This window comes from Simochromis diagramma, unplaced genomic scaffold (genome assembly GCF_900408965.1).
Source record: "Simochromis diagramma unplaced genomic scaffold, fSimDia1.1 OVJJ01000361.1, whole genome shotgun sequence".
NCBI lineage: Eukaryota > Metazoa > Chordata > Actinopteri > Cichliformes > Cichlidae > Simochromis > Simochromis diagramma.
In genome coordinates this window covers 685,135-789,155 of record NW_024386860.1, presented here as the reverse complement: position 1 = coordinate 789,155, position 104,021 = coordinate 685,135, and the positions used below count along the sequence as shown (strand labels likewise).

General features: G+C 41.2%; 3 protein-coding genes across 8 annotated transcripts; 1 reads left to right on the top strand and 2 right to left on the bottom strand.

The window, feature by feature from the left end:
• The first annotated feature begins 14,052 nt into the window (after positions 1-14,052).
• On the top strand, positions 14,053-26,613 carry si:dkey-262k9.2. 4 transcript variants are annotated; one of them, XM_040029506.1, is made up of 8 exons: positions 14,053-14,181; positions 20,051-20,114; positions 20,545-20,589; positions 21,475-21,504; positions 22,161-22,226; positions 22,365-22,433; positions 22,647-22,692; positions 23,913-26,613. In XM_040029506.1, exons 2-8 carry the CDS (start codon positions 20,060-20,062, stop codon positions 23,956-23,958), a joined length of 357 nt encoding a protein of 118 aa, XP_039885440.1. In that variant the 5' UTR covers positions 14,053-14,181; positions 20,051-20,059; the 3' UTR covers positions 23,959-26,613. The 4 variants fall into 4 exon arrangements, with proteins under 4 accessions (XP_039885440.1, XP_039885443.1, XP_039885442.1 ...); XM_040029509.1 differs by having other exon boundaries at positions 14,054-14,181; positions 22,164-22,226; XM_040029508.1 differs by lacking the exon at positions 14,053-14,181 and adding an exon at positions 14,190-15,444.
• A 1,720-nt stretch (positions 26,614-28,333) lies between these two features.
• Positions 28,334-34,845, bottom strand: fxyd5 (FXYD domain containing ion transport regulator 5). The gene is made up of 10 exons (XM_040029505.1): positions 34,552-34,845; positions 33,108-33,153; positions 31,892-31,972; positions 31,674-31,802; positions 31,544-31,591; positions 31,111-31,155; positions 30,635-30,670; positions 30,476-30,550; positions 30,333-30,378; positions 28,334-28,785 (listed from the first exon to the last, which is right to left on the bottom strand). The coding sequence occupies exons 1-10, from the start codon at positions 34,606-34,608 to the stop codon at positions 28,761-28,763; spliced, it is 588 nt and encodes a 195-aa protein (XP_039885439.1). The 5' UTR covers positions 34,609-34,845; the 3' UTR covers positions 28,334-28,760.
• A 5,266-nt stretch (positions 34,846-40,111) lies between these two features.
• On the bottom strand, positions 40,112-78,959 carry nphs1 (NPHS1 adhesion molecule, nephrin). 3 transcript variants are annotated; one of them, XM_040029503.1, is made up of 29 exons: positions 78,409-78,737; positions 76,010-76,204; positions 72,581-72,703; positions 65,765-65,887; positions 65,015-65,096; positions 62,072-62,175; positions 60,132-60,253; positions 59,756-59,927; positions 58,355-58,512; positions 57,221-57,362; positions 52,357-52,481; positions 52,087-52,255; positions 51,776-51,905; positions 51,413-51,585; positions 50,554-50,694; positions 49,866-50,006; positions 48,091-48,212; positions 47,362-47,521; positions 47,096-47,252; positions 46,667-46,818; positions 44,000-44,111; positions 43,723-43,904; positions 43,565-43,615; positions 43,189-43,311; positions 42,618-42,666; positions 42,113-42,245; positions 41,229-41,308; positions 40,912-41,069; positions 40,112-40,788 (listed from the first exon to the last, which is right to left on the bottom strand). In XM_040029503.1, exons 1-27 carry the CDS (start codon positions 78,416-78,418, stop codon positions 41,246-41,248), a joined length of 3,414 nt encoding a protein of 1,137 aa, XP_039885437.1. In that variant the 5' UTR covers positions 78,419-78,737; the 3' UTR covers positions 40,112-40,788; positions 40,912-41,069; positions 41,229-41,245. The 3 variants fall into 3 exon arrangements, with proteins under 3 accessions (XP_039885437.1, XP_039885438.1, XP_039885435.1); XM_040029504.1 differs by lacking the exon at positions 78,409-78,737 and adding an exon at positions 78,744-78,959 and having other exon boundaries at positions 40,114-40,788; positions 42,618-42,669; XM_040029501.1 differs by having other exon boundaries at positions 40,114-40,788; positions 42,618-42,669.
• Positions 78,960-104,021: the final 25,062 nt, after the last annotated feature.

Genomic DNA, 104,021 nt, shown 5'->3' with positions numbered 1-104,021 from the left:
AATGTCAAATGTCAAAACATGTTTCACCATTGAAAGGTTAAATATGTTTAGCAGCTAGGATAACAGAAAGTATTGCTGTTGTTTTGACTTGTTTTGCTATGACTATTTGCATATTACCATACCAGCACTGACTATAACAACTACTACCCAGAGTTGGGCAGGTTTCATACAACAACCATGCAGTCACGAAACTTTACTGGTGTGCAGCCATGATGGGAATAAGAATCTTGTTTGAAGATGGGTGTGGTCTGAGTCATGGGACAATTAATTGCAGAATGTCAACATGTGGATGGACGCTGATGGGAAAGATATTGAACCCTGAGTCTCCCTCGATGCATCCAGGTGTGTGTGTGTGAGTGAATAGATCAGTGAGAATTATAGTAGAAAGTCCTTTGAGGATTCAGACTGAGTTGAATGATTTCATATAAATACCAGTCAATTTTACCGTTGTATGACTAATTGACGATCCATGCAAGACAATTTAAAATGATGGCAAAACTTTTAGAGAGATTCACTCCACATGGAGCTCCTGTGAGGGGCATCAGATTTCAGTTAAATGAGACAACATTCACAGTAATATGTTTTAACTTTAAAATGATGGTTTACAATTAAAAAAAGCATCTTTGTTCAGTGAAAAACCTTAGCACAGTTTTAGAAATAATCTCATTCTATGCTAACAAGCCTGTAAATACATACAGCAACAAATGTTTTCTGTACCATTGCTTTAAAAAAGTCCCTGTTTCTGCTGATCCAGCCAAAAACACCATGTACCTGAGTTTTTAGAATCAGAAATGTGACATAACGAGTTGCAAAAGTCTTTATAAAAGGCACCACGGTTTCATCTGTATTCCTGTGGCATGGCCGGCTGTACATGAGTCCAGTGCGGAGGTAATTTGACGCGCCACAGCACAAACGGCCCTGATGCACATAATAGTGTAAATATCACGCTCCACGCCACTGTTACAACGATGTTGCAATTCAGAACTACTCACCAACAGGATATCACATACTGTGCTGTCATGCTGTGACACGTTGTATTCATCTTATCCTCCCCCACAAATGTCATTTCAGTTCTGTCCAGGATATACTACCTCGCTGCGGGAACTCTCAAATCCTTTAGCAAGATGACCATTTCTCAGCTGAAAGTCATCACATCTGTTTCCACACAAGAGGCCTGAGACTGAGATGGTTAACTTGAGGTTAACTTACTGGGTGGATGACAAGTCAATTTTGACCTCAAATAGTGTGAAAAGTCTGCAGCTAAACATATAGTGTAATTTATATCCTCCATTGTCAAATGGCAGACTGTGTTCCTCTCTGTTTATTGGAAAGCAGAGAGATCAGTTCATGCTTGCATTCTTAATTCATAAACACTGTTTTACTTATTGTATTTTCCTGAGTCACCGCCAATAGAAACCTAAAGTGAAATATTACTATGTTTATTGTGAAAATGTCATTGTGATCCTTTTTAAAAGGACAGAAAGAAGAACGAACTGACAGTACAGAGGTACAAACTCTACCATAAAATAGAAAAACACCAGCAACAATGTTGAAATCAAAGACATGTAACACTTGGCACACCCATTCCTTGAATCACTATCTGTGGGGCCTGTAGACCACACCTCTGCTACAGTTACACTATAGGCAGCTTTTCTGAGAGTAGAAGTGGCCACAAAGGTCCTTTTGCCCCTAGTGTATTTCAGAAACACGTACACATTGGCCATCACTGTGGGCGTAGCCACGTTTAACACAGGCAGCCCTTCTTGCTTCTCCAGCTGCAGTTTGCCAGAGAGGAAAGGTGGACACAACAGGACGGTGGACCTCACTGAGCTCATAGCGGCTATTCTTAGAGCATGACATACCTAGGCGGGAGACAAGTCTTACTTCAGCAGCCTTGCTGAGCTGATTTACACAGTGTATATCTCATTAAACTCATTTTAAAAACTGATTTACATAATATTGCTTTTACTTTATACATACGCTCCATCTAAAGGGCCCTTATCTCTGACCATTCTCTTTAGCACAGCTTTTCCAACTCAGTACAAGGCAGGGTCAAGGCGCACAGTGTTAGATGTGAAATGGACAAGTCTTGTGAAAATTGATCCTTTTCTATTTCAATTTAAAGGGTTATAAAATACAGTTTAATTTGGTTTAAATAATGAGGGTTTCTGTTAATTATACCAACTGGGGCAGTAGATATCCCAGGATGACATAAAATAGATATTAAATGAGGAATATAGGTATGAGATGGCAAGATGTATCCCTAGTGCTGTTCCATTTGTCACTCCCTCTGTTACTATTAACATCATAATGATTATGGGCAATTGCTATTGTCCCTCATAAAGTCTGCATGACTGCTACATGCATAAAATGTTCATAAATGCCTGCACATCAATAAAAGGGCCCTCTAATGCTCTCGGGGTAAATATATCTTTAACTGAGAAAAAGAATGATTAACCATTTACTCAGCATAGAAAGCGTCACATCCTTACCAACAGTTGCTCTTCAGACAGAATTATAAAGATCTAAGCAGCTAAGCAATTCCTGTGCTTATCAACAGGAATTTACTACAATCATGGAAGTAAGTAATGGGATTTAACACATGGCGCTCTGCACATGGCTGTGATTCAACAACACTCCGCACTGTCTTCAAAAAGCTTCTGTGTGTGTCTCATAGGGACATGAAGCAGAACTGTGGGTACAAACTAGAGCACCTCAGACAAGCTTTTCATTGGGTGACCATGTTCTCTGAAAAAACAAAGACTGCAGAGCTGCAACTGCTGTGTTTGGATGTGAGGACCAAATGATGAACTCCATCAGCTTTAAGTCCAAATACATTTGAATTATGAGAGATTAAGGTGTGCTGTAGGCATTTACATGGCCTGACTGGAGACTATGATAAAGGCCTATAAACCTAGATGTGCCAGATGTGCGCATCCAGCTGATCTGGATGTGCACAGTTCTCTAGGCTCTGGGTAAAAAAACCCCACAATCTTAGAAGCAGGGTCTGAACACAGTCTTATTTTATTTAATTAATTAATTAATTAATGTTTTTTACAGCTGAGTCACCATTCTTGCAGTGGTCGGTGGGCCTTGCTTATTTCAAGTACTGGTGTATGAATAGCTAATGTCAGGCTACTCACATGACACAGTGAGGAGCACAATGACACACTGGTGTAGTAGCTGAATTGAGGAATTCACAAGCCATTAAAAAAGTGACAGTCGTGAATTGTATAATACTTTATTACACTGATCATTTAAATGGTTCTATGTCTTTTATAATCAATAATTTAAGCAACTTATCAGGCTGTTGGTGTTCATTCAGAGGTTAGCCAACTCCTAGTGCAAATATGCGGGCGTGCTAAACTTTGACAAGAGGAAAATGATCTTGGATTGTGTGAAAAGGCCACAGTGCACAACAGAGAACTACATCATAGAGGAGTGAAATATTAGACTTTTACTGTTAACATTTGTTCTTCTTTTGTTTGTTTGCATTTTTTGGTTTTAGTTCAGTTTGGCTTCAGTCTCACTTCTAGAGTAGGCTTGTTCATTTTAATCTAGGTTTTAAGATTTGGACTTAAGTCAGTTTACTAAAATGTCCCCTTCACACTCCCTCCCACCATGTTTATTTTTCTGTTTAGCTTTAGTAAAGTATATGTCATGTAAAATATCAGTTGTCTGCTACAGGACATGAATGCATCATGTTGAGGGTAACCGAGTCACCGCCTTTAATTAATTGAATGATTTTAAGGAAATCCTGGATGGGAATTTAATCAATTTGCAGACAGATCTGCCTTATATGAATATGTTTGCCCAGTGCTGCTATCAAAACAGGCACACCTACTTTCTAAGAAAACATGTCTGCCAGTGTACATGAACCATGACATTCAAATGCCTTCCTATTAAATATACTGGGCTCCATCCCCGTGCCGCTTTAGGTTTGGAGTGGCAACCTAAAACAAATGCAATAAGCTTACCTCCCAATTCTTACTAAATGAAAGAATAGGTTCCACAGCATGACATAAACAGCTATCTTCCCATGTGGACGCCATCGCTTCAACCTTCACGTGTTCTCTATAGTGGAAGCAGCCACAGTTTTCTGGACTGACAGTGAGTTCTCCCTGTGTTTAACGCCATCCCTCTTATTTTTTTCAGCACAGGCAGAGGCAGAAATCATGTTGTTATTGGAACAGGAGGGACAGAATGGGTCTGCAGCGGTACACAGCAACATCAGTAACTTAGGGCGGGAAGACAGGAAAAGTTGTAAAGGTTAGGGTTGGCCAGTGATGCATTAGTACCATCTAGTGGCTCACAGGCATCTGAAAAGGTTGTGGCCTTAATACCAATAAGTCACTGCACATTTAATTTACACAAACATTTCCAGCGTGTCATAAATACACAAGAAAATTAACTTTACATCAGGTGCCTACAAGCATATATCTGATTTGTGTGCAAATAATGCTCAAAATTCTCTTTTCCTCTTCTGTCCTGATCAATATCAATATCAGCGTATCCAGAACACAATGAAACTTTATGTGCTTTTAGAGGCATCTGCAGTCTCTCCATATTTCATTTGGTGTGCAATGATGCTGAACTACAAACAGCACAGTTACAAATTGTAGAGGATATTAATTCAATTCAATTGCACAGCAGAGCTGGGAGCACATTAACACTCACAGCAGAATCCGAGACTCCTCCAGGCATAAACTGTAGCCTTATGGGAAAAGCAGACAGAAGAATAATCTGCCAGGGAGAGAGAGACAGCGCAGACTGGAGACCTCCATGAAGACACAGGTCACTGATGCAGTACTTGTTAAAGCTGGAGGGGTCCACTTTGCCATGACAGTGTTTGAATGGTCCATTAACTTCCAGAATTTTCCCGCAAGCCTCTGGGTCAGAGGAGTGGAGCAGACGCTCAGATGAACACTTTAGACAACTTTCTCCTATATTGTCTTGCTCAGCCCACTTCTTCAAAGTGTTCCAAAATGGCCGAGATGGAGATGCTTCAGTGTGCCATTTGCCATGAGGTCACAAAGGTCACAGTCAGGGTTACCACACAGGCCACCAGTAGCATTAGCATATTTTCTGCAGAGATGAATGCCAACTGTTTCCTCCATGATAAAAACAAAATCCAAAGTCAATGTCCTTATAAAGTTCAAGTGCAAGTGTGCGGCTATAATGAGAAGGCCAGTGCAGTGGGGCTGAAGTGACAGGGCAAGTTCCTGTTGGTGTAATCAACCTGTAGGGGGAGCCATCTGAAAGGAAGTGCAGAGAAACTTTTACGAAAAGGTAACCTTCCTGTTCATTTGTTTACAACTTATAATGGTACTCACCTCTGTCCATGCTCAGCCAGTAACTTGACTGACAGGTACTGTGCAACTTAAAGTCATTCAAAGGAGATTATGTGATTACCACCGTGCCAACTTGTTTCTTTATAGAATCCAAAGAGTAATCAAAGCTTTGTGCAATGGAGTCATATTTATGATATTTTGTTCATCTTCCAAAAGGAAGATGCACAAGGTTCTTAAGTTCTTAAAATGACACTTATAAGGCCATCCTGATTATCTTCACTGTTGTAGAGATTTCAGTGTTTCTGTGGTGATCAAAATTATCAAATCAACTGAAATAATAAAGGCACAATAAAAGAAAATGATTATTGGGACTAGAAAACTCCTGCTGACAGGCAGCACTTATGAAACTGCTGGAAAGTAAAGTTAAATGGATTAAACAAATGTGTCTGAGTTATGAGATAAAGTGCAAAAACTCTAATCACAAAAGTTTAAAAAAAAAAGTTAAGATGGATGGCATTAAATGCAATCTTTTGTGACACATCCATTTAAAAATGTTATAGTTCCCTGTGAGCAAAGGATAAAACTGATCCTTTATCATCTTAAAAAGCAGCACCGTTCTGCTCAGGTGGGGAAAAGATGTTAAATATACGTTTAGGGCTTTACTCGTTTTAGGTAAAAATGGCAAGATGTAAAATAAATTCAACTGTTTTTTGTTTTTTTTACAAAGTTAAAAAAGCAGCTTCATCAGAAAACAAAGTGCCACATGAAATCTGATAAAGCAGGAGTAGTGCTGCACGGTGCAGCTGACTCAACAACGGTTAAGAGCTGTCACTCAATCCAGCAGAACCAGCTATGCCTCCTTTTCCTTGCACAGCCCCAGGTATTGTCAAGGGTGTAGCTCTCTCCCTCTGGGCAACAAGCTGGCTCATAGCACACTGTGGCAATGGCAGAGCAGTTTTACTGCTCAGAGCATCCCTCAGCCTACGATTTCGCCCTGATATACAGAAAACAGTGAGTCACCGTGTGCAATTGTCCAATTGTTTTCAAAACACCAAGCAAACAAGACAGCATAAAATAAAGGTTTTGTAATTTGTCACGTCATATGCAGGTGAGGCATATGCATGATTGCCCAAAACACTGAATCATGTTACTAACAGTGCATAGAAAAACTAAGGCAAGGCACAGTTCAGCTGTGGCAATAAGTGTGTTTATAGCTATAGAGCTGGAAGGTGGTAAAGTAATTAAAGGAATACATGGTTTAGCTAAATGTGTGGCTACTCATCTCATAGCCCTGTCCACAGAACAAATGACATTGCTCAGGTGTGATGCAGTCCTTCTCACTTTGCATGTATCCAGAACTAAATTGACATTCCTCATAACAGTGACAGAGTACATCAGATAAGATAAAGCAGGACTCAGGGCATGCAGCAACACATACAGTGTAGTCAGACTCTTGCAGGCACAATAGTGCTGTGGGAGAAAAATGGTTTGTGTACTTAGCAGAGTTGAGCTAGTCTTATACATCAACCTGCTGAGTTTATTGAACAGAGCATGACAGTTTTAGCAAATGCAACAGAGATATGTGTGCAGACCTGTTTGATGTACATGCACTGGCAGACCATACTGGGTTTATGAAAGAATAAATATACACATATACATGTGAGTCAAGATTAATCTTAATCATAGCTCTTCTCACCCTGTGTACTCTCTCAGTGTACTGCAAAACAATTCTTCTCCCATTAGGAATATTGTACACAAGTCATTTACACAGTAATGAGAACAAGGCAACCACCAAATTATCCCACAGGCGCAAGCAGTGTACTGCAGAGGTTATTAGATGTAACTGTTAAAGGAAAATTCAAATATTAAAAAGTATAAAAACAAAGCACGCTATTTTTACGAATATTTGTAACAACATTTTGTTATTTTTATGAAACTTTTCAATCATAAGTTTCTTTTGTGACCCAGCGACAGCTAAGCTGGTAGATGACAAAAAACTGGGCCGCCTTGTCCAGCATAGCTTCTGAAGTACCTGCCCCCTACAGTATTATGCTGTTATTTTTGTGCCACTATTGAGCGCACATAAAAAAAATATGAGCGCAAGTAAAAAAAAGTTTGCAGGTGCAAGTGTTGCATTTTGAGGAGAAATTTGTTTTGAGCGAAGAAAAGCTGAATTTGAGTGAACATAATTCATTGCTACGTGCAAAAAATGTATTTCAGTGTTTGCTATTATCCACACACACACACACACAATAGCAGCCCCTCTCGCTCAATTTTTGTATTTGCGCTCGCTCGCAATGTGTTGCTCGCGCTCTCAACATTTCTGCCCGTGCGCGTTCAACTCTTTGTGTTATATTTGTGCCACAAAACCAGCCAATCACAGACTTGGATGCAAAAATATCTGATTGGCTGTTCTGGTCTCCAATCAGCTCAAAATGACGAAATGCAATATCCCAGAATCCATTTCGTCCAAAACTCAAACGAGGCAGTGGCGGAGGAACACGGAGTGCCGGAGTTTGAAATATTACTCTGTCTGGGTCACAAAATAAACTTTTAAGATATTTTCATGCAAGAATGGTGCTGTGTAAACTTCAAATACCTGCTCGATTCATCAAGACATCACATATTTCCATAAGTGCTCTAACGTTTTCGGAGATGCCTGTTACCCACCAGCTGACCGCATAGCTGGACTGGCCATTGGGCATACCGGGCATTTGCCTGGTGGGCCAATGTTGATTTTTCTTTTTTATGTTTGTTTGTTTTTGTAACGGTATAAACAATGAAAGGTGGTGGATTAGCCCAGCGGTCCCCAACCTTTTTTGCGCCACGGACCGGTTTATGCCCGACAATATTTTCACGGACCGGCCTTTAAGGTGTCGCGGATAAATACAACAAAATAAAACTAGTACCGGTACTGAAAAATAGAAGAGTTATTCATAACACACGTGAAAAGACCCACGAAAACCGAGTTAACGATAAAAACGATAACAAAATAACGCTGAAAACCGATAAAAACCCTGAAAACCACACATTTCACACCTGAGCCTCAACTCTCGCGGCCCGGTACCAAACGACTCACGGACCGGTACCGGTCCGAGGCCCGGGGGTTGGGGACCGCTGCATACAGTATGACCATGACTGTGCATTCATTAGTCTGTAATGTGTTGTACGCTCCATAACCATCTTAGGAGGCACATCTTGTACCATTTGGATGTACCATGTTCTCTCACACACAGTAAAACAGACAGTCCTCATTAAGATAGAAGTTTTCATAGTTGTCATAGTAAACCCAATTATTGCAGAGTTTGGCACACATTAAACCGCTGTAGGGGAAAAAAAAAGGCTTGAAATACTTTGTATTTTTTATGCTAGAGGACTTGGACTCCACACAGACACGAGACTGGAGTGCAGATGGTAGACATTGTTAGATTGGGTAGGAAATCTGCATAACAAAGCGGTCCATATACTTTGCAAACAAAAAATAAACTAAAATAATTTGCTTTTACTATAAAAGTTGGGGGAAATGTTTATCTATTCACATACAGCAGCTCCAGTGTCTTGACCCACAGCTAAAAAAAAAAAAGATCTAACAGATCTTCTAGATACAGTTATTAAAGAAATCCACTGTTTTGTGGCAGCTTGGGATTGTCCCATTTGTATCCAGTAAACTTCCACAGAAATCTTTCATCTGATAAAGAGCCATATCTTGTGGATCCCAGTCCAAGGTGTGAATGGGTACATTTACACATTCTTGTTCAATGCTGGTTCACCGCTATCTAAGGGTCTGAGATATATCAGGTTCATCGATGCGCATCAGGTAATCCTGTGGATTAGCATTAAAGTTCTCACACAGGTCACAGGGAGGGAAGAGAAGACCTTGGAATTTAAGCTGTGAGGACATGAAACTTCTACTGTTCCGCTCAGAGGTTTATATATGCACTCATGATGAGCATAAATATCATGCCAATTTTAGCTTGACAACGATGAGGCCTATTAACATCTCATTAGTGATCATATTTTACTACCACTGATAGTTTCTTGTTGCTGACATAAAAAGGATTTGTTTAACAGCACTCATAGGATTGACTAATACTTAGATTGACTAATACTTAGAACACCAGGAAAATCCACTGAACTCAATTACGATCTAGGAAGGTGAACTGTAGAGTTACACAAGTCGAGAAGGTCTCTTGAAGCTACTTCTAAATAGAATCCAACATAATCAGTTCAAACAAAAACTGTACATAAATATGATGTTTTTCGGATGTAAACTTGTTGAATTGTCCATAGTGACGCCATTTTAAATCACCATGGACCGAGAGTGTGCTGACCACAACGAAGTCCCTGCTCTAAAAATGGACACCTTCAAGCTTGACTGAAATTTGCAGCTCCCCACATAACCCAAATGCTTTATCGCGAATTTTTTCTATGGTCATAAAACAACGACAATTTGGAGGAGTAAAGGTGAGACTCTAGCAACACTGAGCCAGCTTGTGGTAGCATCATACTCTGTGGCTGTTTTGCTGCCATTGCTACTGGTAGATTGCACAAAGTAGATGGAATAATGAAGGAAGCATACTACCTCTAAAGTCTTTAACTTGACCTTAAATAAACAGCTAGACGCCTGAAACTTGAACACAGTTGGGTGTTCCAGCAGGGCAGTGATCCTAAAAACACATCAAAACTGGTTTTGGAAAGGATAAAGCAGGCTAACATTAAGCTTTTCAAATAGCCTTCCCAAAGCCCTGACCTCAACCCTATTGAAAATTTATGGACTATGCTTAAAAGCCGGGTCCATGCTAGGAAACCAAATGATTTAAATGATTGGTTGGTTTTTAGTCTCAAAGCCATAAGACTTGTAAAATAAAACAACAACAAAAAACAGTGCTTTTCCTCAAAAATTGTTAAGGACTTGAAGATGATTCTCCATTTTAGGATTCTGGTTCCAAGATTATGGCAAAAATTGTCCAGGATGAAGAGGAATATGCAAGTTTAATCAGTATTTTGCAACAGACTGCAAAGAGATGCCTTTATTGCAAGGAAAAGCTTTTGCCCTGGCTTTGGTTGAACACTGCACATGAGACAACAAGATTTCAGTGCCAATTAAAAGACCCTTTGGCACTTTTAATCACCCACGGGAGGGTAAAATCCACAATCAGTCTTATCAGTGCCATTAAATGAAATTATGCCATCTGAAGATCTATGTAATATATCTCCACAGAAACCACACAGGGCAATGCTCATGATGCTTCCGAGATAATGCAGAGCTAAACCAAAAGTGATGTCTAAAAGAACTAAATATATTTAGATATAGTTTGAGTGGCCCATTGCATGCCCAGCATTGCTTACTCGAATGTGATTGTTATTTTTAACTATGGCAATATTAAAGACCCTGATGGTGTTCTGCATGTTGTGGAGGGAGAGAGTGACACCATACTATACCACTTTGTCAATCCTACTGAAGTATTGTTGGTGACCATGTCCATCTGTTAATGTCCACTGTGTACCCATCTGATGGTTGCTTCCAGTCGGATAACAGGCCATGACACAAACCTCAATTCATGTTAAACTGGAGTCTTGTCTTGTGTCTTGTGCGCTCACTGAACTCAAATGGTGTCCACAATCACCAGATCTCAAACCAAAAGAGCAAATTTGGGATGTGGTGAAATGAGATATTTTGCATCACGATGATTTACATCGTCATTTCCAGCAACTGCGTGTGTGATGATATTATGTCAATATAGACCAATGTCTAATGTAGATACAGTCTCTGTGGAGGATATATATCTCTTCCATCAAACACGAAATAGAAAGATACTGCACGCAGAGCATGATTCATCTGAGTGGTTTACCACATGTGTCACAGCTCGTTTTTATTTTTACATTTCATAGAGTTTAAAAATTTTCATGCAACACAAATTAACGAAGTCACCATAAAGTTAGCACGCCACTATAGATCTATCAGTAACAACAGCTGTTTTGCATGCACCTACATCAGTGGGTCAACTGGTTTTAAATGTTATCTGTTCACTGTGCTCATGCAGTGTCCTAGCATCAGGATATGTTCATGAAGAGAACTAGAGAATGAATTTACCACCAGATTAGAATCTTCTGCGTTAACGTATTGATAATGTCAGTTTAAGTCGTTCCACTGAAATCTTACAAATACTTAATCTGGCATGTATATTCTACAGAAGGTGGGGAGGGCTGTTGTCCGTTCTACTTTCTGAAGTAAACATGTTGATCAGAACTGTCACCAGTTCTGCTGATTTTATCTTACGTCATAACTGGGATGAAGTTTAAAGCACTACAAATAAGAAGCACATTCCTCTGCCAAGTGCAGGTGATGATGTGCAGAGTTGACACTAGTCACTGCCAACAGGAAACTGGAACTTATTCTTGTTGTTCAACATTGGAGGGAGAAGGTACAGGCAATCCCCAGGTGCATGCAAAGTCAAATAACAATGCCCACAGCTTTTTGAGAGGTTATCTTTGAGCCACAGAAGCTTGAGCTGCTTTGGGTGTAAATATGGTGACCATATCTTTACAAATTAAATGTGAGACATAGAGTATGCCTGTGGGACATGATTTTAAGAGTAATGGTTCTGCTTTTTGATATACAACACATGCAATGTGTGCAGATTGTTTCATGCATCAAATAGCATGAGAAGGTCATATATACATATATATATATATATACACACACATAAATATATATACATACATACACACACATGTGTATATATGTGTGTGTTTTGAAGTGTTCCAGTTTCATTGCTAAGTTAACAGAACAAGTAGAAAAAAATGGAAGCTAAAGTTTGTTCTTGTGGTTTTATGTGATAGTCTCACATAAGTCTATCACCTGTTTTCAGCATAGTGACAATCAGATATGGGCAGTAACGCGTTACTGTAATCCGATTACTTCTTTCAAGTAATGAGTAAAATAAGGGATTACTATTGCGAAAAATGTAATTAGATTACTGTTACTTTCCCGTAAGCACGCTGCGTTACTGCGTTACTAAAACTGTGATTTTTTTGCGAGTGTCTCATGACAATGACGTAAGCGAGTGCGACTTTTGTGGCGACAGCTGTGTGCAGATCAACAATGGATAATATATCGAGTGCAGGAGAGAGTATGAGCGTGCAGCGTTTAAAGCGTGGAAGTACTGACCTTACTTTGAGTTTGATTCCGTGGGAAGAAAACTTCTCTTTACAGCGAAAAAACCCCTTAACTTCCGAGCAAGCACCGAGTACGCTACCACGGAATGGGAAATTCACAGACAAACTCGCGGATTCTTCCACTGACCACTGCGGCACACCTGCACCAGGGCAAACATCCGCCTGCTATACAGGTGAAAATAGAGCAACAGGAGTCTTTGATTTTTTTTTTATTTCTGCTGTGTTTCACTTGCATTTATTTGAAAGACTGAGTGTAAACACAAAAAAAAATATTTTATTTTATGTGCTGGAATGTGCAGAAAATAGGTTTAAATGTTAAACAAATTTCTTCCAGTCAGAGAATGTTGCGTATAATTAAATTTTTGCTTGATGCATAAAGTTAAAAGATAAAAACTAATAAAACAAGTTTTAAAAAGAAACTTTTCCATTTGATTACATTTTGTATGATGGATTATGCAGAAAAAGTAGAATTGGGCTGAAAGAGCTATTGCTTTATTACCTATTCAGGTTGTAAATCGTAACTAACTAAGTAACTAAGTAATTAATTACTTTTGAAAATAAGTAATCAGTAAAGTGACGGAATTACTCTTTGGGGGGAGTAATCAGTAATTAGTTACTGATTACTTTTTTCAAGTAACTTGACCAACACTGGTGACAATCTTTGAATATTCACACATTTTTTCTTTTTTGTGGGCCACATGCTTCTTGTGAAGGCCATTTGCTCTGTGTCACTTCATATCACATTCTTCCCCATGCTCATCTGGAACATTAACTGCAGGTGATCCATGTCATGATCCATGATCCATTAAACCTTCCCTGGTTTCTTTGCAGCCACTGGACAAAAGCCATACTTTAGACAACTGTCTAAAGTCAGTATTGACCTATGAGAAAAAGAGGCAATCACATGAAGAGCACTGTCGTAAAGGGAGACAGGATTAAAGATCTGCACGATCCCAGCAGTTTAAGGACACTAATGTGAGACCTGAGCTAGTGATCACCAATGAGCTGGCAGCAGTCTAGTTAGGAAAGCGAGCACTAATAGGATAGTTAGTCCTGCAGGAGGACACGTCACGAAGTAAGCTGTTGTTGCAATCAGTCCAGATACAAAATGCTAACAGGGCTGTGACAGGCCACGGAGAAATGTCACACTGGGAATGTGGTAGAAGTCATTGTTGGTCATTCCCTTTGGCAATGGCAGGCTGCAGGGTCATTATGAGGGGAGAAGAATGAACAGAAAACTCACTACCAATAGCTACTGGCTTCTGACAGGCCTGCAGAGGAGAACATAAAATTGAATTACACTTTAGATTCAATAATAAACATTTGAATATGCTCCTGCGTCCCAGCTGCAGGAAACATGCACATGGAGGAAACAATAACACGATTAAGAAACAAAGATGAACTACCCTGACAGCAGCAGATGATTTTATGAGCACAAACAACACACTGGCGCTAATGTGATCACTGTACTCCTATTCACTTGGAGCACCGAGCAAGTTTCACAATCTGCATAGCAAGTCAAGTTGTAGAACAGATAAGATAAGTGGTGTCAAATTTCCACAAGCTCAGCAGCCAATGACGAAGTTTGTTGGCTGACTACACCTGTATTAATGTGCACACACTCTGGCAGTTTCCATGATAACAAGGATCTTGGAGAGCGAGCAACAACATACCAGCAGAGTATCGAAACAACTGAACAACTCATTTAAATGTAAGTTCACCTCGCAGCCAATATTCTACCTGAGTTTTGCTTACTGAAATTGCACATTTGTTCCCTACATGTTAGCTCCCTGCATACTTTTGTACTGTATGCCTTTTTATTGCAAATAGCTGGGAAACGTAATGAAACTCAAATTGTTGCTATTATTATTTTTTTTAGCATTATTATGGTAAGAAATGCAAACTGCTTATCGGTGTGGTGGCTCTGTTTTTAAAGTACAAGTCAAGCGTATAAAACAAAGCGTTCTCATCGGGACACCAGTTAATACGACTTCCGTTTCTTTTCTTTTTTAAATATTACTTTTTTTTTTTTTTTTTTTAATTTCTGAGGGAACTGGTCATTCAAATCTAGACAAATGACTCAAGGGAGGCAACAGAAGTGTAAGCAAAACAGCTACTGCAAGCTAAACCTTAAGTAAACGAAGCACTAGCCTGCTAAAAATAAAAACAACAGGCAGACTGTAACTTTTCGCACAAGCGACCTTTGAATGATTGTTAAGTACAGCCGAGCACTATCAAACCAGGTGGCGCCAACTGGTGCAAAAGTATAAAGTGAATTTAAACACATTGAGATATTAGCGATTTTCCTTTAAAAAACAAAACAATAAAGCTTATGCAACATACAACTGGACGAGGAAAAGCTTAGATTCAGGCTGAGCTAACACACCTGTGCTTGGTGCAGTGGCGCGCGCGAGGCTGTCAATCAGCCGCGCGCGTGTGGTCGTAATCAGTGGCTGAATAACTCCAGCCAACTACCTGTCGGATCATAAGTGCTGTAAGTGTTTTGTTTTCGCTCCCCTCCCGTTGCAGCTTTTAGTTTCAGTTTAAACAAAACCATCATTACCAAACCGGGGGCAAGTTCTTCTTTGCCACATTACGTTTAACCCCCACTCGTTTTCAGGAAACTCACTTCTTGACAGCTCTGAGGAACAAGAACAAGAGAGGCGAAGGTGCTTTCCGCCAACTAAAACTCCAAGTGTTCAGCTAGTAGTTTAGCTCTAAATGAGTTGACAGTGAATCCCCCTTGTAGGTCAGGGAGACTGAGAGAGAAAAGAAGAAGCTTGCCGTGATCGTGGCCTACACAGCAGAAAAGGGTTTCCTGTTACACACTCGGCCCCCGCGATTTACTCATCTGATCGGTAGACGTCTGCCGTGAGTCCGTCACTTTAAGGGATACACAAGGATATTATTACAAGAACCCCTCCATATTCCACAGTCGGAGTGTGTGTTTTGAAATGGTCTGTCTCTCGCATTGGTAGGTCACTGGATTTTTAAACGTTTCACAAGGTGCGATTTTTAGTATTCAAATACTACAGGAAATCAGCCAGCTTCACAGTCTTATTATCTTTGCTAAGTTCGTGTAGATTGTTGTATACCTGTCATTTTAATTATTATTATTTCTTTTGTTTTTATTTTTTTAGATGTTGATTGAGACATACTTGACTCTTAACAGTAGCTGATCACGCAGTGAGTCAGCATCAGTACTGTAATTTTATCATCAGTTCAAATCAGCAGGCTTCTTCCATAAAGAAACAGGTGCTTTTCAAAAAAAAAGAAAGTTTGATTTCTTTTTTCCTTTCTTGGGACACCTCAGCACCCCTTACCTCACTTTCTCTGTGTGCTGCTTTCATACCAGTGCGAGTGAATCTATTTTTTTGTCTTAAAAATTAATCTGCAAACAAATAACAGTGTCTTTTCCCCACTGTTCTTAATCAGGTTGCTTGCAGGGCTTGTCAGAGGTAGAGCACAGGTATCAAATCTTGATCTTGCAGAAAGTTTTTGCTCACAAAAAAAAGAAGACTGTAAGAGAGAGATTTTGTGTTGCTTGTTTCCTGACAATGCATTTCAGATAGGTTGGATTTTGAAAACCCTCGATGTGACCAGGATAGGTCTTGTGATAGTGTTAACAAAACAGAACAACAGCTTTATCTCCATCAGATAAAAGTAAAGCTGAAGAGTATGTGCCCGGTGTACTGTTTGTCCTTATTCAGGTTGTTGATGCCCTGGTCAGAGCAAAGGTTAAAATGCACCTGCATTTTTTTTTTTTTTTTTTTTTTTTTAAACATTTTTTTTGTGCAGCTGTGGAATTATACCTGCTCATTCCACTGGGTGCTAACCGGTTTTATGTTTTTGCGCACAAACACAGGCAGAAAGGGAGGCCAAATACAGGATATGAGTCTCTAAGACGGCGGAGCCCCACAGCCAGTCACACACTCATATCCTCTTAGTTGTTTTACTCTTAGCTGTACGACCTGATGCTCAAGAAGTCACCCACAGTCTAACACTGTATTGGAAATAGCTGTGTAGTTGTCATACTTGTTGTCTGCCCGTAGTGGATTTCTCACTGGTATGCACGGAACCGACTGAGTTATTGTGAGTTTTGCTTTATTTGATTCTTTTTCTTTTATCATTACTTTCATTGTCACTTTGTTTGTGGTCCAGTGGGACTGCAGTATGCTATAGAAGGGAGGGGGGAGGAAAAAAGGAACTGCATCAACTTCACTTAGATAAACAGCTGCTGCACCGTTGGCAGAGCTGAGTAAACATTTCAATAAAAATATTTTCAGTCTTCGCCGAACCAGAATAAGCATCCACTTTTGGGAAAATAAATGGGGAAGAATAACGAGCAATCTCAGTGTCTTTCCTCTTCCACGCACGCTCTCATATACCAAGTTGGTTTAAGCTATGACACATTATCAGAATGATGGTAAAGTTTGTTTTTTTTTTTCCTTTTTCGTTGCAGTTGTGTCCTATCGTTCAGTTTTTCTTGTATTTGGTTTCCTGTTAACACTTTTACATGGAAGAAATTCTGATATTTTTGCCCATTTTGATTGTTATCGTTCGTATCAGAGCCTTGTCAGGGTGCACAGTGGAGCGAGCAGAGGGCTGTTATCTGTGTGAGCAGATAAGAGATGGTCGCCACTGCAGTTAAGTTTATGTACTTGCACTAAACTTCTGTTTGTGCATCTGTTTCGCTGTTACAGATGAAATTGGATGGGTTGGAAGGAGTCAAAAACATTTGTTCCAAATTAACTCTGGTAAACAAGATTTTTGGTGCTCTTAGGTCTGCTAATGTGGCTAGACAGGTATGATGTTCAGGGTTAATCCTGTCAAACTGCATTAGGGGAACTAAAACAAAACCAAGACATATTCCCCCTGCAGCATCAGCAGCACAGTGTATATGCCTGTCATGCAGCACCGCACTGTACTTTGATGATTTGTTGATTTCTTCATTTATTGTCTACGATCTTTGCGCCTGTAGCCAGACGGCAGCTGGCATATGCACTTTACAAGCTATCCCCTGGTTATTATATGTGGCAAATTGGGTGTGGTGTAAAAGAGCAAATTCAGTTGTAATTCAGATATGCAAGAATATATTACCCAATTTGAAAAAAGGAGGGGAAAATGGGGTAAATATTATTCAGGAGCTGTTTTGATAGAGAAGCAGTGGACTGGGATGATAAATATTTCCAAATTGGATCAGCTTATTATTTTGCCCAGTGCGACTCTGAAAAGCAAATTGGATACACAGAAGGGGATTGTATTTGCAGCTTTTTAGGTTGGCTGCGTTTGGAGATTTTCTTCAGCTGTTTAAGAGGCCTGCACACAGCACACTCCCGCTCAAATCAGTTTTATGATTAACATCTCTTTTCCAATATAATCAGCCCAAATACTTCATGATGCTGCCCTACATTATAGATATTTGTCTCGCATGAGAGTCTACAGTTTTCGACTGGCATAACAGTATTTATAGATGAGATTATACATGGCAGAATTAAGTGTTGGGTAGATCTCTCATTAATCTGTCCAAAACCGTATTGCATAAAGAAGTGATGTCTGCTAATCCCGTTTCTTATTGCCCCTGCATCTTATTCACTTTCATTCACCATATTTGGAATTGGTGCTACTAATCAGAGATCATCGTGGACTACTTCCTTAAATTGTGCTAGTGTAGGATATAGTAAGTGACTAAGTGCTGGGGTAGGCGCCCCTTAGTGTTTCATAATCTACACCTTCACAATGCAGGTCACCTCAGTTCTTCCCTCACAGCTAAGGAAATAAGCACACAATGGGGAAGGCTAACAATGAAGGGGCGCCTACTGTGTAACATGTGACACAAAGGTCAGTGGGAGAACTGCAGTGTTTCTGTGTACAGTATTAAACGCTGCATGAATGACTATTGGTTCCTGACCGCATGCCAATTTTTGAGTGACTGAACCGCGCCATGAAGGCTACATCCGGGACACTGAGTGGGAGAAAGGTCATTCTCATGGTTTTTCCACTTAAAAATATCTGCATCCACTTTGTGTTGGACACAGCTGGGGCTTTGTTTGGCACGTCAAGAACACCTGCGTTTCACATCTACATGGTTTTAAAAGGGAATAGAGATGGCGTTTGTTTTTGGGCCCTCTGCCATGAGGAAGTTCCGACATGGATGTTTTTTTTTTCTCCTCCTCAAAAATAACAACGTACCATACAAAAAAAACAAGAACACCATCATGGAAAATGTATTTGTCACTCGGTGTCAATGACCAGATTAAGGTAGAAGGAAATGAAATTAAACTGAGCTCATATTTGTTTCCCCCTCCAATTAGGATGACAATAGTAACTTAATGCTTGGCAGGATGCACTAAATAAATAAGAAATACATTTATTAGTTTTGTCACGAGTTTGAAAATGTTGAGCAATGAAACAAACCAACAGAGGCCCAGGAGAGTGCAATCAAACAATGAGTTTATTAAAACACACGCAGCAAGTATGTAGTATCACATCAGCACACGTCTCCTGCTAAGAATACACTTGAAAATGATTTTCTAACATCAGGGTTCACGCCCCTTCTTGCGTCAATTACACATCAAATACATCGATTACAGTAAATGTTACACAGAAGTTCCTCTTTCTATAACACCTTCCATACATGGCAATAAATTTCAAGTCTATATGGTCTCTAAGGGCTTGTCCTTTTCTTAACTGGTCTTCTGCCATCTGTTACTAAGCAAACTGAAATGCAGTTAGAAGCTAAATGAATTTCGGGCCTTTGGCCTGGCAGGTTTCTGGATTATATGTGTGTTGTAAGCGTGTATGCTGTTTATCCTTCTATGCTCCAAGTCACCTACACAATAGATTGTGAAGACATAGCGCTTCACAAAGCTTAAAACCGTCTTTAATAGACTGAGCATCAACACTGAATGAGCACAAACATGCAATGTGTATAAAATAATTATAGCTGCATCTGTAATAAAAAGGTTAAAGTGGTGGCAATAGCTTTAATAAACATCTTCAATGCAATATCAAGGCTGTGGGATATATTATTAATGCAATGTTGTATTGTAGCAGTAAAATAATTTTCTGTATCTCCACAGTTTCCTTTTTGTTTTGTCAGTGAACCTCTTCCTGGACACCTTTCTTGCTCAATCTTGTTTTCTTGCCTTGGTCCAAAGGCTTTGCATGAGGGTTGGAAAATGTTGAATAGGCACTTGTTGCTAGCTGAGTGTGTCAGAATCGTTAGAACGTTGGGTTTTTTTTTTTTTTGTTTTTTTTTTTTTTTCTTCCTTCTGTTGGGTATCATGAGGGGGGAACGCCTGTTGACACCACCCATCTAGGATTACAATCTAGTTATGCACGCATGCCTTTAAAACTTGTTAAAGTAGCGCAAGAACTGCCTGCCTCAAAATTTGTAGTTTTCCACTGACTAGCAGCACTCAGAATGCCAGGCAAGACCCCAGTAATAGACAGCGCTTCAGCTTTCAATCTCACTCAGTCTCTAAACCAAAAAACACCAACATTTCACACATATCAGTGACTGAATATTAATAGCAGATATTTTTAACTTCGTGTCTTTTTTTTCTTTTCCCCTGCAGCATTTGAAGATGATGCGATTGCTGTGTCTATGTCTGCTGCTACTTCTGCCAGCTTCTGCTGCTGGTAAGTTCTCATATCTTTGACTCTTTCAGGTGATAAGCATCTAATCAGGGTCTATGCATCCCTGTGCCAGCTCCTGTTTTCCTCAACTACCTGCATATGTGTATGTGTCTGTGTCATCCTCAACAAGGTTAATGCGTGCAGTCACTGTTGATTTTCTTTCTTTTTTTTTTTCTGCCTATTGGACACACTTGAACAATAATAAGTAATAAAAACATGCATGAAGTTTATAGCAGCAAGCCCATGGCTGTGCTTTCTTTGATATGGAAGATGTCATAAATGAACAGGAGACTGTGACGTACATGAAGTACAAATATCCAGTTAAACCGACTGAGTCTTCATCTGCGTGCTACACGCTGAATGCCTCCTTTGATATCACCAATAACTGTTTTGAATAATAAAATGTTTGAAAATGTGTATCTCACTGTTTCAGCTCTGCAAGCATTTAACTCTTCAGAACTTGAAGGATCAGCTGATGGTATGTAAGCCATATTTTGTCCAGTAGTACTTTTACTGCATCGCCTATGGAACAAATTGTTTTTTGCAGCCTGTCACTTTAGGAATCAGTCTGACACATTAATTCATTTTACTTAGAATTAAGCGCTCGGATCAGCAGGCCGACCACACCCATGCATGACGGTGAATGGCCTATTAATGTGTTTTGAGAAGAATTACTAGGCTTAAATATTCTGAAGTCATTTAGCTGCTTCAACGTGTTTTTCATGTGCTGTCGTTGTCGCCTAAGTGTTGATCCTTGTTTTGACTCCGGGTAAGCGTAGTCAGAGGGAACAAGTGATTTATTGATTTATTTATTTATTCATTCCCCCCTTGTAAAATAGAAATATGATATGAAATAGAATATCATTAAAAACATGATATAGCTGTATAAATCAGCCCCGTGTGTAATGGTGGGTTATAAATTTCCATATCTATCTCCACTCCTGGTAATTGTTGTATGGTGGCTACCACTTAAAGCTCTTCTTCCTCATTTAGAGTTTTATTATTTGCTCACAGTTGAAGTTGTTTTTAAGGCCGTGTTGTTCTTTTTTGCAGTCTTATTGTTTAGTGTTCTCATAAGGTTTAGCTTCCCTGTGTACAATATTGATTCTTGTTTATAGTTTTCATTTTTTCCTCTTGGCCTCAAACTGATTTTATATTCCCACCCCTTATCACCACCACAACCACGATCAATAGTGTTGCTAAAAGATTCAAAGTGTTGTCTGTATCCTCACTGTTGTACAATTTAAGAACTCTTACACTGTTAATATAAGAAGGCGGTCATAGTGAGAACCTGCATTTCTGCACTGACTGAACAGACGTCTCATTTGTCCCCCCCCTTTTTTTCCCCCCCCCCCCCCCGCAGACCCAGATGACGAGGATTATGTGGAACATGGTGAGTTTGTTGCCCTACTCTGTGTAGTCTCTATTTCATACACATGCACTATACTGACAGCTGCACAGAAACCGGTATATGAAGGTTATGGCCTCTGTTATTGTCACTAAGTCTGTATAGTATATAGGTTGTTCTACTCCACTAAGCTGTGGCCCCAGTTGGCTTTTAGCTCCCCTCAACCATTACGGCCTGAATAGAATCAATTAGCTCTGTAGAGGGGGCCCTGTGGATTGTGCTGAAAGGCCAATGAACACGTCAACATCTCCGTCATCCTGTCGGTCAGCTAATCAACACTGGCATTCTCATTCTCTCACCATCCGCTTTTCCGTCACTCCTCATCTTCACTTTGATAGACATTTGATAGACTTACAGATCTGTTTACAACGGCCTGCCTGCCAAGTGGAGAAGCAGCATTTCTGAAAATGGCTACAATTCTTTTTGAAGCCCCAAGTACTCTTTTCCTCTCCTTGTAGACACGCGTACATAGGCTTAAATCTTTTGTTCATTTCCTTTAAAGTGCATTTAAATTTCTCAAGCAGCACACGAGTCAAAATGTGCAGATAAATTAGGGAAATTTCATTTGTGAAGGAAAGTGTGTGTGTGTTTGTGTGTGCGCGCATGTGGACATTTTGACATTTCTCTTTGTAACTTTCCAAAAGCTTCAACCAATCTGAATCTAAATGCTGGGCCAGGCAAAACCACTGGTGTGGAGGGCAACAGTGGTAAGAAGTATCTGAATTGTAATTATTTATATATAGTAATGTATGAAAATGATTTTAAATGTCAACATTTGCAAGTGATTCATAATGTCAACGTGCTGATTCCTTTTTTTTTTTTTTTTTTTTTTTTTTGTCTTTCAGATGAGGGCTACATGATTATAATAGTTATAGCGGGGGTGGTGTTGGCTCTTTCGGTCGCAGCAGTTGTCAGTAAGTACTCTACGTTTCCTTGAAATAAAGCCTTTTGCATTTCCACAGGTGACAAATATATTCCTTTAAAGCCCTCCAGTGCTTGGCTGGAGTCAGCATGGTTTCTGTGTGCTTTGTGAAGCTTTTAATTCTTAAACAAATGTGAACTTTTCTCTTGTGGAGCGTTGACCTTATTTGTTTTCTTTCTTTTTTTTTTTCTTCGTTTACTTGCAGCCATATTGATAGTGAAGCGCAAGATGCAGCAGCAGCAGGAGCAGGGGTAAGAATTAGACCATTTTCTGACTATTTTCTTTGCATCTTTTATGTACTTCAGTGCTCAAGAAAAACGCTGTATGCATATTCTCCTTATGTCCGTTGTGCATACTGTGGCAGCGTTTTTAAAAATTCATGTTTTTCTTTACGCTAAGTCGGCCTTCGAGTAACAAAACCAGTCGGATGGGTAACAGCCTTTCTGGCTCCCTTGCCGATTTGTCCCATTTAATCCAACTCGTCAGCTTGAAAACTAGAGAAAAAACAAAATTGTAAGCTGCATCCACCCATTTGAGCCTGTCTGGACTTGCACAGCAATTAGTAACACAGTCTGAGTCCTACGCCACCACCAGGGAACACACCACACCTTACCTTTTTAGCAATCAAACAATAACCTTAAGGCAGGGCCCCTGGGTCTATATGACCGAATGGGACAGGACTTAACCTGTTCAAAAGCTTACCTCATGAGCTGAGGCCTAAGTAGACACCTCTAGTCAGAAATAACGCAATGGGGTAAACATGAGACTGACTCAATGACAACAGTTGGCCAACGGCAATCAGACAGCAGAACAGCCTAAACCAGTTAAACTGAGAGACTCTCTCTGTTGTTTTGGTTTTTTTTTTTTTTTTGGTTTTTTTTTTTTGTTTTTTTTGTCCTCCTCTGTTGGAGAACATTTTGCAGTGTAATCAATTTCTTTTGTCCTGGAGGTGTTATGTAATGTGATGTGCAGGTTGGGTCAGAGGGGTCATGGAGGTCAAATCAGGCTTCAAAGATCTTTAAAGCAGCAGCGAACAGCTGTCGCAGAGCGGATCCCCAAGTCGATGTGCAAGGGTTAAATTCCTCTGCAGGATTACTGGCTGCCTCCTGGGGCTGCAGTCAGCTCTGGCAGTGTTTGGTGCTGACTGATCGCTCTGTTGAAAAGAGGCTTAATCACACAGCAACCTCTAGCTTGTTGGATCAACAGTGCCTTGCCAGGTTTATAAGTCCCACCTGGGGATGAGCTGTGTTCTGAGGTGATGCAGTCACTGTGCACCTGTCAAAGCCCTGTAGCACTCAGCAGACATGCCGTTTCCTGAGCTCCGCCACACAGAGACGCTTCTTGTGCATCTCCAGACGTTTTCTAAAAATACCTTTAAAGGTGAAATTTTGCTTTTAACCTGCTTCACCTCACCCCCTCCTGTGGTCTCTTCTCTCTCTCTCTCTCGCTCTCTTACTCTGTCTCTCCTCAGGATCTACTCTGTGCCAATAGAACAGGACCACAAAGGGTCCGTCTAGTTCCTGGTCTACAGCTACAAGCCCTATAACACACAGGCAAGAGAGGTCGATGCATCAGGAAATGTTATCTCCTACTCTTTGACTCAGGACAGCTAGACTTCTTGGAACAACAGCCTGCTTCTGAATGTTCAATTCATTCCTCCCTCCCACATAACCTCCTATACATGTGTAGCATATGCAGTATGTTTTTTGTTTGTTTGTTTTTTGTATACTTTTGTGTTTGTCCCAGTCATTTGTTCTGTACATACACATAATTTAGCCTGGGACTTTTGGAACGCAGTCAAACCTTCTAATTGGATTCTATTTGAGGAATCCAAATCAAAGCCAGTGAATGTGGCTTAAAGCTCCCTTTTGTTGAAAGGGATAATTTAGCACAGTCAGAACTCCCTGATTTTTTTTTTTTTTTTTTTTTTTTTTTTTTTTTTTCCTCCCCTTTAATTCCTGAGACAAGAAATTATTCCCAACGACTATGCAGTGTAACTCTGAGAGACCCGTCTATGTGAAATGGTCGTTGAGTGAGACAAACCACACTAATCCAGCCTAAGCCGGCCTCACGTTCATTCCTATTCACTTGTGTCACATTTTCTCTTCCTGGCCCATTAGGAATGACAGGAGGCAACAAAATAGGAAGATAAAAACCCGTTCACTGTCTTCTTAACTTCCAGTTACAAGAGGAGAGGGGGGGAAAACCCCTGAAACAAGTGGAAATGGCTAGTGCTAAAACCTTCCTGCACTGCCACAAATTAATCAACCACCATGAATGATGATGTTTTCCAATCCCCTCTTCTTGAAAGGCTTTCACTTTAGATTGTAAATAGCTCTCTGAATGCTGTGGAGAGTTAGATTAATGCCTCCCACACTGTTACAGAGAACCTCGTTATGAAGGAGGGAAGGATAAAATCTCAAGAATTAAATAAAGTAGGATGATTGGGGAAAATGCCAACAATGCCTTTGTTTCATTCATACAGAACACACAGTTTTCTCTGGTTTTATGCAAATCAACCTTTTCGTGCTGTGTGCAGGAACCCTTTCTATCCAAGAATCTAAGGTGCCGGCTCCCCTGGTTGTTTGTCGGCAAAAGGGAATCTGTTTTCCTTGTCAGCTTTCTGTCTGTGCCATCAGAAGGAGCACTGATAATGGAATTAATAACACTGGGAATGACTATATAGAGTTAAATAGTGGATTTGCCGAAGCAGCGTCTCACTTTTCTCTTCCACTAAATCTTGCAATATGTCTTGCCACTGGGGAGCGGGCCTGGCTGCCATCCAGACCCGAGAGCAACCCCCCCCCCCCCCCAAAAAAAAAACAAAAACAAAAAACAACAACTATGCAATCAGGTCCTTATCAAGGATGTGCACTCCCTATTGGTGTGTGTGCTGAAGTGCTTTCGTTAAAAAAAAAACAACAAAAAAAAAAACCATGCTTCCCACTCGATGTAACCCAGATGTGATTATTGTTTGTGCGTGTTTTGTTTTTGTTTTTTTACTGTGCCCTGCGCTATTGTTATGTCTTGAAAGTGTAGCATTCCCCTGTAAGCCTTCAATATCTGTCAGCATTTCAAAAAGAGGACAATTTGAGGGGAAAAAAATTGCGAAACATTTCACTCTTCTCTGTCTGTCAGTCTGTCCCTTAGTATTTACTGATTCTCACTTTGTAGGACAAGCATAGCACATTTCCAAAACCGATGTAGCAATGTAGAAAGCAATCGGACTCATGCGGAAACCCAAAGAGTTATTCAGCACCAGCACGCCTTTAACCAAATTCTACTCAGGCTTTACGAGACTGAGCAGCTAACTGTTGTGACTCTATTTGTGTAAAGCAAATGTTGCTGTGGAGCTTTTTTTTTTTTTTTTTTTTTTTTTTTTTTTTTTCCCCTCCTATTTCAGTGATGTAAATGGAAAGGGTTATGCTAATATCTGTGTTTTTTTTCTTTTTTTTTTTTTTTTTTTAAACTACTGATATATTTATCTTTGTAGGCTAAAAGCACTGCGAAACTGTGCACTTAAATCTTGCTTTCTGATACACAGTATAATCCATGTATTTACAAATGTACACAGCAATGCACTTGCATTGTGTCTGTTTGGAGAAAGATTTTATTATGATTCTGGGTGGGGCCCACTGATAGTGGGAGTTTGTAAAATGTATATATGTTTTTTTTATTTTATTTAGTTTCATACAAAACTACATTACAGGTCCTTCTCAAAAAATTATGATTTTGTGATAAAGTTCATTATTTTCTGTAATGTACTGATAAACATTAGACTTTCATATATTTTACATTCATTACACACAACTGAAGTAGTTCAAGCCTTTCATTGTTTTAATATTGATGATTTTGGCATACAGCTCATGAAAACCCCAAATTCCTATCTCAAAAAATGAGCATATCATGAAAAGGTTCTCTAAACGAGCTATTAACCTAATCATCTGAATCAACGAATTAACTCTAAACACCTGCAAAAGATTCCTGAGCCTTTTAAAAACTCGCAGCCTGGTTCATTACTCAAAACCGCAATCATGGGTAAGACTGCCGACCTGACTGCTGTCCAGAAGGCCATCATTGACGCCCTCAAGCAAGAGGGTAAGACACAGAAAGAAGTTTCTGAACGAATAGGCTGTTCCCAGAGTGCTGTATCAAGGCACCTCAGTGGGAAGTCTGTGGGAAGGGAAAAAGTGTGGCAGAAAACGCTGCACAATGAGAAGAGGTGACCGGACCCTGAGGAAGATTGTGGAGAAGGACCGATTCCAGACCTTGGGGGACCTGCAGAAGCAGTGGACTGAGTCTGGAGTAGAAACATCCAGAGCAACCGTGTACAGGCGTGTGCAGGAAATGGGCTACAGGTGCCGCATTCCCCAGGTCAAGCCACTTTTGAACCAGAAACAGCGGCAGAAGCGCCTGACCTGGGCTACAGAGAAGCAGCACTGGACTGTTGCTCAGTGGTACTTTTTTTGGATGAAAGCAACTTTTGCATGTCATTCGGAAATCAAGGTGCCAGAGTCTGGAGGAAGACTGGGGAGAGGGAAACGCCAAAATGCCTGAAGTCCAGTGTCAAGTACCCACAGTCAGTGATGGTCTGGGGTGCCATGTCAGCTGCTGGTGTTGGTCCACTGTGTTTTATCAAGGGCAGGGTCAATGCAGCTAGCTATCAGGAGATTTTGGAGCACTTCATGCTTCCATCTGCTGACAAGCTTTATGGAGATGAAGATTTCATTTTTCAGCACGACCTGGCACCTGCTCACAGTGCCAAAACCACTGGTAAATGGTTTACTGACCATGGTATTACTGTGCTCAATTGGCCTGCCAACTCTCCTGACCTGAACCCCATAGAGAATCTGTGGGATATTGTGAAGAGAAAGTTGAGAGACACAAGACCCAACACTCTGGATGAGCTTAAGGCCGCTTTCGAAGCATCCTTAGCCTCCATAACACCTCAGCAGTGCCACAGGCTGATTGCCTCCATGCCACGCCGCATTGAAGCAGTCATTTCTGCAAAAGGATTCCCGACCAAGTATTGAGTGCATAACTGAACATAATTATTTGAAGGTTGACTTTTTTTTTTTGTATCAAAAACACTTTTCTTTTATTGGTCGCATGAAATATGCTAATTTTCTGAGATAGGAATTTTGGGTTTTCATGAGCTGTATGCCAAAATCATCATCATTAAAACAATAAAAGGCTTGAACTACTTCAGTTGTGTGTAATGAATCTAAAATATATGAAAGTCTGTTTATCAGTACATTACAGAAAATATTGCACTTTATCACAATATGCAAATTTTTTGAGAAGGACCTGTATGTTTTAAGAAGTTTCTCATGTTTTTATGCACTTTTCTCTTAAGGTAAACTCATGTTTATTTTGTGCCAACAATCACACCTGATTCTCAGTATGTAATTAAGTAATTATTCACAATATATGTACATGTGTGATAGCTCACAGGAAAACTGTAGGTGACAGAATATTATGAATTGGATCTGTTTGCACAGCTGCAGTCACCTTGATTTTCTTCTGCTGGTGATTACAACATACTACTGTATATTGTGTATCTATGCTGCGCTCTGGATTGTGTTTGTTTTTTAATAAATGTGTTATGAAATCTGCATGCCTTCTCCCAGTTTCTTGTTTGCATAATTTTGATGCCATATGGATACAGAGATAATGTGCCAATGGATGTTGTTTAATCTAGGGCTTTACTCACTTACAAGCATAGAGCCACTAAGAGGCTTAGCCACTCTTACTAAACATCCTTTTTCGTTAAGATTCAAAGTGTAAAGCGAGTGTGGGAGCTATGATGAAGTGAGCTAACTTTTATTTTTATATCCTCACAGAACAGTGAAAAGGGCTGTGCGAGATTGTCAAATATGAGATGATGCGGGGTTATTCCTCATAACCTTTAATAATAAATCCGAGCTGTGAGACACTGCCCGTGGCTATGGCATTAGTTACAAGATGCAAAGGTCATTAGAAACCGGCCTGCTTCATGGCTGAAGGTTTGATTAAAATGGGATTCATCTATTCATTATTGTCCCGGATAAATAATCACTTAACTTTTTAAAGGAATTTTTCTTGCCAACTATTGAAATAGTTGACCATGATGAACCGGATGATGGTTCCACTTTTTTAACTTGTCAGCACGAGTCATGATTTCCATGTTTATTTATTGTTTTTCTATGACAGTTACTAAGCAGTGTGTCAGTCCACATTCACGCACACACAGACTGTCAGGTGTTTTTCTATTGATGGATTCCTGGTTGTTTTCTTGCAGCTGTTTTCTTTGGTTACTGAATTCATACGTGCTCTCTCCTTATCCTTGGGCTACCCGGTATGACCTGGACAAAAAAAAAAGAAGGGGGGGGGGAGGAGGAAGGCATTACTCTTAAAGAATCAAACAGTATTTCAGCAATCAATGATATTCATCAAACCTAAATATGAGGAAAAAAAACAAGATCTGTTGCAGTTCTGCCCTACAAACAGCTTAATGATAATCCCTTTGATCTATTAATCATCAAAGAGATTTCAGTCAGCATTCTGTTGAGCTATTATGACTGAAGTGACTCATTGCTATATATCAACAAGTAGCCTCTGATATTAACTATTTAAATCATCCAAATGCAGTTTCCCAACAGCACAAGGAGAGATGCTCCTCATGCACAATGGGCCCATATAGAGTCAGGTGACTTCCAAGGGTTTGGCTCAGGAAAAGAAGAAAAATAAAGTACACATTTAATGCTTCCAAAAGAATCAAGATGCTAAGTACCAACCAGGTGCTGCTAGTCAAGTATACTTGCGTAACTGATCAGCCAGTATTAGAACTTCTATAAAAACTGAAGTTTTGGAAGTTTGCTGGAGCATTCACACAATGCCAAGGAGGAAAGACATCAGCATTGATCTTAGGGAAGCAATTGTTGCTACCCATCAATCTGGGAAAGCCATTTCCAAACAATTTGTCCATCACTCTGTGGCGATAAAGATTATTCACAAGTGGAAAACATTTTGGACAGCTGCCAATCTTCTCAGCAGTGGATATACAAGCAAATTCCCCACAAGGTCAGATTGTGCAGTGCTTACAGAAACTGCAAAAACCCCAAAAGCTCACCTCAAACAATACAGGCCTCTGTTAGCATGCTATATGTTACAGTACCATTAGAAAAAAACTAAACAAATATGTCCTTTTTGAAAGGGTTGCTTGGAGAAAACCTCTTCTAGCATAGCTTAAATTTGTAAAGCTGCATTTGAATAAACCACAAGACTTTTGGAACAACTTCCTTTAGACAGAGAAGACTAAATAAAATCGAGATGTAATGCACAACATCATGTTCATCGCAAACATCCAATACCAAATGTCAAACACTGTAGTGGAGTGGTGATGATTTGAGCTTGTTCTGCAGACAAAGGACCTTGGAATTTCCTTTGTCTGCAGAACTGACTCAGTGACTGAGTCTACTATGAATTCCCCTGTAAACCAAAATATTCTAGACATCTGTGAGGTCATCTGTCTGATAACTAACACTGATGAAACTGAGCCGTGCAACAGGACAATGATCCCAAACACAGCTCTGGATTTACAACAGCATGGCTGAAAAAGAAAAGCGTCAAAGTCGAGCAGCAAACAAGTAATTCAAGTTATTACTGCTAAAGGTGGTTATACAAGCTATTGAATTCACACACTGCTTCTGCAGGTTGTATTTAAATTATTTTAGAACCTGGCAAGGACCAGATTATTTTTTTTATTATTACATCCTGAAATGAAAAACTTTAGACTTTGGAAGGTGCACTTTCTTTTTTTCACATCAGCGTATAGCCAGACATTTTTTGATGTTTAACTGTATACGAATTTTGTACTGATAAAACAAAAGTTACAAATGTAATTACTTACTTTGTTGACCTCTTGTGGCATTTGGGCAGTCGATTGAACTTTCCACCTACAGTCCAAACATAAGCAAAAGAGTAAAGAAGTTGGTAGACTATTACAAGAAATTGCAAAGCACAAAAATAGCTTTCAGATTTTCAGATACTTACAGGTAATGACCAATATGCCAAAGACGAACAGCACTGCTGCAATGACCAGTCCAGCATAACTCAGGGACTTATAATCTAAGTATATAAAAAACAAATTAAATAACCACAGAAAACGAGTAACAACACACAATCAAACACAATCAAAGAGAAGCTTCTTACCATAGGTGAAATCTTTGTCCCACTCTGACTTCCACTCTATATGGAGTAAAAGAAGAAGAAAAAAAGTATTGACTTAAGGTTGACTGTTGAACAGAGGAAATATCTATAGGAACAAAAAAAGAGGCTCAGTGGGGAACAGCTGTCAGAGATGGCATGAGAGATCTACTGGCTCTGCTGACATGCTGTTGATGGCGTATCAAAAACCTATCTATGGTAAGCCGGCACAGCATGAGGACACAAATATCTTATCTCTTCTTGCATAAGGTACAATCAAACATTAATCTGTTAGCAAGAGAGGAAGTGAGGTGCTCTGTTCTATCACTACGCTGTGGGTTTGTTTGGAAGACGGGGAATTGTGATACTGTCACAGTCTGCCATGAGATAACAATAGAACCACGATGCCTGTGGCATTTAGGGTAACTAAGGAATAGGGGAAATTTTTCCATTACTCCAGACAACTTTAGTGTTCCTTTTACCGATGGTTTTCTCGGGTGCAGGAGGGTTGGTTTTCACTGCAGATGCTGGAAAAAAAGGGGAAAAAATTACTACATTGTACTTTTTTTTTCATCTCTACTGAATATGTAATAATTTACAAGTTAAAACTTTTTTATTTTGGGGACATATTGACTCCATAGCTTACAGTTACCTCTCATCAAACTCCAGATTCAGTCTTATGTTTAACTAATTAAATTTCTAAATGTTTCAGTAGAATGAGTCTCAAAGGAAATGTATGCTTTTCAGAATGTAGCATTTTCTCTACCTCAAGTGCTCTCTCTCGCTCTATTTTTGTCAGTGTCTGGTGATGATACAGTTTGCTAGCGTGGTCTACTAGCTAAACTTAATGGCTCTACTGACTCTTGATGTTTGAACATACATAGGTTAGGCAAGGCAGAGGGTAAAGACTCATACCTGAAGTTGATGTGAGCTTTGGTTGACTTGTTGCTTTTGTACTTGAAGCTAAAGAGGATGAATATGTACGATGAGAAAAATAGCATGCAGAAGTGAAATAATGGGGTTAGACACACACAAGACAAACTACCTGCTGAAGTCTCTATTCGTGATGTGGTAACACTGAGGGAGACGTTTGCTTGCTGGTTTGTGGGTTTTTCAGGTATAGTTTCCAGGGAGCTGTTAATATCTCTAGTTGTTCTCTTTTCCACTGCTTCTCCTTTTACACACAGAAAGAAACTGAATTAGATGGACAGACAGACAGACAGACAGATAGATAGATAGATAGATAGATAGATAGATAGATACCAGGGTTTATTGTAAATGTCGATTCAGCCTGCTTTGCATCTGTGGGTGCAGTTGCAGGTGCAGGAGTTTGGGCCCTTGACACTGTGGGGGGAAAAAAGATCACATGTGAAAAACTAAAGAAAAGTAGAAGCAAACTTTTCATTGAAGGTTCCTATACTGTCCGCTTTACATCAAGAACAAAGCACAGCGTTGTTAATGCCCGTGATTTTCTCAATGTGGCCAGACTTCAGAATGTGTCTGGCCAGGCACAGTAGCGAGGCCTGCAGATGCACTGAGTATGTCACAGTAATAGTCTTGTGAGTGGGCCTGTGAGGCAACCTCTGAGTGCAACAGAGCTGGATTGTTGTGCAAGACCACAGGACAGAGAGGCTGTTGTCTGTTTACTCACTCAGCACCTTCCAAATAGTGCCGAAGCTCCACAAAACCTCTACTTTCTTGGGCCAGTGCTGCCAGCACTACACAAATAAAGCCATACGAGGGAAAATATACTGAGATAGAAATGATTAACAGCTCACTCTACTTTTTAAAATTTTACCAATCCTTTTAAAATTTGTCACCTTCATGAATGGGATGTGTTGCTTAGATGTAACTGTTAACAAGCTAATCCCCAAGTTGCAGGCTATTTTTTTTCCTAATCTTTAAACAGATAAAAAATAAGACAAGAAAAATAGTTTTGTTTTGTTAATGCAACACCCCCCATAAGCTTCACATGCTTTGCTCCACTGCTTACTCCTTTACTTTAAGGGGAACCCTAAAAAGTAATGAAGCAGACATAGTTCTTTATTACCACCACTGAACAGAATAAGCTGTACTAAAGGTTAGAAGCCACACAGTGTTTTTAGCTCCATCCCATCACAGTTTTGTGGTTCAATGACGGAACCATATTGTTGCACTGGCAACCATGTCATGATTGTAGGTGCAAGACAATAAAACTCATTATAATTGACTGATTTTTTTTTAGATATTTTCTTTGGCATTTTTTTCTCTTAGAACTTTCTAAAGTTCCCCTGGCTGGTTCTTGGTCCCATGTGACACTGCAATCAAAAAAATCCTGCAAATACGCCAATGTGCATCCTAACATAGGCTTACTGCACAGATACCCTGCTAAAGCTAATCAAGGTGATTAGGTTGTAATGAAATCTACAGTCTCTTTCAACCCCCAAAAAGTTCACACTTGACTTCAGTGAGCCAAGTCTTCAGATTTTCTGGCACTCACCTCTTAACATCATAAACAGGAAAATGCTCAAGTAAACCAAAGTCATCTGAAAGAAATAAAAACAAAACATGTTTTCATGAGATGCTGTGAAACAGTGATGCAGAGAATGCAGCTCTCAACTACTGTCTGAACAAACTGTTGTGCAGTTTTCACACAATCAGTGGTTACAGGATTGAAATGACCTCTACGATCTACTGTAGAAAGTAACTGAGTGCGCCTCAGATAACTCAGATGGCCCTTTTGAAAACGACTGGTGACACGTTGACTACATCCTCTGGTGCATGTGTTATAGAATATTCAAGCACATCCATACCGCATGCAGACAAATGGCTGATCATTAGCACTGAGAAAAACGCTACTGATTTGTACTGTGTCTCTGCAGTCATGTAATGATCTTACAGTTGTTAGCCCTGGGAATGAAAGGCTCCGGGTAGACGATTGAGGCAATACAGTATTCACTCTCCAACATATTGTGCACCGCTCAGTTACCAGTCAGGAAGCTGTAATCAGTCGGGTTCGTGCCACATGGCAGCTTCCTCTTCCTCCTATAGCACGCGGCAACATCACCCACACGCCTCATTCAGCATAGCAGAAAACAAATTCTTACTTTGAATGTCAGACTTTATAAGACACTTTTTTTTTGTCAAATGTGAGTGATCGAGGCCACATATTATAGATGCAGTCCTCCCACGTATGCCTGTGCTAAACTTTGTAGCTGTATAGATCTAACTTCATCATATTTTGTTAGCTGTCACCAATTAAAAAATGGCATTGGAGCATATGTCAAAACGACTCTTTTCATGATAATAGAAATCCTTGTACCGGCGAGCCGCAACCTCCACATCAGTGGAAAACGTTGGCTATTTCTTCCTCCCCCTCAATATTTTGCCCACGGCTTAAACAAAAACAAAACAAACAAAAAAAAAAAAAACAGAAGTAGGAAATAAAAGTGTATTGTGATGTATAATTTCATAGCAACACCTGCCAACAATGAGCAACAGAAGCAGGCAGGGAGGCTAAAGGAAGTCTGTGCCAGGGACTTAGCTTGAATCCACTCCCAGTGAAAAAAGAAAAAAAAAATTAATCATGATCTTTGACCTATCCGGTGGCAGCTCATCCTCCGGGCTGGGAACAGTGTGACAGGTGAGCATTTGTGGCCGTCATGAGCTCTGACAGCTCAGATTAGCAGGTCATGCCAATCTTCATTTCACTCCAGAGCATATGTCAAGATGAGGCCTGTATCCCCTGGGCTGTACAGACGTCTTCCCCTTCCCCTAGCCTGACCCGCCTGCCTGTTTGTCACATCTTGCACTCTCACTCACTCTCCATCTGTCTGTTCATCCATTTGTCTGTCATCCTCCATCAATCTCTTTTCACTTGGGTTAGACCAAAACACCCTTCAGCCCTGGGATATTCAGTCTTTCATCCAGGCTATTATGCTTACCTTTGTATCCATCCTGCGAGGTGCCCGAGTCCAGAGATGTATCCGCAGCTTCATCATCCACAGCGCTCTCCTCTGTGTGTCACTTGTGTGCAAGGCTAGTGGAGAAACGGCTAACCAACCACACCCATGTGATCACCCACTACTTCCTCACCCATTTGTCTGAATTCATTTTCAGACTTTCAGTCTCTCTCTCTCTCTCGCTCTGTCTCTCTCTCTCTCTTTCTTAGTCTCTTCCTCTGTGTTCTTTGGCTTCCAGTTTTCAGTTTGTACTTCTGCTTCATCAAAGCACCGTATGCCTTCTCTTCCTACTGTATCTATCCGGGCTAGTTAACCGTCTTGCTTCACATTTATTTCCTGTTTTCTCTCCATCTCTCATCTGACGCTGGCTTGCAAAAACAAAGAAATGTGACCTTGTATTAAGGGATTGCAGGCATGTTTACATTCACTTAAAAATGCATTGCAAGCTGTATTAATTATCAGTCCCTGAACGCAATGAGATTGCAACAAAATAAAAGCCAGAGGCCGGCAATGTGTATTATTCACTTTGAATTTTAACCCTATATTTTAAAGCATATAGAAAAGCTGTCCTGTGTACAGTTTCTTTATGTTTTGTAAGAGTTATTTATACAAAGCATTTTAAAGACTTATTACCACACTGATTATAATCAAAGTTCATACTCATACCCCAGAACATATCACTACAGAAAGCCGCTTCCTTCATATTTATTGTGATGTACTGAAGTTTTAAGGAATTGGAATTGCAAGACTCTTGAATTACTGCTTTTTGTCTGTCGTGCTTTATTGCTTCAAGGCTGAAGAAATGAAGGTTGTGATTGTGACCTAAGAGCTTTACCAAACTGAGAAGCACAAACCTACACTGTTACAGCAGACAAAGCCTGCAATTCAAGAAGACTTGCAGAGGAGAGTCTTTGTGCAGAGTGCTGGTGATGCATTTTGAACAGCTTTTCACATTTTAATGTGAAATGTTTTTTTTTTTTTTTTTTTTTTAAGAAGTGTTAATATTTACACTAATCAACCACTGACAGGTGAATCATTACAGTGCTCTTGAAACTGATGTGAGCAAGGAAAAATGGGCCAACTTGATGGCTAGATGAGTCAGAGCTCCTCCAAAACTGGGGTGCTCCCAGGATGCAGCAGTTAGGCTCGCTGATGATGGATTAATGGCTGGCAGATCAGAAGAGCCTAATTGCAGAAAACCTGAATGCCATTTAAGAATACAAAATGCACTGCAGCATGGTGAATATAGGGCTGGGCAGAGATGATGTAAAATGCTCAAGAATGTTCAAGTGAGTGTTACAACTGGACCCTGGAACAACAGAAGATGACACAGTCTGGTTATCCGCTTTTTCGTTGCTTAAACCTTACATACAGCTGACATTTTCACGCCTTCAAAGTATGACTCAAACCAAGAACTCACTCACAATTGTCTTTTGCGGTTTCTAACCTGATGACATGCACACATTGCTCAAGATTTGTCCGCCATACTAAACACGCTCAAATGGAAAACGTGTATTTCATAACTACGTCACTCCTTCCTGACTCTTGCTGGGTGAAACTGATTGCTGCATCAAAAACATAGTAATTCGTAATTGCTTTGGTTGCTAGCAGATTTTCACAGTTGTAGTTGTTCATGTTTGTTCACAAACACTAACTGCTAGCCAAGCAGTAGTCTGTGCTTTGGAACCAGTGGTAGAAAGCCTTGCATGCGGGACTTTCCCACACTCACTGAAATGGCAGCACAGATGCTATCTATAATCTTATGACCCCACCCCCTCCCTAATCCCATCCCCACCCAACCCTCCTTTTGATATACATTTTCATACGAGTTAATTTAATCTCAATTAGATTAGATTAAATTTCACTTAGTAGAGTAAATTGACCCCCGTATGACTCCTCCTCTTTTTGTGCACCACACATCATCGCTCCTGTGCTGTTTTACTCTTTCAAGATTCTCCCATGATCCTTCAAAGACCAGCAGGTGCCTGTGTCTGCGGGAACCTGGGCAGGTGTGGTAGGAATACAGACAGCTCTCGTGACAATGTCAAGTTCCCCCTTGAACTCTGTCACCACTGTCCCAGAAAAAATTACACACAGGCATGTAAGGCAGATACAGCTTCTCTATTTTGTAATTCCCTAAAAGCACCAATTTCATTTTATTTGACCCACACTGGTGGATCTGAAACCCTCAAATTTGACTCTGTGCAGCCTCAGACTTTAATAGCACCCAAAGAAAATGTTTTAAATATTTTCATCTTTGTGTGTTTGTGTGTCAAATTTCATGATAAAAGAATGACATTTAGGACATTTTTGTTGCTGTCAAATGTCAAAACTGTTCAAATTTGACCAGAAGAGTGTTCAAAGGTTAACTTGGGAATAAATGGAAGCCGAGTACATGATGAGAATTCACTGGTCATTTAAACCTTCTGTCTACTACTAAGAAGGCCCACCCTTAGCCATCATAGAGGCACAGACTCAAAATGAATACATAAATAAATAAAAAATCCAGGAAGCATGTCACGTGGTATCAGCCACTGAGAAAGCAACAAATTCTGTTTAATGCACTGGACTTGATTTTCCCACAGGTAATCCATCTGTGTCTGATCTAAAGAGCAAATAAACACCTTGAAGTGCCTGTCAGGCATTCAGGGACAGTTTGTAAAACTGGCAAGCCCTGTTATTCTGCTGAAAGAGGCTACTGGGGAAGTAGCCTTGAAGAGGTTTACTGTATTCATTTGCTAAAGTCTACAATGAGACAATATTTTTTGTTTAAACATGACAACATAGCAGGCTCTGTCAAATGGATACTGTATTCTGGGATTTCAGGATGTGAAAATGTAAAATAGTATAAAGTTCCTAAAACATTTCATATCAGACTCTGACACTGAAATAATAATAATGCTTATCATTGTCTTTATTTATCCCAGAAGACTTCCACACAAATAAGACATAGACCTAGATTTTAAGGGAAACTGAAATGTTACCATCAGCTAAATGCAGATCACACGGATCACATGCAGATCTCAAGAGATTAGCTATAACGGTGCAGTAATTTAAGAATAATAACACACACAAAAAAGATTGAATAATAAAAACACCCAACTGAACTAGTTCTACTGTACTGTATATACATTACAGGTAGCAGGGTTTTGGTTCCCACCTTGTAAACATTAACAATTCATTGTCTTTCTACCTGCTAATATTATTCCATTATCTAATATTCTGTTTAGTTAGTTGTAGTCTATCATTCACATGTTGGGGCAAATTACATCCTTCTTCCCAACAACAGGAGAGCAGGGCCACAAAGCGAGTCATGATAGCTGCCAGTGAAATCATGTTCTAATTTGTTAAACCTGTGGTTGCTTTGATTTGATTTCTTGATTTGATTTCTGAATAATGAGAGCATTGACAGAGTTTGCAGAAATTACTGTTAAATTTGAGTTTGCTCCCAGCTGGCAGCACAACTAGGTAAAGCAATAAAGAGGAATTATTAAATCTTACCTTTTTCCCCTCCCCAAACACTTACCTGAGAGTGGTAAGGAAGATGTTAAACCAAACCAATGAGGTAATTAGTCGCTTAATCCCCCCCCCCCCTTTTGACTTAATTGTGCTCTCATACAGCCTGCCTTTTTGAGCTCTCTTGAGAATCCTCTGAAAACAACACATCACAAATGTTCACGAGGCCAATGAGGAAAAATAGAAGCTGACATACAATATTGAGCCGTCAAGCCTTCATTTTAGCAGATTACTGTTCCTGCCTGAGCTAAAACGATACATTATGAACAGGCTTTGGCACAAAACTGCAGTCAGACAGGAAGTGAACAACTGTTCAGTAATGAGACAAACAGTTCATGATGGAGAATAGCATGCGTGACTAAGGAATCATAGTAAAACATTTAGTTTTATCTCCTGGCACACACGTCCCGCTGAGGAGACAGAAATATGTGGGTTTGACAAAATTTTGGATTGTACCAGCCTCATATAAGTCAATATTTCTGCTGAAATAATAATTTGCACTTGGTAGTAAGAGCAGACCACATGATGTTAATAAAAAAAGATAGCAAGTTACCATATTTACCATATTCTTTCTAACCATGATTTTTGGACTGTAGCAGAGAGTTATGTGACGCTGATGTGATGAAACGTACTTGGAGGGGAAAGAGGAAGCTGGAAGGGTGTGTGCATAACGGATTTGTATAGAGATGTGAGAAAACCCAGTCACTATTTGTGCATATTGGGTGGAATCTAAAAAATCTATTGAAACTTTGAAGAGCTTCTGTTCTCCTCACAGCTTACATGCACTACTATAAATAAAGAGTACCCTGTAACTGCACTGCAGGAAAAGCAACTCATGTAGCCAAGCTGTTGTCAGGCCAACATGCCAATATGAGTACATTAAGCTGATGAGTGATTAGTTCCGAAAGCACTTTCAGGAAGATAGACACACAAGTTATTAAACGTCTTCTTAAAATAGTGCTACTAGTATTACTCTTCATATAACTCTTTAATATAAAGCTATCTGTATGTTATTTCTTTGAGCCAGCAGAATGGCTCAGTTGATAATAATAGCACTTAATTGGCCAAGCACTGTGAATGGGTCAAAAAGCATTACTCGATACTATGAAAGGCATCTGGAAAACGTAGCTTCGGCTGTACTTTGTGTCAGGTGCCAATTACCAAATATTAGCTTCCTTACAGGCTAAACTAAAACAGTGAAGTAAACACTGCATCTGCTGAACATTAGCATCTACACTGTCTCCACTCTGATAAAAGAGATAAAGAAAGCTGATGTAAGAATTTAGCTAAAAGCACTGCTATGCTTTACAATGGAAGGACAGTCTCACAGAGAGACTTGCATTTTTGCAGAGGTTTGTTTTTTTTCTTCTAAATTGCCTTTACAATCAGATCTCACACATTTGATCAGAATTCATTGTCAACATCATTATTGTTTTGCTTTTTGTTTTGTTTTTAAATGTCTGGTGTAATGCCATTTGGGTTTTGAAAAAGATCTACAAAGATTAAAACTATTGCATGGGCTGTGGAGTGAAAGCCTTCGGCGAACTGCTTTTCTCTGAACTAGAGAAGAATTTTGGAGCAGTGGCCACAGCAGCGGCTTAGCTTAACCCTGTCTTCTGCTCTCTCTATCGCTCCCTGACTGCCCACTCGCCGCGACTCTGCAAGACAAATTCCCTGCATGGTTTCTCCTCCTCTCGCTCTCTCTGATGCTGTGAGCCGAACTTCAATCCCAGAGAAAACAGGATTAGAGCCTGGCCCTAGATATGGCTTTACCTCCCGAAGACATAACTGTGCTAAATACCCCTCACTACAATCCCATTGTAGGGATTCCCACAGACTAACTGTGAGATCTCAAACTCTTTGTAGGAGACAAAGGAGGGATGGCACACTGTTCTCATCTGGATACATGTTGGAAAATGTCGATGTAGGATGGGTCAAAAGGATGATGTCTGCCAGGGTGGCACCGTCAGTCTGTGCTGCTTCTGCCCCAGCGCACAGCCGTGTCAGTCCATTTTTATGTCTCACTGACTCATGTCTACCTGCAGGCCAAAGCGATGGATGGGGGGGAGGGGAGCGTGAGTAGTGACCGGCACTTGGCTCCAAGAAGCAGGGCAAAGGTGAAAGGGGCAAGAGAGGAAGAGGAGAATAGACTATGATTTCAGGGAAGGAAGAAAACAAGCTCAAAAAGGAGATGAAGAATTTTATTAATAGAAAAAGCTTGTACAATAGCATCGGTTTGACATCCTTGATTGCATGTGGGTCTTGAGGCTCTTGTACTTTCCCCCCCTCAACCTATTCATTCCCTTTCTTCCAGCTTCCTTTAAGCTTGTTCAGCTTTTTGTAACAGTCAGTACATTAGGTCAAACCAGTCTTTTGAGGAAAATTTCAAATGATCAGAATATACAAAAAAAAAGTCAAAACACTTGAAAATTGAAATTTTGCATTATGTCACATCTCAGTTTTTGCCTTTTCATTCAAGGTGATTGATGAGATACAATTCAAAGAGAATGGTGATAACAGAAAAACACACAGTGGTGAATATCTATTTTACAATACTCTATTGAATGGATACGGTCGACTCACAAGCCGTACCATATAGAATTTGTTCGACTACTAAACTAACTCTCCTCGTAGCTCAAAGGGAAGATCAGAATCTCTCTGCGGTTGGTGAACAGCCATGAACTGCCTCGTTCTCTCAGCACCCTGCAGAGACACGTTAGATGTATGTTAGGTGACACGTGTATTGTGTGTTTTACGGTTTTATCGCAAGTAAATAATGTTCAAATCAAAGATATTTTATAACAGGGTGTGTGTTTATTTACACACCCGAGGGCGGGTTGGCAATCTCCATTTGTTCCTTTGTTGACTCAGTTTGTGTTCAAACACAACTGGAGGGGGAGGACGAGAGGGAGCCGCTGTGTCCTGGTACATACCCACATCCCTCACATCTTCATACAAATGGTCGACGGGGCGACGGATGACATCTTGTAGAGCACATAGAACGCATGGCGAAAACACAGTCGGGAAATACTGTAAATGTGCTGCATTAGAACAAGGTCAGATATAGACTCTAAATGTAGCATGATATTTAGGCTGTGAGGTGTTTACTGGCCTGACTGCTCTGAGCCACGTTTGTGTCTTACCAAGTCCACGTGTTTCCTCAGGGGGGGGGGCTGAGATGTGGCGTGTAGACACCGGTGGGATAATAATAATGGGAACATTCCTGCAGAATATGAGACAGAAGCGATAGCATCAGCTCATCAGCCATGACCTTCGATAACTTCCCTTTAATAGCAATTCCAGATGTTTCTCATCAATGGAGGGATGGAGGCTACCGTGAATTTTTTAAAGAAATGATTCAACCTATTTCTGTCGCCACTCTTGTCTAGAAATAACCTCGCAACACATTTTGAAGATTCCCATCATGGATTCCTGCCTGTTTAGGAAAACATGGGAAGTGAAGACAAAGGGTATGTAATCCCTGTTATCAAAGTCATTGGCATCCCCACACTAACAGAGACAGTTTTTTATCTTAAAAATGTTGCAAACAGGCTGAAAATCTGGCCCAATCACACCAAACCTTCTATTCAAAACTAGTTATCATTATATGTTAAATATGTTTATAGGCAAATCAGTGTAAGGTGTTTGCAGATCCATCCTGTTCTGACAGCAGTGTTATGTTTTCTTTTTACTACACTAAACTGTTTTCTCCAAGGTTCAAATCCCCGTTGGCCTTTTTAAAGTACAAAATGATCATTTCTCCAAGATCGATATGTATTTTGAATGCTAATTGTGATGTATCGATCTCTGTTCCATCTCTCTGCACTGCTAAAGGTTTCATTAGCTTATCTATCAATTTCCCATGTTATGGCTGAATTCTCCGCTTCCTCTCCTGCCAGTATTCCTCACCCTGTGCATAACCTCTTTCCTTCCTTCATCTGTTTACGCAACCTTTTTTGTGTCTTCGCATATTTTTTCAATTGCCCTTTTCACTTTCTGCTCTTTGCCTCCTCTCTCGGGTTCCCACCTCCGCATAGCTCTCGTACACGTTGCTGTCCGCTTCTGATCCAGAGTCAACGAGCAGCGTGCGCTGGGCTGCCGCGTTGATCATCTCTCTGCTCTCGTACTTGTTGGAGTTTCCCGCAGTTGATTGACTTGACCTGCACGGTGGAATCACACTTTGTCATCTGCCAGCCCACGATTTATTTCCCCGCAACTTGTAGTAATTAGTCCCCAGTGTGAATTCAGAGTTACAAAGCATTCACCACGCACAGCAGCTTGTTTCCTGCATACATTAACTTCTTAATAACAATACATTATGTGGCATGTGTATCCATTTGTTGCAGGGTTGCGGTGCGGGTTTATTGACACTAATATAAACGGGATATTGAGAGACTTGTTGTTTTTGCCTGCCTGGCTGTTTTCTGGGGAGTTTTTTTGTCCACGGATGAGCGGGTGGATGAGGGCTCAGACTTACTTGAGTGGATTTGGTTGGTATTTTTATTACTTCTTATGACAGGGCCTGAACTTACCCCTCATCTTCTTTCTTCTTTCCATCCAACACACTGTCCCTGCTGCCCGCTGCTGGGGATACAAAAGAGAAGCCAAGATAATCAGAGAAATGTAAAAGACGAAAGTGACAGTGAATGAATGACGAGTAGGCTGTAAAGAAAAAAGAAAAAGAAAAAAAATCTATGTGAAAACCAAAAGGCAGGTGAGGAAAAAAATTCTTGAAGGAGAGACCTTGACAGTTAGAGTGAAGAAGAAATGGGAAGAGACAATAAAAGCGATAGAGGACGGACATAAAGATAGCAAATGAAATAACAGATATATATGAAACACAGGGGTGACAGCTTTGAAGGATTAATGTGGCGGGGAGGGTGGAGGCCTATGTAGTGAGGAAGAGGAGAAGAGACAGGGTCGACAAATAGGGAAAAAAAGGCACATAAAGAGATGAGGCGAGAGCGAGAGGCTAAGCTGACAGTTGTATCGTGGCTCAGTGATATTGCTGTGGAGGTATGTGAGGAATCAGAACAACGCGATGACAGAGCGCCGTGGAAGAAACACTTTAACATCCACTGATGGGAATATAATTATGTTTACCTGTCTGACCTTGCCTCTTTTTCCACCTTAGTCCAAAGAAACAACCAATCAAATTAAACACCAGCAGGCCTCCTAATACTGCTGTCAACACCACAGTCAAATAGACTGGCAGTCCACTTCCACCTAGTTTGCAAAACATTAGAAATATTATCTCTGTGCAGAGGAAGTAATATGGAAATTTGCAAAGATAAAAACTGACTGAGACAGGCCCGACCACTCACTCAATTGTCTTTATTGATTAAAAACTAGCAGAGGGGAAAAAGTATGGGTGGGTGCCATGACAACCACACTTTTACAGCAAACATTAAAAGCATTGGAGGTGCATATATTAACATGATTTAGCCAAATGAAGGTAGCTGCTGTGTAAAAGACTTACCCTGTGAGGCTGGGTCTATATCTGATGGGTCCTCATCTGAATCTGGCCTCTCTACAGACAAAATAAAATAGGACCGCAAATGCACATTTGTTAATTAGATCTCAGACTATCAGGTGATTGTGCTGTTCAACCCTAAAGTGGGGTTACTCCAAACTGACCCTTAGTGGTGATGGTCAGTACTGCATTGTTGTCAGCATATTCGCTCTCTCCTATTGCATTAAGGGCATTGACAGAGAAGTTGTAAGTGGTGACAGGCTGCAGACCAGTAACAGTAAAGGTTGTCTCACTGGGAGGGAAGACATCCACATACAGGAAACTGACAGACTGATCCCAACAGTACCTGTCAACCAAAACAGTTGGTCAAGTACAATTCTTTGAGACTCCGAAAAAAAACCCCGCCCTTGTTCATCTGACATCGTTTCTTGGCTCTTTCACCTGATGCGGAATCTCTGTTGCAAACCACCATTGAAGCCGGGTATCCATTCAAGAGTGACAGAGTCATGGCCAACACTGACTTGGCGAAACGATGAAGGGGGATCTGGGTGATCTGAGGGTAAAAGAAAAAGCAGAAAAATGAAAAAAGAAGAAAATCAAAGAAAGAAGGAAGAAGAAGCAAGCGTGCGCTCAATTTCTGTGAGAGAGCTGAACACCGTCACTCAACAGGGGGCTGTTTGAAAAGGCTTTAGGTGCTAAGAAACTGAGATGTGTGCCATTATATAGTCAAGTGATTCCATTCGCAGGCATGAAGAGCTACTGTGGATTAGACTGGTGCCGCCTTCTTTTTAATGGAGCTGTTAAAAACAGACAAAATGATAAACATGAGTTCAGAGCTGATGTTTTGTTTTTTTTTCAATTTTATTTCATTTCCATTATTTATTTATTTTTTTGACAAAAGGAAAATAGAAAGAAAAATCACTTAGGGGTACTTTCTCCATTTGTCATACAGCTGTGTTAGGAACAAAATCATTTTGTCTGATATACTGCACCCATACTGTGTATAACTGTTTACCTCAGAACAAAATGCTCGCTTTATTTTTTTGCAGTTTAATTTCATGCTGTGCCCTCATGACACATCACTCCAGGTATATTAGTCTGGAATGTTTAATCAAGAAAACTGGAAACAACCAATGACGGTAAATAGACCAGAAGAGAGATGATCATTGTGGTTAAAATTTGTCGGAAAGCTTTAAAAGCTTGTTTATTTTTTTCCAACAGTTTATTCTTTGTCAAAGTTTAGCGAAAAGGCTTAAAAAACCCTCATATTTCCCGACAGCAGCAGTTTTGCATCACTCCTCATTTGCTCTTGCTTGCCCTTTGTTGTATAAGCGATGAGTAAACATGGGATTTAGCTTTAGCTGGTCTTTCTCAGCATAAACTAGCTGATTTGTCCATTTTATCCAAAAATGTTCTGCAGTGAAGGATGAAGCCTCTTGATTATTATCAGTATTGTGAACAAAGGTCAGTGTAAGCAATCCAGGTCTTCAGTCTGACACAGGGCATAACTTCAGTCAGGGTAGTAAAGCAAAAGTGGATTATTTGGCATTTGGAGCGTAGAAAAAAGAAAAAAAAAGGAGGTTGGTTTTTTGGGGGGCAGAGGGAGAGATAGTGGAGGGGAAAAGGAGGAGAGATAGTAGCGTAGCAACATAAGAAGGATGCTCTGCTCGTCTATGGCTCCGGGCTTCAGCCCAGTTTTGCAAAGTAAATAATTCCCGCTATCAGCTTTGCTCATAAGATTCCAGGGCAGAGAGGTCAGCCTTATTTGGATCTCGTCTCCTTCAAATCCAAAAAGCACCATGCTACAAGAGGAAAAAAGCTCTCCTCCTCTCAGGCTCTACAATGATAAGGAAGCATATAAAATGTATTATCACTGCGTCAGATAAATTATGAATATTCACAGCTGTAAAAAAAAAAAAAAAAGAAAGAAAAGAAAGTGACTGGGGAAAAAACAATATTGGATTGTATTTTATGGTATTTATAGTAAACATTAAATGTGTCCAACCGTGGCTGTAGGCTTTTGCTCAAAGCTGGACTGTGTTGATAATAGTGGTAGTGCACAGATACACTGGTAGCTTGAAGGTAGAAACCTCTAAGCATGCTGGCAGACTCAAGCATATCACTGCAGCATTATCTGAGGAAGAAGTAAAGTAGTGCTATGGGCTAAATGATAAGGTAGAGATAAAGCAGTGGAATAAGTTTACTTAAAGTGCTGCTTCTCAGGAGCAACAACTCTCTTCACTTTACAGAAGTCTAGAGGTCTAGTGCCTCCCCCAGACTATTGTAATTTTGCTGAAAACGGTTGATAGACTTTGGACAAAGCAGCACTCAGACTCAGTCATTGTGATACGCTGCCAAATTAGAAATAAAGGAAAAAAATAGCCCTCCACTACCAAGTATAATGAATAATCATGAATAATGATTATTCATGATAATAACAATAAACCATGAATAATCCCTACATGTTGAGCCATAACCACTGAGTTTGATCATTTACCATCAGCTGCTCTAAGTCAGATCTGAAGGGACCACAATCACCAAGAACACCATTGGTAACACACTTATTATGCTTATTACGACCCAAAGAACAGCATCCCTACAGTCAACCACAGAGGTTGAAACCTTTGCTTTAGTGCTGTTTTTCCCTAAGGATCCAGGATGACTTCATCGTATTGAGGTTCCTGTGGACTGAAGATGGAAAGAAAATGTGTGGAGGGAACTGAAACTTTGAGTTGCCAAGCAGCAGCCAAGAAACCTAAAGGACTTAAAGATTTTCTGTAAAGAAGACCGGCCCCAAATCCCTCCTGAGGTGTGTTCAAACCTGGTGATCATCTACAAGTAACATATCATTGCAATGCTTGGCAGTAAGGGTTTCTCCACCAAGTACCTAGCCATGTTTTGCTCGGGGATCAAATACGTATCTCAGTGGCATACAAATCAATTTCTAACTTTTTATGTAATGTATGTTTTTTTTCTAGATTTCTCTCCATTAAAATCAAAATACAATAAAAATTACATACTGTTAATTTCTTTGAAAGATTCAGTCTTATAACTCTCTACAGAGATAGGCTTACACACACACATGAAACAAAAATAGCGATTCAGTACTTGTGCTGATGAGCTGGATGTCTAGCTCGTCTTCCCCAAGCGAGTTGCGTGCAGTGCAGCTAAAGACAGCGTAGTCCAAAACTGCGCTCACGTTTACCACTCGAACTGTGCTGGTGTGAAAGGAGCCTTCCCTCATTATCATCTCCTCATACCTGTAGCATGAACGTACGCACACAAACACAACCAGAGAAACACAATAGAGAAAGACAAATCCTTAGCATACAGACACACATTTTGCATTTTAATGTTACTCAGCTTGACACAAAAAAGTGTTGAACAGGTAAAAAATATCAAAAGCAGTAAATCTGGATTTAGCAACGACATATTAAGAAATTGCAAATTAGTGTAGAATATAATATTTGACTTGAAGTTATTTTTATTTACAAATTTAGCACAAGCATAAACAATTAACATATTCAATTCTCCAACCTGGGATTTTCAAAATCCATGAGTACACCACTTTTTTCCCAAGAGAAGTCGACACGAGGAACGCCCTCTGCCTGGCACACAATTTCAGCTGTGCTAGTGCCATCCCCTCTGCTTGCTACCTTTCTCCATTGGGGACCTTTACGAAGCTCTGGTTTAACTATATATGACAAGATGGGCATAGAAGATTATTCTTGCAGATACCACACAGCGAGGAAATGGAAATGTTTTATCGCCTTCTCACAGTGAAGACCGAATACAAAACTCACATTGCACAACCAACCGTATATGTGCACTGGCAGGGGGTTCTATGCCATTATTGGCTAGGCACTCGTAACTACCAGCGTGAGCCCGAGTCACATTATAGATGGTCAGAAGGCCTGATTCGTCTTCCTGGGTTTCCTCGCCCATCTCCACCTCCTCCTCTCCCTGTCAAAGATAGAGTGAGGCAGGATAAGAAGACGACAGCCGCTATCCCTCAGCACACATCTGCCTCCCCTACCTGTCTAGATGGATGAGAGCTAGACAGGTAGATTGTGAGGAAGAGCTGAGCCGGAAACCATCAGGGCCTGGGGTCTGGATGGGAAGGGCACTCAATGGAACAAGCTCTGAGAACAGAGAAGAATAATGCCAAAGGCTAGAGAGCCACAGGAAAAGAGAGAAGGAGGGGCCATGCAGGTTGAAAGTGACACGCACACACGACTGCCAGGGGGTGGGTTAAGACTGGTCGGCATCGGTAGATACAGCGACCACGCCACATTGACGAATGTGCCCTTTAGTCACGCAGCAGTAATGAAAGCTATTTTTCTGGATTTGGGCTGAGCGTGGAGCAGGAAGAGGTGGGGTGGAAGGATAGTTAGAGCCAGTGAAATATGGTGCATCTGGCCATTTGCAAAGGCCAGTAAAAAATGGCAAGAAAGGAAGCCAGATAAAAGGAAGGTCATTTAGGGGATGACTGCTTCTGTGTACGTTTTTTTTTTTATATATGTGGCTCTCACCAGCCATTTCCAAGAGAACATGCCAGCTATAATCGGGTTCGCATCTGCCACACATATCAGATCTGCTGTTTCCCCCAGGTTCACGAACACCGGCTCTTTCTCTGCTCTGACACTTGGAGCATCTGAGGGTAAGAAAAAAGGAATAAGGTTACGGCAGGAGCGATGTCAACCAGGGACAAATCATTTGGCAAACCATTAAACAGGCTTGCTGCATTGCTGTAATTACTCTTACACCAGTTTGCCTTTGCAAATATTCATAAACCCATTATAATTGGCCACTGTGCTTTGGATACAATGTCATTAACTTCTTTAGGTGATAACCAAGACCAAGAATTGAAAACACAGGGGTCGCAGAGGAGACCAAGCAAAGTCTCAACTCCAGTACTTAACTATCAGGCTTGAGTTCATTCTCTGTATGGTCATTAGTCAAAAAATAAAACAAGAGAAAAGCATCAGAAAGGAAAAAAAAAAATCCAAAAATACTAATGAAGCACACTTACTTAAAACAAGCTCTGTCAACAAGGCAGAAACAGGTAAAGGTCATACACACAAAACAACAATAAAAACTCATTGGAAAGCTGACAGTGAGACAATAAAGAGCATAAAGGCAGTCTGGCTAACATATAAATAGGGAAGTGATTAGCTAAAGGAAAAAGGGGACACAACAAAAATAAAAATAAATCAAATATGGACATGAGTTAAGCAAATGGAATAACTAAATAAGTAAAACAAGAAAGAGAAAGGAAGAAACACAGTAAGAGCATCTGTTCTTCTTATAGATGTGTCTGTAACAGACATCTGGTCATGTGACCTATGAAGGTGTGATAGTGATGAAACAAACAAGAGGAGTAGGGTAACCTGGTGACCCTCCAGTTTGCCATTTTTATACATATACAATATATCTTCATTCTACATATACGCTATATCTTCTTCCTCACTGCAAGACTCCACCTCTTTTCTTTGTTCGCCTCTGCCTCACAAGCTTTTCATACATCCCATGGGTGCCGTGTTCTTGCAACAATAAAGCCATTAGTGCCTACTTGTCTAAACCTATGTTCACTCTCGAGGAACAGTGATGGGAAAAGCTAGCAAGACACAGACCTCTGGGTTTGTGGAATCCACCCATGTTGGTCTCCTAACCAAGAACGACACCAATAAGTGGCTTACACCGCCACACATAAAAGCTACCACAATTTTCCATACATAATGAATATCTACAACTGTCAAGCCCAGTCAGATCAAGATGGCAGAATCCATTAGGCATGTACCATGGGCTTTAGTGAATCAGGCAGACCTACATTTTCCACATTCCTATTATTAAATCATCAGTATCGGGGCAGAGGGCCTAGAGCTTGAGGCTGGGCCTGGGGCAGCAGTGGAGGTGGATGGCCTTGCATGGAGGTCTAATGAATGAGGTACGTTTGGCGGGGAGGAACTAGAAGTCAGAGTTGTTGTCAGCATGTGTGGATGCACACTGTCAAGTTCAAAAGCAGTCATACTGTTCCGATTCAAATTCAATTTACAAAACAGGCAAGAGAAATTCTGCTCGTTCTCTATTTAAAGAAGGAAACCTATTCAATAAAGAGTTACCATCTCAATCATTATTTAAAAATCTCCTTTGCCATTGTAGTTGGCTTCTTGGGGCACTTTCATTAACTTCTATAAAATGTTTGCTCCCTTTCAAAAGGTATAGGAACAACAGAACAACATCAGAAAGTGTGTGCAAATCTAAAGATTCACACGAGCTCGTCCATTTCCTGTGTGCAGGGTCTTACACTGAACGTCCAGCGTGATGGAGATTTCGTTTGCGCCTTCATCATTTTCACACTTGACGGCGTAAACTCCGGCATCGTTCCTTGACACATTCCTGATCTCCAGTGAGTGGTCATCTAACCAGTGATAGCGGTAATCTTCCTCTACCAAAACACACACAGACACACGCACACACAGACGTAAAAAGCAATGGTAAATTAAGTATTCATTACATGCTCATCAACTGAATGTCCTCTGGCCACTGGTCTCTAAGTGACGTCTAATTCTGCATTATTGATTGGCCTGGCCGGATTCTCACATCAAGCCAACAATAGACTGTGAGAGAGAGACACCTTCTTTTCCACAGCGCTTAAAATGTAATAGGTGGATTTCTGCATTTAAAATAGTCATTTTATAGTGCTGTTGTATAATGGAGCTAACAGAAAAAGAGAGTGGGTGCAGCAGGGCCCTGGTGACACTGGCCAGGAGGAAAAGCCAGGTTTAGAACTGTTGTGTTGTATTCAGGGAGACAGCAATCCTCATTTAGACTGCATACATTAGAGCAGTAATGAGAATCACATTTGGCAGGGTCCCATGCTGGCTAACCTGCCATGTTTTATTCAGACCCTGAATGGCAGAGCTGAGTGCTTACTTGCTGGCTCAGCTCAACTAGGACCTGGTTTATAGAGCCATCACACAACCCTAGATCACCTTTGACCAGCTTCTCCCTGCGGTGCAGCCAAATGCAGGAGACCTCCTCTGGGTTAGCTGAGACCAGCAGTGGGATGACTGCCATGTCATCCTCAAGCACCTGCACCTCTGTTGGTTGGTCTGGGCTGAATTCTGGTGGGTCTGACAGACAAGCAGCACAAAAAAATAAAATAAAATAAAATAAAATAAAATACAGCTACAGTGAATTGGATTCATACTAAGCAAATAGATCAGTGGCAAGGATATAAAGTCAGTGCCACAGAACCACCAAGAGTGAGCACAAAGACACACAAAACATGTTGGACGTGAAAGCACGAAGAGACACTAATGAGAGTCAAACAAGTAGAAAGTCGACATCCCACCAATAATTCCAGATCTTACTAACTTCACACACTTAGAGGACGGGGGAGTAAGGCAGCACAGGAGGAAGAGGGACAGGCATTAAAACAACGAGTGACAGTACTGTTGTCCAACGGCAGCTCTGCACAAACACACAGTGACATTCCTTCATGCTCATACATAGCACCAAGCTTTGAAACAGTGGCTGGCTGCTGCCTGTGAAATGGCATCAAAGACAAGCATGGCCATGCAGCAAAGCAAATGCACAATTAGGACACATTGCCACAGAGCTCAACAGACCCACAACTTACAACAAAGGTTTCCGGTAAACAAAAAAAATTATATTGAACACACATTCTGCAAAGTCACATCAGCAAACTACTTTTTGATCCACGTCATTAATGATCATCATTGTGCATCATTTAAGAATGATGCAACCCAAACCTCTCAGTCAATGACAGGAAAGAATGAGAAAAAAAAAGAGAGAGAGACGTGAGCAAACAATTCACCTTCTACTTACAAAGCACATTGAGCTTATAGTACGTGTTGGTCCCCTCTGCCAAAACATGGCTGTAGGCCTGGCAGATGACCTTCTGGTTGTGATGCTGTGAAGTCAGATTCAGAGACAGAGAACTGTGCACTGAAATGCCACCAAACTCAGCATCCCTGGGTTCCTCCTCGACTCCCTGCAACCTACGACACAATTGCCAACCAGTAAATCCAATTAATAAAGGACTTCAAGTGCACCAAACAGTTATCATTTCTCCTCATTTAATAGGATAAACATCAATCATTCAGACTCATTCTGACAGTGAATTGGGGATGTGATTTTACATAAGAGCTTTTTCTGTTATGTCCCCTTTAGCCTACTGACTAGGCAAACCTTAATGGGCCCAAGATCCAGGAGATGTTTGCCATCGGACTGCTGCTTCCAGCCTGGCACTCCAGGATTAGCGCCTCACCCTGACGAAGTACCTCTTGTTGGGCTGTGATCTTCATACTTACTGGTGTAACTGGAGAACCACAGAGTAAACACGAAAATTCAATTTTGACTCATTGATTATTTCAAGATGAAGGATATAAAATGCAGCAAATCAAATCTGCTGTGAAATTCATTTATCTGATATAATGCTTTTCTCTCAGCTAAGTTAGACTGGGAGAAAGTTCAAGTCTTAAAGCTCCAGTCTTACTCACAGTGAACCCTGAGCTTGGTGTATGCAGAGATGGTTTTCTTTGCTTTATTCGTGGCGTCACAGCGGTAGCTGGCCATGTTGTCACTTGCTGTCAGGACCACGACCAGTTCTCGAGCTACACCCATATCAAACGAGGTCTGCTGCAGTGCACCAGTCACTGCCGTTCCGTCCTAAATCACAAAGAAAGATTGTAGATCTCTGTGTTTAGGCTCGACAAACACCACGACACAAATATACAGTCAGGCATGCTCTTACGGCAGCGCATTCTCACCTTGAACCAAGCCAAAGTTGCTTTCGGATTTCCCCCAGTGGCGAAACAGACCATATGGACCGTGCTTCCAGAACGTAAGGGGACATCTTCAGGTGGAGCATTGATCCAGACTTTTTGAGGGGGGTCTGTTGATTGTAATTTTTTATGATCAGTTCCTTTGGGGTTTTTTTAAAAATATGTTAAGTAGACCTGTTTTTCATATTGTATTAAGGGACTGGTCTCTTTAAAAGAGCTGAAGTTGATATCAATTATACAAATATCAGTTCAAAAATTTCTGCAAAAGACTTTTCCTGGAACTGTGGGGGGGACAGGGTGGCAGTAAACCTCCTGAAATATCATTGGCCCCCACTGGTGCTTTTCTCCAAACTCTGTTATCTAATCAATTGGCAGAAATTGGCTGTTTGTTTTCCCCCTCCTGGGAAAAACAAACAGTTGTCCTCAAATCATTGCAAACACAATAATATAACATTAAATTATACAAGAAAATGCAATGAAAAGACTTTTGCTAATTATAGACACTCAAAAGATTGTGTCCCTCCTTCATTTCCCTCACTGTGGATTGGTCCACCGCCCATCCCTGAAAACCCCAGACACATTAGGCTTCCATATTAGGCTTCCATATTAGTGTCTGCAGAGCAATCTCTTTAAGTGTGTCAGTGGTGGCTGGCCTCCAGTAAGTAGGTACTTTGCAATGGTTAATTTAATACCAAGGATGTGTTGGCTGTTTTTTCAACTGAAAAATTAAAAAAAAAAAGACACATTTAATGTATAACTGTAACTACTCTACTTTTTCTTGGGTTTATTACCTTGTGCAGACTGTATATAAAAGATCCATGCTGTCACCCATTGTTCATGGAAGTCCTGTTTTAAAACCTTAGTTTGAGAATTTTGTCTCAAACTAGACATCACAAAGGAGAAACTGGGGACACGGCATGGTTGCAGCGTGTCAATCACAATGTAGCCCCACTCAAAAGCATATACTGCCTTATCCTATATTTTACTTATCTTATAAACAAAATGTCAATAAGACTTGGAATGAGAAATTGAGACCATAAATTTATTATAATAATGTTTTTACTGATATAATAGGTGAGCATCAGGATGTTCCATATAAGTTTATTTAACATCTGACTTCTTTTTGCAATTAAACCTGTAAACGATGTCAGTTTTTTCTATCTATAGGATCCATTGGCATATTGTTACCAATAATATACCAATAAGGTATGGCTTTGGAAGCTTACTTGCAATTTAAATATCTCTTTAAATATTTTGCTGTTTAGTTTGTTACATATGCTTGATGAGTATTTATGAAACTTCATTAAGTCAAGATGTGGATTTTCATATTAACCTCTAATATATCTTTATATGTTTATGATTAACTTACCCAGTGTAATTAGACCCTAATCACATTCTTGTTTTCTTGCTGCATGTAAAATGGGTGGTATGATTTATCTTATAATGAATTTTGTTGACTTGTATTATTTGGAAATGAAGGAATACTTAATTTATTTTTTTCAAAAATTAATTAACAACTACATATAAAATATTAAGAAGTAAGTATGTTTTTTTCAGGCTTGATAGCATTTTGGTCTTTGACACATCAATAGAAAAACATTAGGGATCCGCTTCTTTGAAAAAAAAAAAAAAAGACTCATCATATATTTGATTTTGGTTCTGTTAATGAGAGCTTCTTTCTCACATTTGTTAATAACCTGCATCTGTGTGTCCATTTGTATACTAACTAGGTCAGCTAAAGCAGCACAGACAAGAAAAAAACCCTTCTGATCATATTTTCAGTGCAACAAAACATCAAGTAAGCGGAGAGACACCACACGTAGTGCTCCGATTACCACGGGGACCACCGTTACCTTTACCCTCCACATCCTCTCGAGCTCTTCTCTGAGCCCTTGGTATTTCTCGAGCTTCTCGTGTTCCTTCTTCCTGATGTTGCTGTCATTCAGAACCGCTACATCGATCACTACGGCCGTCTTCTGATGTTTGTTTACCACCACTATGTCCGGTTGGTTAGCCACCACCATTTTGTCCGTCTGTATCTGGAAGTCCCACAGGATCTTAGCTTGGTCATTCTCCATCACCCTTGGGGGCGTCTCCCATTTTGACCGAGGGACTTCCAGGTTATACTCGGCACAGATGTTCCTGTACACTATGCCGGCCACTTGGTTATGGCGTTCCATGTATGCCCTGCCTGCTAGCATCTTACACCCTGCTGTTATGTGCTGGATTGTCTCTGGAGCATCTTTACACAGCCTGCACCTGGGGTCCTGCCTGGTGTGATAGACCCCAGCCTCTATGGATCTTGTGCTCAGTGCTTGTTCCTGTGCTGCCATGATTAGTGCTTCCGTGCTGTCTTTCAGTCCAGCTTTGTCCAGCCACTGGTAGGATTTCTGGATATCAGCCACCTCCTCTATCTGCCGGTGGTACATACCGTGCAGGGGCCTGTCCTTCCATGATGGTTCCTCGCCTTCCTCCACTTTCTTGGGTTTCTGCTGCCTAAGGTATTCATTGAGCACGCTGTCAGTTGGGGCCATCTTTGTGATGTATTCGTGGATGTTCCTTGTCTCATCCTGGACTGTGGCCTCACAGCCTCACCCCTGGACTTGGGGTGAAACGCTCCATGCATGGTAAGGAGCTTTCTTGTCTTGATGTCAGTGGCTTCTATCTCCTCCTTTGGCCAGCCTATTAGCCCAGCAGGGTACCTGATCACGGGCAGGGCGTAGGTGTTGATAGCCCGGATCTTGTTCTTACCGTTCAGCTGACTCCTCAGGACTTGCCTGACCCTCTGCAGGTACTTGGTGGTTGCAGCTTTCCTAGCGGCCTCTTCATGGTTCCCATTCGCCTGCGGGATCCCCAGGTACTTGTAACTGTCCTCTATGTCTGCAATGTTGCCTTCTGGTAGTTTGATCCCCTCCGTTCTGACTACCTTCCCTCTCTTTGTTACCATCCGACTACACTTCTCCAGCCCGAACGACATTCCGATGTCATTGCTGTATATCCTGGTGGTGTGGATCAGTGAATCGATGTCTCGTTCACTCTTGGCATACAGCTTGATGTCATCCGTGTACTGGAGGTGGCTGACAACTGCTCCATTCCGTAGTCGGTATCCGTAGCCAGTCTTGTCAATTATCTCACTGAGGGGGTTAAGGCCTATGCAGAACAGCAGTGGGGACAGAGCATCTCCTTGGTAGATCCCGCACTTGATGGTGACTTGTACTATGGGCTTGAGGTTGGCCTCCAGTGTTGTCCGCCACATCCCCATTGAGTTCCTGATGAAGGCTCTCATGGTCCTGTTGATCTTATATAGTTCTAGGCATTCCAGGATCCAGGTGTGGGGCATTGAGTCATAGGCCTTCTTGTAATCAATCCAGGCAGTGCACGGGTTGGTCAGTCTGGTCCTGCAGTCTCGGCTGACTGCTTGGTCTGCCAGTAGCAGGTGTTTTGCGCCTCTGGTATTCTTGCCCATCCCTTTCTGTGCCCCGCTTATGTATTGACCCATGTGCCTGTTCATCTTAGCCGCTATGATGCCTGACAGGCGCTTCCATGTGGTGCTGAAGCAGGTTATTGGTCGGTAGTTGGAGGGGACCGGTCTCTTCTGGGGGTCCTTGAGGATCAGGACTGTCCGGCCTTCGGTTAGCCATTCCGGGTGTCTCTTGTCAACTAGCAGCTGGTTCATTTGTGCTGCGAGGCGCTCGTGGAGCGCAGTCAGCTTCTTCAGCCAGTAGGCGTGAACCATGTCAGGACCTGGTGCTGTCCAACTCTTCATACTGGAGACCCTTTCTTGGATATCTGCCACTGTGATGGTTACTGGAGGTCGCTGTGGTCTGCCCTCAGATCCACTAGCCACTGAGCATTGCCGTTATGGGTTGCCGTTATGGGTTGCGTCCTTCTCCCGTATGCTCTTCCAGTATTGTTCTGCCTCCAGCCTTGGTGGTGCTGTTCTCATATTGTTCCCCTGCCACTGAAAGTACACCTTGGCTGGTTTATTCTCTTGCCTTCTATCTCTCTGGTGTACCTCCTCAAGTGGCTGGCCAAGGCTGTGAGTCATTGCTTGGCAGTTTCCAAAGCCTCAGGTTTGGACAGCTTCCTGTACTTCTTAGGCACCTTCCTCATCGCGCCTTTCTGCAACTCCGATAGTTGGCTAACCTCCCTCTGTGCTACCTGGATCTTAGCCTCTAGCCTCCTTCTCCATGGAGGGTACTGCCCCCTGTGGCTGTTCAACTTGTAACCATCTCACTGATCACTGCTGCCGTATTGTAGATCAACTTGTTAGTGTCGGTAATCGTGGCTGTAGGTATCGTCCGTAGTGCTGCATTAACATCATCTAGCAGACCTTCTGAGGTCTTGGCCTGTCTTGGCCTTCTTGGCCTGTCGATACCTGTCAGCTGCCTCCGGAGTCCCACAGGCTAACCAAGCCCGATAGGACTCCTTCTTCAGCCTGGTGGCTCCCTTCACCTCTGGTGTCCACCATTTGGTTCGGGGATTACCACCACGGCAGGCACCAACCACCTTGCGGCTGCAATGGAGATGCTGAACATGGTCCATTCGGACTCAATGTCCCCAGTCTCCCTCGGAATGCTGTTGAAGCTCTGCCGGAGGTGTGCGTTGAAGATTTCGCAGACTGGGGCCTCTGCTAGATGTTCCCAGCACACCCTCACTACACGTTTAGGTGCACAATGCTATTGTGAAAATTGTTTTGTTTACTGGACTGTACAGTTTCATTAACCCTTCAGAACAATGCTGGAATCAAAGTTTTATTCTCCATGAAGTTTTCTTGTGGCAATTATGTACACTAATATCAAAGGAATTCAAGAAACCACGCTTACTTAGAAAACTTAAAGTCACTTACAGTAGACACTGAGTTCATCGCTCTGGGTTTTGGAGAAATGTGTTCCCTTGTTAAAAGCCTCACAGGTGAGCTTCATCCCGTGCTCCTCCCTGGAGACCCGGTGGGTCATGTTGGACATGATTGTCATCCCACCGTTGTCTCCCTGCAGACACAAAGAACACCTGACAGTTTTGGGGGACAGTCAGTCTTGGTCTGGCATCCTTACTTAGTTGTATGTGTGTGTGTGTGTGTGTGTGTGTGTGTGTGTGTGGGGGTGTGGGGTGGGTGTGGGGGGGGGGGTCTGTGAGAAAAACAACCCTTGCTGGTTTGTCTGGCGAATACAGATGGCAAATTAGCCACTGTAATAACTGATGTTGTGCATGGTCTGTGATAAATAAGTATATTCATCTGACTCTCCGGCTTTGCACACTGTTATAAATTGAGGCAAGTGTCATTTTGCACCTGCCTGATAGTGGTCATGCCTTTGCAGCACATCTGGTTATTAAAGCTATTATTGTGGTAATTACTGTAAAAGCCACAGTCAGAAAGACTAACAAAGACACTGGACAGGAGCGTCAGTCTTCATTCGCCTCACACTGTGTCGCATGCATTAAAGCTCGCATACGGCACACTGAGTGCCTTGTGTAAGATCAAATGAAAATGCTGCTACCAGATGAATAAAGAGCTTGTTTAATAATACTCATCTTCTGTGTCAGCTTTTATTCACTTTGATCTTATTAGCATACACAAAAGAGGAGAAGAGCAGCAGAATACTCTTTTTGGAATCGGATGATTCATTTGCAAAGCTGCAGCAGGCCTATTCAGAGACAGCTCATGGTCATACTGTTTTCTTTCATCTATAACGGTTCACATGAGGTCACATTGCATATTGAGGATTCTTTTAATGCAATAGGAGGCATTTTTATAGTTTTTTTGTTGATACCCTGAAGGCAAGCTTGACTGAAAGGAAATGTTTTTGTACATTAGCTTCCATGCCTTTTGCCTATCTATTCATAAAAAAAAAAAAATATATATATATATATATAAACATAACCTTTTTCAGTATTCTGTTTAAATCGACCAGGATGTTAACTAGTCATAGGACTGCGTAGATGAATTTCAGCGTTGTGCAAATTGCGTCCCGTGTAGTCCCACCTCCTCCATAGCAACAGAAGTGTTGTTGAGCTCCTTGTAGCCCAGCCACCAGCGGATGTCGACGGGGGGATTGCTGGAGGTGGTGTAGCAGCTGAGATTCAACTCTTGCCCCTCAATTGCTGTTAACGAACCCGACAGCGTCAGCTCAGCAGGCTCAACTGATGTACACGCACACATGAATGGGAAAACATACAAAGACAAGTCAGTGAAAATATCATCCCGTGAATAGTACATTCAACGGCTACATATTCTGATCACAGAGCCAGCGCAACTATTTTTGGATGTGAAACACAGAGCTGTATCAAGGGTGAGAGGGAAAAAAATCACTTTGAGTGGCAACTTGTTTTCTCTGGGGGTTTTCATTGTGGTTTCTAAAGTCTGCTTCGTTTCAACCAGAGGGGTAGACAGGGTACAATAGCTGCAGGCAAAGTGATGCAGTCGTATAAAGCCTTCCGGGGAATACAAAGCCTTGGGACCGAGCTGGCAGGCTTCTAGTAGGAGGGGTCATGCATGTAAATCTTTTGTGTTTTTATGTCTGTTCCACATGTGACACTGTGTGGAATGCATCTGCCTAATCCACACACACACACATCGACCGCTGAAATTCTTGCAGGTGCTGTATGGTGAAGGAGGCATATTCATATTTCACCAGTGAGTCTTGCTCCGTGCCCTCCAGCTTCTGCCAGCGCCTAGAGCATTGTCAGGCAGTCAGCGGTTCATTTTCACCATCTCTGAATGGATGACTGGGAGGCATGGCACCACAGCCTGCTGAGGGTTTTGGTAAATGGAGGAGCGCTGGTGCAATTTAAACCACATTTACATAGCACGAGCAAGCGGAAGGGCCGCTCCTAATCATATTTACATAAAATCGGCGCATCAATCAGACAGCATTTAAAGCTCTCCACATTGTGTGGCTCTGTAGTGAAAATCAGGCTATTGTTAGACTCAATGCATCAAGGCTGATAAATATTAATTTCGTATTTGTTCTATTGTTGCTGAAACAAACATTTTATATTCAGAGAGAAAAGTATAATCTCTTAACTATGGGCGTTACTGTTTCAAAGTGTCGCCGTTAGTGCCTCAGGACTGCGCGTTGAAGCAATTCAGCTAAATTTATGTAACAGCTACGAAAGAGCATACAGTGGTACTAATCTGGAGGCAATTGGAATTATGGGCTGCAGCCATAGAAACCATTAGTTTCATTAATGATATTAACTTTACAATATTTACTGGGACAGCAAAAAGATTGGGCTTGGAGGAAAGATGTATTATACTCCTCTGCAATGCGTCCATATTATTAATAACCTGCAATCACTCAGTCCTGTCTGGGCTTTGTTTTTTACCAGTGTGTGCATGTGTGTTCCAGCACTGCGCAGTGTATTAAAAGTTATTTTCACTCACAGAGAACTGTTATTTTGCGGCTGACAGAAAGAGGAGATCGGGACACCAGATTGGAGCTTTCACAGCACAGCTCTGCCTGGTTGTCAGCGGGGGTGATCTTCAGTTTGAGTATGCTGCTGGACTTCTGAGCAACAACGTCCTCCTCCCAAGTCATAGACAGAACTTCTCCGTTCTGACAGACGGATGAACACATGAAACTCAAAAAGGCAACAGAATGTTTGAGTAGTTGCAAGCTCCCATATGGCGCAGGCAGCGAAGAACAGAAGCTACAAAGAATGGGATACTTATGTTGCGAGTTTTTTAACAGGAATGGCTCATTTTGCCAGCGTGACAGTGTGTTACAAAGCTTCCTTAACAGATGGCGCAGGAGATTTACCTTGGTCCAGTGGAGAGTGGCAAGGGGGTTTCCACCATATGACACACACTCCAACACAAGCGTTCTCTCTGCTTTGACTTCGTTCCTCTCCAGACCCAGAATAACTGGAGGCTGAGGTGCGACTGTCAAGAAAGGGGGATGGGGGTGGGGGGTGACAAGAAGAAATGGCACAGAGGATGAGCACGAGAAAAAGAGGAAGAGGTGAGAGAAGAAAAGAGGTGTAGTAACTCAGAGAAACAGAACCATGGTGTGGCCAATAGGACAGTATTAAAAAAAAAAAAAAAAAGAAACTGCAGTGCGATGAGGAGACTCTTGGCAATTGAACAGGAAGCATCCCTATTTGTTGAGACGGGGCCAATAAATTGGTCATTCAGCATGACTGTGGGATAAGAGGTCCGGATCTGATGAAAGCATTAAGTATTAAGGGAGCAGTGAGCTGGATCTAGTCCATAAAGCAAAATAACAGATGTTCAAACAGTAATAAGGCAACGTGAAATATGAATAAATTACAGCCTCCTCGAATAAAATATATGCAGTAAAATAAATTAGAAGAGGATGGGCCTTTGTTATTGCTGCAATCAGTTTCAGAGAGCAGACTGCAGACCCTGGGCCAGCATGACAAATTGCCACCTTGCTAACAATCTAGCTGGCTGAAAATGGCCACCGCGCTGGCTTTGATGGGCTAGCATACTGAGTAAGACTGCGGCGGTGGTCCCAAGTTCTGCAACATTAGCACTTTAGCAGAGAGCCCATACTGCTTAATGCAGAGAAGAGAGACAGGGAGGAAGGGAGGAGCGCTCGCAGTTACTGGTGAATGATAAAACAGCAACTACGGTGTCTAGTGTGTTTCAGTTTTCAGTTTTCAGTTTTATTTGTCATATGCAAGTTAGCACAGGGTCAACATCGCAATGAAATGTATTTGACGAGCAGAAGGAAAGCATAGGGACAGCATTAAGGTGTGTAGTCAGCCTGTGGATAATACCGCAGCTGAGCTGGAGGGAACACTCACTGCTGAAAGTATCAGCAGCCCTCCTCCACTTTAATCAACAGCATGATTTAGTCCCGGGACAAGCAGGTGGGTACACTCTAAGGCCTCAACAATCCATTACTTCAGCTGATCAACAGGGTAGAAAACACCAAACCCACACTGTAGTAAACAACAGCGGCAGTAGAGCACTGGTTGTTTATTCAGCAACAACAGCTTTCATTGTTTCTTTGCCAAACGCAATGGCAAAGACATCCCGCGTGTCAGCTAACCTTCATGTGCAGCAATGGATTTATTATATTATGTTGCGTGGTTTTTATAAAAACATGAAAGAAAAGGCAACAGAAACTGGCTTAGTTTCCTTCCTCGGTGGATTCTAAATTTAATTTGAGCTGATGAGCACAAAAGTTGCTGGGCTAGTTTTGTAAGATTTATTATTATTAAATGTGGTGTCCTGAGCTTTCCATATTAGAAATATATTATTGTTAAAAAAAATTCTCTAGCACAATTCTTGCTCGTGTAATTCATCTAATAATTAGTTTATGTGCCTTGGTTAACGCTGGGGCAATAACCAAGCGTGTAAATAATTCCAGATTACTAAACACATCCAAACCCACAGAAATTTAATTGCAGGCTGCTTTATTAGCCACAGCCAAAACTGTAGAAAACAACTGCTTACTGCTTTGGTCACATCAACCTCTTCCCTCTGTCCAGCACAGGCTGCCTTGAGAGTTGGATGTTCACAAGGTTGCCCCAGCTGAATGTTGTTTTGAAGTAGGTGTGACTTTGCCTTCAGCTTAAATGTTTCTCCTTGCGCCACTAACACAGACTGAGTGCACAATGCCGGATACCCAAGGGCCCCCCTCGGGTTCTGTTCCTGTGTGGTAGAGTGTGTGTGTTTTATATAAAATGAGGGGTGTTGGCCATCAGTTTAAAGACAGGTTGAGACACTCACAGTACACATTCATAGCCATTGTGGTCTCCACAGGCTTGAGGAGGGTGGGGTTCATGGCGTGACAGGCCAACTCCCTCCCATTGTCAGAACTCAGAGCAGTGACCCTTTAAGAGGTAACAGAAGGACAGAAGAAATGACAATAACAAACTATTACTGAAAGATATAAAGCTGTAAAAAAAAATCCCATCATCCCAAAAGATATTCAAATGCGTTTCATAAAAAAAAAATTGACACATCGATGTAAATACAGTCCAGTGTAAGGTCACAATCAAATGCCTTTTCAAGGGTTGCAAGGATTTGGGGATGTTTTTAGCCTTTAGGAAGTCTGGTGAGATAAACAAAGTGACAAGTATCATGTAATATATTTATCCATGAGGAATGAGTTAGACACATGACTTGTATCTGACTCAGAGTCAGGAGACCAGGTTTTAGGGAAGGTGCAAATGACAAACAGCACTGAAGGTAAATATAGTTCAATATACACTCACAGGCCACTTTTTTTAGGTACAGCTGTGCAGCTGTGCAGCTGCTTGCTAACGCAAATGTCTAACCAGCCAATCACATGGCAGCAGCTCATTGCATTTAGCCATGTAGCCATGGCCCAGATGAAATGCTGAAGTTCAAAACAAGCATCAGAATGGGGATGAAAGTTCATTTAAGTGAACGTGGCATGTTTGTTGGTGCCAGATGGGCTGGTTTGAGTATTTCAGAAACTGCTTATCTGCTGGGATTTTCCCCACACAGCCATCTCTAGGGTTTCCAGAGAATGTCCAAAAACGAGACAATATCCAGCGAGGCGGCAATTCTCTGAGTGAAAATGTCTTGTTGATGTCAGAGGTCAGAGAATGACCAGACTGCTTCAAGCTGCTAGGAAGGCAACAGTAGCTCAAAAAAATCCATTGTTACAACCAAGCAATGCGGAAGAGCATCTCTTAACATGCAACACTTCACAAAGGCTCAACAGAATTGCAAAAGAGAGAATTTAGATCTGATGAGTCTCAATTTCTGCTGTGACACTCAGATGTTAGGGCCAGAATTTTGTGGAAAAAGCATAAAAGCGTGAATCCATGCTGCCTTGTAGCAGCAGCTCAGGCGGGGATATTTTCTTGGCAGAATTTGGATTCTTTAATACCAACTAAACATTGTTTAAACAACATTGCCTTTCTCAGTTTTGTTGCATGTCCATCCTTTTATGACCACAGTGTACCCATCTTCCGATGGCTGCTACCAGCAGGATATTCTCAAATAATCTTAAATTGGATTCTTGAACATTGGACAGCGAGTTCAGTGCACTCAAATGGCCTCCACAGTCATCAGATTTCAATCAGATGGAGCACCTTTGGCATATGTGGAACATCCAGATCAGACAACAAATCTGCAGCAACTGTGATGCTATCACGCCACTATGGACCAAAATCTCAGAGGAAGGTTTCTAGCACCTTGTGGCATCTTTACCACAAAGTTATGAGGGGAAAAATGGATCCAACCCATTACTAGTAAGGTGTACCCAACAAAGATGGGTGTAAATAAAAGCATAAACTAATTTGCTATTTACATCAATGCATCAATATTGTTTCGCAACTTCTCCCGCTTAATTTTGAGGTATATTTACACTCGTTGCAATCTACGATATCTCAGAATGATTGCTGACTTGCAATGATGTTTGCAGGGCAAACACTGATGATAATGATGTAGGCAGAAACACGAACACAGCAATATAAACCCTCCCTTCTCACCTTTAATTCAGCAGTACCTGTCTCATAATTTCCGGTGAGTAAAGCTCAGTATCCTCTCTATCCTTTAACATAAGTTGAAGACTTTACAACCCTCACTAATGACACATTTTTACGAGGCACAATTCTCTTCACAAACTCACACAATTTCAGAAGAGAATCAAAGTAGAAAACACTTTTGCAAAGATTTTTTCACCGAGTGACAAATCTGTTACATACGCGTACAAATTGCTCACTGAGCAGCTGGTTTAGCTTTCTTTTTTCTTTCCGCATAATTTGATTTTAATAGTTGCAATGATAAAGTGCCTGTCTTTGTCTGTGAGTGTACTGTGAACACCAGTAAAAGCATAAATCTTAGAAGTCATGAGGTGAATAATGGGGTAGGAAAAACACAACGTTCTGGCAGAAATGTGTTGTTATTTTTCTCTAGTCTTTGAGTTTTGTGGAAAAAAAGGATAATTTTAACAGTTATTTGCAAAATAAGATAACCAGTATCTGTCACTGGTTAAATGATAAATGTAGTGGAATATTAGAAGTGTTAAATAAAACAAAAAAACAGATGGTTTTAGCTAATATGTAAGTACCCCAACTCTGTTTTACGCTCTGTGTGTTGTCAGGAGCCATGGGAATAAAAGCAAGGCACTTTGCAATGTACTTAGAAACACAGTGAATTTATTCCGAGTCTAGTTTACTCTCTCTGTTTACATCTTCTATATCAAACTACAGTTCAGTGACAACTGTAACCATCACATATCGCCCACTGCTGTGTATGCTCAGCGTGAATATGTGGAAGAAGCATCAATATTGCTTAAGACCTCGGCTTCTCTGCTTGAGAGTTAAACAACATCGCAGCTCCTCAGTACCAATGTTATCTGAAGATATGACAAGAGGTTATTATCTTTGACATAGAGGAGATATGCGGGATTAAAGTAATCTATGGCCCCGCTTAATGTATGGGCACCAGGCGAACCAGCAAGGATTGGATTTGTCTCGCTGCTGGAATGTAATTTTGTGCATTTGACAGAAGCTAATTCAACTCCACAGTGCCAAGAAGCAGTTTGTGTGTGTGCAGAAATTCATTGTACTCACTAAGACAGAAGGCGAGAATAAGAGCACGGTGAAAACAAGGGAAACAAGAAACATAGACAGACTTGGGGAGATTGAGCAGGTTGGTGAGGAGAATGAGTCTGGCAGGCAGCTGAACACATACGTTACTTCAGCATGCGCGTTCAGAAGCTTATCCTTTGAGCCAGACGTGGAGAAAGACTCTGCACCTGTCAGCTCAACTCCATCTAAAAGACACAATGGGGAGAAGGCGCACAAAAAAGGAAGAATACTGTGTGTAAATTTGTTCATGCGAAACACAAACACCAGTATTATTCTCATGCAGAATTGCAAATACTGGACTATGGTGCATATGTGTGCGCGACCGTCATGCAGAAATCATGCGCACGTGGTCTAAAAATATGAAACTATGAAATTATATGTTAGACCTACAGCACAACCCCGCAGACAAATTCACACCGCTGGAACAAAGGGAACATCTCTCGCTCGGTTTCAGCACGATACAGCGTAATAGGTGTGACAGAAGAAGAAGAGGTAAAAACAAAGCGATGGCAATATTGTAGATGCTTTTGTAAACAACAAGGAACCTGCAATAAATTGACTCTACATGAAACTGTGAAACAAACATCTGGAAATTCAAATGTTCAGGCTATTTCCTCCCACACAGAGTATCCTCCTTTCAACTCTGCAATTTAAAAAAACCAAAACAAAACTAAGAAACAAGAAGCCTTTAGTGGACTCGAATTTTATTCTGTGTTTTCTTGTGAAAATATTCAGGTTGAGGCCTATACGCATGGCAGACTGTAGAATATCAAAAAGGCGGCTGGCCCTTCCTTCCAGCTTGTCAGCCTGACCATCAAGATAAAAATCTAATGGAGCACAAAGCATGACTCACCTTTATAAAGTGTGATTTCTGCCAAAGGCTTTGCATCAGGGGCAACGCAGGTGACGGTGTACTTCTTCCCGGCTTCCCAAGGTGTTGACATGTCCATGTCAAAGTACGGCTTGGACGGAGGGACTGAAAGAGAGAAAACAGCTCAAGTTTCCAACTTAACATCAGCATCTAAAAAACTATAGATTACGCTGATTTCTAGCCATTGCTCTAAGCTTTATGCAGTGATATGATAATAGGATTGTAATATCTGGGACTGACTGGAGTGTCACACTGTCAGTTTTTGAATGATTTAGGTTTGATGTTTGGTTGCGTTTGAATACAAATTGTGGACAAGAAGAAAATATAAAGATGAAACAGTGATGAAACCAATCCAGTGCTAATCTATCATAGCAAACACCAAACACTTCTCTACTCAGATCACCCCCAAGCTAAATATGTGCTTTCTGGACTGATCAAAGCAGTCTTCACTTCTCCACTGTTCTCTACAATCCTTTTATCTGACCATAAATAGAGATTCCAGGAAAAAAAAAGGGAAAAAAACACATAGCTTTTAACACAAGGGACCGAAAAAAATTTGGGCAGTAAATTGAGAAATCTGTCACCAACTAATTATGAAAGAGATTCTTTGCAGATCTGTTAGCCCCTCCTTACCAAGAGCATCAGTTAAATTAAGCACGCACTAGCCTACAGATAACTGGCCATCTATTGTGCTGGCTTTTAGTGTGTGGGTGAGCTTGTAGAATTAGAAACTATGGTTACTGTGAAGGTTGTTTTCTTTCATCAGAGATCAAGTGCAAAGGCTGCCTGAGTTAACAGACAGAATAGAGAGTTGGTAAGTACAGGAAGGAGATGTGTGTGTGTAAAGGGAGATGAAAGACTGGCAGAGGAGAAAAGAGATACTGCAAGAATGAAATGTGACTATAAGACGGGCTGTGGAGGATTAGGCGGAGCAGGGAGATAGCTGCCGCTCAGTCCGGAGATAAACCCCGCTGCCAATGTATGGCTCAACAGCTGGACCACAAGCAACCAAACCAGCCAGCCATTCAACATCTACCTCTACGTCCAGTTGACTCGTGGCCACTAGGAGGAGCTGTTGCTGTGTGCAGAGTCACCTCTTCGCTCTAGTCTGCTATTGAGACAGATGAGATGTGGCTGCAGCTTCAAACTGATTTAAAAGAAGCAATTGAATCTGTGTGGACTGTGATGGGTTACCCAGAGCACTGCAGAGGCGCGCACAGCAATAATGAGATGCATTTGTTTGTTTTCCCCTCCCTCTTCCCAGAGAAGATGACTGGGCCATGCATCTATTGACAGCCCCTGTACTCTCAATCTACTCAGGCCCACACAATTCACACAGGCGCATCACTTGTTGTGCTCGAGGGGTGTCTGGCAGCCTAACAAATCCTAAAATAAGAATAATGATATGTTCACAAATGAGGCAGGCAGGTATCTAATTTTTTCCTCGCTCGCTCATGCTGGCCTGTTCCTCTTATCTCTCGTTCACTCCATCATCCCCCTCTAGCAGCCCGAGCCCACCTCCCTCCACCCACACTATCTTTCTTGACCACTGCAGTTAAACTGCAGAAGTGCAGAGGAAGGTGTGTTCCAGCTTGGACTGGGACTTACAGCCACCATCCATCACATCCCCTCAGAAAAGCCATGTGAGGGAATAAGCCCAGTCAAGCTAAACCTGCACCAATGCACATTTGTACAATTGCGATAGAACATGTGGACAACAATAAAACACACATCCGGCTCAATTACTAGACACGCACTCAGAGCAAAGAGCAGACAGCAACCATGCTGTTTTCTTAATTAACTCTTTCTGCCCTTTCTTTGTATACTTCTAAGTGGGATTTTTTAAATCCTTCCTCTTTCCGTCTGCTTTTCCGCTTCTGTTTCTCTTGTTAAGGTACATATATGAACACAGATAGGCAAGGACTTGATCCTGCAGTTCAGATGTGAAACGTTGAGCTGAAATATTCGATTTATTAGACAAATACGGACGGATGGATGGATAAAGCAGATAAGAACCAGATTAGCAGACACACATCAATATGCATAGGCAGCTCTTTGCACCTATCCTTCTTTCTCATTCACATACAGATGCACATGCTCTCTTTTCTCCATTGCACACAAGCACCCAAAGATAAACTCAAGTCTACAGTGAATGCAGATTTGCACGCACAAACACTCCGACACAGGCGAGTGAATGTGCAGACAAGCTACATTCATCTCATTTCACTCTAAAAACAGGCACCAGTGTCTGCATGGTCTAACATGTGATACTAACCTGATTCTCCGAAAGATATTGGAAAAGGCCCAGAGGATAGAAAGTCTCTAAAAAGCTTATGCTGAATAGGATAGATAATAATGGAGCTCTGACTTCTTAACACCAGAAAGACACAACTCATCAGTTTCATCTTTGGATGATAAATCTTGTCGAACACCATATTTTCACAGTATGTGTGCAAGAATGTTTTTTTTTCCTTCTATATTGTACTGTGCAAAAGTCTTGAGCCACCCCCTCTTTTCTCTTTATTTTGCTTTCAATTTGCTTTTTTTTTCTTGAGCAATAGTTCTCCAGGATTTCTGAATGGCTTTCAAAGGTTTTCTTTGGACACTGGCTATTTTTACTCATCTATTTTTACGATCATGGCTCAAGAGTTGGGAGTTCGCCTTGTAATCGGAAGGTTGCCGGTTCGAGCCCCGGCTTGGACAGTCTCGGTCGTTGTGTTCTTGGGCAAGACACTTCACCCGTTGCCTACTGGTGGTGGTCAGAGGGCCTGGTGGCGCCAGTGTCCGGCAGCCTCGCCTCTGTCAGTGCGCCCCAGGGTGGCTGTGGCTACAATGTAGCTTGCCATCACCAGTGTGTGAACGGGTGTATGACTGGATATGTAAAGCGCTTTGGGGTCCTTAGGGACTAGTAAAGCGCTATATAAATACAGGCCATTTACCATTTTAAACTCATTTTCAGTTCAGTCGCTTGTACCTGACCATTTTCAGAGGAAGCTACTTAACACTGACCAGTGAATTATTCAAAAGGCACCTAACTGAAGTAATTAACAAATGTTGCTTTTACATATAACAGACAACTTTGCATCTTTAGGTATTTGATACTAGCAGCATGTCACAAAAACACATAATTTGTTTCCATTTAGTTTAATGAACACATAAATGTACCATTAAATTTTGATTCACCATACAATACAATGGAAAGCATCTGACTGACAGCAGTTTCATTTTTCAGCCCATATTGATCCTAAACACTTTCACTGGATAGAAAAACATATAATTAAACACTGTTATTCATGGATTGGCCTCCCCAGAGGAGGGACCTCCACATTATTGAAGCCGTGTGGGATCATGTTGACAGAGATCAGAAAAAAAAAAAGGCAGTCAACATCTAAAGAAGAGCTTTGAATGTCCTTAAAGAAGGTCGGAGAACTATTCGTGTAGGCCTTATGCTATATGTTGCTTATATGCTATATTTCCATCTATGTTATATAGTTTCCATTTTCCAGCAAAATATAAAGAAATTACGATTTACACAGTATTGTATGTGCAGAGAAACACATACATTTGGCTATTCATACACAATATGAACAGGGTATTTATTTGACATGTAATCCCTGACGTTGCAAACCACTGAAACAGCTTTCCATTTTCTCTGTCTGCATTCAGAGGGAAGAAGTGGAACAGGTGTTTAGGACAAAAAGCTCTACCTCCATCACCTCTCATCTGCACGAGCGCCGCTCCAGCCAAAACATGTCATAACTGCATCTGTCAGCATCCATCTCCCAAACTCCCATTTACAGCAAGTGCATCACACACGCGCAACATTAAAAACAGATTTAGGCTCAATTGTAAATGCACCTTTGTGATGGATTCTAAATAAATTAACAAGGAACCGCTCATGTTGCTATTAAGCAGAACTTCCCCTTTTCAGAAAGAACCTACTGTAACATTAAAGTGGCGCTGTCAGAATTAAAGCATGGCACCAGTGTATAACACCCCATCCTCTGATGAGGTTATATCTTGGGCAACTGTCAGAACTTTTCATGAACAAAGATGAATAAAGTCACCATGTTCTACGTTGCTTGTGCCCCCATTTATAAGTTGTTCCATTATTCATAACAGGGAATCATAAAATGAAGGCTCATTATATACTCTTCAAGTGCTAAACTCATTAGCTACCAAAAAAAAACCTCGCTATAGCCCTGGTTCCTAAAATGTCCTCTAACCTCCAACCAACGCTGATAATAAGCTTACACACATGGGCACGCACACACACACACACACACACACACACACACAAATATCTCGGTGACACACTATGCCAAATGAATGAGTAACAGTCTAAAACCAGAACACATCAAAAACAGTTTTGAACATTTGCAGGAGGCATCTGTACAGGCGTGCACTGTGGTGAGGGAGAGAGTTGTTCATTAATAGGATTAAATGCTAAGGCTAATGGTATAAACCGAGACACAGGATGTGTCAGGTATGTGACGGGCACAGTGCGGGGTAAGTTTTAGCAGAGGAGGGGGCTTTAGCAGAGAGGGTAGAGGTTGTTATTGTCATGGATTACTCACTGCCACTTGATCTGCCTGTTGCAGTAATCCCCTATCTAAGCTCCGCAGGGAAGCAAAAAACACACAGGAGTTAGGTTGCACCAATGGAAATGTCTTGAAAACATCTCTTTGTAAGCCCATGGATGGGGCTTATTGACATTTTTGCCTTTATCCCTGCTATTTACTGCCTGTGGTGATCCATCTTGAATTAGCCAGTCATAATATCACTCTCCCTGACCCAAGAATCCAATTATACAACCACCAATCTCTGTTTTGTTTTCAAATTCCTCCCCTCTCCCCTACTGTATCTCCTCATAAAGACTTTATAGTGTTTTGATTTGATGCAGAGCTTGATAGGATATGGCCATGGTTGACTGGCCAGGGGTGCGGGGCCTTGGGAGCCGTAGTTCAGTGATAGAGAAGTCCATCGGAAACTCATCAGAGACGGTGCACTTCAAAGGGGATACACAGTTTCCAGTCCCAGTTCAGCACTAACGGGAGATTGAATTCATCAGCTCATTATCAAGCCCCAGATTAGTCACGTATTTTGAATCACTTGAACTGCTGGGCTGGAACAAATAACCCTTTAAGACCAAGGCTGCAGAGAGCTTTTTAAGTCAGTCACTTCACTGATTGCCCTTTGCGACAGCTCATCTACAAATGTCCATGTTAAACAGTCAACAGCTGGGACGTGAGCCCAGGACACTGAATAAAAACACCTGCTGAGATGTGCAGCATGTGGACTCGTATGTGAGCATGTCAGAAACATTATGAAAGAGTCTGTCACGGGTAAATGCTAGTACTAATACTACTACCAGCCATCCCTGATGCAACACACTGGTTGGTATAACACATATTTTCATTGTTTTGACAAAGCAGAAAGCGAGAGTTTTGATTTTATATAAGTGGGCACACATGCAAGAAGCATCTCAGAGGTAATGAATGTGGGAGTCAAGCCTGCTGTGGCTGCAGGTGTAGGCTTGCCGTAGCATATTAAACTGCAGCAGTGTAGAATACTGCCATTCAAGTACAACACTACCCGCCATTTCTCGCGCCAGCCTATTGATGTCAGAAAAACCTGCTCCCTTCCCAGAAGAGAGCGAGGACTCTACAATCGCCACAACCGCCCCTCCTATCCAAACCCCCATCCTCAGTGTCCATGGTCACCAAAGAGAAAGCCTGCGAGCCAAGAGAGAGGGTGAAATTGTGCGGGGGAGAGAATAGGGAGGGGGATGTAAGTAAATGAAGTGCGCCTGGAGAAGAAAGGTTCTTTTAGAGTCCTTTCCTTACCACATATGGGCTTGCTCCCACAAGCAAAAGGGTTAGGGAGAGAGAAACACCGGTTGTTATAGAGTGACTACAGGTGGTCTAATGTAGTTGCACAATAACATCTATTCCATTCCATGTCTGAGAAGGAACTTTTCAATCACTTCTGTTAAAATGTATTCCTGCGCAAGGAAGAGACATGAATCGCCTTGAGGCTTGCTAGAGAAGCCAGGCTGCTCTTTATATTTTCCAGCTGCTAGTTAAAGCCACAGACCCTTCTGGAACATGTAAAGGTGGCATAGTACTTGAATACTGTTTGAAAAGTTTGTAGAATTGTGAGCACAAAACTGAAACAACCTTCTTAATATTGTCTAGATCCCCCTTGTGCTAATAAAAAAGCTCTGAACCCCTGGATGCTGGGTCATTACCCTTGTCAGGTTCCTCGAGCAATTCTTCATCAATGTAGTGGAGTGCACACTGTTCTGCTGAGGGAGGCTACGGCCATTCAGGACTACCTTTGTGTTCTTGGTTGGCAGCAATGCTGGGTAATTGTTATATCTCCAAGTAACAGTCTCATTAATGTGAGGACCCAAGGTTTTCCATCAAAACATTTAATTTTAACGAGATGATCAATATGATTCACTTCACCTGGTGGTACTTTTAATGCTGTGGTTGATCAGTGTATTATTGAATAAAACTGCTACAGTAAACACGCCGTACCAAGGGCAAAGTAACTTGAAACTGTCCTTCAAATGCAATTGCCTTATCTTACACAAATAAAAGCTCTTTATCAATAGAAATGAATATTTAACAGCTCTTTGTATGCTGATTACTGGTCAAGAGGTCACAAATGTTACTGGAGTACTGAGGATGCTCACTGTGCCTTCTAACATGCATTTTGTTACTCGGGGAAAAAAAAGAAAAAAGAAAACATGATTATCATTAGACTCCACAACCTTTTTTTGTCCCCCCTTACTTCGTACGTCGAGCCAGGCCATCCTGGAAATGATTCCACTGCTGGACTCAGATGAGGTCACTTGACATTCATATTGAGTATCATCTTCCAGTTGAGCATCTTCAATCTGAAGATAATACTGGCCTGGAACAGAGATGGAGAGATGAACTGTGTTGGAGAGATGCTACATATGTAGATAATTACAAAAAGAATGGGTTCATTTTCCTATGGGTCCCCTTCTACTGAGTATAACTTAGGAGGTCCTAACATTTATAGTATTTATATATTGACAAGCATTTAGCATTTTTAGAGGCCTTTTTTTTTTAATTTACATAATGCCAAAATTAACTATCAAAGAGAAACTGACAATGGGTTTAATGTAGAGAGCACCTAATTTTAGTTCTACCAAATGCTTTACAATATCTTCTCATTTACCCAATTACAGACGCTCATGCAAAGCAGCTGTAACTAGTAGATCTGAGGTTTTGTCTTGCACAAGGACCCTTTGGTACGTGGAGGGTCCAGGGATCAAACCACCACTTGAGCCACGGCAGCTTAGAAATCTAAATGGCAGTCCTGCGCATCAGTTCAGTACGATAATATACTCCACTGCTGACATTCCTGTTTGATTTGACTATAAACAGCCAGTTTTCTTATTTCTGTAAAATATAAACATTTCACTTGGTGAGAATCTCCAGCTGCAGGCATTTCCATTGACATGCTAGTGGTTGTTTATACTCACAGCATTTTGTTTCAGAATGAATTTCCAGTGTGGTAAATGAAATCCAATCCCAAATTCACAACGCAGACTGAATAAAATGTCTATTAATTGATGCCAGGCAGAATCCCTCACTCTGCATCTCTCTTCTGATAGTGTGGCATGCCAACAGGGCTTGATTTGTTTGATGCATTGCCATAACCTGTGGGGATTAGATGATGTTCAACGTTGGTTTTCCAGCTCCTGATGGCTCACAGCCTACTAATATGTGGAAAATAGTATCTTAGTCTGACAACCACACAGGCCTACAAATACATGTGTCAAGTACGCTGGCAAGATAATTAACACCAACCAGAAGCAATTTTCACATCTAAGTTATCATTGAGTGCAGAAAGAAAGAGACATTGGAGTTATTAATCATATTCCTCTTTCCTGAAATTACTCACAAATAGTCCAATCAAGTTGTAGAGACTGGCAGAGGCTGCAATGAGAATTGGTTATTTGCCCATTACTCTGTATCTATTTCATCTAGGGCCTTTGAAATTTTTGGATACAGTACATCTACATAGATATTATGCCTGCAGTGGAAAATGCCTTCCCTTCTGCAAATATGAATCTGTGCATCAGCCCAGAAACTTTAAAACACATACTATTACATAAGTGGGAAAGGTCAGTCCCCAGGGAGAGGGAAAGAGTAGGGGAAATTGTTGATGTTCATGTAAACAACCTTTTTCATCATTTAGTCAGGCACTGTTGCCTGACATCAAGAAGGTTCCTGGCAAGAACCTGCTGGCTGACTGAGGCCTTTTTATGAGTTTGCATCCTCTCCCTGTGCCTGATGGCTTTTCTCCGGGTGCTGCGGCATCCTCCCACAGTCCAAAGGAATGCTTGTTAGGTTGGGGCTGGTGATTCTAAATAAGCCTGAGGTATCGATATTAGCATGTGTGGCTGTCTGTCTCTTGATGCAAACCCTGTGATGAACTGGCGACCTGTCGAGGATATACCCCCTCTTTTTCCCGTTTGACAGCTGAGGCAAGCTCCAGCCTTTCTGTGCCCCTGAGTTGAAAAAAATGGATAGATGGAGGGAGGGAGCGATGGATGGATGGATTTGATACTGTATAACAAGATAACAGCAACATATCTCAAAAAGCCCCAGTAAGAGCCTCAATTAATCTCTATGTGTGACTATGATTTATCAGTTTATGATGCTTGCTGATATTAGATAAGATAAAATCTGATTCACTTCTCTCTACATGTGACGTTCATTATTAACATTTTACCTGATTGGCTGGCTGCATGCTATTTTCTAGAGTTGTGTTGTTGCTCGTGAGCCATTCTTTGAATACAAAATGAGAAAGACAAACCTAATGCTTTGGTGCCTTAAAAAAAGTTGTTTTATCTTTAAGGTTCTGTCTTTACACTGAGAGTTGGTGCACATAAATGGCTGAAATCCTGGATCTAGGCTCATGTCAGTACACATTTACATTACTGCTTCAGCTCGGGGGAAACTAAGGGTGCTAAATTTACTATAAGTGCATGCTGAAATCAACGCCGGCCTCTCTTCTGTGCGTGAATATGTGATTTCAGTCTTTTTAAGCATCAATAAACATCACTGATGACAATCAGTGAAAACTGGTGGCGTATAAAGTGCAGTCAAGTGTCATCTTAAATGATTTTGCTAGTTCTGTGCAGTGTAAAGTGATTGCATACATCAGTCTGCAGTTTCATTTCCTGGAAAAGGGTACCTGCACTGATGGGTATTTTATTTATGACTGAGCCTATGAGTGTTTGACAGCTTGTGTGTGTTTGTGGTCCTTACATTCATTGTGTACTTCTTTTTTCATTGTTGTGGATATAAAAGGTGATTTTCTAACCCTGTGTCTATTGTAATGAATAATTTTCTCACTAACAGTTAATCAACAGAGAAATATTTTACTCCTCTGAATGTATTTGTGTAAACTCAAGCCATGAATAAGGGCGCACACGAGAATGTGCATCATTGCATCCCTTAGTGTTTATGTGTCACTGGTGGTCTCCCACACTGTGCAACAGTGAAGTGCAGCTTGTCTAGTTGTGGGCTGATCAGGAACAGATGCTCTTCTCTTACTCAGGATTGCCTTCTAATTGGCTATTACTTTTTATAGACTGTGGTGCAGATTCTGCAACACACTATATTCTCTGCCACATTTCACAGATCATCTGGCACTCTGTTGCTTTAATTTCTTTTTTTTTAATCTTCATGTGCGAGTGACAGGATAAGGGGGTTGTGCGAGAGGCTGTTGACAATCACATCACCTCACCTCACCCCAGATGATACCCCTTTATAATAGCCATAAGGTTCCTGTAACAGCCATGCTTATTGGAGCATCGAAGCCATAACAACAACAACCTCATCTCATTTACTTTTAGAGAAACCCCCTTGAAGTCGTACCGCTGGGGGCATCTTGACATGACAGCAGCATTTCATAATTAAACCATATAAACTATAAGTCACAACAAAACAAAGAAGTACATGGGATTCAAATTGTGCTACTATCTTTGGGAAATCATATGTTAAAGTGCCCTTTACGCAAATAACACACAGTTCTCTGATGGTTTCATTTTTTAGTTGTTTAGGTTTACTAATTTTGGCATCTCTTGAGGTTCTGTTATTATACATGTTTATTTAGTTTTAATAGGTCCATCAAAGCTCAATAGGCCATAGACCATATTCCGTGAGTATCCCGGCTTACCTCTCTCGGGGTTTCCAATCATGCTGTAGCGTGGAAAGCCTGGCAGGCTTCTCTCAGGTCCCAGGAGGAAGCCATCTTTGGCCCACTGCACAGTCCCCGAGGCTCGCAACACCTCACACCTCAACACAGCTGTGGCTCCCATCCGCACAGTTAGATTCTTGGGCTCAGTCCTAAAGGCCTGCTGGGCCCGTGTGCCTGGAAACATTAAACAAAAAAAAAAAAAAAAAAAAAAGGAGAAGCAGGCGCATTGGAAAGGAAACATGAAAGGGATATGTTGGGATTTCATGAAAAGAGATGGAAAAGAATAAGAGCTGAGTATGTGTGAGGAGTGTGATGAAGGAAATAAAATGAGCAGAAGGAGCATGACAAAAACATGCACCACAGGAGAGCAGTCCTGTGGTCTTTTTGTTTGAGAAGGCATCCCATTGTGCCTGGCCACATTATTCATCTTGGCATATGTTTTATTGATGGGAAACTGCAGTGATACGGCCCTGAAAATGAGTCAATAAAGTAATTACTGCAAATTAAATCCCCCCTCGGCCATGCAGATAGGGTATTGGGAAGAGGAAAAAAAAACATGGGGCACCAGAGACCTTGTTCACCTGTGGTTTTTCCTCAATGTCGATGTCCCACTAGCTAATTCCTCCCGGGAAGAGTAATGATTATCACTTTAATCCCCCTTGTTTGTCATAGTTGGTGTTCACCATCCTTCAGCCAAGCTCTGAGGTGACAGCCTATGGCGCAGTGCACTTGAGTCAGGAAGGTTACGTTAAAGTAGACCACCCACCAGGCTTTTACACTGGGGCTAAGATTATATGAGTATTACACACAATAGTTTATGAATAAATTCAGTTCAAAAAGCCAAATGCAAGTGGATACTCCAATTAGCGTTTAATATCTGAGTGTAAGTCTGTTTAAACAATGCCCCACAGAGAACCTGATTCCATTGGGCTGTTTAAATCTTGACCTTCATTGAAGCAATGGCCAAGTTGTTTGTGAAGTGCATGCTCTGTTGCATCTGACAACATGAGTGAGAGGCAGAGCTCTCAGATCAAGGCTGAACCAGTCACCTCACGTCAAATATGAAGGGCAAGATTGGCCATTACAGAGGATGCATACAAACAGCCAAACACAGAAGCAAATTTGCATACAGTTTACATAAATGAATAGTCAATAATGATCTACAGTGCCTACTAAAATACTTCCACAATGGATTTTACTGAGAAATAGAAATATCAAAATGCAGCAATACAATTTCATTTCCATGTCCTAAAGTGAGCTGAATTTATAATCGTTAAGTTAAACCAGTTTTATGGACCATACATAGAGCTTTACAGTAATATTTGCATACTGCTCTTTTACAATATAGGTGCAGCTCTTTATCCATCACAGACACATACACACCACAGACACTTTGGGGGCAGTTTTTGTGGTCTGTATCAAGGACACTTTGGCATGGATGACCTGCTCTATCTCCAAACCACTAAGGCTTTAACCTACTTAAAGTGAGTAGTGTTAGCTAAACTTAGCAAACTTTGGATGTTTCTGTGGCGTTACAGAGATGGGTTAAATCTTCTTCTTGTGGACTTGATATTGCACCTTAGCATGTCACACATAAACAAGAGTTTTATCACCAAAGCACAAGAGGTTAATACCTCAACAACAGCAAACATGTTTGTTGTGGCTTTTTAAGTTTTTTTTATAAATGACATTTATATATACCCATAGGGGAAATTAAGGGGCAGTATGGTGACTTATTAGCAGCGGTCATTATCCAAGGGGCAATCTCCAGAGCTAAAAAAATTACCCCAATGCTTCTTGTGCCACATGATGCTCGTTACTTTAAAAATGTCCAAATTTACATCTTTAAAAATATAGTTTACACCCTGGTATAAATAAATAAACACACACACACACAAAAGGTTTTAGCACCTATATGGCTAGGTTTCATTATTATCATTATTATTATTTTGCTAATGCATCCACCTGGATTGATTGACAGGTGTCCTGATACAGGTAGGTGAAGCAGACCGGTTATCTTTTAGGCTTCATCCACTATTTCACGTAACTCTTCACTGTTTATGTCTGCTGGTGGTGCTTTTTGGAGCATTTTTAATGGATTATGTGACCAATATTATGAGCTTGTAGTATGGCACAGCGCTAGTTTCTGCTTCTGCAATGGTGAGTAAAATTCTAGTATTTTATTCATCTCTTGCTTAACACTATATGTATGTCTATACAATTTATGAATTTAGCTTGCTAACCAAACTAGCTAGCATCAGGTGATAAACTAGCATCCAAAACACCAACACGTGACGTCCTGGTGCCTGAAGGTAAGAGTTCAGTTCAGTTTTTTTTTTGACATTCTGTTGCAAAACAGCTGTAAAAACAGTTCTCACCAGCCAGCATTTGTCCATCCACCCCTTCAGCAGATGTGGAATAACGTTTGTATTCACGTGCAGTTGTGTTTTTGGTATTCTGATAGAGTCAGGTATTTATGCTTTGTTTTGTTCTTCACCTCCTCCTTCTCCTCTTCTTGAGGGAAATATTTTGCTTGTGAAAGAGTGTCAAGGAAGGCGGTAGGTAACCAGACTCAGAAGGCATTTTGGGTTCCCAGAGATGAGCAGTTTTTTGTTTTTTTTTTTTTTTTACAATCACCCCCATTATTTGTGAAACTTAAAACAAAACTCATAACAGGAAACAAAGAGCACACGGAATAAGCAACACACCTCACCTGTCAATTCCCCTTCTGTTAGTGTAGCCAGTACCACTAGTTTAAGGTGAGAAATCTACAACTCAACACAAATGGCTGAGAATCACATGAAGCTCACTCCTCTCCTGATTAACTCATTTACACAGCTAAATGCTCCATATAAGAAAACTATTAGGACAAATCACTTCATAATCCTATAAACTAACAAAAGGAAACATGCCTGTGCAAAAAACTCCCCTCTTCTTGGATTAACCTGGTGATGTCAGACATGACATCATCAGCACTTTAAAAGTCAGGAAATGCTGGAGGGATTTGGGGGGAGCTTTCCCACACCTGACCTACATGGATACTCAGAACAAAGAAACAATGGAAGAATATAAATGAGTTAAATCTGCGACATAATAAAATATAACGCAACATGTGATTAACTGTTTGCTTTAATCTGCTGAATGTTTGAGTTTGACTGCAACATAATGGTTACACAAACAAACCTAGGTATAATAAGTAAAGCAATGTTACTTTGGCAATAGCAAATCAGAGCAAATAAACATATGTAGAGAATAATGTGCTTAATGTGTAAAACATTCATACTTACGGTATGAGACAACTGAAGAGTCCAACTGCTCATCCACTTTGCCACATAGATGTTTGCAAGTGTGCAATTTGACTTTTAACCCACATTTCCATACTTATTTTAATGTTGTAAGTTAAAGTTATTCTTTGCTGTTAAAGAGCAACAATATTTCTTGTTTAGGTGACAGATGTACCTCATGTATCTCTGTTCTTTAATTGTGTTTGGTAAATTCCATGAACTGGAAGTCATTTGTCACCATGGAAACATGATGTGACTTTCACTTAGTGTTATTTACTTTCTTTATAAAGTATTTGATGACAAAAAAGCTGACAGTTTAAAAGAATTGTGACAATGGAACAAAAATCTTAAACAACTCCCACCTAAGCAAAGTTACAAGCCAAATTACAATTTAGTCAATAATAACATAACATTACTCTGGATGAAGAACTAATTCCCTGTGAAGTTTCCTTTATGCCCTGAATAAATCTGGTGGCAAACTGGTTGTAATATAAATTGTCCATCAGCCAAAAACAGGGAAAAGATTTAACCAATGATGTTCTACTTGATTAGGCAAACCGAAGAGACAGTGGAAATTTTAAGAGTAAGTCCTATGCACCTATAGGAGACCTTACCTTACTATAAACCATGATGATGATCCTCAAAGGAGAAATGCAATCTAGTTCTTGCATATTTCTCACACTTACATTTTTCAGACTTTAATATTAAAAAGACAAGCCGATACAAAATGCAGTTTTTAAATGGTGATTTCACAAGTCTGGGGGATCATCAAGATATTTTTTGGGCAAATATGAGACAAGCATTCGTGTTCTTTTTGGTCAGCAGTGGTTTTCACCCTGCTCTGGATGCCATTTTTGTTCAGTCTCTTTCTTGTTGCTGAATCATGAACTCTGACCTTAACTGAGGCAAATGTGATCTGCAGTTCCTTAGATGCCATTCTGGGTTCTTTTGTGACCTTCTGGATGACTCGTCCGTGCACTCTGGGAGTAATTTTAGTAGAGTTTCACTACTGTTCCAGGTTTTCTTGATTTGTGGATAATAGCTCCAAACCGTAGTTTGCTGGAGTCCCAAAGCCTTAAAAATGCCTTTGAAACCCTTTCCAAACCGATTGATGTCAGTGAGTTTGTTTCTCATCATTTTCTTAAGGTCACAGCAAGTTGTCTTGCTCTTTGAGATTTTTAAACTTCACTTTGACAGACAGGATCTGTTTAAATCATTTCTGGATTCAGCAGGTCTGACAGTAATCAGGTCTGGGGGTGGCTATTAAAACTGAACTCAGCTTTCTAAAAAATGTGGTTAATTGCAGTTAATTCATGATTTAATAATCAGTTAGTTTTCACATACACCCATGTAGCTATGGATGGCTTTTTTCTGTAATAAATGAAATCTTCAATTAAAAACTGCAGTTTGAATTTGTCTAACATGGAAATTTGTTTGATTATCTGAAATATGGTATATAGTATGATAGATATGGAAAACAATAAGAAATCAGAAAAAAGCCAAATACCTTCTTACAGCACTATATAAGACCCACAGTAAATCAATTATTGCTGCAGAAAACATAGCAATTAAGGCAAGATTTTCAACGTGTAAGGTGAAGAGATCACCATGAGATTAAGGTTGTACAGTGCTTTACTTACTGTACACTCCTATTTGAGGCAGGTTGAGAAGGTGACCTGAATGTATCACCGACGTTATTCTGTTTCAGTGAAAATTAAGACTTCAAAAAAGTGCTCTGGCTAGTCAACAGAGCATTGTTCCCAGTGCTCTGTTGACTGGCCAGAACAGGGAAGGGACTTGGAAAGGCCACAGTTACTGTAATAACTCCACGGTGACATTTGATTCTCTTACCCAAGATAAAACAGAGAAAGGGTAGGACTGCAGGAGACACAATCCAGGCTGACAAGAAGTCCATTTCACCGCTGACACCTGACCTTCAACAACCCTGGAACAACCATTTAAAAAAAAAAAAAAAAATCACAAATGACATATACACATCCACTACAGGCAGACATTAGGTTAGAAAGACAAGATGGGAAGGATTATTTTTCTTTCCATATTTTGTCATATTTTGTGAGTGTCGACATGATTTGATTTGCTGACAAACTATTTTTTTAACATATCATTGTTTTGTAACAGTCCAGCACATGTTTACAACTCTATCTCTGCAGACTTCCAATTGATCATTCAGTTAATCAATGAATCATTCATAGTTCCATTAAAGTGGAGCTTAAGGCATTTAAAAGCATGGTTCTAATTTTAATGGCGTTTAATGGTGAAAAACTTTTTCTTGAGGATACACTCTTTGCAGTGTGTTTCAAATGAGAAAATGCAGAGGAACATTTTCGTTGAGCTAGAGTTAGTCTTGTGATGAGTATGAAAGTGTGCACAATTCCCTTAAGGCCATACACATATTTGTGATTAGTTGCACTAAAGACCTCTGTTGTCTCTGCAGCATTTCTCCTGGCTTTTCTTAAAGAATCAGCTTTGGGAGCAAAGAATGGAAGATAAAGGACCTTTCTCTCAACCTCCGAGAGCCGATTTTTAAACTTAGCCTGCGGAAACCAGTGTATACATGGGACGCACAAAAAAATGGAACAAAAATGTCCTTAGTAGCGATCTAAATTTCACTAATATAAATTTAGAATTTGTATTAAATTGATATTAAATTAAACCACTATCACTTGATTTATATAGCATAGCAGCTGCCTTACCCTATAAAGTAAACTCTCCATAGCTTTTTGCATAAAATGGTTGATACAGTACTGTAAAAAAATCTTAAAAGACCCCTTATTTCTTTATTTCTTCCAAGGACCCAGACATTCTTGTAATTTTTAAGGTGGTCTTCGGCAACAGTCCTCCAGGCTTTTTGAAGCTGTTTCTCTCTGGACATTGGCTACTTTTTTGCTTATTGTCAGTCCAGTCCTGGTGCCTGTTGCAAAATTTGTTCACATTTGTTTAGTTGAAACTATGACAAATGCTAAAGATAACACAGGCATAGAACTTTATTTTTGCACCAACAAGGTGATTCCCAGTAGACTATGAGCCAAAAACTTGGCATGTCTTGGCATGGTGTGGAGGTTATCCCTAAAAATTTGAAGAAAATGGAGCGTTGGAGGACAAAAACTAAAGTACTGTAGGTGCAAAAAATCGGAACCAAAAACAACGAATTGTATCTTAAGGTCAAGGCCTTAAGATATCGGAAAGACCTGACCTAAGAAATAGGTAAGGTATATCTGGCCCTTTCATTAATCCGTTTACTGTGCACTGAAGTCTCATCAGAAATGGCCTGAATGGACGGGTGGCTCCCAAGAAGCCGTTCTTAGTAATTAAACTGGAAGAAAGAGAAATGCCAGATTACACAAGAACTGGACTAAAAATCAGTGTCAACAGGCCTGATGAAATGATGAATCCAAATGATTTCAATGAATCCAAATGAAATTTCTAGTTTAAAATTTTATCGATATATACAAAAAAGGTCCGGAGCGAGTGTTTATAGCTATCTGTAAAACATGGTGGAGGCTCTGTCAATGTTTAAGACAAGCCAATGCTGTTGGGGATTTTGTCAAAAATTATGGAATTATGAACACAGAAAAGTGCCATCAGATTTTGATCCACCACACATACAAAAATCTGATTGGCAACATCTTCATTTTTCAGCATTGACAGTGATCCCACAAACACACTGCAAATGCAGTAAAAGCATATCTGGATTGAAAAACTACACCGAGTGGAACAAAAGGTAGCCAACATCTAAAGAAGGGCTTTGAATGCCCTTCATTAAGTCTGAAGAATTATTTCTGGAGACTAAAAGAAATCAGACTAAAAGATGTGTTAAAGATGGACATACAAAGGCGGCCCTACCAAATGTTGACTTTCAGTCTTGTTAGAATGATATAACCTCTGTTTTTGCTTTATATGTTGTAATTCCATTTGTATTTATACATATTTCAATTTCAAAAAATCTCTGCACATATTTTCCATTCCCTAGAAAAGTATAAAGAAACAAGAAACACTCAGAGAAAGCAAATATCCACCAAGGCAACTCACTCTCTGAGCAGTTTTTACTTTTAATGGAATAGTGTTGCATGTTGTATATGTTCATTTAGTTTTCTTTTTAAACATAAGAAATTTGTAGGGCAGTACAACTGCGATAAGGGTAGCATGTTTACTCTGATTACACAGACATTATGTAGAAGTAGGTAATGATAATGATAGTGGACGTAGATTTATAAATAAATGGACATAAAAAAAACTTGAGCTTATTTTATATTTTACAACAGTAAAATACTAACTAACTAGCAACCTCATTCTCTTTGTCTTGACAATGCTTTCTTTAAGGATATCACGCATTTTGGAAATAAGGGCAGATGTGAAAAGTAAGAGAGAGATCAGAGGTCGAAAACAACATGATATTTGGATCCAAACTATAATGTGATATTTAGACTCCTCACATGCCAGCGTATCATTTCCAAAATGCTGCCAATAAAAACGAAGGCTTTTAAACATACATTTAAAGATAAAATACATTTTATGAAAGTTTGACCTTATTTGACCCAGAGGAAAAGGTCAAAGATCCAAAGTAAAGGGATATTTAGATGCCCCATATAAGAATTCCTATATACCTATATGCTGTCAATACAAACAATGGTAGTAAGAAACACAGGTTTAAATAGCATCTTTATTTTAATTACCTTCAGATCAATCTACTGAACTTGAAGGAGAGCTCAAAGGAATACTTTTCATATATATTGACTGTATATGTTGAATACGCAGAAACTTGTAAAAATCATAGTTTCTAAGGCTTTCTGTCAGTTTTTGACCAACAAACCATTAGGTTGACCTTGAAGACCTTGGTAGATGTAAGCTACATTTTAATGGATTTGATCAGGATTCATTCAAAACTTTTTGACTTCATAGAGAGAATGACACAGACACAAATGTTACAGCAAACATAATGTTCTCAATGGGGGTCATGAGGGTTAGCTCGGGACTTTTGAATATTGCTGTGAGTCAGAAAATCTCCATATGAGTTGTTGTAAATGTTGAGGTAAGAGTACATACAGAGTGTTCTGGTTAACACTTGTATTGGCACAGTCCATTAAGATAGTCAATTTGTATGTCAATTAGAGTGTGCATTTGGATATTTTCTCCAGATAAATGAGTATAGAAATGTGGTCCACTTTCTGCATCGTGGCATGCTCCTGTTGTGAATGGTGACAAAAGAACATTTTAGAAATTAATGGCATAGGCAGTGCTGTGGTTCCAAGCCAATAGCATTCAATATTGTGGATACAGACTTGAGTTATTTGACCTGGAAGAGAGCTCTGTGGATTTTAAATCAGTATGTAATCACTTCAATGTATCTGCTGCAGGAGTGGAACAAATAATAGTGATTTACTTAATTGAAAACTAAACATTTTCTCATCTGAACAGACAAAATGAATTGGAGGCAATAGCTTTTTGACGCATCTTCCCTGAGTCGATTAGTTGCACTCCAACAGGCTTTGATAAGAATTAACTCACACTTAATTATTTTTTCGCTCTCAAAACATTAGTGTATTTCAGAGCCCCAAGTATACTCTTTGAACACACAAGGGCAATTATTTCCCTCTTCAATTAATAGAAAATCTTTCTGAGGTTAAAAATGCCCTTCTTCTCTTTATCTCTGCCTCGTGAAGGTAAACACAAAGACGATAATTTCCCGGCTTCTTCTTAAGATTTTGTCTTCACGTGAGTGGCAATTTAGCATTTTCCATCTCCCGATAAGCGCTGGATTCCGTTCATTTGTCACCATACAATTAGAAATGCCAAAATCTCATCTCTACCGTTGGGATTTAGGCCTCAAACATCAACCATTTCCTGTGAGGAGGAGAAATGTTTGTGCAGCACAGAGCGGTTGCTGTTGGCCTCGTGAGTCACCATTTTCATTGGGATTCTTAATGAAAGCAGACACAGCCTGGCTGACCTCCCCACATTCCCATTACCTAGTCAAACAACCACCTTAATTGCCTTAAAAATACAGCCAGTCGCAAGAATGCTCATTAAATGATACATGTTGATTTCCTTTGTATGCAAAAAAAAAAGTGCGACGGTGTAGCATTTGCAGAATAACTGTAACGTGTCATTCAAAATGTGGCATTAGATAAATACCAGACTGAATGGCAATTTAATTTGTCTTCGACTATAAGAAAGAGACATATTTTACTACTGCAGCACTCAATTGGTTCGGTGTTTTTTCTCTTTTTGACCTTGTTCTTCTCTAGCTTCTTACAAATGCAAATTAGAAAGTTTGATTTGAAATTTGATTCGCTTTTAGAGACAACGCTGCCACTCTCCCCGCAAGGACATTAGAAGTAGCTGAACTATTCAGCGTGACCCCGACAGGTAGATTTTTAATGGCATCTTTCATAACATCATCAAACGACTCAATACACTCAATCCTAGACCAATTTAACATAAAACCCCATGAAATCAGTCAATGCGCAGAAAATGAAGTTTCAACCTCCATGCAGCCATCCATTTCAGATGTGGTCATACATCTTAATGCCAACCTAAACTCTTACCAATCTCACCAATTGCCTGTGGGTACAATTACTGTAGCTTATAGAGGCTGTCTTGTGAACTATTACTGCTTCAGCTCTGAGTTGCTGATAAAGAGGGCTTCTAAAAGATGTGGATTAGATTATCAACAGAATCTAATTACATCTAAATCCTCGATTTCTCATTTAAACATGGCATTTCATAAGCAGTCTGATTAGAGCAGACAAGCTAAATCATATCAGCTTGGCCAATACACACGCCCAGTCCAATTTCAAAGCACTCAAGTAAACACTTGCTTTGTTTCCGGTCCCTTTGGCTCAAAGTGTTCAAGTTTACTGGATTACACTGACTTCGTTACACAAACTGACACACCTGCTCTCCCCAGGAAAAAGTTGAGAGACAGAGAGGCAAAGCCTCCTTTCAACCCTCACCAACTCAGGCACATCTGCCTGCCTAGGGTACACAGAAAAAAAATGAGGCAAGCACACAGACACACAGAGAGGGTGTACCTCCTTCTTAAAAAAGCCAAGAACCTTTTGAATAGGTGTGCGAATTTGCATGAGAGAAAGGGAGCCGTGCTTACCTGTTGAGTGACGCAAAGGCTCAGGAGCGTCTTTTTGTCTTCCTGATCTACAGATGACTCTCTGAACACAAGTGAGCCTAGGAGATGTTAAAGAATGCCAATGGGACTCCCCCATCTCTCACTCCTTAGTCTAAGACAGAGGCAAACAGATAAAGAGAGGGAGAGAAGCAATAGCGCGGAGTGAAGAATGAAGGGAGTTGTGTATGAGAAGTGTTGATGGAGGTGCTTCGAAGGGGGTCAAGTCAGCCGTGAAATAAATGTCAGAAAAACAATAACAAGGTTACAGCTGGCTTAGCAGTTCTAACATTTTTCTATGTTTAAAGCTCCACAATGATAACTGACCACTTGTAATGTTGAAGGACCTCTGGTTTATTGAATGAATAAAAGCGGTAAAGTTATAACAGCTTGATAAAGCTGCAGTCAGCCAGAAATCTGAGGCGCATGGATGTAGCTTCTTTTTTGCTCTGCTTTTCTCTGGAGCGTTCATGGTTCCCATTATTTAGCATTACAGTGTGCATGGGTTGAAAGGAGCAGAGCAACCCTCAAAGATCCAGATGCAACATGGATGTCTTTACAACTGCTAGTTTGTAACATTTATGCTCATACATAATGAATGGAATAGAGACTATCCACACGGCTGTATTTCCTGTATTCAATACTCCCAGGCTGATCTGCTCTATTGCAGAAGTGGAGAAAGAGAGGAGCTGCAGAACTCACTTTAAACACAGATTTTTTTTTCTTTATTTTATTTTTACTTTTGATTTTTTTTTCTGACTCTTGCCCCTTCACCCCCACCCACTCCTTTTGTCAATTATATACTTCCAACTGAATGGTCGCTGGAGAACACCACCATTTGCTCAGTGGAACATACTGAAAGCTCTTCTAGTAAGGCAACTTGAAGGTCATGTTGATTTTCCATGTGCATGTATTTTTCATTTGATCTGCTCATAGTCCATACATGTGCTGTGAATGCATGTACCAGCTATTTGCTCAGTATAACCACAGAAGCACTTGCACAGCTGCATTTGTTATTGCAGCGTGGGTCAGTCATGCAGTGATGACAATCCAGCCACTGTCATTGAGAAGAGTGCAAAGACTTCCACATACATGGCAGCACATAATACAGAAAGAGTGTTCTATAAATCTGGCAACTGGAGCCTTATGTTATGCTGCACAGTATGCTATGTGTACTGCATATGTCTCTGTGTTTGTGTGTAGGTCATGGAGGTGGGTGTGTGCGTGCGTGTGTGTGGCCCAGATGTTAGCAGCTGGCTTGTGTATTTGATGCTGGCCCCACAGACAGTCATTAAGCCCAGCAGCCCAGGGCTAGAAGGTTAATTCCCCCGCCTGGAGGGGTCTGTTAGGTGGGAGGCAGGAGGAAAAGGAGCGGAGGAGGTGGAGTGTGAGGTGGAGAGGGTGGTGAGCAGGCGGGGGAGCAATGGGAGGCGAGGGGGCTGTGAAGCTCAGAACTCAGTTCACACAAACAGCACTGTCAGCAAGACTGGAGCAGCTCTACTGCCAGACGAAGAAAGGGGAGGGAGGGAGCTGGGGCCTGACAGAGAGGTAAGGAAGGGAGGGAGGGAGATGGACAGAGGACCTGAAGATGAATGGTGAGAGGAGGGGGATGCAAGGAAGAGATGGGAAATACAGTAAGGGGGCAAAAAGAATTCATGTCAGGGAGTTGGACAGGCAGAGGGGGAGATGAAGGGGACATGAACGAGCAAGGTAATGGAGCGGGAGAAACGGATGGAGGAAGGAGGCCGAAAGATACTGTAAAATGGGCTGTGGAGTGATGAATAGAAGACTAGAGAGGTGCAGAGGAAGGGGGGGAGATGGGCGGAAGGAAGGCTGACATGAAGAGTTGTTTTGAAAACCAACAGGAAGTCTACTGACTCAGACCAGTGCGTCAGGGAAAGCTAGGAGGAAGATTAATCAAAGAAAGCAATAAGAACTACGGTGAAAAGCAACACAATATGTGGAAAAAGGAAAGATAGGGTCATGTCCAGGAGATTGATTCAGAGACGGCAACGTAGGTGTCTGGCTGCATGTGATATTTTGGTGTGTTGAAGACTTTGTGCTGCCCGTTAGGCGTGTGTAGCATTTGTGTGGTGGTGGCTGCTCAAATTCTGTCTCTTGTTATTATAAAGACAACATGTTTTAATGGCTTATTACAAAATGAATATGCAACATGGAGCCAGTGGGTAACAGATTAAATGCTCACAGTGTGATCCCCACCAGTAAGAGGTTTTAACCGGTTCAGTGTCCAGCATTCAAGAGAAGCGGTTAATTAAATAAAGAGAGGCTTCAGTAACTCTTCAAGACTTCTGAGGAATCTGACAAAAAAGGCCCCCAAGTTGTCTTTTTTCACTGAGTTGGATGGTTCTACATTCACACTCTGCATTAACTACAACATTCTGACCTGATGATCTGATTGGAGGCCCAGCTTCTGTTGCCTGCCACAGTACAGCTGCCATATCAGTGATGATTCTGTGTTCTAAATCTGCAGACAAGGTCAACATCCCCCCCCCCCGGCCAATCTGGCTCCTAGTCGACCACAGGAAGGAGATTTAACAGGCAATAGCAGACTGAGAGCATGCACTCCACAAACCAGAAATGACAATTATAGGCATCACTAAAACAGCAGTAGCAAACAGAGATAAGAGGGCTTTCAAAAGTCTGACAGCGATAGTTGCTTAATCCCCTTCAGCAGCACTTTCTCCAGAAGTCTTTTATGACGACGTCTGAATAAAGACATGAACCTTGTCTCCCTGCTGGCAAGTTTGCAAAGCTTTCTCTCTCAAGTTGCTGTGCTTTGGTGAACCTGTAGACCAAGCAACGCTAGAGCATGTGGACGGACATGTATCAGGGTTAAGACAGATTTGGAAAAACCCAATTAAACACACCAGTACACTCTTTGCTGCCCTCCTTCAATCCCCATCCCTGTGTCCCTATTCATGTTGGCACTGATATGGAGTTCAGAGCTTGGCATGTGTGTATGTTCAAATGTGCGTGTATGTGATGGGATGGATGGAGAGGCTTGAGAATACCAGCTGCAGTGTCCAGATTGGGAAGGGATTAATTCCCAAATCTCCTCCATTTACCTCAGCTGCCTAACAAGCTCCAGCATAACCATGCTAACTCCCAGACGTTGTGACTTTGATTCCACTGGTAATAACAAACACAAGACACTGTTGACCAATCAAAGAGGCCTAATTGATGAGATGTTATACAGTGCTTTTTCTAGGAGGATGCTTACAGAGCAAGAGGGAGTAGGCGTATATAAGATAAAATCTCAGTCTGACTAAAATGCATTTATATTATAGGAATTCAATTGCAATAACTTTTAGATGGAAAATTGAAATAGATACCACCATGTTGCTGCAGTGGTGCTTTATATATTACATTACACGAGCAGCCGGGGAAGAAGCAGAAAGTTAAAAACCACTAGGCACCTTTGGAGAAGTGGAGCTCTTCATCTAACAGATTCCTGTGTGAAGTCATGAGGTCAGAGGCTGGACAGGATCGCTGAAACAATATTATTAGGTCACTGAGGGAAGAAGAGAAGGGTCAGATAATAAGACTCAATCTGGCTGAGTGAAAATGCATGGGAGGGAAAGTGCTGACGCCTCTCTTGCTCTGGCTCATCCAATTCCCGGCACTTACTCTGTGCCACTGATATTCATGCCGAGCTTTCTGTCCACGGCTCACAAACTTTAACATTCACCGTCTCCACCGCCCCATCTATCATCTCACTGTGGTGATGGACGCATAGAGAGCAAAGCAGCTGAAATGGCAGTGGGAGGGTGAAAGAGACACCAAGGGATAATATTGAAATTTGAGGTCAGAAAAGACAATTGTTGTATTCACTCGTGTGCGTCTCATTGACTTGTGTGGAGCCACCTGAATTATGTACAGTCAATGTACACAGACGCATATGCACACGAAGGCAGTCAGACGCACATGCGCAAATGCACAAATCGACACGGGAACCTCCTATCAGAAGCAATTCAATATAAAGATACACAGAGCTCAGGCAATAACCTGATCCTGGTAAGAGATGTTATAGGCTTTGACAGGGAGGGCTGAGCTACACAGCCCAGGCTGTTCTCCTAGTGTCACTAACAAAATAGAAGGATTAGAGGATGAAATGGAGCTAAATCTGGGCAAGCTAAAAATGGGGGCAAAAACAAGGCATGGAAAGAAACAATATTGAATGGATTCAAAGAAAGCCTTTTAACAAGAGCTATTAAGCTATTAAATGGCACTTTAATAACAAAACCCTTGTGCTCCATTATTTATATTCTGCTGTTAATAAATACACCCACATACGCAATGCATGCCACCCACAACCATCTTTGTATTTCTGAGTGCTCCATGAAAGAAATACCACAAACTGGATTCTTCTTCTAATGCTTACCACAATAGCTGTAACCACAGTGAGCTTAGGTCCTCCCTACCTTACCTTCACAGCATTAGTAGTACCACAGAGGTGAGGATTTTTCAATTTTTACCTCAGAAAAATGGGATTTTTGTATAACTGGAGTGACTGTAATAAAAGATCTTCCTATTATTCTGTATACTCAGTTTGAATTCAGTGAGATTTAATGCAGCCCCGAACAGCCTCAATTAACCACGCTTTACAAAATATCTAACAAATGATTCTCCCTGCAGGTTAGCCAGCTGCTGGTGTCATTTTTATTGACTTTAACCATTGCAAAAATTTAGCCAACATTTACTGTAGCTGATCCAGCAGAGGAGATGATTCATAGTTTTCAGTCTCATGATTGGCACAGAGACCTAGAGGACAAAACTACAGTTCCAAAATGTTAGGCAACATTTAGTAGAACTGTAGCTCGGGCTTGTACATTTCCCATCGGATTCAAGCCACAAATATTTAGATCATCATTGAAAAGAAAGAAGAAAAAAACGTAAACAAACAGCAAATTTTGGGCATGTGTGACGGCAGCTGCTGCATTTCAGTCAGCAAAAACAGCCAGACAGAGTCCCTGCCAGAGTTCCTCTTTGGCAAAGTTAACTGATATCATGTGGAGAATTCCTACCCTTACACTCCTGCCAGGATTAAAGTGTACAAAGGCACAGACAATTCTTTGTATTTTCAGCCTGTTTGGGCCAATAAACAGAAATTATCTAGTGTCAAAGGCAAAGTGAGCCAATATTAGCTAACTACCTAAAGTCAATCAACAGGTCACCACTAGTTTTGCTGTGGAAATGGTAGGACTGGTGCAATCTGGCCACTGCACTTGCAACATTAGAAGTCTTCCCACATGGGTTGCTTCTCCCTTGCAATTAGCTTTGAACAAATTTGCAGCTAGCAATGTGTGACCATCTGACCGATGCACACACTCCAGTATTTTATTTAGCAGTCCTGGTTTTATATACATATATCATGGTATCATTTTGAGAGCCATTCATTTTGGGGACCCATATACCCATATTTAAACTTTCCTCATGCAAAACTGATCTCGGATTCAAATGACCTCTCTTCAGAAATGTGTCCTCATTCTGAAAGGCTCAAACTGGTTCTCACAGAGATTGAAGTACAAAACCCCCTAGACATTAAGGACACACACACACACAAAATCAGGCCCAACTACACCTCTGCCAACAGATGGGTTTATGGCTTTGTTGAGGTGGAGTTTGCAATCCTGCCGTCCCATTTTCAGAAAATCCACTTTAATTAACATATCAGAGCTCCAAACGAGGCTAAACCTCTTCTCTGCAAACTGTAATCAGCCCAGTTTGAACTGACCAACCATAGAGCGTACATGATAAGGCTTGCCAACTGAAACACAAGGATAATCCAGTTATACCTGCTTATACAGCAGACAGCTAAAGGCACTGATCTGACAGCCGCTCTCTGAAGTGCCATAGCTTGCATTTTGATTTAAGCAAAGTGTTCTGATTCACTTATGTCATGTGGTTCAATCTGATAGGATTCACATAGTCATTTCAGCCACAGTACCTGCAATGCGCTCAAGCTGCTGTTTCATAATAACATAATATGGACTGCTTGTGGCTTACAGAGTGTGTTTTTTTTTTCTTTATTACTCTTTAGACATCTATGACTTAGTTTCTACCTATGCAGCTTCCAAGTTGTTGTGAGTCACTATGCCCTAATTATCTAACCCATCACCACACCCAAATCTACAATACAACCCTCACGAATCTGTTTTCTTACTGCCAAAACATTCCATCACTTGCTATACTGTCCTCCTTCTGACGATCTATTTTGATCTGACAGGAGTGACTGTGGTTCCCTCCACCTACAGACTCCCAACCCCCAGAGGACCCCCAAAGAAAGTTGAATGGGCCAACAGATGGGCGCTATTGTGGGAGGGAAGGTTTGGGACAGACTGTGACATCAGTGCCACAGAAGACATGGGGAGTCGTGAGAGCTGTGCACGTGCATGTGCACGTGCGTCTGTGCACGTGTATACGAAGAGTACATTTGTTTATGTCTGTGTGCAAATATGCATTGTGTGTTCATGCACTTGCGCCTTTGTGGTTGTTTGCTGGGGGTGGGATGGAGGGGCACGCTGGTTTAACACAAGATGTTTGAAATCTGTTGGCCTGACAGCATGTCACAAGACTTCTTGGTTAATAGAGTCTCCAGGAATGTCCTCTCCTGCAGCTTTAATGAACCCCAAGCCAAAAGGCCTAATGAAGCGTGTTCCGTTTGCCAAAACAGTCCCTCAGCTTGACCTCCCCTGACCTGCACTACTCCCGTGCCACTTGAGGGTGGGTCTCCATAGTAACTGGCCTAAAGAGTCTACTGGGGCAAAGTTGTCAAAGGGACAAAGGATGGTGCTAGGTTATAGAAAAGCAAATAGTTAAGACACGAGACATCCACACATGTGCCTGGATTTGCTGCTTGCCCTAATATAATATTTTAGATGTTTCACATTGCCACTTCTTTGTTATCCCGCAGGGCCATTAAGCAAAACTTTGCTGATTTCTGGCCAAGAAAACATTTTTCTTAACAAGCTCTTCTGCCTCATCAGCATCCAAAAAGGTATACGTAATCACACAAACACAACTGCGTGCACACACACACACAAGCTGGTCATCATTGCATTCTTTGTTCAAGCCAAGCAAGAGCCTTATTATTAAATAAGTAAAGACTAGAACACAGATTGTGTAGAGTCTATTCAGGGGGGATGCTAGTGTGTGTGTGTATGTCTATATGTGTGTGTGTTAAGTATGAGTTAAGGACTAATAAAGTGCAGGCACCTAATTAAACAGTCTTTGTTTATGCTCTATAGCAGTGGTATAAACTCAGCAGGCACAATGCAGGGTGGTATGCCAGGTCACTGTGCTCTCATTTAAACAACCACAGACAAAAGCAATGAGAGAGAAGGGGGCAATCAACTTCAAAAGAAATTCTTGCTTAATTGCAAAACTGTGGGAAAACTAGCAAAGACAAAAGAGAATGGGCTGATTAAAGCTGCAGTGAAGACTGTTTGCAATCCCTTTAAACAACTGAGTCTGGTCTTATTTTAAATGTACATTGAATATCCATTCAGGAATGTGTAATATATAACATGCAATTTATAAGCCCTTATTTTCCCCATTTCTGAGTGCATCTTGTCAGCTCAGAAGCAAGCAATGTGAATTTTGTTGAGGCTGGAAATGGACCAAAGATAAACAGTTTCTAGACTGAATAACTTTTGATTAATGCTTTTTCTATGCTGCTGTGAACTGCTGAAGCACAGCACTGTGAAGTTTTTCAAAAAGAATAACAAGCACGGTCATGCAATGCTTCCTTCCTTTGCCAAACATATATTTAAAAAAACAAAACAAAACAAAAAAAATAAACACAAAAACAAACCATGGATAGATGGCTGGATTTTTCTAATTATAATGCGAATCAATGCTGAGACCCCTCCAAGACTTTGCAACCCACCCAACTTTAAGAAAACAGGGTGGAAAACCTGAATGGGCAATCAATGCTGTTCCGCCTGCACATTCCTGAACTCAACACTCTAATGGTTCCATTCATTAAAATCCTTATTAAAATAAACATGCATTATGATATAATAACAAACAAGCCAGGCTGCACATACTGCCATAATCGGGAGAAATTAAAAATGCCAAGAACCTCTACATTACCTACGTAACCTGCCTCTATCTCTCTTCTCCCTCACACGCAAACACATGCACCCATTTGCACACACATGCACACACATGCACACAAGCTCTAAAGTAAAATAATCAAGGTTATTTAAATGAGTGCAGGCTGCATAAACAGTGCAAACGGTAAGAACATTATGGGCTGAACGTGTCTATGCATTCCTGAGCTCACAAGGTGGTTAGAGCGGGCGTGCTGGGTGGGTGGTTAGCGTTCATCTACAGAGAAGTTAAAGCATATGCATTTTAAGGGACCACACTTAAAAAAAAATATGCAGATTTTTCATATGCTGCTACCATAAATAATACCAACTACATGTATTAGATGTATTCAGCTTACTCTGCTTAATCTGTGCAACATTTATGGTTGGGGGTTTTTCTCCCCCTCAAATCTACATATTGCGCAGACACATGCGCTTGAGAAAAAAAAAACAAAAAACTGGGTGTCAGGGGATGTTGGGGGCAGGAAGGGAAATTTAGTGTGAGCTGCCTGTGGATATGACAGAAAAGCTGGATGGGATCCCAAGTGCTACCAGCTGACACTCCCATGAAATCCAAAGATTAATTGATTAAAAGGATATGCACATGTGTGTGCAGCAATGCTACTGGGTCGGCATGGCAAATACATGCCATATGGACGAGACTTGAACCTCATTTACTGTGAATGTGGTAACTGTGCTATATTCTTAATTCTTTACAGGCTTGGAATAATGCAGGCTCCAAAAGAAACCAAATATTTCAACTTGTGTAATCATGGAGGCCTTATGAGTATAAAATGCAGGCCCCAGTAAGTTTAATTAACTCTGACCACATAATTATTTGAAATTTTTAAACCTCACAAAGCAATATTTGGGGGAAGTTCGTGGACAAAATTGGGCAGTTAGAGTGGGCTGACTGCAGTCAACTAAGACGTGGTGCAGCAGCTTTAAAACCACAGTTTGATGCTTTTTATGCTACAGTTTTTTAGAGTCAGCTTTGGGGGTTTTGTTTAAACCTTTAGGCAACGAAAGCAGCAGACTCTCTGGCTTGTGGCTGTATCCACTATGGAGTTAATGTCCAGCACTGATGACAGGTATAAACCCTTCAGTCATTTTTTTTATTCAATAGGCCTCTTGTATGTGCTCTGGTGGTCATCTGGGAAATTACTGTGAAATTTTATAAAAGACTTGTCTGTCTGTCACATGACTGTCGATTGACAGAAGTGACTGACAGTTGGCTGATCTGCGTCTTAATCTTGAGTTGAACCAGTTTTTAGGAGTTTCTTCTCAAAAGACTTAAGAGTAATTTTTCACTTGAAAATGACTACAAATGAACACAACAAGATCTTCAGTGTTACCTGCAACAACACAACAAGAGATTCCCATTTAGAGTTGTGACGCCTGCTAGTGTAAAAATAGCCAACGGCAGCCCTGGTACAACAGTTTCCTTTAAGTCGACAGAGACTTCAGTTCAGCAGCAGAAAATCAGGAATTGCGTGTCGACGTCAGGTCTCTGTCACTCTGCAGCTTGAATATATTAGAGAAATCTTGCTGTAATTGCAGTAGCTTCAAATGTCCTGAACTTCTGCATCAAAGTCAGGTATATGCAGTGTTTTACTGCTGTGAGAGTGTGCACTGTGTGCTGCTGTTAGATGAATCAAGGCTACCAAATTGAACTAATTGCACTTTTGCCCACCCAGTGAACCTTGTCTGGGACCCAGGAGAGAAAAGGCCAGAAAGCAGACGAGTACTTTACTGAATTTGACTAATTGCTCACACCTGCCCAGTTTGCTCTGCTGGGGATTCTATAGAAAGACAAAGAGCAAGGCTGGGAACATATGGATGCAGCAAAACAATTTCACAGATTATCTATTATGGGTCATTTAGTCTTTAAGGTATAAATATGTTGCTTATTTAGTATCTGAGGTGTATGTGGCCAATGTATATGATTTACCAGCTCAAATATTTCTCCTTAACCACCTTTCTTTGTCAAAAAAACACGAGATGACTGCTTAGCTGAGCAAAAAGAAGGAAATACAAGTATAAAAAAAAAGCAAAATCTTACAGCTATAGATAGACCTTATAACTTTTTCACAAAGGCAAATTGTAGTGTTGGATGTGTAATTCTCTGCTTTATAACTGTGGTTTATTTAACAGTGCTTTCATATGCAGAATGCTGTGTATACATCTAACCTGAAGACAGCAGAGGAAAAGTAGGCATAGGAGAAGGAAGCAGAACAAAAAGAGAAGAGAAGGAGTGTGCTGAGATATCTGTTGTCTGACCAGAGGCTTCCTGGGCAGAGCAGAGATGATCTCTGAGTCTCACAGCATGAATTCCATACACCCTACACCACACAAACAGCATGAATCCTGTGCACTGCATGTGTGAGCCTTGTGGCTCCCACGCACATGGTACACACACACACACACACACACACACTGAGTGAAAAACATAGACAAACCATCACTCCTACCATGATCTAGAACTCTGACCATTGTCCACAGAGTTGTCATTATGATCACCAAATAAGTTGACTAAGCTTGAGGCGACAGTTGTTGTGATTTGGTGCTATATAAATAAAAATGGATTGAATTATCTTCATATCCAGAGGCAAACAATAGACAACATCCTTTTTTTGCTTTTACAACTTTTTTTTTTTAAATTCCCATTTACACTGGTCATCTTCCAAGGTGGTGCTGTGCCTTATAGTCTTCAAATCAGAAACATATCACAGCGACTCGACAGTAATTCAAAGATGCCACAGCTCCATGCTAGAAACTCGTGCGTTGGGGTCCTAGACTGTGATTTTTATCAAACAGTAAATGACTGCTTTCGCTTCCAATATCCCCCAGCCATGATTTAAAAGTGCGGTAAATAAGTGCTTACACAACTTTCACAATGTGCAACCATCTGTTCAACTTGACTGTGAGACCTAACTTTTTTATCCTCACCTCAGGATTGATGCATCTGAAGGCATAGCACACAGAACCAATATGTCTGGTCACGTTCCCCTCCTGCATTTGTGGGCCTTATTGCTGTTGTTCTTCTTTTTGCTTTTACCTATTTGACACTATCACACTGTACCTTTTATATAAAATTTAAGAAAAAGGGCATCATCTGTATGGGTTTAGGGGAAAGGGAGGTCTTTGTACTGTATATCTAAGCATGAGGGCACAGAGCCATCCCCCTATGGCCTATTGTTTTGGTAGGGTATGACTCTTACACCCTTCCCCTGGATGTTAGGGGAATAGAGCACAGTCTGGCTAATAATTAACTAATGACTGTGTCTTCCAGACTCGACCGCCCTCCTCTCACCAACTGCCAGACCTGAGCCATCTCTGCAGTGAACCTCACTGAAGTGTGGCTGTGTGAAATAGAATGTGGAGGGATGGGGCTCTCCGCTCAGTATCAGGGGAAAGGGATATGGGAGAAAATAACTGTTGGAGAGCCCATAAAGGAGCTGTGAGTGAGGCGGAGATGGATGCAGACTGTTGTGTGGGAGGCCAACAAGTCCAGCAGTCTGAGAGAATGCCATATGCTACCTTGAGGCAGGCAAAGTCTAGCAAAAGGCGAAGGAGAAGTGCAGTTAGTGAGGAGTGGCTGCTTTCCGTCAGCGCTGATATTTGTTTGGCCTCCATGTTTCTCATCGAGCTGTACACTTTTCTGCCAATCTTTCTTATAGATATAGAGGATGTGAGATAACGTCAGTGGGGAAACAAGAGAAGGGGCTGAAAGAAGAGGAAAGGCGGGACTGAGATAATGAGTAAAAAGGCATTATTAGATAATGAGGTCTGTGTTTGTCAAGTGGGAGAAAGAGGAGAGGAAGACAGAAATCTGTAAGGGCAAAATAAGAAAGATTAAGGGGAAGTCAGAGAGACAGGGGGGAACGAAGAGTGGCTGATGGATATAAAAGATGCAGCAGGGCTGATTATTGTTAGGGTGCCACCAATGCCGACCGAAGCCCATAGTGCTGCCAGGCAAATGTAGTATTAGTCACTTTAATAATTAATCACCCTGGGAGCATGTCGTTTGAGCCATGCGTTGACCCATTTCTCGAACATTTTTTCCTCAACAGGAACATATCCACAGAGCCCTTCTTCTTCTTTACCTCCATTTAGTAAGGAGGGGTTGTGGGCCCAAATCCTCTGGGTCAGGCCTGGTCATTTATTAGCCACATTTCTCTGGAGAAATAAAAGTAATCTTGCTGCTCTTCTCAAAGGCTGGAAACCATGCAGGGAGACAGAATAGTGGCCTCGGCTGTGGCCCAATGGGCCTTGCTGACTGTCTGTCCTGGTGAAATATGAAGCCCATATGTAGGACGGCCCTATGAAAGAGGGACCCAACAGAGCTCCTTCAGGCTTTGATGCTCATCACCACAAAAGCAGATGGCGGTGTCCTGGTCTTAAAACTTTTTTTTGCAACAACCCCCCTCTCTTCTTTTATCCAATCCTATCCGGCCTATTAGCCCCCTGCCTGTCATGGTCTAGCAGCCTATGCTTGGTCCCCAGGGGGCTTCCAGAGCTATGGAATGAAGTCAAGCTTCCCCATTGACACAGGTCTCTCTGGATGGCTTTGAATAGAAGTCAACTGAGTGAAAAGGCATGTTTTAGAGGACAAAATGGAATAAGGTGTGGGGTGGATCAATACGGCAGGGTTGTTTGGACTTGAAATGCTTTGCTCTCTCTGTGTGTTCAGACAAAGCAGTGCTGACTGCAGGTGGCAAAGAATTTTTCCGGACATTGGGTAAAAAGTAACAAAGGGTGTTTAATGGAAGAGAAACCTGCATGCATCTGTCTGAAAGATTGTGATCAAAGCAAAGAGATAACCAGCTGTGTTTGTGCTCTCTATATATTTATATTCCTACCTGCTTCTCTAAAACAGGCAGGATTTGTCACCGAGGTCCAATATCAACCTGTGTGCTTCACACACCCAGGCAATTTCCGAACCAGAAGGCAATCAAAGACTTAAAGTTAGACACAATGCAAATAGGTCCGGGAGCCCATCTGTAGTAATCCAACAGTCCCTCCTGCACCAGCCTGATTTCCGTCTCAGGCTCTCCGTGGCACAAGCCAATTAACTGTTTGATTCAGAGCTGGGGATGAACACCCTAATTGATTACATGGCGATAGTCAATTCAATTATCAATTTAGGCACAAAAAGCTAAGCAGAGGCACAATGAAGTTTGCTGAGCAAGTTCTTCGGCAACTTGGCAGCACAATAGCTGTGTATGTTTGTTTAAGCACAGGAATGAAAAGTAAAGGAGGAAGGCAGGGAAGCAGGGGAAGGAACACTGACACTTACTGTAGCTACTGCAGGTTGTTTACTTGCAGTCTCAGACTTATACCTCTTCTCTGCTTCTTCTGTCTCCTCAACACAGACATTCTTTGCTGCCAAAGAAACGCATACAGACCAGCAGGCAGACAGAAAAGTGTGCGCGCACACACAAACACAAACACACACACACACACATATATATGTATATATTTAAAAACCCACAAACATTTGCAGTTTATAAACACCCAAACAACTAAATGTAGAATATTATACACGTTCATATATGAAACAGCCTCACAATGCACCATTCAGATCGAATATGCTTAATTAAAAGCAAAACAAAAAAGGAAGGCATGCACTTTCCACATAAGATTTCTACCAGTTAACTGGCGTGCAAATAGCATACATGAACACACAAATCAAAGTTTGGCAGCGATTTAATCGCATGAGAAAAACCCTCTTTTCCTGATCATCCATGTGATCGTGCTTTGTTTACTCTGTCATGGAGAGATGCTCTGTTCGATCAAGCTGAAGAGGCACTAGGTTGGGTGGCTGCACTAACAAAGTCTCAATGAGCCGTCTGTCGACAGGGTAATTTCCCAGGGCGGCTCTGTGTCTCACTCCTCATGGTTCTGCTGGTGAAGATAGAAGATCAGCACCTGAATCATTGGAAAGGAAACAAAATAAATATAGAGTCATACCTCCTTGCGCTGTCCACCCTCAGCATACTTATACTTCACTAGCATGCACATCATGCTGTTTGTGGCCTTTTTCTGTGCTGCCATTGTTAATAGGCAAGCTGCTGGGCTCTTTTCATTGTGAGGGTTATTCACAAGTACACTAGGAAATGACACTGAAATTACTGCATTACTTTTGTTTGCAGAAGAAACAATAAATGAGAGAAACTAGCAATACAGTAGACAAGCTAAAGAATTTGGAAAGGTTTTACAGCTACAGACAATTTTCCCATGTAAACAACATATGCGTATTAAAAACCTATGTGATTGGAGACATTTTTCAGCTTAAAACACAGAATTGTGCCAGATGTCACAGTATACGAGAGCGTTGCTATCAGTGCCGAGTTGCTTATTTACCTCCTTAATCATAAGAAGAATTTAATCTAATAATATTGTCTGCATGGGTGGTTTTGGGTAACACTGTAGGGATGCAAGAGATATTCATGATTTGAATGAGGGAACAGTCTCTTTAGGATTGTGTGGAGACAATTCTTTGTTGATAATTTGCTGCTGTTTAAATAATCAAGCTTGAGTGCACTACAGAGAGTCTTTTTCTTGGAATTTACATATCTGCACAGTCCGGGTCATTATAAATAAAAAGAACAGCACATGGTGGTGCACAAAGAAGAATAAAACCTTGTTTTTTTTTCAGTAGAGCTACCGGTTGCACAGAAAAGCAAGCCAAGGAGCTGCATACTGCTGGAACAACTGTGGACCGGGATGTTAAAAATTCGAAAGGTGTTGAAGCTGAAATAGAGCAATTTGGATGCTCACACTGATACACATGTACTAGCACATTAACCAGGACACAAAGTGGCCTTCAATTTCTCCTGTCTACTGTAACATGCTGGCTGGCAGAGAAAAACACCTTTTTGTCATTACAGACCCCTGCCAGGCACTGATGACTGTTCACACAATGACACATAAGTTGCACCTCCCTTTTCTATTAGCAGGGAGCTGTGCAGGATATAAAGACAAGGAGGTGATGTAGAAAGAATGCACAGGCTGCTGGAAGTGAAGGAGTCGGGTGGGGAGGTGTCTGTGCTCAGCAATTTTTTAAATAGTGGTTGGAGACAAAAAAGTGTGCCAAATGGACTTCTCCATCAATCTGACAGGGCTCTCCTTTACTCAGCGTGGATTTCTAAGGATGCTGTTTTTGTGTGAGTACAGGGGTGCGCGGTAGGGGGTTGCATGGATATAATGCACTGCAAGTGGTGCTCCCAGATGGTTGTCTCCCAGTGCTACTAGGAGGTCTTCAGCCTTTATCTATGACAGGCAGTAGGTCTTAACATCATCCACACACACACACACACACACACACACTGTTCTGTTCCAAGCCTGAGACCCACAGGACTGAAGTTAGAGAGAGACCAGAGGTCTCAGTGCAAGAACAACTCCCTGCTTCCCCTCTGTCTTTTTTTTTTTCCGGAGAAAGAAAAGACCTCAATGACAGCAACGGCTCGGAAACACATGGGACTTCAGATGCTTACTATGTTCTTTTGGCAAGGACCATCTTCCGAAAGTGCCACACACACACACACACACACACACACACACATATACACACATATATACAACCACACATGAATGCCTGCACACACATTGACACGCACAAATGCCCCAGCATGGCTCCATCCTCCTCTGTGGGTTGAAGCCGGTCCAGAGGATCAGCATTGTTGGAGAGGCTTAGTGAGTGAGGGAGAGAGTAAAAGTCTACAAGAGGCAGAGGAAGAAAGACTGTAAGAGAGAAATGGCCAGACAAAGAGATGCCAGGACATACTGAGCCACAACATTCTTAATCGACTTTCTGCCGACTTCTCATATTGTCCATGCAAGGTCGGCTTTGAGATGCACTGAAATAAACCAAGGGAGACGCTACACGGGGAGGGACTGGATGAGTAAATGGTGCAGTGAATAACCGTTGATAACAGCGAAAGGTGACAGGATCTAGATTTAGGACAATGTGTTTGCTGCTACATAAGCTGTATTTAAAAAGTTGCCCACTTCAGTGTCCTCCACAATGGCACCTTGTTACCACTTGAATCTTCAGGAAGTCATTTTTCATAAAGGGCTGTGGGTGTCAGTGTGTGTTAGTGTCATAGCGAGTAAGGGTTATTCTTTTATCCTTTGACCCAGATTTTGAGGCAGAACTGAACAGGGGACATGAAAGACAGGCCTCCCAATGGAGTCAGGGTCATGTGCAACCTGAACAGAGGAGCACACTGGCATGGCCAGCCGAGCAGAAAACACTATTATGCATACGCAGAGCCCACACAGACGCGGCGCACATGTGCTTCCAAAAATGCATGCATGCACACACACCTTCAAAAACTTTCTCATGATCAAGATCACGAAAGGTAGGGTACCTTGCATGGTAATTCTCTCCCCTCCCCCTCTCCTCCATGCACATGCACACAGCATATTAGTTCTAATAAGGGGAAACGCAATCACATATGTGTAACTACTGGCATAACAGCCCCTTACTGACGAAACAAACATGAATTTTTACATTTGTGTGGTCCTTTATACTCATATTACTGCCTCTAGCCTTGTGGTGGTTTATAAGCTATATAAGCACACATGCACTGAAAAAATATGTGATCAAGTTTAGCTCTAAGGGTTGCAAGGGTGAAATAGAGTGATGGCTGCCTTTCTTCTCTATATACACTGTCTAAATATGATGTAACAGACCGCACTCTTGTCGGTGTAGGTGAAATGAAATGGGTTTTGTGAAGGCACAAAAGCGAGTTTGTCTATTTATCAAAGGCATTCTTTCCAGTTGCTTTTGATACAAGAATAAGAGAGGGAGGTACTGATAAGACAGTGACATAGGTGTGTGTGTGTTTGCCTGTTGGTAGCCCAAGAAGTTAAAAAAATAGTGGGTAAAAGATGGAAAGAGATTTACACTGTAGGGACAGAATGAACAGATTTACACAAGGAAAGGGGCAAATTTACAGCCAGAGATGTGGATCCACTGGAAACATAATACTGGGCTTCTGCCAGTGTTAAATATGGTCCTTCACCTGCAACCAGATGCTCCCTCACATCGGATGCCTCTGCCACACCCCTTATCCCTCTCTCAGCTTTAATTTCTCCAAAAGTCTCCTCCATCTCTCTCGGGGTAGGTAATAGCAAAACGCTGTCATTTCAGCAACTCAACTTTGTGCCACAACCAACTGTGCTGTCACAAAAAAATAGTCTTTATTCTGGATATGAGTGACAGTCTTTGGCCAGGCTCCTAGCACTACTTCTTATGACCACTGAAATCCCTTAAGGTGCACTTCTTGTTAGAGTTGACAAGTCGGTTTGGGGGGGAGAAAAAGCCATTACCAGAGACGAAAGGTATCCGGCAGCCTCCCGCTGGTATAAATTGAAACCAAATACAATGGCTCCAAGCTAAGTAGGCATTTTGGGAAATCTAATAGTGCCATTTCTTTGCCTTG

Bases quoted from the DNA above. Each gene is read 5' to 3' on its own strand.
- si:dkey-262k9.2 (XM_040029506.1), top strand. From the start codon at position 20,060: ATGATGCGATTGCTGTGTCTATGTCTGCTGCTACTTCTGCCAGCTTCT. The intron at 21,505-22,160 runs GTGAGTTTGTTG...GTAACTTTCCAA, and splicing joins CGAGGATTATGTGGAACATG to AAGCTTCAACCAATCTGAAT. The intron at 22,227-22,364 runs GTAAGAAGTATC...TTTGTCTTTCAG, and splicing joins TGGTGTGGAGGGCAACAGTG to ATGAGGGCTACATGATTATA.
- fxyd5 (XM_040029505.1), bottom strand. From the start codon at position 34,608: ATGATGAAGCTGCGGATACATCTCTGGACTCGGGCACCTCGCAGGATG. The intron at 30,551-30,634 runs GTAAGAAGCTTC...TTATATACTTAG, and splicing joins GGACAAAGATTTCACCTATG to ATTATAAGTCCCTGAGTTAT. The intron at 28,786-30,332 runs GTAAGTAATTAC...TTTTTTGTCCAG, and splicing joins TGCCACAAGAGGTCAACAAA to GTCATACCGGGTAGCCCAAG.
- nphs1 (XM_040029501.1), bottom strand. The intron at 65,888-72,580 runs GTAAGGGGGGAC...TCTCTCTTTCAG, and splicing joins GGCCTGGCTCGACGTACGAA to TCCCTCCGTCCAAGCCGTAC. The intron at 43,312-43,564 runs GTAAGTCTTTTA...TTTGCAAACTAG, and splicing joins TATAGACCCAGCCTCACAGG to GTGGAAGTGGACTGCCAGTC.